Source organism: Chenopodium album, chromosome 24 (genome assembly GCF_948465745.1).
Source record: "Chenopodium album chromosome 24, dcCheAlbu1.1, whole genome shotgun sequence".
NCBI lineage: Eukaryota > Viridiplantae > Streptophyta > Magnoliopsida > Caryophyllales > Amaranthaceae > Chenopodium > Chenopodium album.
The window spans coordinates 36,291,409-36,435,587 of NC_137857.1; the positions used below are offsets into that span (position 1 = coordinate 36,291,409).

Genomic DNA, 144,179 nt, shown 5'->3' on the forward strand with positions numbered 1-144,179 from the left:
TTTAATAATAATAATATATAATTAATATTTAATAATAATAATATATAATTAATAATTAATAATAATAATATATAATATTTAATAATAATATTATTAAATATTAATATTTAATAATAATAATAATTAATATTTAATAATAATAATATAATTAATATTTAATAATAATAATATAATTAATATTTAATAATAATAATATTAATAATAACATAATTAATATTTGATAATAATAATATTAATAATAATAATATAATTAATATTTAATAATATAAATATTATTAATTATAATTAATATTTAATAATAAAATTTAATGATTATAATAGTAGTAGTAGTAGCAGTAGTAATAATAATAATTGTAGTAATAATAATAGTAATAATAGTAATAATAGTAATAATAATAATAATAATAATAATAGTAATAATAATAATAATAGTAAAAATAATAATAATAATAATAATAATAATAATAATAATAATAGTAATAATAGTAATAATAATATTAGTAATTATAATAATATTAGTAATAATAATAATATTAATATTAATGAAATCTGCTCTGCTCTGCTCGGCTCTACTTTGCTCTGCTTCAATCTGCTCTGCTCTGCTGAAATCTGCTCTGCTCTGCTGAAATCTGCTCTGCTCTGCTTTGCTCTGCCCAGAAGCTCAAAAGAACAGGGCCTAATTGAGTGCTTTTGTTTTTCACAAGAGCTAAGGGTGGAGGTTCAAACCTTGACCATGAACTTATTATTGTTCTTGTTAAAATTAGACAGGAAGAAATAATTTTTTTTTCCATGTACTTATTAACAAACACCTCTAATTTAATTTTTAATTAGTAAATGTTTATAAAATACACAATGAGATAAATTAAATAAAATTGTTAAATTATGGGGAAAATAATTCTGTATTTTTTCAGTATATTTTCCCATTCATAATATTCGGCCACATTACAATATATAAAGACAATACGAACATCTAACCCTAATATTTCCAAATATCTTAACTTCCTAAATCTATTCACAATATCTCAAGTATATCTTTTCACAACTCATATGATTTTGTTCTCATAATAATATCATATTACAATATATGTTTCTATCTCAATAAAATTCCAATAAATAAACTACCCCGTTAATTTTAAGTTGCAACTAAGGAATATATTATGTTTTACAAATAATATCCCAACCCTTTGTTGCAATTAAAGTTAACCAAAGTATTATCACAAGTACAAATTATTAGTATAAAATACAATTAAATTTAATCACACCAATACATCATATCGGATTATACCTTCATAAATCCAAATCATATCATCTTAATTTGTCTCCATTAGCTTAAACTATTTTGTAATTGCAAGGCACCTGTACCCGTTCCAATGAAAACTAAGATCATCGTGTATAATACTCTAATTGGACAAAATTAAAGTAGGGATACAACATTCAAGAAGTACAAGTAGCAAGTTTCTAGAAGAAATTGAAGTTACGTGGAATCCACAAAGCTAAAAGTGGTAGCTTAAAAACAAAAAATTATCCTATTTTATCCTATTTTTGTGGATTTGTGGATGCTCTACTTCCTGCATGTTCACATCATAGGTGACTGCACCACAATACGAGTACGTATTTAGTTAGTAGTTAACACTGTTTCATTAAGACCTTTAGCTTGGACTCTTGGAGCCATTATTTTTGTGCTTTTGCGTATAAGACTTGTGTGTTGTGTCCCAATTTCCATATTCATACGTAGTACGTACCTCTTTTGGTGCTAAACCGTTAGTGTATTACTCCGTAGTAGTTAGCCCACTTTTTGTTTACGTACATGCTTGTATGATGCTCATTATACGTACATATATAGATATACAAATACAATATTGCTATATGTATTTTATTTTCACATACTATCCAACATAGCATGTTCTTTTTTTTCTTTATAATTAAAAGTACTGAATATACTTAATTTATTCCAAAATTATTGCAATACTTTTCAAAATTATACTAAGGGCCGGGGCTACTCCTTTTTACTGTCATAATATGATTTTAGGATAGAACGTATATAGACTTGTGAAAGTGAAATCTCTCTATGCTGATGGTGCAACCTAGGCTCATAAACTTAAACACAATTGTGATGAATATATAAGGGGTTTAATACATTTCTCAACAGGGGGGGGGGGGGGTTAATTATACAATTGTGATGAATGCAGTAAATCTTAAATTATGTAAAATTAAGTAAGTACGAGTACAATTTTTTCCCCAATAACTGAATAACTCATACTATATGACTATATGTGTTATATTGTTTTGGTTGCACGTATGTTTTCTTTAAGTTTATTAAGATATTCTCCATTTGTTGTATTTTCAGTTTAATTAATTTGAAAGTTCTTTTGATTGTGGTAGCTAGTAACACCTAATACAAAAAGACCTTAATGATATCTATAACTAATTATCATCATGAGTTAAATAATAACTAGAGTACAAGAGACTTTATATTATATCTATAGTTGGTATTTGAATTTCACATGTAATTTGTGGAATTTCAGTCTCTAAGTTTGAAATGGAAGTGATCGAGGAGGGTGAAATCAAATGGATAGAAAATATCAATATTTGACATTCCAAAAGTGCTCGTCGTAAAATGCCTCCTCATATCATCCAATATGTCCTCAAATCAAATAAATAAAAGGGTAAAAAAATAACTTTAATATAAAAATTAAAAACTATATATTACTCCATATTTCTTGTGTACGTTCTTTTAAGTTCTAATTACAAATCATCAAATTTCTTTTAATAAACTTGTATATAATGTAAAACTAATGGATAAAAGAAATATAAATCGATGGATAGATTCTTTTATGTGAAGGTGATATAATTAATAACATGCACTACATTACAAGCATGTTAAAAACATACATACATGACCCATCTATCTCTTTGCGAGTATATGAATTAATTTGTTTTGGTTTTTTTTTCTTTTTTCTTTTTCTTTTGTTTTATTTTTAAAATATAAGGAAAAGCTAGAAATATAAATATTCTCAACACCAACTAACTAAAATCTAAAACTCATCATTCAATGAAACAATGAAGAAAATATATCTGTTTACAAAATGTACCGTAAAAACAAACAAATAACATGAAGCAAAACTGACATGATCTCCTAAACTAGCTACTACAAACACAAAACATTATTATTATTATAAAACATTATTATCAAAGATATCAAAAGAAACATCAAAATTCATCAAATTCTCACAATAACTATCAATCTCATCTTCACTGCTAGTAGTAGTAGTACTGCTGCTGTTGGGCTGATACGCCGAGTTAGAAGTACTCAAAGGCGGTGTTGTCTGCTGGCTCGAGCTAGGCGTAGATAACAACGAAGGCATCTTCAAACCCTCGTCATTGTTGCTCATGTTATTATTATTACCCGAGTTTAAGCCCAAGGTTTCTAGTAATGAGTCCATTAATGCTTGATAATTACCACTGTCTTGAATATTTACTGCAGCTTCTGAACTGAAGCCTGCAGAATTACTGTTTTGTTGCCACTGATTATTTACCAGAGGACTAGTTTGTGCTGCGGCTGCATAGAGCTGCTCATTCGAGTTCGAATAATTTGGTTGATATTGCTGCTGCTGCTGCTGATGATGATGATTGTTTAAGTTTGTCTTCATTGGGTTGGTTTCGTCGAAAACTGTAGTGTTTGATGGTATAGTGTTTTGAATTGGGGCAGTGTTGTTTATGAATTGGTTTGGGGGTAATATTTGATCAGAAGGGTTGGAAAATTGATGTGGTTGAAGATTTTGAAGGAGAATGTTTTGGTTTATGTTTTGTGGTTGGTTTTGGTTGTTTGAGAGAAGAGAAGCAAGGCTCAATAGATTGTTCGGGTTGACGAGGCTTTGCAAACCAAGTAGTTTCAACAAGTTAAGTTGATCAGAGGAGTTGTGAAGGATAGAGGGGTGGTTGCCAAAGAGGGCAGGAAGGTCTAAGTAGTCTAACCGACGTGTGTGGGTCACGGGATCAATGCCCATCCTAAGCATCCTCTTCCTGATGTGGGTGTTCCAATAATTCTTTATCTCATTATCTGTCCTTCCTGGCAATTTAGCGGCAATTGCTGACCACCTATACAAATAGAGAGAGACAAAGTAAGAAACAATAATACCACGTTTAAAATCTGTCTATTTGTTTCTTGGATGTTCTTAAAAAACAACACCTCACTTTAAAAAACTTACTTGTTGCCTAATACACTGTGGAGCTGAATAATGGCTTCCTCTTCTTCAAATGAAAATCTTCCTCTCTTGATATCTGGTCGAAGGTAGTTGGTCCATCGAAGTCGACAACTCTTTCCACATCTCTCAAGACCTGTATTACAAAGAAAATTCGAATTATTAAAAAAAACTCAATTCATTATTCAAACAATAACTACTATGTTCACCTATTCCACAAATGTCCATTTTTTTAAATTCTAATGTTTCTTAGAAAAAACTCGACATAAAAATGAACACGTATCAAATATTGAAACAATGGCAAAATCATACATTTTCACCATTAAAATGTAAAATAGGATACAATGAACACGAAACATACCAGCTTTCTTAGGAAGGATTCTCCAATTCCCCGGACCATTCTTCTGAATATAATCAATAAGCTTTTGATCTTCTTCAGGCAACCATGGACCTTTCTTAAGTCCATCTCTATCACAACACGGTGCTCTTCCCATATCTTTCGATTTTCGACCGCCTTCTTACTACTTACGTACTCCTGTAAAAACAGATAAACCCTAGATAATAATTTCAATTTTCTCAAGTGTAATAATATTGTTTAGTTCTTGTCTTTTGAATATTTATCTTAAAGCTTAAAGTTATGACTGCAGGTTATACATGCATAAGGTGGTATATATATACGTGTAAAATTAGTGGTGAGAATGCTTAAAATAAAAAAAAGTCAACAAGATTTGTTGCCGTCCTTGGTTAGTCATAATATACAAGCGACGTGTCCCATCTATTTGGGGAAATTGGGGCCTTATAATTATTTTTTCATAGCAAAAATATTATTTTAATTTTATATTATGATGTCACATAGTTTCCAAAATGAGTATTTACGTACATCATATATTTAACTTTTTTATAATTCTTTTTGTCCTATAATTATTTGGGGGCCACGTAACCCCATGATGTACCTAAATCTATGAAATTATACGGTTTTTGTTAAGTTCAAAGTGTAGCATTATACTGAAAACGAGTATATATCTACTATATGCAGCTTTCTAATAATAAGGTCAAAGTTGACTATGGAAAATATGTATATGAAGTAATTAGTCTTCCTCACTAATACATACCTAGTTCAAAATATGAAGAAAGTTAAAATTTCTTATAGGGTGGGAATGAATGTTTATTAAATATTGATCAAGATGCGAAACCCTTATTTGTTCATTATTTTGCATAAAAAAAACACATTTTTTTTTTGGTTAAATAAATCTAGTTTGAATATAGTTTCGTATAAGTTCTTCATAAAAAAGAGTGATAAAAAAATTGAACGAGCGCAATAAATCAATTCCAAAATTGTGGGTTAATGGACAAATTTTCGAGATTAATATTACAAGATCTCACATGCAATGATTATATGTTTTTTTTTTCTTATTAAAAAACCGATAAAAAGTTGTATTAATTAGCTAATCATAAAAATTTAGATCACAATAAGTGAAATACAAAGTAAATAGATAAATATCACCATATTTCAAATGAAAAGAGATAATACATGATTTTATTTTACTCTCAATACGAACATAAGCAATTGGGATGGAATCATGGTGGGACGTTAGACAACTTTAAATTAACTTCCTCGTCAACACATTTACATTGTACATCTTAGTTTCAAATGCTTAATGGTAAATTTACCTAATCATATTGTAGTATATAGAAATTTTTGTACAAAATTAAAGACACGTTAAAGTCCACATCTAACCCATTATCCTACTATATGATAACTCTACGTTAGCTTGTAATTAATGCTAATTCAATTAGTAACTACAGCGTATGTAGTAATGATTCTAATATATTTGTACCAAAACATTTTAAGTCGTACAAAATGAATTACGTATTCACTTTGTCACATAATTAATTGTATGTCGCTTATTTAATTATGACACGGTTTTACCCATTAAAGTCCATGGTCTAACCCATTATCCAACTAATAATTAAGATTTCCCTACGCTAGCTTGTAATAAATGCTAATTTATTTAGGTTCTACAGAGCCGTAAATTTCTAATGTAAATATTGTACCAAAATATCGTAAGTACAAATTAAATTACGTAATCATTCCGTCACATGATCATGTGTCACTTTTTTATGACGACATAGTTTTTAGTGATATTGTAATATTGGTAAAATAAGATAAGTATAATGAAAAATACTCTGTATTAAGGTGCAATATACTCAATTACTCAATTACTTTATATAGTTTCCTAAAAAAAAAAAAATAATTAAAAAATAAATTTTTTTTGTAGAAGGGAGCTATAAATTATGTAAATTGACATATATACACCCAAGAGAAATGCCATTATTAGTAAACAAAAAAGGCAAATTCTCAATTATCTTATCAATATAAACCAATTATGATCATAAAAGTAGTTTTTTGTCCAAGTCATATAGAACAGCCAATTGAAAGGCTAAAAAGTCTTAATGCGAACAACTATACAAAATCAAAAGAATGAGGAAAGGATTAAGCAAGAAAAAATACCATCTCAACCGACTTTTATCAATAATTTGGCATAAAAATTGCTTAAAACAGTACCAAAAATCAAAAGGCGCCTCATTGGATTTTGACTTTTCAAGTAATTCTCAAAGCAGACAAAAAAGTTTTGACTTTTTTCTTTTGTTAATCCTGAAAGTAACACCTTTTCTCTTATTTTCATCCCCACAAAATTCAAAGTGTACCAAAAAGCTCCAAAGTCTAAAAAGCTCATGTTTACACACACATGTCAGCTCACACAGCAAGGCATGAGCAATTGAGCATACAATTATTTTCACTTCAAATATTACTAGTATAATTTGTATTATTATATTAGTATAGTTCAAATTATACATGTATATATTCTTATTATTATGAACCTCAAACAAAAATACATTTTGTCCATTCTATTTTAATTTATTCACAATATATTCCTTCTTAGGATATTGTAAAATAACTGCAACATTATTCTAGTTGGTCAGTGTTTTCATCTAATTAATTATTTTCGCATTCTCCTCACTCCTTGTAAATTATACACACCCCTGTGACGAACAATTCCTTAAAAAAAATAAAAATAATAAATAAAAAATACTTGGTAAGGATTTTTATATCCTATATACTACTTTCAAATGTTTAGCATACAATTATTAGACTAAAAGAATTCATAAGGGTTGAGATAGGATCAGAGTTCTTAAATTTTTTGAAAGAAAAGATAGCAACTTTTTTATTTAACATGCATGAATTGAATCAATTTTATTGGTACAATAATTTTATACTTCAAAATGACAAGGATATGTAGCATTTATTAGCAAAATTTGTTTTTTTTTTTTATAATTTATATTTAGTAGAACTAAGTTTTTACGTAAAAATACAAAGTAATTATTATTTCCACGCATGTAATTAACAATTAATCTTTACTGATTACTCCTTCCATTACCATTTAATGTTTACATTTGAAATCTTTTTGTGAAAGAAAAATAATCTAATCATGATCATGCAAGTGTAAAATTAAAAAGTGACGGAGGGAGTGTAATTTACAATAAGTTTTTAATTTTATTTATTGAATTTGCATTGGTTTCGAATTTTAAGGGCCTGTTCACATTTACTGAACTGAGCTGAACTGAACTGATTGGAGCTGAACTGAACTGAACTGAACTGAATTGAGCTGAAATGAATATTTTATGTGAGAGGGAAATTAAGAGCTGAACTGAACTGAACCGAACTGAAATTAAGTAAATGTGAACATGCCCTAAGTTAACTGAAACTATTTTAACTTTGTTAGCTATATAATTATGAACAAATTCCTTAATTACAAACATATATACTTCATGAAAAAGTATTACATTTAAATTTTGTACAAATCTCTTCCTCAAGCATAAGTTATAAGGTCATCCATAATATAATCCAATGAGTCGACCAAACATTATTCCGAATTAATATTTTACACCCTACATAATCCTATAGTCGACCAAATATATATATTTTCCGAATTAATATTGTAATCCCTAAACATGCATCGATAATAGAAACTCGCAGGTACTCTCGATGTAAGAAAAAAACATATCATGGCTGTGAATAACTCTTCTACTATTCTACACCTTGTTAAAATTGACACACGTTTTTCTGGAAACCTATTTGGTGATCTAACAAAAGCTTTTGACTCATATATAAACATTACTTATCTTGAAATAGTGATGATTTGTCAATCCAATAAAAACATGATTACATCATTATAAGACAGGTGTGAAGAAAAAAAGCAAAGAAAGTTGCCAATTAGCAGCCATTAAATAGTAGTTTTCTTACACATAAAAATATTAATTAATTAGGCCAAAACTAATTAACCTTAATAAGATAGAAAAGTGAATCCAAGTGGCAAGTTTAGATAGTGAAGTAGAAGTGGATGTCTCTCCTAAATCTTTTCACGATCTTCTTAAGAAGAATAAATTCTTTGGTCAAATGATATAATATAAGGTATGATTGTATATTATATAGTATTAGTGAAATTAATTTGTGTTTGGTTTTTCTACTTTTGTAACAACCTCAACCTTCCCCCTATACGTTAGCTTGTCCTTGTTGATCTTCTCCAGCCACTATTTGCTTTTAAACTCAAGTTAATCCCTCGATTTTAGTACCACATCATATATTTCTATCCTTAAAGTCAATATTCCTTTTTTTTTTTACTGTTCTTGGATTTCCTATGTTTGACTTTGCTTTGTTATTACTTAGTTATTACTGGTACAACATTTACAAGTTGCTAGTGTTCCATAAATTCAAATTTTCTAGGGGTAGTTATTTTTTAAAAAATCGATGGTCAAACCTACTGGTAAAAATTTATTCAATTTATACTTGATCGACTTGAACTTGGCCGAAGAATATCTTATTGAAACTATTTTGACATTGACAAACAAAAGCTCTATCTCACATATATGTTGATAGTTGTATCTGATAGAGTATATAAATCAATCCTTTAGCAAAATATAAAGAGCCGGTGTAACACAAAGGTCACGAGTTCAAATCTCATACATCCCGTACTTTCAAGTGAAATATTTTACACTGAGTATTAAGGAGGCCATTTCAAACCCTAAGGGCTCTCATGTGAGAGGGCATGTGATAAAGTTTATAAATCGATCCTGAACTTCAACCATCTGCCGACTAAATTTGAGTGAAAAGTACAGAATCCATTAAATATGTGTTACCATTTGACAATACCTATCTAGTGCCACAAACACATATTCTTTCCTTTACTCAAATAGTTTATATCTATTTGTTTTTTTTTTTTTTCATTAGCAACTCCTATATATATAGACATGATTTTGATAGTAAAAATAAAAAACATCAATATATATTGCACACAAATTTTCCCTTTTCTATTATTTAAATCACAAAATATGGTAATTTTTTGTAAATTTGACCATTTGATTCATATGTGGGTAGGAAAAAATATAGAGGGAATATATATATGTGGAATTATATTGGAGTATGTACAGTACGTATATAGTTTTTTGGGGACAAAAGTAGTGCTGGAAGTCGGCCAATAAGAGACAATAACCATGATCATATGATATTTATCCCATATAACATAATACAAATTAAATTAAAGTACTTGATTACTAATCAAGTTTAATTATTTGTCCATTATCAGTTTAATTATTTGTCCATTATCTCTCCTATTTTACAATATTTTCACAAGGGGATAGCCAGGTGGTACAATTTCAGCCACCATCTAGTTAAAAAATAAGGTTTGAATCCAATTATAAAAGAAATGTGTTTATTAAGCTACTATAATTTAGTTACAAGCTTGATTTTAGAATTGTCTACAATAATTACCACAGAATTTGCTTTTCAAGTCGATAATCATACTTAATTAAGAAGTAATCCAAAATAATGCATGTCATCACGATCTATCTTGGGTATGTATCTCTTAATTAAAAATTCACCAAAAAAAATATGTGTTCCTAATCACAATTAAACATGTATTGTGTACAAAACAACTTAATTAGAAAATGATCCATATGATTTTTAAACAAACATCTATGCTAAAATCCAGGGGATTCTTGAGATAAATAATATAAAGTAAGAAAAAGTGTTCATGATTTCATATAGTTAGTTACTAATAAGATAACTAATTCACTTGTTTAATTAATTAAATAATTAGTTCTACTATACATGTTATGATTTTATGCTTGATTTGGTACTTAACCTGTCCAAAATCTAAGGCTTACTTGCGTGTGGTATCCCAAATAAGTTATTATGGCATCATGGCCTGCGTATGTGTAAAAATTAGGTATGAGCCAAGACGAAATTGTTGTTAGTTCTTGTTATAAGCTGTTTAGTGGCTACAACAAACTCTGAATGTGAGAACCTTTGTAACAGTGTTTCTACTACTACGTCTACAAGTAATTAAGTAAAGCTAACAAAAGCTGTAAACGGTAAATATGGTTAAGAATTACTTTAATATATTATTCCTAAGTCTACCAATTATTAGTTTTTTCTAAGGTTTCTCCTATAGTAGAAATTTTCATTTCCCTCTAAGGTTTGTCTTTTCATTTCCATCTAGGGTTTGTCTTTTGGGAGGTTTTTCAAGCCTTTGTCGCTATATATGTTTTTTCTGTTTTGTGAAGGTTTCCTTCATTCTTCTCCCTTTCTCTTCTTCTCTTTCATCTCTTTTCTTTGAGGTGGCTTTCCCGTGGTGTTCTTACTAGTGTTAAGCCCTAAATTAAAAAAATTTTAGCTGCTTTTAAAAATTAGATCCCATCCTTGAGCTTTTTTTTTTTTTTTTTTATTTTATTATTTTTTTACTATTGTGTTTAGTTTCTTTGTTGTTCGTCTAGCGAGGATTGAAGGCCAAAATAATACTTATTGATAATTTAATTAAAATAACAATGGTCAAAGGCTTGCGTTGAATTAAGTAATTAGATAAGTTAAGATTGATATCAATCAGCAAAAAAATTTCAAGTTAAATTAAGTAAAGTGATGAATAGAACACAACATAAATTTATATTATATAATATTTTATAAGTGTAAATCAGGTGAAGATAGCACATCCGTGGTACATTCAAAACTATACTTGTATATATTTGGTTCATAATTTCCTTACTCGTACCTTTTTCAAACACAAATTTGAGGAATAAATTTAATATATATGTTGTTCCCTTGAACGATGTCTGAAGTTGAAGAATATATCTAAGATACGAAATCAGAAACATAGTAAACATTCATGCATGTATGTGTGTGGATATTAGGGCAGCTGTTCTAATTAATTAAAACCCATGATCCATGCACATTATTAATTCCTACGTAGTCAGTTATCTACTCCAGTGATATGATAGAAAAAACTGTCATCATCAACGAATTATAACAAGCATTCACATAATTGTTAAATCATTAAAACTTTATAATATAAGAATATAAGATAGTGAAGGAAATAAAACAAGTTTAAACCTACCAAATATTTCATTAAAGTTGGACCATACAAATTAGCATTTGCATGACTATTATGTACGTAAGCATATATGGACACTTGTTGCATTAATTGAAGGTGATAATTATTTTTGAGAGATAATCGGACGGTCCATATTTAGTCAAGATGTCAAAAAATTTATTTTAAAAAGGTTTAATTCAATGTATAGTGAACTGTTTATCAAACAACACAGAAAAATAATCAAAGTGTTGAAATATATTGTCTGTGATTTGTGGCTTAGATTTTAATGCGCATGTTAGAAAATAGAAAATGAAGTACATATGTAAGCAGTTGACTCATGTAGTACAATTATTTTGCCAATTGTCAACCAACGTAGTTTCCAAAAGGTTCTTCTATTTTATAATTTATAATTATCTATAATATTAAATTTCAAGCAACAAATTAAACTTAATCCAGGCACTAAGTAATGTTATTTTATACTGTATATAGTAAGTCAAGTAGAAGGCTAGAAGAGTAGAAGTTAATCAAAATTTAATTAGTGCTAAAACACAAAGGGTTTTGCTAATTATAGTTATACTTACAAACTGGAATTGAAAATCAATGACAAAATCAAATGTCACATACTCCGTGTTTAGTACTTCTACTTTAATCATCTCAACCATAATCTCTACTTATACTCTCTCTATTGATTTTAGTGCTTCATTTTGACTTTGCACTATTTAAAAACACCTTTGGTTATTAACCTACTTCGTATTTCATAGGGGATAAGTAAAAAATTATAATGCACGGGTACGGTTAATTAGTGGCATTGTTATATTTCATATATATATATGTGTGCGTGTCATGAAAATATTAACTTCCTCCTAAACATGTATTTTATCCAAGAGACAATCCATTTTCACACAATCTAACTAACTCTAAGTCTCTAAAGGACTAATTGATACTAATAACAAAAAACATATGTTTTGAGTGGACAACGACATTATAAATTTATAAAGAAATGTGACTTCCTCACAAATATACGGAGTACATACTTTAGCTGCATTTTTTTTTTGTTATCATATCTCTAACAATTTTTCTTTACCATCCAAACTTTAAAAAGGAGGACCACTATTATTACTAACTCTCCCATTTACGAGATTTTGGTCAATAATTAGGAAGATTATTTTAGAAATAGAATGAAGGAACTGTACAAAGAATACCATTAGTCAATTACTATTATTCAATACATGAAGTACTTTTCAGATGAGAATGTACATTAACAAGCTTCCAATCCTTTGTTTAGCATATACAGTGTGCGAACAAATTTAGATAATTAGAGAGAAAATTGTTAAAACGATGAATTAATGTAAGAAAATGTGTATTAAGAGAACGGTTATAACAAACAAAGTGTTAGACTAGCAAGGCCGGACATACCCAAAAAAATAAAATAAGAGAAGGGTCGGATATTAAAAAGTGGGTGAGTATAAGAAAAAAGAGTGAATAAGATGAGTGAGCTGAAAAGCTTAAATATCGTGGTGGTAAGAGAAAATGGATCTGTAGGAAAAAGTGTATACCAAAATGTAAGATATTAAGAACTTTCACAAATATGATTAGTTCTATCTTTTCTCTAAACTCAAATCTAATATATCATAGTTAAGGTAGTAATAAGAGAATTTACTGTCTAAGGACCTATTCCCATACATTGAAATTCAGTTCAGTTCAGCTCAGCTCCTAATTTCCTTCTCTTATAAAATATTCAGTTTAATTCAGTTCAGCTGAGTTCAGTTAATGAGAACAGGCCCTAAGAAGGATCTATTTGTTGATGGCTATCTGTCTTGTGATCCATTTAGGTTAATCTGCAACTCTAATAGCTTCTTAACTACAGTACTTAATAAGAGAGTAATATTAATATAGGACTACTTTTTAAACTTGTCTCAAACATGTATACAAATATACAATAATACCTATAGCCTTTGGGCTTTATTTTGACGCGATTCAATGGTTGGTTGCTAATGAATTTCACTATTAATCAATTAGTAACACAGCAAAATCAAACTGTTGAAACTTTTGCATGTTAATGTGAGGCTTAGGTTACAGTCCACTTTCATGAGAAGTCAGAAGTACACAACCATATTGACTTGTAACTAAACATCGTGCAATTTTCAAGCAACAAGTAGATACAACAGGCTCAGCTAAACGCCTAAACTTAATATAATATACTTATTATACTTCGTAGTTGTTATTATTGAATCTATAGTACTGTATACAATAATATTAATAGTGATGTAACAATCTTAATATGAACTGGCCTGGGTTAATTTCAATTCCGATGCATTTTCTTATTTTTCCTTTATACATTTATAAAAGTATATTGTGTGGTAATTGGTAATATATACTTGTACAAGTATAAGAGTAGTAGTTGTGCAGTGCTTTATTGAAAGGGGCAATGTGTAGAACTGTAGATCATGGTTTCATGGCATATTTAATTTGCACGACTACTACAAAGTACGTACAATTTTTTAGGTACTATGTAATTTACTTCGACAATATATAAGGATAAGGTTGCGTAAATCTGAACCTTTTATGATCTCATCTCTAAAAATTGGATTCATAATAACACATTGCATGTTTAATTTGATTATTAGGTTATAAGTATAGACTGATGTCTAAGACATTCTTATAAACATATACGTAGTATATGTTAGAGATTATTAATTAATGTGATTATCGTTGTAATGGGTTTCCGGCTAAGCTAATTTGACTATCTCCCTAGTTATTAATTACTCCCTCCGTCCCTAAATTACATTCCTCTTTCTAGCATTTATTCCTCACATAATAAAGAGAAAGAGGAATGTAATTTAGGGACGGAGGGAGTATATGATATCAAGTTCAATAAGTGAAAATTAGGGGTTGTAGGCCTGTTCACATTTACTTAATTTCACTTCAGTTGAGTTCAACTCCAATCAATTCAGTTCAGCTCCTAATTTCCTTCTCTCATAATATATTCAGTTCAGCTCAATTCAGTTCAGTTCAGCTCCAACTAATTCAGTTAGTTCAGTTCAGCTCCCATCAATTAAGTTCAACTCCAATCAGTTCAGTTCAGTATATGTGAATAGACTCGTAATCATGTTTATTTTTATGAATTACAAACTGCCAAAATACCCGATATCGAAATAAAAAGGCTCGTATATAAATTTTTTTATTGAAACCATTATTTGCGTAAATATTTAAAACACAATTAATATTTTAATTTCATTATGTGATCTATATATATATCAATATATGGCACTCCCTCGATCTGTGGCTTAAAGATTACACCATTTGACTTTTCGCGGTCTTTAAGTCACATCTTTATTTGCATACATCATCAATTATGTATGACTATAAATCGTACAATAATTTATATAAAAAATAAACATTGAAACTAATCTAACAAGTTTTTACAGTACTTAAATGAGTAGATTAAAGTTTTAAAATATAATATAAAATCATTGTATTATACTACGGGTAAGCCTTGTTCACTTCACCATTACTCATTTGATAGAACTTATCTACAAGTAAATTCTGAAGCATTAAGAACCGACATTTAAATAAAAAAAATAAAAGTCAACCTTCCTCTTGGGAGGTAATTGAGACATTGAGTGAAACTATGTTTTTGTTTTAACTGGTTTGTTACTCGTTGAACAGTTGATCCACTACAGTATGCCAACTTCAAATCAATTAAACTCACATTAACAACGCATGAATTATACTTATATAATTTCATATGCAAATGTAACGTTTGTAAATTGTAATAGAACTTTTCTGCTATACATAGTTGTAAATAAAAAATAAAAAATAAAAAAAAAGACTTAAGAAACCTATAGCTGTCTAGTTTGATCAGGCTCTTGACCTCACCCGGTTTGACAAGATTAGGCAGATTTTTTCGGCCCGAAATATGACCCGGTCTGATATTCGGTTTTTTTTTTTTTTTTTTTTTTCCACTGACCGCGGCCAAGCAGTAAAAAAAAGTTACTACTTGTACAATATAACATTAATTAAAGGACCGGAGTTTCAAACAACTTCTCTACATTACTGATGTAGCTATCTATCTCATCCTCAGTACTCTTGCTGCTGTTAAGATAAGTGGGACTTGAATCAACCGGATGAAGAAGACTCGAACTCAACGGCGACAACACCGTGGAGAAGCTGCTACCGTTGCTAAAACTCTGGTAGCTATTGTTCGATACAAAACCCGAGTTATCCGTTGATGAAGAGCCTAACAATTCATTGAAAGATGGAATAATATTTTGCATGGGAGGATCAACTTGATTAACAGTCTATGTACTAGGAACTTGATTTTCTGGGCTATTATTTATCATATTACTAAGAATTGTGTTTTGGGAATTGTTGAAGTTTGGGAAACCATTTTGTGAAGTGGCTAATCTTAGAAGTTCAGGGTTTAGGAGGTTCTGCAGATTAAGTAAGACAGCAGGCAAGTTCATCAGGGGAGAGTTCTGCTGACTGCAGAGCATAGAAGGAAGGTCAAAGTAATCGAGGCGAGGGCCGTGAGTCACAGGGTCGATTCCCATACGAAGCAGCTTCTTTCGAATGTGAGTGTTCCAATAGTTCTTAATCTCGTTGTCTGTTCGTCCTGGTAGCCTGGCAGCAATTGCAGACCATCTGTAAGAAAATTTTACATCAGTCAATTATATTATATGTGTATAATGACTATTATTACTTTGTATAAAAATAAATAATGTAGTAACAGAGATATATAAGAAGATTAATTACTTGTTTCCAAGAATACTATGGAGTTGAATTATAGTCTCTTCTTCTTCAAATGAAAATCTTCCTCTTTTGATGTCTGGCCTGAGATAGTTAGCCCACCGTAGCCGGCAGCTCTTACCACACCTTTCAAGACCTGTATACAAATAATTCAATGAGTACTGCATCATATACTAGGAGATCAAATAACGTGCATGCATTCAACAAATCATCAAAAAAACCAGTATTGGTACTGATGATCTATGCTACTCGGACTTGAGTCTGACATAGATCACCAGTCTAAAACAGCGTGTCAAGCATCCAATACAGGTATTTGAGGTGAAATGAAGAGTCTGATTAACATAGCCGATGACAAATAAGCCAGATTAAATACCAACCTGCTTTCATTGGAAGAGATCTCCAATTACCAGGGCCATACTTCTGGATATAATCAATAAGCTTTTGATCTTCCTCAGATGTCCATGGACCTTTCTTCAATCCTTCTTTATCACAGCAAGGTTTTCTTCCCATTTTTTTTTATTTCTGGGTTTAAACTTTATGGAATGAAATAATTAATGAGTTTTTTATAATTAATTAGACGAAAAGGGTAGATTTCCTTAAGGTTGGAGTTTCTGCATGGGAAACATTGACTAAAGGGTGGTCATCTATAAATAGGCCACCAAAAGAAAGGATATAAGACAGTCAAATATTTCAGAATAAATATATAATTGCTTATCATCTACTATTACCAATAAGTAAGCAACGTGTCCCATCCATTTGGAGAAATTAGAATAATTAATTTTTTTATAGTGCAAATTAATATTTAATCACCAAATAAGATGACAATAAAAGTATCAACATTTCTAGAACTGCAAATGAGATTGGAGTCAAACTAAGCATTGTAGTATTCATAAATAATACAGTATTTTTTATGAGGCAATTATATCGTACATCCAAGTGCACATAGAGGGTACCAAGCTTAGCTTGGTCTAATGGGAAAGATTGCACTTTCCAATCATGAGGTTGGGGGTTCAATCCCCACTAGAGGCACTTTGAGGGTGGGGATTCCTTACCCTTCCCCCCTCACTCTCAAAGTGTCTGACCCGCAAATATCGGACCAAAAAAGCCGTGAGGGTTGAGGTTCGGTAAGGGTCCTTTTCCTTACCATTAAAAAAAAAAAAAAAAAAAAGTGCACATAGAGGGTGTTTATGGGTAGGTGTACCCCTAACAGCCCTAAGCCTCGAGCGTATCATGCATCAATTCGATAATGTGGTCATATTACTCATATATACGCCGTCCTGAATGTATGTACTGTAAATGTTCCTTTATGAGTAATATATTTAAGTTCAAAATATTTAGAAAGTAGTAATGGAATTGAAGATAATAATGTGAACAATTTCATGTTCAGTTGATCACTTAATGTCTTAATGAACAAATTTCTACCGATAATAGATAGAACCTTTTTGTGAGCTGCTCACAATCATATTGATTCCTTTTGTAGCTGTAACTGTAAGGCCTGTAACCTTTAATCAACAGTTGAGATCCTATAATTCATAAATACCAGCCTGTCTTAAACATAATCAGTTTAAATATGATTGAAAGAAAAGAACAAAAATTGACTAAAATTATCGGCTAAAAAAAATAAAAATTTCAAATCAGACAGACCTTAGAGTTTTTAAAACATATCACTTTATTTACCATCATTTGATAAACTGTAAGGCCTCATAGAAATTTTTTTTAAAAAAAATAATAATAATAAAATAAAATAAAATTATATTAAAAAAAAAACAGAGTAATGTTGGAAATAACAGACTGGCCAAAACAGATTCAGATTAAACCGGACTTTAGTAGATCACCTTATTTCGCACAAAAAATTAATAAATAAGTGGGAAAGTAAATGTAAATTTGAGAGTCAGTGCCCTGGTTAATTGGTTATACAATATGCTCAGTGTAGTTTACACCCATATTAAGTGGTATTGTCAGAAGCTAACCTGTCGTCTCATGGTGCAAGACTGCTTATAAAATAACCAAAGTAGCTGAAAAATATGGCCATAAGAAATTCCTGAAGCAAATCTAGGGAAGTAGCAAGTTCAATCCAAACAGAAAATCAGGAACAAATTTCATACAGCATTTGCATGTCGACTTTATATATTACAATCAGAAATAATAATAGTATCCTTCAGAAGAATGAGAGAGTGCTAAAATAATTTCTGTAACATCATCTTTGAATTACTTTAAAATGTAAATCTGTGATTCTCCAACAGCTTTGTATTTGAATTGCTAAAATAATACGTATTAACAGTAAAGATGATAGTCTTTACCGTACGCATTAAATTCAGGACGAAGATTTCAATGGAAAATGAGTAATACAATTGAGAGACGGTGAGCTTGGCTGGTGATCTTCACACGGCAATCTGCAGAAATGATTCATGATTATGTACAGAATGCTACATTCAGGGGGGTTGGGTGTTGCTATTATTTCTGTCCGTGATTCAACAATTGATTAATGCACTAAACTAAAATGACTAAAATACATAACAAAAACCACTTCTAACTTAGTGATTTGTTAATAACATACTTTCAGGTCCATAAACGGGATGCATTTAGATCGAGGGGTTTCAAAAATTTGTTTGATATAGCAACTACCTAGTGCTCAGACATATAACATGCAGTGGGAGACTCTTCTATACTTTTGCAATTATGCCAATACAATCCATCTTTTCTATGTTTAAAAACCTGGTTTACACAAAACTCATATTGAACAAAAAGACAAAGTTTAAGCAAAAGGTCCAGGTACCCAGAGTTTTGACGTTGTTTTAGAATTGTCCCAAATAAGAATATTAAAAATAATCATAATACTGTATGTTACAAAAGAATTTAAGCAGATTAATGACAAGCAGTGTTTACAAGATCATCCTTTTGACGAAAACTGATTTGCCTTATTATGATACATAGACATCTAGACAAGTATCCGAACATATATAACAAAACTTGAACTAAGTTGCTTTCGCCTAACTCAGTAACCACTTCTCGGTTGCTGAAGTAAACTATTCAAAGACGAAAATAATCTAACATTAAATTACAGTTATATGCTTGAAACTTCCACGTTTTACCAAAAAGATTTTATGATGAAATAGATAGATTATCAGCAGAGTGCATAATCCACATAAGTAGTCAAACCATGTAAGCCTATCTAAAGAAGGCACATAATATAAAATGACGTTTACTATCTACTTCCCTTCAACCAACATTGTAGTCATTTGTCAAACTAACATGTATTTAACCATATTTTTGAGGCCACAACAAGAAATTCAAAGCCATATTTGCACACATATTGAACTAATTTAATATTTTAGATGCTACCACATATTCGTTAACAATAGCTGAAATTTTTGACAGCACAAAAGCACTTGCACTTTTACTTGTGCTAAACGACTAAATGAAAACAGTAGCAAGCTACAAACTGGGAGTCTTGTAGGCAAAAGGAGGGACGATATAGAAGAGCTATGTTACTCTCAAGTATAGTTCATCATGTTTCATTACCAAAACCAATAAACCATCTCACAAGAAAAAAGAACAAAAAAAATATGAACATTACCATCATTAATGAATTTATTAAATCAGAAAAAACACAGCATAAGTAAGCTAGCACATTATTTACCTTCAACTGTTTTGCTCGCAACTTGTCTAGTACAAGGTTATCAATTACAGGAATGATAATGAGTTCAAAATCTTCCACGAATTGTTCCATTAGAATGTCCAGGGTAATATATCTTCACTATAAAGTATGTATTTTCTTCATTATTTTTTATTTACCACTTTTTACCAACAGCTAACATGTGTATGAGTGGAACGAAACGTTGAAAACCAATGACAAAACAAAATTAATAGCAGAGATGCATGACCACAGATTTCACACGGGACATTCGATTTAGCATCACAAACTCATTACCATTCCCTTACAACCTTGTACCAAACAAAGTATAATTGCCATTTGAATCCCAAGTCCCATCCAAGGCCTTAACTTCCTTTTATCCAGAATGAAGTATCCTGAACTGATCATATAACCAATAGAAAATCTTTCATCAGTCGAAATTATAAGCAACTGCTTTGAGTCAATACAGAAACAAAAACTTAAAGATCTCTAATGGCCATATGTAACAAAAGTCCAATACACCCTTTCCCATCTTCCGGTATGAAATCAAATGGTATGACGATACAACAAATGAGAAGCAAATTTTATTTAAGAAAAAAAAGTATGAAATCAAATATTTAAAATCGCACACGGCCATAATTAGATTACTATAGAGCTCAAATTAATAATCATAACCAAAGAAAAAAGCCATCCATCATAAAATTGCCTTGATGACAAGTTTATCATAAAATTGCCTTGATGACAAGATTATTAAGTCTTTCCTCTTTATCTTGTAGAGCTCCCGTGGGAAATTACTAACTTACTAATCTCAGACCCTCTGCGCCCCCCCCCCCCCCCCCCCCCCAAAGAGGCTCAGACCAAAATTTCACTCCAGTTTAAGCCACCGACCAAGCAACTTCAACAAAAATATATACTGAAGTCCGAACCACCTAGTAATTTGGCTGTGGTGAGAATTCTTTTTGCATATTGCCTGTAGGAACCTGCATTCCCAACAGCTGACAGACCTGATCCGATAACAAAATATTACTAAATTAGAAAGCTCAAATTATATTTTTATGCCTAAACTAATATGAGATCTATCTGATTCTGTAGGGTCATAGTCCCTCATTCTTAGACTATTATAATTATTCTTCTTTTCATTTGCTATTTTCCAAACTTTAATCTGGAAGCTTGTAGGTGTCCTCAGGGAGCATTATTATTTTCTACACAATACTTCATTGCATGGCTCTAATTTGAACATTAAAAATTCCAAACTCGGTGACAGGGAAGGACGGTATGATTATCTAAAGTACCAATAACTTATAAGGAAAAAGAGATAGCATGAATACAACTTTATTAACTTAGTGATTCGTATTTGGTCTAATCAAAGGCTCAAAAGTTAAAAGCTACTTTTGTTTTTCTTGATAAAATATAAACAGATTTAACAACTCTTCCCAATCTTAACCATTGTCTTATCTCAATTCATTCTCATTAGAACATTAATTTATTATTGGAAGAAGCACAAAGTTTCACGGAAGTATGCTCAGCCCACTAAAAGCAAAAAAAGGTAACCATAAATAAGACAAAAGGCAAAAGGATGAACACATGAGATATGCATAATATTTTATGGACGGAAGCTATGCTTACCATCCCCCTCCTGAATCCCCCCCCCCCCCCCCCCCCCCTCTCCTTCCCTTAAAGCAAAAACTGTAATCAGAAATAAGACAAAAGCAAAACGATAAATACATGAGATGAGTTTCATATTATATGGAGTCTACTAACTAATGTAAGCATATCCCATCGTATTTAAGATATACAAACATAAACTTAAACACGTGTCTCAGTGTTTGTGATCATGGAATCATGGACCACCAGTAAATTTCATTAACTTAAATATATTCATCCACGCGGCTGAAAATTATCTTATTTACACGCATTGTTTAATGAAAGCTTACACCTGATACCTGATTTGGTAATAGTGTCTGAATCTTAGGGTTTCTAGTCCATGGTTACTCCAATAGGCTTCCAGATTTCGTAAGTTGAGAAGGTGATCTGTATAAATTACGCAATTCATCAAAAAAATAGCCCAGACATTAGCAGTTTCTGTTCAGACCTGTTCAATTTCTGTAGCAAACTTGGACAATCAAGTGGAGAAAAGATTACAATTTGGGCGCAAGGTTATACCTTAAGATTTTTAACCACAAAAAGAAGAAAAGAAAAGGATAAGGGTATTCTTATAAATAAACAGCATACACAGCTACACATAGCAGAGCTACTTTGGGCACTAGATTATAGCTGTGTGATTGGTGTGCAATCTCTTAAGCACCTTCAGCAATTCATGTACATCGATTAGCACATAATCAGAGTTATCAGAATTCTTAGCATAACAAGTACTTCATAAATATTATAATAACCCAATAATCAGCACTAGCTGAATTTTGTACTATATTATCTTCAACCTAATCAAGCTCCGCAAAAATAAATTTTTCAATTTAGAACAATGAAATTAAAATATGATTATTTGAAACCAGTGTTGAATAGGAAAATTCAGTTCACTATATAAGAGGAACAATATAGTCACCATTAATAAACTATCATCAGCACAAATCAAGTTCAAACAGAAATTTCTTCGATGGAAATATTTTAAGATTAGGCCTTAATATATACACATGTGTAGTACAAGGGGCAATGAACATGTGAACAAAACATGGCCATTAAGGAAGACCTGGACTGCTAAGACAACATAAGCATGCTCAAGTGATGTGGGCAAGCAGGCAAGCAGCAACAGGAAAATTGTGCAATAAGTGCTTTCCAGAAGATCAATGTGGCATAAAATTTTGGCAACTGAAAACTCATGCTGACTTTTTACTTCCTCTTCTGGCAATATATATTATCCTCAAAAGCAAAAACAAATAGTGGAAATTCAATCAAACGGAATCGATAGAAAGAGATTAATATCATTTATATTTAGAGTCATAACCAAAGCTTTATGCAATAACTGTGTATTTGTGTTACATACCCTTGCATAGCTAGGCTTTAGTCATCTTTATACTGTGTATAAAAAAAAGTAAAAAACTATTAGATGCCAAGTTACAAAGTAATTTTTAAACTTATTAATTGCAAAAAAATAATACTTAAAGATGTTGTAAATCCACATGCACACACATAACAGCATAGCATAATAAAGGTTAATTTTGTGTCAATAAATTATTTTGAGAATAAATTTTTAGTTTTTCAAAAGTGACAAATAAGATCTATATGCTTCTTGTCTTCATTTTAAAATCCTTCTCCAAATCTTGATCCCACCTTAGCAAGTAAATGTTAATAGCCAAATTCTCTAAAACCTGTTTAGCAAGCAAATGTTGATAGCTCCCAATAGGGATGGTCAAAGCTTATTATCCCATTCCCAAGAAATCCAAAAGGTTTTCAATATTACTGAAGCTAGAGGCAGCTAAGGCCCCATATTTATTGGATAGGAGATTTGCTCCAGTAGCCATGTTAGAGTTGCTAGCAGGTTTGATACCTCTCTGTGAAATTACTGCCCTCGTAGTAATATATTAGAACAGCAGACAGAGTTGTGCTGCCAGCAGTTTTCTAAATCACTGCCCTTCATTTCTATAAATTCTCCGAGTTACAGCTTAGCCAAAAGCAAACAATTGATCACTAGTACAAGAAGAAGTTCAGATGACCTAGTAAGTCATTTTTTTTTAGTCTAATCTAAAGAACTGTAAATAATTAAGCTAATTACAAAAAGAAATAACTGGATATAAATAATTTAATTAGCTAATGTACAAGTATGATTTTGAACAAAGACCATGATAGTAAAAAAGAAAGCAACTTGGCACTTGTGATTACCTATTTACCTGAGTGCAGACATGTAATAGATCTCTAAGATACAGCTGATGACTTCAGAGATATTAAATCCAAAAGTTGACCATGCAAGGTTCCATTTGTCACCAGCACACCACCTGAAGGAGATATAATTCTACGTGACATTACATCAGCAGCTAGATCAATTTTGCTCCCCTTCCAATCACTGACCTGATGAAAATGAGATTATATTTCATAAAGATAATCTGATTACAATCCAGAAAAGTTGCAGATAAAAGTTTACAGTAAGATATGTTGGATCCTCTCGAAAAGAAAATAGAAGTACTAAATAAGTTGTATCTGTTTGAAGTACAAAGAGTGTGACACTACCTTTCCACCAGCTTCATGCACACAAATCATGCCAACAGCATGGTCCCAAGCCTACAATTTCATAGAATTAAACTATCAATCACTAGAAAGAAGTTGGATTCCAATAGATCCCAAGATCTTCTCTGGAATAATAGCCTAAGTGAAGAAAAAAATACTGGTAACCACCTTCATAATTCTTTGAGCCCTTGCTTGAACAATGAAAACAGATGCTCTACCTGAGGCAACCATCAAGTACTTGCATAAACTGCCCAAGAGGGAAAAAAAATCGTTTATATTATGGACCAACTGAGAAAATTCCATTCAATATACGTAGTATACAGCAGTGAACTGCCAGAACTCCAAATGAAGAAATGCCTCTTAGAAATAATAGCATGAGAAAAGTGTGCCCTAAAGACTTGAGAAGAAAACAAGGATGAAAAACAAATTTCTACCAAGTTTTGTAATGTTAAAAGGAAACTAAAAAAACACTGAAGTAGAAAAAGGCCATGTAGCTGACATGTACATTAGTACATTACACCCCTAACAATCCACAAAACAGCAAGCTTCTTAGAAGCATACAAACATGGTATTTGGATGATGACTTTACATCATTACATATCCTTTTGGTTTAAATGTTCAAAGGCATATGCAGAGTGAGTATCACTCCATGACTCATAACAAGCACTTCAAGGCTCAAGCTAGAATGTGGATAGATTACTTGGTTTCCTAGTCAAAAGACCAGAGATTATAAGTTCAAAATCATAAACCTTGTGGCGGGAAGATGCTAGTTTAATGCTGTACAATCTAACCCCCTCTCTCACCACATGACAAACATAATCCTCCCTGGCCGGTATTTGGATGGGGATAAAGGACCCTTTTGTTACCTTATCCAACTAAAAAATCCCAACCAACAACACAAAGGATAAAGCATTCAGACAAAATATTATGATGGCCAAATATCCAACTGTTACATTCAATTCAAGTACAGAAGAATATTGGTATACCTTCCACAACATGTTGGAAGAAGCAGGATTTGTTTATTTCCTTTATCAGTACGACTAGTTGTTGCACTAAGAGAATCTGAAAAGGGAATTGAATCCCACGTTTGGCTCTCAGGAATACAGAAACGTCCCTCATGAACTAAAGAAGATCCATCAACAAAACATCTTTCCCAAAAGCCATCCATATTCATTTGTCCACCAAGCAAGTCAGTCAATCTAACCGTCCATGTGCCACAGCCCACATGAGCTGCCATAATGATCCCTAATGCAGATTCATTCTTTTGGTATTCTTGGACATCCGTAGGAGATTTTTTTACCGAGTTCTCTTTCCAATTTGGGCAACCCATAACACCCAATACCATCTCCCCTTCAACTATAAGTGCCAGTCCAACCTGAAAACGACATAACAGCAATAAAATATAAATAAATAATAAATCAGAAACAACAAACAAATCACAGGAGGTTAAAATGTTACTAGTTATGCTAATTAATTATATTGCTACTTAGGGCAAAGGGTGAGCGCTATAATTTTTGGACCTCCCAGGGCCAAGCCAAAGGTGGAATCTGCATCATCATAGTTGATGCTGTAGTGACTGATCCAGATGTTCCTTGGGTCTTTTACAATCTCCTTGCACAAATGCAATATGAATACAACAGGGTTTAAATTGCACTCGTAATCATTGTAGTTGTCCTGCATTATAGAATTGGGTTTCACTATGGTGTCACATAAAGGGTTACAGACCTTACAGTTGATGTCGCATGATTTTAATGTCGGTTGTATAGTCTGTATTTTCACATAATCACTGTAGCTTCACTTGTTGCATTTTATAATAGTCTTTGACTAGTGGATGATATGACTGTACGGCTGCGTACATCCTTTTCAAACCCATTTTAACGAGACTAAGACTAGAAGGTCAAGGTGTTGGCTGTTTTTTTAATAATAAAAAATTCTATTGAAAGGACCCCAAGAAGATATCAACCCCATAAACTTAATCATGACCACGAAACACTTAAAACCAGCAGAAAATATCTCAAGCCTTCAACCTAATGATGCATTAGTTTATTTACAAAATTTAAGGAATGATAATGCTCAAAGCGAGCGGCTCCAATCAAACTACATGAGAACCTCAAATAACAAAACTTTAACAGTTTGACACCTGGCACAACAACTCAGCAGGGCTCATCTCTTAAAATCCACCAATTTCTCTCTGATTAGTAAATGTCTTACTATCATTTAGTTGCATAGTCAAAAGCACTACCAGGTAGATTCATGCATTTAAGGTTAGTATTGGCTTTTAGGATCATTGGTGATTAATGTTTAACAAACCTATTTGGTTGATATATCTTATTGATGAATTTCAGGAGTTTGGACAGTCTACAAAGTAAGAAAGGCCAATAATGTTTTGGATGTGGATCACTTAGTCCACAGAATCCAATTTGTGGACAAAAGACAATGATATAGCAGTATATAATAATCATAGCTGAAAGCTGATACAATACAAAGGAAAACAGGACAAAAGCTACTGGTTGTCATTCATTTGCTTCGTACGCCATGGTAAAGAGGTGCACAACCATGCATTATATTTATTATTCTTTACTTTCATCATCCATATATTCTTCTCTTGTTCTTTTTATGTTTAATATAGCTTCTTTTTTTTTTTTTTTTGAAAGATAATATAGCTTTTAGTTCATTGTCTTATTTTCAATCATGAGTAATAAGTAATTGGCTATACAAGGTTTGGCTCAAACCCTAGCCATGAATCTAACACGATTTCTCCTATTCTCTTATTAATTGGATCATATTCTATAGCTTGTCTGATTAGTGCTTACTGTCAATGCTAGAATAAAAAATTTTGGTACTCATATTGAACCCTAAAGTCTAGAACTCTAGATGCCATCAAAAGTTAAATTATGATGAGTTATGGAGATTTTTGATAAGAAGATGATATTCCCTATAATGGAATTAATTGTTAGGGAGTCAGAACTTAGAATGCTATATTTCTCGTCAAAAAAAATAAAAAAAAAAAATAAATAAATAAAAAAAAAGAATGCTATATTTGATGTGATGATATGATCCACAGAAAATAGTTTTTTTTTTTTTTTTTTTTTTTTTTTTTTTGAAATATCCCAAGAAAATAGGTATGATTACACATTCACATGTTAAGAAAGCTAGAAATATTCCATAGAGATACATTTGTGATTTAAAAGATGCATTTTGATGAATTAGAGCAAGCAATTATCATGACATTGAATCTTATTAGTAAGGTCATTGGTTCATCTTATTTCAAAACATTGTTACTTGTTGTTTCAAAAAAAAAAAAAAAAAAAAAAAAAAAAAAACCTTATTACTTTATTGTTTTATGTGCAGCTTTTAATTGCTAAATATCTTAAATTTCGTAATGAAAAGTACACATTAATAGAATACACAATATTATGAATCACATGACCCCACTTGAGATATTTTTTCTTTATAGATTAGGGTACATATAAGGTCTTAGTATGGTCAACTTAGACAATTAAATTAGATTAAATAAAACTAAATTAAGTTCAAATCAGAAAAAATAAGTACAGAAAAAAAAAAAGAAAAAGGTTCAAATCCAATCAGATAAGCAAAAATAATGTGAACTAGGGCCTAAAAGAGATAACTCTAGATGTTTCTGTACCTGACTTCCTTAAACATTCTTTGTTAATTGAAAATCTGCATTGATTGGATTTAGATTAATTCTGTTTTATTCTATACTTGTAAGTTGTAACTTATTCCTGCTTAGCCAGTAAGATTAGGGGTAAATTGATAGTTGTACTATTCCATGTGTCTTCACCCCTTACTTGCCTGTAGTATCCTACAATAGCACTTTGCACTAATTGCCAGCCTCCATTTCTACAACCCACTCACTTTCTTGGCAGGCAAGATATTAACAATAAATCATCCTAATATGTTCCCTAAACAGAACTACAACAGTGATGTCCACTAATCAGAATAAGAAAACTAGCAGGAATAAAGAAGGGGGCATACCACATACAATGCACCACCACCTTTGAGAAACCCTCGTGTCCCATCTATTGGATCCAGCACCTGCAGCGTAAATGCATATTCAATGTAAGAAGTGATTTTCAACTAAAGCAGATAAACATTGCATGTGTCATTCATGGAGGACATGATAGGATAGAGTCTGAAGACACATGGAGAGTGCAACAAAAGGACCTTAGAAAAGACTGCTGAAATTATGATTGGAACCACGAATAGGAGACAATATCAAAGAACGTTGGGTTCAGGCTAAATTACCAGGAGGCAGAAATGAAGGAACTCTAAGAAACTAAAATACTAATAAAAAACAGATTATACATGGATGTTGAAGTTATTTAGCTTCGACAATGAGGGTGATACATAGGCATGACAATTTGGTCACAAAAGTAATAGTGAACGGAATATAAAAAGCTCATACTGCCGAATTAAGTCTAAATTCATCAAATGAGTAAAGTTATCTCAAAAATTACCCAGTATGTAGCTGGCTTGGGCTCAAAAGCAACAGCATCACTCCCTCCTCTGTCAATTGCTTCCAACACTTCCTCATCTGTTAATTGTTCATATGCGATGCTTATGTTATCTTTGACAACATTAACCACAGCATCAGCAAGATTATTAGAACGCAAAAAAGCAGAATCCTCTTCAGCCACCAAGGGAATCGACGGAAACTGGCTTTTCAGCTCTGTCCAAAAAGAAGACAAAGGTTTATAACGTAACAATATATAATATAAAACAAATTAGTCTCCAAGATTATAACTGTGGCCAGTTAGATCTACATGAGTATAACTTCTTAGCCTCATTCAGGATTCTTTAACATTTTAGTTTTTATTTTTTACATAAAAGCGATACCAAGATACTCATTTCTACAATGTCAACAAGCATAATATCAGCCCACAGCACAAAACATGATTTCTAATACACCTCCGTCACATTTTGATGTTCTTGGTTCTGTATACATTCCTATAGTGAACTCCCAACATTGTTCGCAATATTATTCTCCAATTTAACCTCATAAAACAATTTTGTTTCCCAGTGTATATCCCATATATCTAACCTATAAAACCACTACTTCCGTTTTTTGGAGAAAGAACAACTATTTACATTGCTTTAACCTATTCAATTGCTCCTTCCTACCAAATAAAACTTATTTTTCCCAAATTCTAAAATTTACTAGTCATAAAAAATTCATAAAGATGATCAAGTAAATAGATAATAATTCAGAAAGATTATTATTATAATATAATAGTACCTAAACTAATTAAAGCTTGAACGCTGAAATCTGCAATGGTGACTGGAGTATTGTCATTCTTCTCCAAAACCTTCTTATCATCAGAGAATAACGATTTTTGCACCTGCAATTAAATTAACCATACAACTCCGATCAACAAATACGTATACGAATCATATTAATGGTCAAAGACGTGCATTGAAGATTGCGAAAAAGCAAATGGAACAGCTAATTAAAAATGGAGGTAATATCAATCAAGCAATTTAACAATTAAATTCTGAGAAAAAAGAGGAAAGAGAAAGAGGAAGTACGTCAACACAAATGCGACAAGCTCTATTAACCACATTAACAGCAGCTTCAAGTTCTTTGTAATACTTAGCTTTCTGAGGCGAAAATGGCAAGCTTGACCTAGTTTTGCAGCAAAATAATCATCAAAAATTAACACAAATGCTAGAACATTAAACTGCATAAGAAGAAATTAAGATCATAAACCTAAAATTAGTTTGAAGAAATTGAAATTACTGGAAGTTTTGGTAAAGAAGAAGTAACGAATACGGAATACCTGATAGAGAAGAGCTTAGAGGAATGATAATGGCGGAAATTGGAAGACGAAGTTGGGTTAATGGAGTTGAGTCTTGAAAATCGAAGTGAAGAGAGTTGGAGATTCATGGTGAGAGTTTAGGGAAGGTAGGATGAGTGAAGGAGAATTGATGAATGCAGTGATCACAGATGAGTGTTACCAATGTTAAACAAATAAACTGTTGTTGACTTGTTGCCAACGGTTAAGCAAGCTTCAACTTATATTTCGGATTGTTAAATACCGTCATCAAATATTATCAAACCACCGTCATTTCAAGTGAAAGGACTTTCTTGCCCTTAATAAAAATTTACCCAACTTCTTTTTTTTTTTTTTTTTTTTTAACTTTTCTAACTTTAATCCATCCACGAAAAAATCATCGGAAATGGATGATAAGCGCGGTGGCCCGTCGGAAAACCAACCGCAATCTCCACCGTCAGCTTTTGAACAAGTACGATTTCGACATTTAATATTATATTTTGATGTAACATTGACTTTTGACGACGGGCACCCCGTGCCCAAAACCAGTCAACCTTCTCGGTAACCGGTTTTGAGCGCCGATTGGCCGTAATGGTAATCAGTTTTCTGCGCCAGTTACCGTGCTCAGCTGGAGCTGGAAACCGATTATCCGTTACGATTAACCGGTTTTGAGCGCCGATTGGCCGTAATGGTAATCAGTTTTCTGCGCCAGTTACCGTGCTCAGCTGGAGCTGGAAACCGATTATCCGTTACGATTACCTGGTGGTCAAATCCGATCACCGTCATGGTCAACCGATTTCTAGCTCCAATGAAGACCAATTAACTAAAAACGGACGATATATTTATAAAAAGGAGTTTGTTAAAATGTTTAAAATCCAATGAAGACCAAAAAAATGGATCAAACCAAATGAAGAGAACCAGTCCATGTTAAAAAAGAGAGGAAACAATCTCTAAAGAGACAAAGTTTATACCTAACTCAAGGATGTCTACACTCAACAAGAGCGAGTCATTCCACCCAAATCCTCCCACATAATAGACTCATCTCAAAGATCACCATTGCTAAAAGAAAGTTAATCCCATAGTTAGCCAATCGACTACACGATTATAATTTTTAGTGGCTTGGTCTAATTCCAAACCTAACATAAGTAGCTTGGTCTCCAAGACTTGAATTTTTGGTTTTTGGTACAGTCCAATACAATTTTAAGCCAACTCAAATAACTTCAGATAGTTGACTAGTTTTCCGACTTCACCAAACTCATTCTTGGTTAGGGGGAGGGGGGATTTTAGGGAATCCCTCATGATAGGATGGGCCTTTCCTTACCATAGAAAATAAAAATTCCAACTACAAATAGACACACATAACAAAACAATGAAAATGAAGGGAATAACTTGAGATACCACACCAATTTCACTAGCTCCCTGAAATTTTGCTTAACTGCTTTAACCCGTTTCCATCACAATATTCACAAAATAACCCATGAATTGGCCAACCACAGTAAAAATAATCATAGACACAATGCACTTAGGTAACCACCTTGCTGAAATGGAGACCTAAAAATCACTAGGAAATGCACTGTCGAAGTATCCTGTAACAACAAGCATAACTAACTTCTCTAACAATCTACTTTTGATTGCCGCATATTTCAATCATAGACACCAAAAATCCTGATTCCAAATCAGCTTCAGAATGAATTAGACTTCTTCAGAATCAAAAATCGGCTCCAAGTAAAAAAGATGCCGGTAGAAATGACACTGCTGCGCTCATATAAAAGCACTTCGTCCTCCCCTTCTACCGTGCCTGTCATATGCAGTATTGATTTTGTCGACAAGCTCATTCATCGAACTGCAATGAAGAAACAAAAGTCAGCCTACAAAGATGAGCCTTACAAGCATACAAAATTGAGAATAGTAAGGACAATGTAGACAATGAAACAGAACAAGAATCTACAACTACAACCAGTTTGATCCTACTTACTGTCATTAAAATAAACATCATCAATTTGCATACAGAATCACAGACCCACATCAGAATCCATCTCAAAATAAAAAATAAAAAATAAAAAAAAAAAGAACCATGACTACAATAGGCCTTCCAACTTCAGTTATTAAAGAACAAGACATTGCTCCAGTTTCATGTCTAGAAGTTTCAAACAGTAGCACAGTTCAATTTCACACATCTCATTACAAATGGCAACAGGGATTTCTATGTTAAGGTGCAAAAAACAATGTACTACCCCCGTTTCAAATTATTCGCTATAATTTGACATAAAGTGTGAGTAGAAATTGTCTAATCGTTGCATATAATTTGAAACAGAGGTAGTAATAAAAATGTCCACAAAGAAAGACACAAATATGAAGGGACCTCAGTACCTCACTGCTGGCCAGATTGCAAGAAAGAGGGAGGGAGACTGGAGAGAGACAATTATAACCTAAATTTGTGTATCAGATCTAGGGAAGTCATGGTGTACAGTCGGTACACAACTACACATCACTATGGTTGGATTTCTCAGCAACGATCTTATCAAGTATGAATTCCTTAGTAGTAATTGCCAAAAATAAATGTAAAAACATTGCTAGACTTAATAGCGAAATTGACAACCATAGAGGGAAAGTAACCACATATTCAAAAAAGCAATATCAGGACTGACCCAAAAAGAAAGAAATAGGGAGGGGGTGTCAATCAGGAAATGGCTTAATATTTGAATTTACATACCTTGAACAGTTGGTCAACATGGCAAGATAAGTAACCAGCACAGTGTCATTGTATTCCTGTAAAAGTAAGATCTCTAACTCAGAAAATTCTTTTAGCATAAATGTAAATAACCAAAGATGTATACAAAAAACATATCTCTGAGCTGAAAAGTATATTCACAATCCTTAAGATGACAGCGATGAAAAGTATTCACCATCAGAAAATCATCTTGAAACTTCACAGATTCAATAGCAGGTAATCTCCGCAGAAGGCTTGAAACTTGTCTCAACAGTGAATTCTCACAAGGAATTTCACCTGCAATGAAGAATGAAAGTATTTAAAGACCAAGTTAATAATTCAGCCCACATTAGTCAAACCGATACTATGCCTCTCATCTCATTTTTATCATGCTAACATAACGTCACAATAAGCCTGTACCCAGAAGTGATGTGAGAAATTGTTATCATTAGACTAGCAGCTTAGCAGGAATGTATTGAACAACATATGAACTACATAAACACCCACTTCTTATTTTTTTTTTAAAAAAAAATAAAAATAAAAATAAAAATAAAAAATAAAAAATAAAAAACATGGACATGCTTCATCCTAGATCACTAAAAAAAACCAGCTGTAAGCCTGTAACCGCGTCCAGCAGCACAAACTTGATGAATGTTCTTTCAAAAAAAAAAAAAAAAAAAAAAAACTAATGAATGAAAAAATAACATACCTTTCTGCATAGAAGAAAGATACTGGAGCAACACTTTAACTCGGCTATTCAGCATCTTTATGGCACTGTGAATACCAGTCAAATGAGCCGCCACTGCATACAAAATCCGATTTGAGGGAAGCAGAAATTAGAGCTATCCAATTTTGTTTTTATGTCATCAAAAGAGAAACTAGGCAGATAAGCTCACATTGGGTAGCGGCAGATCCACCATCAGCTGGTTTTAAATGTGCAACATGGTCAACTGAGATCCTTTCTGCTTCTACTGTCTTCAAAGAAATCAAAGAGTGACTCAGTCAAGCAGCAAAAACTATGCACAGTACTTGCAGAGATGCCAGGATAAGGAAAAGTAAGCACTAAGTAGGGATGATATTGGGATATAGCATACCTCGATGGTGTAGCTTGAACGAACAAAAATCAACTGTGGAAGACCATCAATGACATGCAGCTCTGAAATTCAACAATCACAATAATTAGAATGGAATGTTAGGAAAAAAAAAAAAAAAGGCATCGCCTTGTTAGCTGCAACCAGGAAGAGACAAAATTCCAATTTCTTAATCCTACCATCAATTCAAGGGACAAGTAATAAATAAAGTCAGGTTACAATCAATTTGGAAGCCAAATAATTATTAACGACAACCACCTCCACTTTATAGCTCTTGCACTCTTGCAGATAGACCAGTCTAAGTGTCTAACTGGTCAAATTTAATAAGACAACATTTTACTAAGAAGTGGAACATCATGAGAGAGCTTATAAAAGAGTAATATCTCTTTAGTTGAGAACAAAATATACATCTCTATATAGACCCATTCCATGTCTTTGCAGAATGGGACAGAGAACCTTCACGTTAGTTTCACATATTGAGCCAACAAATACTAACCTTAACTTCACAATCTATGTGCAATACAAAAAATCCTCCACGCAAACATCAATCATTTCATCGGCAACAAAAATTTGCAACAGATATCAAGCACATAAGCAAAGCGTTGACAAACCATTTGGAAACAAAAGAATTAAAGGTAATTGCCACCAAAAAGTTTCTAAAATAAAGATGATACATTCATAAGCCAACTTTGCAGATAAAGAAAGTTAGGAACAAAATAGAAAAGGGGTACTAGGAACTCAAGTTCACATCAACATGCCACAAGTGGAGAAAGAGATGGCTGGGAGAAATCAAACATACCGCTTTCAAAGATGGTCACTGGAAGATCCTTCTGTGCATGGTTGATGGAAGGGTGGAGTAGGACATAAACAGGACTTTCGTTGATATCCATCAGCTGTACCAGGACCACAGTCAGAATTTGTTACCAGTGGAGAAATAAGTATCAATAATGCCTCACTGCCTCACACATGCATGCTTCTTGAAAAAAATATATTATGAACCCAAAAAACAAAAGTAACCCCAAAATGGTGTACTACGGAAGTAAGGAATATGGTGCAGAGAGAAAGAAAGAAAACATGAAGTATGTCACAAACTGCCCTTAACGTCTTAGTAGCTCTAAAATTGATGGCCATTGAATTATTGAAATATTGGATTGACTTTTGAATCAAGGGTCTAAGTCTAACAGAGTCTCTATTCAACTGAGACACTAGTGAATACATTTGACCCATCTAGTGCACTCCAGATAGAAGTCCTGTAAAAGGTATAGGACATTGTTGTGATGACATAGAACACATTGATTATTTTTCTTTATGTTCATACATTTAAGGAAAGAGAGAGTGGCTAATAGACACCACGGTGTGCTATGGAAGAAGGAATATGGCGCAGAGAGAAAGAAAGAAAACATGAAGTATGTCACAAACTGCCCTTAACGTCTTAGTAGCTCTAAAATTGATGGCCATTGAATAAACTTCGGAATCAAGGGTCTAACAGAGTCTCTATTCAACTGAGACACTAGTGCATACATTTGAATCATCTAGTGCACTCCAGATAGAGGTCCTGTAAAAGGTATAGGACATTGGTGTAATGACATAGAACACAATGATCATTATTTTTTATTGTTCATGCATTTTAGGACAGAGAGAGTGGCTGATAGAACACCATCAGACCACATTAGTTTACAAAAAGGCAGCTTCAATGATGGCTATACGGAAAGTACTCAAAACTATGTTTGCTAGGAGTTAATAAACAGGTCAAGCACACCAACAAACTCAAACTATGGCATGATGAGTGCTAATATTCAGGCTCAAAATGACCACCTTATCCCTCTTCGAAACTCCAATATCATCAGCAAATTCTCAGCTATAAAAAATTTACGCCAAATAATAGAACATGAAGTTTGAAAGCTGATTTCATTTGATATAAGATTTTCATAGACAATAATTGTAATTCAATTGTATTCCTACAAACCGTATACAGCCTAGATTAAACTCATACCTAGCAACCAAACACTATGATATGTACAGTATATGGATTAACCAAGAGAACCCTTGTTAATTTAATTAATCTACTCAAAACCCATATTTATGCACATTATTATTCAATCAAAGAGCTCTATATTTAAGGAGACAAGTAAAAACTCACAGCTTTATGTATATGCATATCAGATTCTTGAGCATCAATCCCAGTTGAATACCACCCCAATATATAAAAATTTGGGAAAACCTTCTTGTCTGTCCAAAAAACACAAACAAACACCCAAAAATCAATTCAATCATTCACAATACCAACTCAAAAAAACAATTCAGCAACAAAAGGGGCTCACAAAGCTCCTGCTTCTTTTCGAGGAAACCGCGGTCAAGCGAATGAGTTTCAGAATCATATAAAAGCTCAAAACTATTGAAGATCTCAACAGTTCTTCCCTTCTGAACACCAATCACACAACCATAAACCCTTGGCGAAGACGACGGTTCGCCGCCATTGGAGTGAGTTGGATGCTGCAATTGAGATTTGACTCGAGTGAAATGATCGGAGATGTTGAGAATTACAAGAGGATGAAGCTTGAAGGTTAGTCCACTACTTGATGATGCCGCCATATCTACAAAACTTCAAAGGAGAGAGAAAATCGCAAATTAGGGTTTATGCGCACGAATAATGTTGAGTAAAATCACAAAAGAGAAGAATCAAAAAGGAGAGAGAAGTGAATTACGAAGATTCTAGGTTTTGAATTCCAAGTTTTTCAATTGATTATGCACAGAAATTTGAAAAAATTAGGATAAATAATCGATTTTTTTGACAAACAATAAAATTAAAAATTGGAGATGAAAATCGATGAAAGAGAAGAAATTGAAGATCATCACCTGAAAGCAGAAATTCTCCAGGAGACGGTAGGGCAAGGAAGGGGTGGAAACTGGTAAGTCTGTACTGTGATTCGAACTGTAGGTGTTGGAGAATTTGAAGTTTTTATTTTTTGAGGGGTAATGGTAATTGTATTTGTATTTTGTACCAGCCTTGCACTTGGAAGGCCGAATAGAGATGTCAATAAGCCGATACCAATTGTTGGTTTCGTTCAAGGCTTAACCAAGTGGACAAAACTCGAACCAAAAATAAACAAGCAAGTTTGGACAAAACCATTAGATGATAAATTTGTTTAAGGGTCTGTTTTGATTTACTGAACTGAATTGAATACTTTATGAGATGAAGAAATTAGGAATTGAACTAAACTAAACTGAAAATAAGCTCAAGACAACAGGCTGAAAATAAACTAAGCTGAAAGGGCTGGCCATATCGCGAGCAACGCGCGCTTTGGCTGCCCTAGTACACTAAAAAATTTGTAAGGCTCTTATAAGTTATAACTCGTCAATAATACGAGATTATAATCAACCATTGTTATAGGAAAGCCAATCGAGCTGCGGGTTGATTAGCTAATCGTGGGTTAAGTTAGATCATAAGATTGTGTTATACAAGTTAATCCTTAAATATCTTTATATTGTTTTATTGAAGGACTTTAATGGAATTATGTGAGCGTATGACCAAGACTCGAATAGATTAAGGTCAATCACCACTAGTTTAATTTTGTTTTTTGTTTTTATTTTTCTTTGCTTGGTTTTTTTTTAAAAAAAAAAAAAAATTGTTTTGTTTTGGGCTAGCCAAAAAAAAAAATTTGTTCTTTTTCATTTTCCTTTAATAAAAAAAAAAAAAAAAAAAAAAAAAAAAAAAAAACTCTTTTCAATAGAAACAAGCCCTACCACCACAAAACTCCCCATCACCACCATCACAAATCACGACACCGCCAGCTCCGTAGCTCGCCACCCCACTTCCCGTGAACATTCAATTGGGTCTGCTCAGAAATTCGCGCAATTGGGTAAATTATTAACAAACAATTTTCCATGGAAGAAAGCTCTAATCAAACTGGGAATTTCCATCATTTTGAGGTATCTAGTCCTTCTTTTTTTATTCTAATTTTCTATACAATACTCAGTACTTGTTTTTATGTACTGAATCAATTTATGATAGTCAATACTTTTTTTTTGAAGTGAATTGTCTAAATTAAGTTATTAAATTGGAAATTTTTGTAATGGGGTGAATTCAATTTATATGTAGAATTTGTTTTATGAGGAAGGTGACAATGAGGAGGATGCCGTAGCGGGGGCGGAGGCCGAGGGGTGTGAGGGTCAGAATACTGTCATAGATATTGAAACTGATTGTAGGAATAATGGGTTTAGTAATGTAGTTCCTCCGCCATCAGTTGGCATGGTATTTCCCACTTGGAAAGATGTTGATGTGTACTATAAACGATACGGGAGGCAGGAAGGGTTTCGTGTTGTTCGTTCCTCCGGTGCTTACAAGCAACAAGGAGGACAGACAACTAGAGAGAGGAGGAATTATAGTTGGAAGTGTGAGTGTAATGGCAAGGTTGATCGTAGGCGGAGGGTTAATGGTAAAAGGGTTGTTGTAGGGGAGGATGTTATTCACTTTGGCTCTAGGAAGTCGAAGAAATGTGACTGCCCGGCTATGATGTATGCTACTGTGAATAAGGAGGGGGAGTGGGAAATTAAGAAGGCTGTGGTTGAGCATAATCACACTCTAAAACCCTGCCAAGATGATGAATTGCCTAAACATGTGGAAAATAAGCCTTTGATTGACCATGCTTTGGGGGTGAACATACCCCAAATGCATGGTAGCGGAGTGGAGAATATGACAAGTACACATATGGATTTTTGTAATGTCATCGATCAAGAGAGGAGATTGAAGTTAAGGGACGGTGATGCAAATGCCATGTTGAAATTCTTCAGTATAATGGCTGCAGATAATCAGAATTTTTTTCATATGTATAGGCTTGATCAATTTGGTGTGTTGAAGGATATTATGTGGGTTGATGCACGGAGTAGGGTAGCTTATGAGGAGTTTGGCGATGTTGTCTGGTTTGATTCAACATATCTCACCAATGAGTACGAGTTGCCATTTGTGACTTTCATTGGCGTTAATCATCATGGACAATCTATATTGCTTGGTTGTGCATTGATATCTAATGGAAATGTGGAGACGTTTCAGTGGTTATTTAGTACATGGTTATTATGTATGGGTGGGAAAGCCCCTAATGGTATCTTGACTGACCAAGATGTTGCAATGAGGACGGCCCTCTCAGTGGTAATGCCACAATCTCGACATCGTTGGTGTTTGTGGCACATACTCAAGAGGTTTACTGAGAATCTAGGAACTTATGTAAGGTATAAAGATTTTAAGGAGGTTTTACATAATGCTATATATGATAGTTTGACGCCTGAAGAATTTGAGGATAGTTGGAGTACTGCAGTGAAGGATTTTGGACTCGAAGGCAATGACTGGCTTGATGGTATGTAATAACACATTATCATGTTTTCAGCAACTTGTATGCATATTCCCATTTTGGCATTTAGTCTCCTGAATTTTCATAGTATAAAATAATCTGAAACTCAACAGTATGTTGGATAAAAAACAAAGTTTCTCTGTCATTTTCCAAAATCAACCTATGAGCTGATATGGTTTTGGAGATGCAGCTGTTTCTATGCTGGATGATTCATGTATGATGCAGATTTAGAAGTGTCTGTGAACTCAGTTGGCTCATATACTAATGAGTGAAGAAAATTTTAGTTTACTTATGTTTTGATGAATAATGATGCCTTAAGGTATTATAAATTTAAGCAGGAGAAACATAACTAGAACTCTAATCATGTGGATGCTGCTATGCCTTAATTATAAATGTTAAAAGTTTCAAAGTTACTACTTACTTTTCATCGTCATCCAAAACTATAAATGCTGCTGTCTTAGTACTACATGACTTATGTTCATTTACTAATTGGGCTCAGATGCCTGAAATAATGACTCGAGCTCTCAAGTTACTCCCTTGCTTTCAGCTTCCCAAATGATATTGATTCAGGTCTAGCATTAATCTTTCCAAAAGATGATGATTCAAATTGCTTCGTAAACACTATTAAACACCAATTGTAGATCGATGCTGCCAATAAATGTAGCCAATAATTACATGCCACTAGGATGTGAAACTATAGATTACCACCAAGACAAAAAGAAATAAGTATTGTAATGCAATCCATAGAAATGTAGGAAATTTTATATTGATCCAGAGAAAAATTCCAATCAGTAACCCTTCTTTTGCTGCAACTTTATACGCAGTATCTCTTTTTGACTTAGCTGGCCTTCAACATCCATTACAAGTTTTCAACAATGGTTATAATTAGGCCTACCCGCAATTCTTTGGGATAGTTATGAATCAATACTTGGGACAGCATTTGAGTGCACTGAAGATACTCTTTTTTCCATCTCTTCAAATCTGAAGCTTTGACAGGTGATCTGTTTTCATGTCCATATCTTAGAGGAACTGGGGCAGGAAGAAGACTTTATAAATCCCTGGTTTACTTTGGGAAAAGGATCTGTATGCATAGTAAATTAGTAATGAATGTGAGGTTGCTTTTGAATGAATTTTCAAGTTGTTATGGGTTAATTTGATTTAGTATACATACTTGTACCAGGTTACTTGATACGTTGCTTTCTTCAAATCGATTGAATTTCAGAGGAAGAAAAGGCTGAATTTTATCTCTAATTCTATCTAATGTCCTCATCTTGCAGCTCTCCCTAAACCTACTTAAAATCCCAAATTAGTGCTCTGCAAATTGTACACTTAGAAACAATACAGTATCTACATATATGTATAGTCTCCGACAGATTTTTATCCTTGGTACATAACAGTCTTGTAATCCACCAATAAGTTCCATCACTCTTTGCACCTCCTTCGATTACCACTTGGCATATTGGTTTGTTCTCCGCATTGCACTTGTTAATTCAATACTTTTTTCTAAGTTGCAGATTAAATTAATCTTCTTCCTTTAACTTCATATGAAACTAGATCACGTTCATATCTTGTATGCAGGATTGTTTCAAGAGAGGGAAATGTGGGTACCAGCCTATATGAAACACTTTTTTTGGGCTGGCATGAAAATAACTCAACGCGTGGGAAGCATTAACAGTTACTTTGATGGGTACTTGCAAAAGCACACCCGATTGTTTGAGTTTGCAGCACAATATTGTGAAGTTATGGAATCAAAGGTGAATGATGAAAGTGAAGATGATACAAACACCAGTCGATATGTTAGGCAAATTATAACTGAGTTTCCTGTTGAAGATGTGTTCCAAAAGTTGTACACAGATGCAAAGTTCAAGGAAGTCCAATTAGAGTGCACAAGGGTGTTATATATAAATGGTGTAGAAAAGAAGGTTGTATCAGACCATGTTGTGGAGTACACACTAGAAGATAGAGTTTGGGTGCTATGCACATCCACGAAGAAGGAATTTCCTACCAAGAAGCGGTGTACTTACAAGGTTGTGTTCAATCTTGAATGTAATAAAGCTTGGTGTGACTGCAAACTCTTTGAATCCCATGGAATAATGTGTAGGCATCTCATTAAGGTTTTTGACATCTATGATATAGCTGAGGTCCCTGAGATGTACATTTTGAGGCGATGGAGAAAGGACATACAAAGGAGGCATACTCAAGTAAAAGTTGCTTATCACAATCCTTGTAAAACCAAAGAGGTGCAAAGGTATGATAGAATGATGGCCGCCTTTGAATCCATTTGTCTAAAAGCATCTGCGTCTGAGAACAACCTAAATATTGCTATGGAGTTGATCCAATTGATGGACATCCGTTTAGATGAGATCAATGTCATGGCAGGAAGGACCCAAAATGGTGATTCACTGACCCGAACTCCATCATGTGTGGGAAATAATAGGTTTTCAAACATAAAAAATGCAGCTTCTGGAAGTAAAGGTTTTGAAAATTGCACCAAACGGAAGGAGGTGTCACCCCCTACTGAACAAGAGAGCTATACACAGGATCTTTCTTCAAGTAGTACACAACATGTCAAAAATCCAGTAGCTCGGAAGAAAGCAAATAACACTTGTGAGGTTTGTTTCATTTCTTCCATAGAGAGGCCAAATAGAGTACATACTAAAACAGCAGTGCAGCCAATTTAGGCTGAAAAGAGTTTATATCTGCTTACAAGTTGACTCCAATTATTGTCTAATGCAGGTTTCCGCAATCTTGCAGCCATCAACTGATATGGCTATGGTAGACCAGCCACTCATTGGCAAGCTTATCCCCAATCTGTTCATGGATAATAGACAGGTAAACCTTCTCAATGCCTTCTTTAGTATCTCTGTCAGTGTATGTCTATATAGCAGCTGTTAATTATGGATAATATTTTTATTGTGAATTTGAATCACAACCTTTTGGCTTTCACTAAGCCTTCTTTCCTGACCTAGAGCAACTGTCAAATTCCATAGCACAATCATAGTTCAGATGCGGAAGAGTTGTCATTGAATTTGAACCTGTCATTGCATATTTTAGTACGCTTAATTAATGATTCCATTGTCACAGGTGGGTTCTACCTATCACAATACCGTTGAAGGTGAAGCCAACCTTATCTTCAGGAATGCTATGTAGATTAAAGGAACTGAGTTGCCTCACAAAGAGTAAAGAACTTTTTGGGATCAGTCAGGGTTCGATTTCCCATTGTAACCATTGCTGACTTGCTGTGTTAGTGTATAATGTGTGTGATGGTTCTGATAAGGCTAATGAGGCTTTGGTAATGTATATTACGGCTGTATGTATGTTTATGTCAGTAGTTGCTGTAGTGCGCCTTGGGCGTATGGTAGTGTTGGTAATACTTTTGGTTCAGAGTAATAGTGAGTTAAGTGGAGCACAGTAGTATAGTACACCTTTGTGTCAAAAGAATGGACCAAATACCAGCATAATTTAAGTGAATCAAATGGCAAAATTTCTCATATAATATCAAAGTGGCCCTTGGAATGTACAGGAATTTGGGTGTAACCGCTGTTGCTTTTACTACACCAACTGGTGTTTATCTCAACAGAAACCAGTGTGGGACGCATAATATCAATCTGTACAGAGCATTGCGACCCGAGAGCTATTTGGGACATGTAATTGAATAATAGATACTTTCAACTTGACACTATAATTGAAGCTTGATGTCTTGGATATTGTCGTAGTCAGACAATCGTTCAGGTTCATTCAACTTCTCACAGGCATACTCTACATTCTCTTGGATAAAAAAATTTACCATAGAGAGGGCTTTTTATTACGATTGCTAATTCAAGTTTGAACTATGTTCAGCGCGTTCCCTTACACATACATTACAGCATCATGACTATGATTCCATGAAAAACTTCCTGAATGATTAAAAAAATTGATAAAGATAGGCATGTGTGATACAAACCAATAGCGTACTCCATAGATTGACAGTGGTCGTGCTACTCTTTCTTGGCAACGTCAACTGATTTAGGCTCCCAGTTTTGAATTTAACCTTCATACCGTCATTTTTTTTATGTATGAGATCCATTGCATCAGTCTAAAATGAGGGAGTATCAAACTCCATAAGACTTAGAGAACCACTGAATAAACATGACACTAAAAAAGAGTGACGAAGATTCCTAGCCAAAACAGCTGTCTATGGCAAAGATTACTTGAGAGAGATACCGCCAAAGTTGGACTTAACATAATACATTCATTTCTATCAGCTTACAACTTCGTGTGCGTAACCGATGCCTTCCAAAAGGATGGACTTTCAACACAAGCAGCAGGAAACATAATACGTTCATTTCTATCTGCTTACAACTTTGTGCGCGTAACCAATACAATGCCATCTGAAGTTGAATGCCTGTGCCTCGTAGTGTGATCACTCACCAGACATGAACCCTGGCTTTCCAACCTTAACAATCTTTTTCATTTGCCATAATATAACCCTTTCTGTCATTATACTCTTGATCTGAGTTACTTCTGTATCGCAAAGGCATCAAACAGTTCGTGATCATTCGCAGTGGGCTTGTTAGTAGTGCTGAGATCCAAGGTGAATTCATTGCCCACATATGAATGAAGTGACTGATAACTGATACCAAACCTTAATATATTTCTTTTCCAGTACTGCCCTTCTTGTTCCATCAGGAGTACAAGATTTCTTCCATGCAACGACCTATTATATCATCAGATTCAGCAACTAAAACCTGCCAGAAAAGTTAACAGACGTATTATGAAGAACTCGGCTAAGTGGATACTTTCGTTTTTGTCAAATATCAGGCTTCTAAGTTCTAACCCTAACCAGAGCATTGACTAACCATTTATAGAGGAGAAATAACAGGAAAACTACTGTAATAAATTCTGATTCAAGGAAAAATGACAAACTGGTAACACTCTGAAAAGCCAATTTTGCCGATCCAGAGGTCAAAGGGCTACACAAGATAAATAGAGCAGATAAACTTTCAGTTAGCAGGAGCATCAAAAATGAGAGATTCATAACCAAGATCATCAGACAGCCTCGACATTTTTTTATGCATAAACATCGAGGTCCCTTCTATTACATGTAAAGACAGGACTGCAACACAAGCTAAACAGCAAACCAATTTCCCATGACGAAATGGAGGATACTGAAGGCAAAAATCAGCATAGCATAATCATTTATAATTACTACTAATTGATCTTTTTTAGAGGAACATAAACAGGACTCGCATTCATTAGCTGGACTAGAATATTCAATATCAGCTGAGAAATTGAGTTATGATTGCTCTCGTTAAAGGATGCAACCCACACATGCTTTTGAAGAAGGCTCCCAATCTGTTATGACGACAGTTGATGCCACAAATGAGTATTTCATGCAATAAAAGTCCACACTTGATATGATACAAAAACACATTCATTGTCAATATCCTAGTAGACAATTCTAAAAACATGAAATGATCCACTGTCCCACTGTGTAGGACCTGAAATATTTATAATCAGATACAAAAGTGATGAAATTGAAACAGAGGGGGCAATGGAGTAGATTTAATGTCTCACTAATTGTCCTAGAGAAGAAAAAATCGCTTAGAGCTAGCAATATTAGCACTGAAAGGAAAAGCCAACAGGAAAAATGGATCCTAGTAAATGACGACCACAAGTATCAGGGGAATGATGGCTCATTCACCCAGTTTTCTAAGATCTAACCTAAAGCTTCAAAAATGGATCCTAGTGAATGACGACCACAAGTCCACAAGTATCAGGGGAATGATGGTTCATTCACCCAGTTTTCTAAAATCTAACCTAAAGCTTCCAAGAAATCTAATATTTTCAAGTATTTGAATCTTCTGACTTTCTGAGCTCATCTTAGCTCATTACCAATGAATGTCTATGAGCTGACAGACAGCATCTTCTTTCAATTATGATATGTTAATGCCCACAACTAACAACCAGAAGAAGTTACACATCCACATACAACACAGCTTGACAGTTGGACCTTTTGCAAGTCCCAGTGCACCACATCATTGAATCAGCACCAGCAAAGATAATATTTATGAAATCAATTAAAATAAAACCAAAGATTTCAGGCTATACAAGATAGTATATGTAGATGTCAGTAAATAATAGCAAAACACTGATAACACATACCACAAACCATGAAAGCTAGATAATGGTGATATTGACGATAGAGTCCAAAGTTTACAAGGAACAAGAAAGAAGGCTAAGTATTTCAATATAGAAGATAAATATAGCAACCATGCTTGGCCTAAAAGAAAATGCAGTTTCCCTTGGTGGGTCAATCGCTTGCAATTCTACGGTCTATCCTACACCAGTGAATCTTGAATATCATTACTCATTAGACACATTTGCACCGCATCAGCTACGGCTATTGGAATGAAAGGAAAAAAAAAAAAAAAAGAGGGAAGTCATGTTCTCACCTTTGTTTCCAAAACAGATAACAAAATAGTTAGAAAAGATTCATGTACACGACTTCTATTCCATCCATGCTTGCTCAAGCTCCAAGATAGTTTGTCCCCATTGATCTACCAGCTTGCTATAATAGGGACTAGCCAACAAGATTTTGAATGCATTGGAAGGCCAATGGCTATGTTCAAAACTTATGAATGATGAATTGGCTCATAGAAAAGCAAAGAATTATCTTGTTAGTTCTAATCATAGTTTCATCACCTCCTGTTCCATTTTTTTTTTCCCATTCCTTCCCATGACAATTGCTTCATAATAAATAAATCCTAAACTAATATGTAATAGAAAAATAGACTGATGAAAGTAAAGAGGGGGGAAGCAACTCATACTTAATAAGTTAATTTAGAACAGGACTAAACCTTAATGGCCATAATGGGAACATCTACAGACTACAATAATATCATAAAAGTAGATTTTAGCAGATAGCAACATGACTAACAGCTACCTCATTAATTTATCACACACTTCATAATGTTTTACAGGAAACTAGTAGAGAGTTTGGCAAGATAATTGTATGGCCTATTATAACTCATCCATTCATCACAGGGGAAAATGTTGCCTCTAATCAGTTCAGGTTCCATCCAGGCATCCATCAAGCAAATTGTTACTAATTCACTTGTTTACTCAAAATTAAGAAAGCAAACTGCTACGGTTAAACAAATACTCCATACTTAAGGTTTTTTTTTTTTTTTTTTTTTTTTCCCCCTTGATGCATCATTCATTCAGTTTATGGGGGGCATGACTATAGAAATTTAATCTTATTCAGATGCAAAGCAAAAATTTCATACTTGTAGAATACATTTGTTAATTGGCGCATTCGTGTAAATCTATTCAAAAAATAAAAGAAATAAAAAAAAAAAAAAATGAAGAAGAAGTGGAAGCTTCCAGCACAGAAAGGCTCATCACCAACTTTCTTGAAAGATTATGGTATGTGTTTGATGGATAATGTATATTAAAGACTAAATAAGTATTTGTAACTACACATATTGTCAACTCATAAATTTCATCTTTGTATAGATTTAAACAACAGACCTTTCTCGAAGGAGTGATTACAACTCTACAATCTCAACAGTTACATATCATTACAAATAATTTAACAAGAGTGACAACGGAAAAAACAAGCTATGCAAACAGAACCTGGGAGCTTGAGGGAGTCAAATCAGAGAATGCCATAGGAGCATCCTCAACATGCCACTGAACAGCAAAGCTCAATTTCTTTTCAGAATGGCCTTCTTCTAGGTTAACTTTCAAAATCTGACCCACCGCTACATGAAGATCCCGACCAACAACATAGATTTTGGAATCATAGGAATTCACAGAGAAAGGCTTGCATATTTGTTCTGGTAAAGGTGGGCCTTCCACAGTATCCCATGAATCAGAATTCCCATCATAAACCTTAAGCTTCATCCTCTCATGCTCTGAGACAATAAACAGACACCCAAAAACAACAACACTTGAGCCAGTCCATCCTTCCCTTAGTCCAACTGCCATATTCTCCCAGTTATCATTTATAGGGTCATAAACCTGACCCCGAGGCGAAACAAAGAAAGGCCACAGCCAGCCTTCAGTCACAAGAAGCTTCCCATCAAGAACAGCTGCATCATATGAGGCCATATTTGTTCCCATGTTAGCAATGGGGTGCCAACACCCTCTGACAGGATCCAAAACCTCAGCTGCATCAAGCTCATAGAGATCTGCACTATTCCCTCCTGCCACATAAACCATTCCATCAATCACCCCACTCGCAAAAAATGATCGAGCAGTTATCATCTGACTCATCACAGTCCATCGATTCTTATGAATTTCGTATTTCAAGACAACATCAAGGGGGCAATCCAAATCAGACACCATACCGCCACAGACAAAGAGTGCCCCTTCATTTGGTACAGAGACACACCTAAACCCATGGGGACAAACCTTATCCCTACAAGGCATTTCAGGAATGGTATGCCATGTGAAGTGAGTAAGGTCAAGAACAAGCCATTGTATCTTCCCAGTACATTTGTGGAAGGTTAACACAAACAACCAAGGATCATATAACCCTAACTCCTTCCTCCGACTGAAAAACCGTTCCTTACTACCGAACAACAGATGCCATCGTTTACAAACCGCTCTACACGAACCATGACTTTGAACAGGAAGCCTTAACAGACAATTGAGAGCAACATCATCTGGAAGTCCTGGTATTAAGGGCTGCCCTTTTATAGCTAACTCCAAATCTGAGGAGGGATCCACTAAGTGTGATTTTATTGCTGCTACTCTAAATTTTGGTGATAATGACAATTGAGAATCACCAAGCTTAAATACTGGTGAATGCTTTGAAGATACCCTCACTCTTTGCATTTTTCAAAACCCCAACTCCTTCCAATTTATTTTTAGCTATGCAACTAATATAAACCCCTCTTTTTGCCCCCTTAATCTTCAATAAAGCACACCTAACACACTTTCTCTGTTTCTCTTAACCATATATAGAAAAAGAAACTAAACTACCAAGAAACAAAATTTCCAAATTCTAAAAAAGCACATACATACGAATATTTATACATATAAATAGAATTTAGAACAAACTATAGAGTGTCAAGTCACCTATTCTCAATTCCTACAATTTGCAAATAAAATCACAATAAACACAAGATTGATTACCAAATGAACAGTAACCCAAGAACATAAACAAAAACCCCACCAACTTTAGATACCTCAAAACCTTATTCTTCAGCCAAATTGAAGCAACCCCAGATAAAATTAAAGCAAACCCAGATCAAAAACCAAACAAAGATCGAATTTTTTTTTCAACAGAAATGATCAAATTTCTGGGCAATTTTCAACCCCCCCAAAAAAACCCAATAAACTAAGTACAAAACATTACCATGGAAGAAGAAGCAAAGTACATGCACTTTACAGAAGAGACAGAGCTGGAAAATTTGTGTAAAACTCTGTGATTTTTAAGGCAACTTGACGAGATTATTGCAGAGAAGGAGACTAGGAAGGAAGGACCCTTTCATATCATTTTTTTTTTTTTTTTTTTTGTGAGATTATATTTGATGATGATAATAATATTAAAATAAAAATAAATATGTGGGCAAAATTTCTTTTTGGAATTATAGGATATACAAGAAAACACGCGCCTAAAAGACGCGAGTAGATTCGACAGAAGAATTGCTGGAGTAGGTCTGGTTTTGTCTCTCGGAATAAATAATAGGGAGTTGTAGGAATAGTAGTAGCTTGCGTGTGGGTCTATGATGGTGTATGTAAAAGGTGCGGCCGTGCAGCTTATTGTAACTTGCAGCAGGTTTTTTTACGTTTTACGCCAGGAATTTTAACTCGTTCTTCGATTAGGACGGCTGAATTGGAGTTATGGTTCGAGATCTACTTGAGCTGACTCGATTTTTTGGTAGGTAAGGCAAAGGTTTTGCTAACCGAATTTACTTATGTGACTAAGTCTTTGATTGATTGATTGAATGCGAAGGTCTTAAAACCTTGCTGGACAATTGATAAATAACGAGCAAAGGTGATCACAGGTTCACAAGTCGGGCCAGACTTTGGGCCAAGGATTCGGGTTGGACTTAATTTCGGGACAAAAAACTGTGTCCAAACTTGTTATTGCGGTTAAAAATTGGCCTAGTCAAAATTTAAACTAAAAAATGACATTCTTCTAGGCTACCCCAAACCTTTTAAATAAAAAAAAAGACACCTAATATCAGGTTTGTCGAGCATGTTTTGATAAGTCTAATAAAGAACAATTGGCATGAATTGAACCATTCATTTGTCATCCAGGGTATGGGGGACAAGCTTGAGGCAAGAAACCAATGCACATAATTGATCATTACTGGCGTTGAATTCACAATTTCAAGTATATGCTATAACAACTTATTCATCATCTAAAATGTTATTGTTTTTATTAAATGACAATAATTATAATAAGAAGATTTTTTTCCCCTAGTAGATGAAGGAATTCACGATCAATCTTATAATTCAATTTGCAAATTCCTTAAGGCATTCTTGTCATCTAGAATAATGCAAAGCATTGCTTGAACTCAATAGAAAATGCTACAGTATCTACTAAACAAATGATAAACAAATAAATTACAAAGAAACTATAAAGAACAAACTTATTGTTTCTATACAATGTGCAACAAATTACAAAAGACAAGCAAGATATTCCGTATACACCTTAATAATTTGGTGGCACATTATAATCATGTAAGACACTTCGTACAATACTCTATTTTCAATTTGCAAATAATTTTGCACGTAAGCTACCCGTTCTTTTATTTCATACGTTCTCATGATTCGATTCCATGAACGAGAAAAATGTGAAGTTTATTAGAGGTTATAATACTTGTAAAATCTTTAGCTTCGTATATGCTTACGTACTAATCATAGCATATGAAGTAGTGGACTAACGTAGAAGATTTGGTCTTGGCTTACTCCATGCTAGCAAGCACGTGATCTAAGAAGAACAGTCAAAGCTTAGAAGATGTCAGCAACAAAGTATCTTCGAAAATCGAGACCAATATCATTATACGAATCCAACTATCTTAACAAGCTTTAATTTGGATGGATATCATCTCAATAAAATTTGTTCAAAGGATCTATAATATCTGATTTCCTCAATCTTTACCCTTAATCGTTACTGTTACTCTAATTGGGCAAAATCCTCATATCTTTCTCTCTTTTGCGCCCTTATTCCACAAGGACCACAACTTATGAGATCTTTGACTTGGTCTACAAATAGGGATGGCAATCTAGTCCGGACCCGACCCTACTCCGCCCCGATCCGAGGTAAAAAAATCCGCTCCGAGTCCGAGAAAAAAGTAATCCGAGTTCGACTCCGTTAAAATAATCCGATTCCGAGTCGTAGGAGGGTCGGAGTCGAATCCTACAAAAAATCCGAGTCAACGGTGACTTTCCGACCAATGGTAGTCTCTTACAACATTTACACTTTTATAAGGTAGTTTCTTACAACATTTTTTTTATTAGATAGTTTCTCGCAAAAAAAAAAGTGTTTTATAAGGTAGTTTTTCACAAAATGTCCTAATATAAATAATATTGGACTCTAGCTAATTCAAATTCAAGTAAGGTCATTCCCCATTTGAAAGAAAGACTTTCCTAATAGTGTAAATTGTGACAATTATTTATGTTAAACTACAGTTCTTTACTAAATTAGTTAATCCAATCACTTAATAGTTAACACTCAACACTAGAAATCACTACTTATAAATCATTGTGAGGGTTCAGGTTAATTTGTTACTTAGAGCATGTTCACATTTACTGAATTGAGCTAAATTGAACTAAACTGAACTGATTGGAACTGAAGTAAACTGAGCTTAAATAAATATTTTATGAGAGAAGGAAATTAGGATCTGAACTAAACTGAAATTAAGTTCTGAAATGAACTAAACTCTGTTGATCAAATAATCTCGTGTTGTTGAACATCATCACTCGTGCGTTTACCTTGTGCAATCACGTGTACTAGGATATAAGTCAAAAGCATACGTAGCATATTCCAAATAATTAATGTGGAATCATCAAGAACTACAATACAAACACCAAAGAATCTAAGAATTAAAACCTTCTTTATTCTTTATGATGACAAGGAAATGAAAAAATCTTCTCATCCTTACCCAAAAAATAACTGCAACTTCAACATTATTGGACCCCTTCCTAACATTTTGTCACACCATTTCCAAAACTTTGAGATTTTTTGAGATAAGAGTAACATGTAATTCATTACCAATATATCACACTATCACTCTTTTCATATTTAGTCTTACACTTGTTTACATAATCTTTCAAAATTTCTTTGATCTTCCTAAAATCCTACATATGATGACCCTAAAGTACGTTGATAGAATTTTGCATGATCAATTGTGTACAACTTCGTGCCGGCATCAGTCTTGGCAGGAAGCTACCATATCATCACCGTCGTCGGGTATTGCCACGGATGTCACCCTTCCAAGCTCCTCCGCCACCTCGAGTATCGTCGACACCGCCAACAACAATGAGGTGACGAAGGCTAGGGGTGGTGCTACTACTATGAGAGATCAAGACTCTTTTAGAACTGCTATGTTCTTTAGTTGTTGGACATGTTCCTAGTTGATCTCTTTTGTGCTGAAACTGATGAATAATGATCATATACATATATATCATATATTTTATATGGAGTATGTAATATATTGATATGGTCAATTCAACGCTTTCAGTAATTTTTTTTTTTTGTTTTTGCACGTTGAAAAGTCACGAGACAGTGATGTAGACGAGATTTGATCTTAAGTTTTGGATATGTATCATCATCAAAATTTTAAGTCTTCAATCGACTTAGCAAGTTAGCATCCACTTCAATAAAAACCATTTTTTTTGTTGAAGATTTGAGATGCCATAGTATCTACTTCAATTATGTGCATTTGCAGCTGTATGTTCAAAGTCCCATGTATAATATATACTTCCTCCGTTTTCTTTTACTTGCAACACACCTTTTAGACACGCAGTTTTAGGAGATGATTAGTGAGGGTAGACGAGCGATTTTATCAATATAATTTTTACACGAAGATTAGAATAGGGTTAAGTATCATTTGTAAAAATTATAATTAATAATTTATCCGTTTACATTACATAAACTCGACCTCAAAACACGTGTCACAAGGTTGTGTTGCAAGTAAATAGAAACAGAGGAAGTATATATATATATATATATATATAACGAGTGTACGTTTCTATATACAAGTATATTGATTTAATTTATCTAAATTTCTTGATTATTGGTCAATTAGTATTTAGTAGTAGTGTAATTATCATTTGTCAAGCCTTTTATTTTACTTCTATCGTTATATATTATGAAAGTTATTGGAAGGTAATCCTATATAATACTTTCTCTAATTTGTTTCTTAATACTGTTAACAATTTGACTTATTACAAATTTACAATAGTCACTGACTCGCTTTAAAGTACAAATTAGCTTTATTTATTTATTTATTCATTTTGGTTGCTTGTAATGTTATTGTCAAATGTCCTAGTGTATAATTTCGAAATACTCAATTTTATAAATTTAATTTTGGCCAAAATTGTGCATTAATAAGAGTGATGTTACACATACAATGGTTGCATGTGGTAGCTCATATACAATACCATTGTATATTTGTATGTATGCCACGTCGAAAGAGAGTAAAAATATAAGAAGGAAAAAATAGGAGAAAAAAGTGGGCCCAAAAATGCAAACCAATTAAATGATGCCAACAATAATTGTATGTAGGTGGCCTACATACACTCATTGTATGTGTAGCCTTTTCCACATTGATAATGTAAAAATAAAATACGTATGTATTGAGAAACAGAAAAAGTAGTAATTGTGCAAGAAAGAATTGGATCAAACTTAGCTTCTTCATACATAATAATTGATAAACTTCATACCAAAGACCATCTCCTTTAGAAGAAGCGACAATGCAGCATCATATATATGATATTTACCCGTATCAATTATAATTATTGTACTACCTCCGTTACAGGTTATGTGCAACGATTTGACATAAAGCAGAGAGAAAAAATGTCTAATCGTTGCACATAGCCTATAACGGAGATAGTATTAAAAAATTGCAGCTTGAGTACTAGGGCGTGACACACTTCGTAGTTCGTATATTATTGGATATTTGGATCATCCTATATGCAAGTAATCAAATATATTTGGTAGGAAATAAACCGAAATTGCTACTACACGATAATACAAGTAATAAGCTAAGATAAACACGAGATAACGATGTGGAAACAAGTTCCAACTTCCAAGTAACGGCTGCCGTTATTTGCACAAACATTGTGTTAACATGACTTGCTTGAATAAATTAAACCATGCATGGGGTGATGGGGTGAGCGACTGAGCGTGGCCTTGTGGTTGTACCCGCAGGTTCGCCCCACACCCTTTCTCAAACATAACCATTCATTTCAAATACGGAGTGCACATAATTTTGTTTCAAATGTAGGATAAGTCAATGTACTATGATTGGAGCATAGGGGAAATTAAATATGATTTTTACAAGATTTGAATCCACGACTTTAAGTTTAAACTCCAACGTGTGAGGAATTAACCTATTACCATATTACATGTCATTCAATTAAAATTAAATATTAATAAAGATTTTTATCATGGAAATAATGCAGTAACTCGGGGCATCATCCGGACCTAACACTAGTTTTTTTATTGATAACGTGCTCATAAATCTCTTAAATTTTTTCTCTGATGAATTTGATACGTACACAGCCACACAGGGCCATGTATATATGTCGTTTTTTAGTTGTTTCTATTGACTTTTGCCTAGTATTAACACTTGACAAACATTAATTATTATTAGATTAAGAAAACATACTCTCTCCGTGCCTAAATTATATTCCTACTTCTAGCATTTATTCCTAACATTATAGAGAGAAGTATGAATGCAATTTAGGGATCGGAGTAGTTATGTTATTTGTTACGTTCCTCAAAACATACAACATACAATAATAAAATATGAAATACTTCATATATATTTATAATGTTTATTATTCATTGCAATTAACGATATTGTAAGTCAAAACTTAACATTGACTAACGTATTTACTCTGAAATAAAACGGTAAATAAAAAGATGGATAAAAAGATACGTACAATTATACAAAGTATTCTATTATCAATCAATCAATAATATATATATTAGAACTCGATGGCAAGGATTGTAATCTTGCCACGTGTCGCCAATCTCGCTACATGTCGCCATTTCACCTATTATTACTAATCATCTATCAATGTTTTAATAATTTATTAGCATTAATATTTGAACTCATAACCTCATATTCATAAAAATTAAACTTTAACTAATCACCGCTACAATGACATCTTATGATGTTAAATTGCATTAAAAAGAGTTATTCATGTTCATAAATTCTAAAATTTCAATTGTGAACTTATATGTGTATATATTAACAACAATATGATTGCAAAATTAATTTCAATTCTTTCAATTACTCAACCATAATTCATATAGGTTATAGTTAATTAAAATATATATATATATATATAACCCAAAAATGCAAAGCAATTTAATTTATTTTTTCTTTTTGACCGCAAAAATGTTTACTCGAAGGATTTTTATTATGATAGCAAAATAAAAAAAAAAAAATCCCTTTAACAAATAAAACAAAGTGATACAATATAACATTTAGGTTGCTGCATATTAAATACGAAGTAATAAAATTTGATGTTCAATTATATTAAAATACAAATGATATAATTTTATAAAACCACCAATATATTTCACTTTATTTTAATATAATTTTTTTATATAAAAACAATGTTCCGAGACATCGCCCGGGACAAAAACTAGTTATATGTTGAATAACTAATTTTTGGATGAGCATTCTCATTATGATTTTCTAAATGAACATTGTCTTTCGAACTAAGCAAAGACTTTTCTAGAATTGAACAAAGTTGTTCATAACATCACAAGCATATTGCAAGTCAACAACGCGTTTATCATTAAGTGATGTGGCGGGATTAAAGTTAATCCCCACGTCATTGCCTACCCTTTGTTCTCTTCTAAATTCCGCCCATAGAATTAATATTGTTCATCTCCATATAAATTCACAAAATCTACAATATTTTCATACAATTACTCCACAAAATACCAAGATTTAACCAAACACAAAACTAAAGGCAATATTTTGCTATTCCAAAAACTTTCTTATAAAAATTAAATTAAACTTGAATTTGTTAGCCAAAATACTTTTTTTTTTTTTTGCAAATATGAGCTTGAGGTACTTAGGGAGGGTGTTATACCAAGCAGCAGGAAATACGAGGGTGATGTTGCAAGGCACCAAACTAGACCAAGCTTCTTCTAAATGTGACTCTACCTTCATCATGTCTTTCACCAATTCCTCCGGCTTAAACCGCCAGGCGAGGCGGTTAGCCACCGATGCTAACGTTGCTACCACCACCTCCACGGATAATAAGCTTCGGCTTGTCGATGAGTCTCTCCGGACTGTCTTGTATTTGAGTTGTTGGGGTCCATTTTAATCATTCAATAATTATTCTTGTCAATATATTTGTAAGGTAATTTATTTTTGTACATACTAGTTACATATATTTCTACGGAATTGTGTATAGATATTACTATATACTTCAATTCGAATCATAATATAATTATCAAAATTTTCTTGGCGTTGGAAATATTGATATGCCAAGTTTGCAATAAAAATTATTAGCGTGCTATATAGATTAACGTTTAGCAAGGTTGGTTGATCTTCGAGGAAGTATTAGATAGAAGTAGTTATTAATTAACTTGGTTGTAAAAATTGCAAATCAATATACCACAAAATATAAATTGATAAAGCCTAAAATGCTTCCGTTATTAACACCTCTCCAAAATTCACACGAATACACGACACAATTGAGATATAACACTATTCACAAATCTTACAGGTTACAGCTAATCAACTCCGTATAATTTATATATGAGGATCTCCATGGATGAGCTATCGCGTCTAACAGATTTGTAGCCTTAGAGCACAAGGCCTAAATTTCTTGTTCATCCCTTCATCTAGACTACAAGGATGGGCGAGGATGCGCGTCCATTCTTTTTGGGCAAAAATGGTTAAAGGTTGAGTCAATAACTTAATATATATATCTAAATGTACTCCGTAATTTCAAACTTGTTATATATTAAGTTTATTATTCTAAATTTACAGAGTATTAAACAAGAGTTGTTGTATCACAAAAATTGGCATATTATTTTTGACAGAACGAGTACATCACAATTAACAATTAGCTAGTCCATCAATTATACTTCGTAGTATTTTATTTTGGAGCATGCAAAATGTTACTACGTTAGGTTGTTTCCATATGTGGACAAATGCCGAATTTCCAAGTAACATTATCTACATATTCTATCTATCTTTATTCTTCATTCCTACCACACAAAACTTTGCACCTTACTTTCTCTATTTCACCAATTACTAACACAAAACTTCATTCCTATACAATCAACACAATCGTACATAATGAACATACTCAAACTTTGCAAATACTCTTATTACAATAATAATCATCATTCGTCATTTCACTCCATCAACTCTAATTTTGCATTAAAAACGACAAACACGGTTAGATTTTATAGGCCAAATGTTAATAAACTTTGTACTACTGTTAGAGCTGGCTATGCCGGTGGCGAAGCTCGAAACAATGAAGATGGAACGGAACGGAAAAGCTTTCTTTCTCTAGAAGAGGCCGGTTTGGTGGAGATTTCTGGTTTAAGTGTTCATGAACGTTTCCTTTGCAGATTAACTGTATGTTTTTTTTTTCCTTCTTTTTCCTTTTGTTTTTGACGTTCATAGTAAGGGTATGCTTAATTTGCTAAGGTACATTAATTATAATATGGTCACCGTAACTAGTACACATATTGTACGTACTCTTGGATTAATTGGTAAAAATTAAAGGTCATTGTTCGATGGTATGAAAATTCTCGAGTTTTTAGGGTCTAACATGTCACAAATTTATATTAATTCGACCTCAACTAAAGAGTATGACAAATTTCGTGATTAATTTCTAGCTAGATGTATTCAATCTTTTACAAGTAGATATAGGTATGAAATCATTATTCTATACATGTGGACTATATATAATGCATTAATGCACATTAAAATCACTTTCAGTTATCTCAAAAATAGGGTAATTTAATGATCTAATATAATGATAATGTTTAAATTGAAATGATGTGGCAGATATCATCTTTGAATCTATTGAGAGTGATAGCAGAGCAAGAAGGATGTTCAATAGAAGAACTAAATGCAGGAAGAGTTTGTGATTGGTTCTTGAAAGATAAGCTCAAAAGGGAGCAGAATATTGGGTCCGCTGTACTCCAATGGGATGATGATGACCCTTTCGCTGGCCAATTTTAATTTTTTTTTTTTTTTTTTTTTTTTTTTTGGCGAAGCCAATTTTAATTACTTTGGTGTATTATTATCATATATTAAGGCATTCAATTTCATCAAACTATTAATTAATATGGTCTTTATTCCATACGGAGTACGGAGTACTAATTTGACATGTTAGAACTTTGGCAAAGTCATCACTCGTCAGTGAAAAAGTTATATGACATCCTAAAATAGTTACTCCTTTGAAAAAAAAAACTTATTTGTGTATGATAGATACTTTATGTAAATGCATAATAGTTATTATATTTTACTAAATACATGACGTGATAATCATGGCTAAAGTCTATAAAGATGGCATTGGTTGGCCGAGTTATGGCACGACGAGACCCAACACGTAACACGATATGCATACTATTTTGTCATTCCTTATTATTAGGTCATTTCTCTTCGCTTTACAAAATTAAAGTAAAATAAGTTCAATCTAAAAATAGATTAAATTTAGTAAAAATAAGTTAAGAAGTTTAAAAGAAAAAAAAATAAGTTATTCAATAAAAATCAACTTTAAAGAACAAATATTATAGTAAGTCAGTATAAATAAGTTTTGATTTATTATAACAAATTTATAGTAAGTCAATATAAATCAGTTTATATATTATAGTAAGTCAGTATAAATCAGTTTAACAAATTTAATTTCAACAAAGTTTATCCAAATTTAACAAATGTAATTTAAATTAGTAATTATCAAGTGAAAAAAACTTGGTCGTCTTGCCTAATACATTCTCTTCCATCTAAGCCCAATTCTTCTTAGAGAGGAATGAGCTTAATTGTTACCATATACAATTTCTAATATATGACATAAAGTGATTATCAAAGAGATTAAGGTACAACATGATTACCTAAAAACTAATGAGCTTAGCTAATTGTTGGCAAATCAAAATTTTAATGTAGTTACTCACTTTATAGGATTTGAGACCCCTAGAAGACACGATGAATGCACCCTTTTTAAAATTTTGGTGTCTTTTAACTAGTTCAAATTTTTTATTTCTTTTTAATAATTAACGTTTATTTAAATACCAAAAGTTGATTTTATTAGAAATTTATCAAGATATAGAACCATCTTCGAGCAATGTAATGCAATTTTAATGGCAATAATATTGATACTATGCAACTAGTTTACTTTTTTTTTTTTTGTTTTTGACAAAGCTAAGAGGACATACAAAGAAACAACAAAACTGTACAAGGACAACTACTACATTAAGTGACCATAACCCATGATGGACCAATACGAGCAAGCTTCAAGAGGGCCGACTTGCTAAACCCTAGATCAAGAGGCATAGCTAGACGTCGTTTAGAACCCACACGATTCATCTTGCAACCTTAATAAAACCTATCTTGACTTACCTTACCTAGATCCTGAATATAGAACGAGAAAAAGTCCATCGTTGACTTGTTGGTGAATTAATCGAGCGGAAACCTGGCCTTAAGCCTTGAAGTCAAAGTTGAAAAACGGAAATTTGGTTTTTGTAGACTTCCTACATATACAAACCCATTAGTACACCGGTGAGTTTTTGTACTTCATTATATATAATTTAAACTACTATCAGTAAAACTAAGCGCACATGTTTTGCAATGATGCCTTGCATGCCTGCTAGCTTGGCAAATTTTAAGTGTTCCAAACAAAATCCAACAATTACATGTAGTCGTGTACTATATGGACAAGCCAACTGAGCTAAAAGAGTTGTGGCTTAGCATTGGAAGAGTAATAATTAATTTAAAATGACCGTATCTTGAAAATTCGACATGACACAAAAACCTACACAATTTGTAACCATTATTTTATGCCGTTAGTTAAAACATAATTATTAAAATCAAGATAACATACCAATTCAAGTATATATAAACTACGTTAATTACATTACAAGATAAAAGTAACAAACGTTTAGGCCACCTAATTATTCCTTTAAAGTTAGTAATCAAGCACTTCAATCAATATTATGAAAACTACCTGCCTTCCAAATTAAAAGACTTTGCAAGCTTTCAACTTCATTTTTATTATATCACGGTGGTTTAAATTTAAACTAACTCATAACTTGTCAATTTTAGCTCATAATAAATATACCTCTCAATCTCTACCAATTTTCAACTACCTTTCCATTTGTCCTTTTCGATTTCAACAACATTTATTCGACATTCAACTTCATAAATACTACCTTTTCAAATTTGTTATAAAAAGATTCGTTCAAGTATCACCTGTACATATTTAATCATTTACTTTGTAACTTGTTTACCAATTGTGATTACTTGGCACTAGTTGTCATAAATTGAAATATCGTGACAATACACAAATTAAATCCAAACACCGAATTATAAAGCTTTACTCCTCATAACTAACCTAACTAGCCTCTCAACTTCCGGTCTTCCACCAGACTAAGGGCCTGTTCTCATTGACTGAACTCAGCTGAACTGAATATTTTATAAGAGAAGGAAATTAAAAGATGAACTGAACTGAGCTGAGCTGAACTGAATGAATTTCAATGTAAGAGCTAGAACAGACCCTAAATTAAGATTTTTTTTTTTTTTCCTTTTTTTTTTGGATACAACGGATTATATTAGTTAAAATCTCAAGTTTCAACTAATAGTTTTTCAACAACCAATACCACCCACCTCATCATTTTTAATAACACCACCTATAATGGTCTATTCTTAAAAATTTCAAACAATTTAGAATAATTAAAAAATCAAAAGTTTTGATTTTTGAAACCAAAAATTGGAATTTGGAATTGGATTAGTAGAAAGTTAAAGTCTAAAACCGCAATCCCCTCCCTCACACAGTCATCATCATCATCTTCCCCACTCCCCGGCCCACCATTTCCCCTTTCTCTCTCCAAAGTTGAAGAAAAAGCAGAAACCAAAAAGTCTTCTTCAACTCCATTTTCTCTCTCCTCTCCAAAAATTTAAACAACCCATTTCAATTCAAAACCAGCAAAAAAAACCCAAAAAAATTGAAGGCAAAATAATCAAAATTGAAGCTTTTTTAATGGTGTAAAAATGGCGATAACTGAGCAAGGATCTGAAGGAGGAGGAAAAGTTTGGGGTCTTTTTAAGATCCCATTTCGTCAAAATAATCCCTCAATTTCATCTTCTTCTGTAACTTCTGCTAATTCTGTAATGATGCAAAGTGGTCATAATCACAGCAATATCAATGGTGAAGGCTCAAATTCTCAACCTGCTGCTCCTTCTGTTACTTCTGTTGCTAGATCTTTGCTTCCTACTCGACGCCGTCTTCGCCTTGATCCTTCCAACAAGCTCTATTTCCCTTGTATACTCTCTTTCTCTCTCATTTGACTCACTTTTCTCAAGTTGACTTTTAATTTTTTTAATAGATTTTTTATTTTGTGTTTTTGAGCATTTTTGTGAATTGGGGTTTTGTTTTAGTGTTGATCATGAATTTTAATTTTAACAAATTTTGGTGATTATGTTGTTGTGAAATTTGACAAAATACAGTTGTTTTTCATGTAAATAGGGTTGTACATTTGTTTTACAAAAATAAAAATAGGGTTGTACATTGTATGAATATTGTTCTCAAATATTGACATTGCTAGGGCTTTGATTGGTTGTTGTATTGTTTGATTGACTAAGTGTTGGTACTTGGTTGACGTTGGATGACTATTTGTTCTGAATTTTATAAATTCACTACAAGTTGATGTCATTCAAAGCTTTGATTTTTTCACCCTGAAATTGTGCTTATCTGGAAGTTGTTCACTCTATGAGTTAATAAAAGCATGACCTAATTTTAGAGCGTTGAGTGCGCGTTGCATGTTCCAAATTATGTCGTATCGGATTAAGGAAGGTTCCATACTTTGATTGAGGGTGAAGGGTGCGTGCCGCTTGGAGTAATGATAGACTGTGTTGATGTTTCTGCCAAAGATAAACTGATTAAGGGTCTCCTGTCGTTAATCTCTCCTGTTTGATTAGACATAGTCAAGACATTTGATACTAACTTGACTTGTTTGATTAGAGTATTAAGTATTTACTAATGTAGCTTCTTGAATGAAAATATTTTAAATCTTGTTCAACTTCATTTAGGTTACATTTCACTATATGCCATGAGTCATTATAACCCTTTATGATGCACCTACCACGAGTCTTTGTATGCACTATAAGCTCTAGTGCACGTGTCACACAATAATTGATAATGAAGTTTTCAAATTATGGCGGGAATTGTTTTGTAGAAAGAATCGGGCTTTGCCTGAAGCAATACTAGCTTGTTAGGAAGCTATTTAATGTGAGATATTAACTTTGTCCTCTTGGAAACTTTTAGTTTGTAGCAAGCTACATGCATTTGCATCTCATTGTGTCACATACATACATTGATGGTTCGGTTGATAAGCAATCATAATTTTTGGGAACAAATCTTATTTTTGTGTTTGGTTTGTAAGACAAGGCTATGTTTTATTACCTTGGTACTGAAAGTATAACCTCAAACTTATATTTCTCTTCCTAGTTTTTATTAATTACTGAATACCACCTATTGATTGGTAATGGATGGTTGTGAAGATTTATTAAGGAAATGATTTGGGGATGGATAATCATAACCATGAATCCATGATGGCATGAGAATTTCCTGATAACATTAATTACATTTACCACCATTTATCACCACTTACCAAACAAGTTGCGAAATTATGGCTAACTAACCATATTGTAAGAAGATTTAACAGAGTAATGATAGACAAATATGCTAGTTTCAGATTTGTGCATATAATTTGCATACATAATGAAAATGCAGTTGATTGTCTTTTGATATCTCAGGGCACACTAATTAGATAGAGTGGTGAAAGATGGGGTAAAATATCACTTGTACAAAGTTTATTTTGGTGAAAATTAATGTTAAATTCATTACTATCTTGTGTTCATTTAAAAATTATTCTTGATGGAAAATGTGGGTGTTCTAGATTCATTTCATCTAGTAAGGTTGTGACTGAGGGTCTATAGCTCTATATGGTATCATTGCTATTTTCAGATTGAAGGTTTTTTAATTTAAGAGGTTGTTCATAAAAAAGCCTGTTGATGAGCTTCAAATTAGTTTACTGCACTAGTTTTATCTCATCTATTGTATAGTGGCAAGTATAAAATCAGTGTGACTTATGCTGATATCTAAAAACTTGATCGTAGTTTTTGAGAAAACTAAAATTTAAATTAGGCAATGCTTTTAGCTAGTAATTATTCATAGATGCGTGTGAGGATCGTGGGAGCGACTGAGCAAGTGTTAAAACAAAGGATAAAGAGCAGTGTGAGGATCGTGAAGAACCAATTTGGCTTTATGCTAGGAAGATCAATTGTAGCCTTGTAGGGCCGTGGAGGCATTTCAACTCATAAGATAACTAGTGGAGAACTATTAGGATAAGAAAAGTGTTCACACAAGTCTTCATTGATTTGGTGAAGGTCTACGAGAAAGTTAAAATTTAAATTAGGCAGTGGTTGTAGTTAGCAATTGTTGATAGATGAGTGTGAAGATTGTGGGAACGAGTGTTCAAACAAAGGATAAAAAGGAGTGTGTGGATTGCGGAGACCAATATGCGGTTGTGGAGTTGAGGCATTTTAATTCATAAGATTATTAGTGGGGAGCTATTAGGATTAGAAAAAGGATTTGCACAAGGTTCTCATTGATTTGGTGCAGGCTTACGATATGGTAACAAGAGAAGTACTTTGTTAACCGTTAATAAGGAAAGACATTTTATTGAAATATGTTAACATCATTAAGAATATGTACAAGGAAGTTACCTTGTGCGTGCAAATAATTGTTCCTTAGATAAAAGAGTTCCCTGTAACGTTCAGAGTACATTATGGTCCAGCCAGTCTACACTTAGCCCCTTTTTTGGCAATAGTTATGGACGAATTAAAAAATCAATTCAAGAAGTTATACTATGGTGCATGATGTTTTTGGATGTGTCAATTAATGAGAGGAAACAAGGTGTGGAAAACAAGTTGGAATTGTGGAGACATAATTGGCAAGGTTTTGTGTAAAACAAAATATTTGTAGTGTAAGTTTAGCACGATAAGAAGTTTGGGAGGCAAGGGAGATATTCTAGGACGGTAGTATTTGAATGTGAGTAATGTGTAAAGGTTCTGAATTCTTTGTTATCTAAGATGAATTATTTAAACAAATTAGGTATTGGATGGAGATGTTGATCCTAAAATCAAAGTAGTGGGTACTTGGTTCCCATGTGGTTAATCCTATGGCCTATGTGATTATGGCTTGCCCCATTGAAGGTAAAATACTACTGCGCGCAATTAAACCTTCTTATGTATGGTATAGAGCGTTTAGTTATGGAACATTGTTGCGGAGTATTTTCAAGATGGATGTGGCAGAGATGCGTATGCTTTGATGGACGCATGGCATATTAGAAAGGATCGGCTATGGAATCTTTGTTGTTGTTGCTGTTGTTGTTATTGTTGTTAACCATTTTTTTTCGGGCAAATAACCTGCTTTGTTTTAACAAAAGTAAAAAATACAAAATATTACAAATAGGTTTACAATTATTCAAAATCCCTAAATATGTCTTAGGAAGGATTAAAATAGCTTAGTTGTGATATTTGTATTCTACATACTATGTTTCCCTAATATTGAAACATAGGGTTTGGACACAGATTTTAAGAGGAGGAGAGAGATACGAAGGAATAAAGATAGGGAGTTAAGGACCCATGTGATGAGGAGGGAGAAATAGAGAAAACATGTGCAGATAGAAAAATGTTGCAATATCTATAAAACTTTCTAAAATGGTATTTGTTACAATATTAGGGGAACAGAGGAAGTGTTATATTAAATTCAAGTAGTTTAAAAATAATAGTAGACTTCTGGAATAATTTTGTTTGTTCGGTATATTTGTATCTAAACCCCTTCAATTCGTTAAAATCCGATTTTTCAAAAATTTTCTATCCGATCTGATTTGATTTACAAAAATATATTTGATTTGAATTGCTGATTTGGTTTGGATTAGATTTGATTTGTTTTTTATTTGAATGATGGACACGACATAACGTTTCATACACTTTCAGTTACTTTAATCCTTGTGTTCCACTAACTTTTTTATGTCACTTGTATTTAATTTATGGTTATTTTTTTCTCTTTCTTTTCCCTGACCTTTTCATTTAATTTTCACCATCTCTACGGTGTACTTGGTATGTGTTTTTTTTCCACTCATAATAATTAACCTACTTCATCTGTTTCTTTATAGTTGCAGCACTTCCCTAAAATGGAAATGTCACAATATTTACAACACACTGTAAAAAGAAGAGTTTTATGGTGAAATTTGTACTATTACCTTTATTTAAAGCTCATGACCCACTTGATTATACTCATAACAACCTCTTAACCCCATTTTAAGTGTATTATATCATGTGAGGTCTACTTCTCTTAAATACTGTCATAAGTATTATTTATAACATTGCTTTTATTTGTCACCCTCATTATCTATCCCCTTGTGTTTTCTCTAGTCTAGCTTTCTATGATCTAGCTTTCAGACGCTGCTTAGTTTACTTGAAAATTTCACGGACGGTTTCAAATGAAGCTTCATGTTAGCTGACCCCAAAATTCTTTTGGGATTAATGCTGGTTTTTGCTGTTTAATATACACAATCTAGTATTATTAGTTCTGCCACTTCACTAAATTACATAAAGTCACAAACTCAGCTTTCTTACTTCACAAGTGTAAATAAGCTCTAACACACTACATTGCTCATGGTAGAAAATCAAATTTTCTTGATAGAAGAATACCTGGAAAGATCTCTGAGATGGTGAGTGAATGTGGATGTACGGGCTTTTCTGTGTTTGGGAGGATCTCAAATGGTGATTTTATTCTCATTATAGTTATTGACTATGGAGTAAAAAACCAGGGGTCCCAACATCCATCATCTGCTGGAGCCAGGCCATTGCTATTATCAGCACATCAGTGACCTGATTCTTGCCATCCTTCTGAAAAGGGTAGATGCAACCTTTCTTTCCCGCTCACTCTGTCTTGTTCTCTCTCTGTTTTGTTTTAATCAATCTCTTCGCTCTTCTTGATTGCTTCATGGGTACTTCGCCTACTAAGTACCCTAACCACACCACAGTAAAATTGTAGCAGGGTATAGGGCCTGCTCTGATGGCCTGTTCTTCGTTCTAATTAGGATCTACACCGATGAGTTATGGCAACATATATCTTATTCTTGATGCAAAGATTTGTTTCTATAGCTGGGAACTTCTCATTAATCATTATGCTGTCTGAAAAGTTATCTTCTTCGTTCATCTTGAGTTGTGCTCATCATTTAGTATTCAGATTTATCACCAGATATATATTTTTAGAATCTTTTTTATCTGGGTATTTGAGTATTTCTATGCTCTCTTTCACTTTGTGTAACTGCGTGCATGTGTGATGTGTTTATTAGGGTTATTGGTGATTGCCATGCATATCTGCAATTTTACATGTATGCCGGTGTATGTGCAAGGCTTGCTTTAGATTCTGGAAATTCTTTATTGGTAAATGCCATGCATATGTGCAATTTTCCATGTATGCTTGGTGTATGTGCAAGGCTTGCATTAGATTTTGATTTTTTTTACGAGTTCTGTTGATAGGTAGAATTGTATACGTTCATATTTGAGAATATCAATGATGTCCTTGAAAATCATTACTCGTTACTTTTTTAAACCAAACCTCTCTCTACTTCCTATGCTGAAATATCTCAAACCCGACAGTACTTCAACCAAACCCCTCTGGAGTTTCTATGACTAAATGTGCAAAGTGCAAACTGCCCATCACTTCATTAAATCGTTGAGAGCTCCTTGCATCCTAATCTGATAACTAAATAGTTCTCTTTTTATCTTCAGTGCTCACAATTAGTTGGACTACCCACATTTTACTGTTACATATAAGTTACCGTGGTCTGTTTGTTAGGGTCTTAGGATTGAGGGGAAAGTGCAGGAAGGCTGATCATGTAGATTCAATAAGGCCTGAGTGAGCCTCGCTGTATTTAGTGCTGCTGAAGCTCACTGATGCTCTTCATAGGAGATCCAGGGTTGCATGCAAATGCTGATTGCTAGCTCAATAGTGACTCAGGTAACTGGGGTTTTGTGAAAGGGAGAGCTTGATAGGGAAGATGGAAATGAGGAAAAGAATGGGAGGAACATTTAAATGGGGAAGGGATGAGAGGTTACTTCTTTTTCTATATAGACCAATTTTATGTAATTGTTAGTATAATATTTATGTTTTTGTGGAAAGCTGTGTAGCTCTAACGCCCACTTTGTCTGGCTTACAGATGAACCTGGCAAGCAGGTTAGGAGTGCCATAAAGATTAAAAATACAAGCAAGTCTCACGTAGCTTTCAAGGTATGGATGCTGACTTTAAAAAGATTATCATTTGACATTTTTACAGGCAGCAGATTTGTACCCCCTTTGCTGCAATTATTTTGGATCTGGTAATTGTGCGACTGTTTAGTGGTTTATGTGTGGTTCGTCGTCAAGTCCTTATAAGCCAAAATATGAATCTCAATATCTCATGATTGAATTCTTTGTTTCAGTTTCAAACAACTGCTCCAAAAAGTTGTTTTATGCGTCCACCAGGAGCTATTCTTGCTCCTGGCGAGAGCCTCATCGCGACTGGTATAAATCCCTTATGCCTGACTATTTTATTTCATATCTTTGCAGCTGGTGTTTTTATTTTTATTTTTTTTATTGGAATCTAATCAGTATTCTTTTTGTTGTACATGGCTTCGGCTAGTTTTTAAGTTTGTTGAGCATCCAGAGAACAATGAAAAACCCTTGTTAGAGCAGAAGAGCAGGGTGAAGTTCAAAATCATGAGCTTAAAGGTGAAAGGACCAATGGAATATGTTCCTGAAATGGTGCGTCTATACTGTTTTACATTTGAATATGTTTTTTTATTTCTTTTATTACAATATATAGCTACTTTAAATTTAAAGGGTCTAAAGACTGAAATTGCTGTATCTTGACGGGATCTGTTATGTTGAATAGTTTGTGTGATTGTTCTCTCAGATCAGCAGGTTTAGGACGGACTAAAATGTCTGACCATTGACCTCTTTCCCAAAATTGTGCAGAATCCAGTGCATAGACAGAGTTTGTGAAATAATTTTTTCTTTTTTCTTTTGTTGGGTAAAGTAGTAATTATTAAATCTTTTTTTTTTAATAAACATGCTGAGTCTAATTCACTCTAAAAAGGTCAACTGCAACTTTCAGTAAGTTGATTTTCCCCCTTTTTTGTTGAACATAAATGACACTCTAGCTGTCCCTTCTATTTTTCTTGTTCTCTTCTTCCCTTGTATCCATTTTCTATTTTTTTTTTTACTCCCGTAATTTCTCTTCCCTTATCTCTGTGTACCTTATTTTTTCCTCCTGTAAGCTAGTAGTAATTTATAAGCCTGGGTTCCTATTTGTACTAGCCTATTACTTCACTCTCGCTGCTGCTTCTTCTACTTGGAGAATCTTTTATTTTCTTCATCTACCGCCAAGTTCTGTAAGCTTAGTTTGCCATAGCAATACATTTGAAATTATTGGGAAATAAAGCTTAGTTTGCTGTAATTGGGTTCTGTAAGCTTAGTTTGCCAGAGCAATGCTTCTCATGTACTTTGTTCATATGTTGTATGGGATTGTTTGCTATGCTGGTTCAGATTTTTAAAATCAAGGAAGCCTTATGATTAGATCTTCTTGAACGTTTTTTTCCTTGTGCGTCCGTTTCGTGTAATATTAAAGTAAAACTGCGTATCTTATCAAATTGTTTTATCACCTTTTGTCTCTTGTATGCAGTTTGATGAGCAAAAGGATCAAGTAGCCATAGAACAGATATTGCGTGTTATATTTCTAGACACAGAGCGTCCCAGTGCTGTAAGTGCTCTGTTTTCTTTTTGTTAAACTACAAAAGTGCTCTGTTAGAGCTGATCATGGTTAAGTAGAACCACGTTTGGGCCATAAATGATGCCCAAACCTGGTGAACTCAAGCCTAATCCTAAAGTAGTCTAAAGAGCAATTCTTGGGCCGTACCTCACCCCAAAAAAATCCTGCCATCTTATGCCAACCTTAGCTGCAATTTGGGTTGAAAAAAAAGAAGCCTCAACCCAGCGTGAGCTTTGATTGGCTAGTTATGATCTGCTCTACCTCACACAGAAAACACATAAATGTGCACATTTTGACTCAAGCACAATTGATGCCACAGACATGGTCTGTCTCTAAAGCAGTTTTTGCATTCTTTTGTTCTGTTTCTCAAGGCTTTTGAAAAATTGAAGCGCCAATTAGCGGAGGCAGAGGCGGAGCTTGAAGAACGGAAGAAGCCACCAGAGGACACTGGGCCGAAGATCATTGGTGAAGGCCTTGTTATTGATGAATGGGTGAGTTATAATAGAACACAATTCTAGTTTTGTGAAATTTGGTCATAGCTGGTATTGCACCCATATGCTCAACTTCTGTCTTGTCATGCATTTTTACAGAAAGAGAGAAGAGAGAGATACCTTGCTAGACAGCAGGGTGAAGGAGTGGACTCTACATAAAGAAGACAGTCCAATTTTTCAGTAATCGCAGCCCTGAGGGTTAAGTCGTAGCGTTTGATCTCACAAGGCATTGTGTATTTGTGGCATCACCTAGGATTGTACTATAAAATGAGATGGTTATTTAGGAAAACATTGTCATTGAGTGCTTGAAAGTTGAAAGGCTGGAAAGGGTTTGAGGAAGTTGCCCTTTCCTAGTCAACTTGTTATTTACTTGTAGATAAAATTGTAGCTTTGTACTAAGGAGAAATGATGATTGGGTGTAAGAATGTAATCAAACTATATTTCTCGATGGTGTTGTGAAATGTTTTAAAATAAGCTAGCCTCATTTATTTTGTGATTTCACTTTACTCTGAAATGCAAAAAGTGTTGTAAATCTTGTGGTTAGCCTTCATGTTTCAAGCGCGAGTAATCTCGATATCTGATCTGCTTACATTTAAGGTCTTCACAACAACTGATGACAAGCGCCATGTTTTCGGCTGCAATCTGAAATAGTCTTATGGAGTTCTTATAATAAGGCTTAACTTTCTATTCCATTTTAGAACTGAAAAATAGACCAGCAGGGTGCTTTTTAAGTCTAAAGCAGGGTTTGCCTCGGTTGTTGGATGAACCGTGCCAAGCATAGGAGCTGTTACATCACAATATAAGAAATGTACATCAAGATTAGTCAGTTATTAGTAAAACTTATTAAGCTAGCTAGCGTACACACTGAAAATTCGAACTCAATGCTAAAGATCGAAGGGAAAACAAATATCGGATGGTTTAGGCTTGAAGAACCATTCAAAGGAAATGGAGGGGAAAAAAGAGAAGGGAAAATGAGTATGTTACACAATGAGATGAGATGCAAATGGATCAAGCTTGCTACCACGGGAAAAGGACTGTCAAAAGCTGACACGACATGATAACCCGACACAAAATAAACGGGTTTAGGTCAAATATTCTCGACCCGTTTACATAATAGGGTCGACACGAACCCGACACAAAATTAAACGGGTTAGGTTTGGGTTGAAATTTTCAACCCAAAACCTACACGCATAACCCAATTATATAAATGGGTTGAACGACAACCCGCTAGCCCGAACCCGACACGCCTAATTTATTAATTAAGTAGTAATAAAAAACCGAAAATTTTATTCTAAACTTGTAATTTTGTATATTGCCCTGGCACCAAGTATACATATAGGTAACTTTTGGCAGTTAATTTCGCGAATAAAATAAATTTTAAGTTTTGTTAATTAAAATTTGGCTATTAATTTAGGACAATTCTTATGTATAGTTGTGCTGCTAAAGCAACCAACTTTAAATTCCTGTAGTACTTTTGCTAAAATTACTAACTTTAAACTCTTGTGGTATCATTAATGAATTAATGATGTATGTCTTTTTAATTTTTAAATTGAATATTTTAGTTTATTACATACTATATGGGTAAAAGGTTACATGGGTAACCCGTTTAATAAGCAGGTTAGGTTTGGGTCAAGGGTTTTCAACTCGTTTAATAAATGGGTTAGGTTTGGGTGAAGGGTTTTCAACCCGTTTAACATCGACACGAACACGAACACGAACCCGACATGACACGACCCGTTTGACAGCCCTACACGGGAATTACCCATTTACACTATTAAAGTTCTAATTACCCATTTAATTGAAGCAATACAACCCGTTGTTTTACCTCCCTCTTAAAAAGAAGTTAAAGAACGCATTACCTATTTACACTATTAAAGTTCCGTGTGGGCCAAATTCATAGTCCTAAGTTCAGTGACCTAAAAATACCCATTCATGATCCAATCCATCATTAATCATTATATAGTACGAATTTATCTCTAATCTGTCCAACTAAGTATAACTTTGCCACCTGAAAGTACAACTATAAATAGCTCTCTAATCATTCATGGTGGGAACTTTTTTGTAATTCTCTCTTCTTCTCTCTAAGTATATCTCTCTCCACTTTCTCTCTCTAAAAAGTACATTTGTTGACTTAAGCATCGAAGGTTTTTCGAGTCACACCTCTGGGGCAGCTTACCTTCTCTGTTTTGCAGACCTAGCTCTTAGGCATCAAGGCAGAGCCACCCAAATTAAATGCAATTAGTTACTACTTCGTATAAGATTCCCTCTATCGTATGTGAAAAGTATAAGTTTGTTTATCAAATACTCAAATATCGCATCAAGGAGTAGCAAACTTACAAATAAACCAACAACTTTTTATTAAATGTCGGCCCACAGTTGTTGATACAATTATAAAAATGTCATGCTTTATTGATTTGTTTACAGTTTTGCCACTAGTGATAAACTAGGGATTCCTTAAATGTTTAAGGTATTTTGTACTGCAAAAGTCTATTCTTTTTACCTTATTAAAATAATACTCGTATAGTCGTATTCAATAAAATGAGCATGTCCAGATGTCATTTGGCTTTGTTTCACTTAATACGATAATCGTTTAAGCGATGATTAATCATATTATAGCTATGATTTGTTAGTTTTATAGAACTTGGCAAGCATTAATGGAGGTCAAAGGTATTACCATACAAGACGCAGTCATCCGGAATTAGGTACTGTAGTACTTATCTGGAATTTGTCAAGCATTAATAGTGTCACGTTTTAATATCTCGGTGGCAGGGTGGATACTTAAATTTAACAAGGAAATATCACGATGATTAAGGTGTTGTTTGGCTGACCGAAAATTCTTTTGTGTTGTTTGGTTGTCAAATTCATGAAAAGTAATTTTTTTTAGTAAATTTCACAAATTGGCGGAATTTAATTACTCGTACTTAGAATAAGTGGAACTTTTCATGAGAATTCTAACTTTCCTTTCCATGGTTAGCCAAACACAATTTGACATTTTCTAGGAATTTGAATTACGCGATAATTTTCCTTCATTCCTTAAAAGTTCCACATCCGATCCTATTAAATGAAAAAAAAAATCACTTATATGTAAGCTCATAATCACATAATTGAAATTATTATAAATTTTACTAATATCCAAACAATATTTTCCTACTTTGTTTTAATAAAATGGATCTACAAAAACAAACTTCTTGTACTCAATTATTATGATTTTCAAGTTTAATCAATGACAAAGCATTATTTAGAAATTGAGGTATTACTTACAGTACAGTACTATATATGTTTAGCTAATTGTTGGAACTTTTAGGCAATTACCCCAATTCCCAACCTTCTAAAACACTAATTAATTCCAATTTGTTTCAGTTAGCATTAATGATTTCACGTGTTAATGCGGCAGATAGAAATATTTCTAATTGTATTCAGTAAAAATCATGGTGGGGTGTTTTGATTAGCCATACTAGAGGTTGATATATTACTTAACATTACTTAATATGGAAAATTTTGAGTATAAATAGATGATATATGGAGTTATAATTCTTCACTTCAATATAATCAAAGTAATATTTTAAAAATAAAAATAAAAATGGAAAAGCAATCGATTTCATCCGCTTCTAAGTTGGCTCTCTTGGCTTTTCTCTTGCTCACTATCTCTGGTATTTTCTTTCACACCTAATTGGTTTTAACTTATTTATTAAATTCTGATTAAGCTAATTATTACTCTACTAGTGATCACTTGTGAGTAACTTTTGTATACATCCAAGGTACAACATTTTACTGTACATCGGAAGTCACTTTTATCAATTTTAGGGTCACTTTTACAATTTTTTGAGTAACTTTCAATAAAGCATAAACTACGTAACTTTTATTCATATTAGGGTAACTTTTGCTCATTTTAGGGTAACTTTATACGGATATACAATGTTTAATGTACATTCGATTTATTCAAAAGTTTATCTTGTTCCTATGTAGTTGAGACATTTGACTTTTTTTCATTATTTATGTACAGAATACTAACTTTGACCACTGTTTATTTAATAACGAATATAAAACAAAATTTATCATGAAATATAAATATTGCTAATATAAAGTTTCATAATATCAAATTATTATTATTATTTTTTTTTATATTTTTAACAAATAGTTAACCATACTTTGTATATATCTAAGGTCAAAATAATGTATTAGTATATGTACCAATTTTGACTATGTTAATTATTCAAGAATGGATGGAGGGAGTATAAGAATAGGTTTAAAGGTTTCAAAAAATTATAAAACATACCGACTAATGTATACAATCAAATCAGTGAATCACGACCCACTATTTAACTACGCACCTAACAATCTCAGTTCAGTTCAGTTTAGCTCATTTCAATTAATGAGAACAGGCCCTAAGTGTGCTAAATCATATGCGACCGTGAAAAAGTGAATGTTGCAAGTGTTAAAAGTGAAGCAAATAAAATATAATAGAATAATGTATATCATCTAGGGTCGGTACGCGGTATTCTTGTATATTTGTGTAATATGTTATCCTTGATATACACTATTTAGCATGGAGTCAATTATAATCATTACTCAAGCTTCTTTAAGCTATTTACATGACGATGAAAATTGTAATGGTTGTATCTAGATAAGTGCATCACTTCTTTATATAGAAGTACCTCTATTACATATTTATTTTTGACTTCTCTCCCGCTAATCTCACTTTTTATTCTTAATCATTTCACTCTCTTGTCATGATCTCCAGACATACTCAAACTATCGTTTTTTTTAGAATAAAATATACACTCTCACTCATCTTTGTGTAAACCCTAATTATTCTATTACCTTGATAGTTTGATACACTATTAACATGTGGATCGGAATCAATCATTACTCACGACTCTATTGAGCTCAAAATGTCTAAATTTAATTGTCACATTATTAGTTTAGTTCATCAAATGACACTGTTAATCATCATCACAATATTATATATGCATGCCGTCCACCAAATTTAAGCAACAATGTTCGTTTATATTTAACTAGCTTGCAAGCTAATAAATTTATCAATGAATATAGCTTCAACAACAATGGGAAAATTTCAAGCAGAAGGCGGTGTGAGTGATGAGGCAAGGCCTGAAGTCGAAAAGGTTATGATCATACAAGAGATGATAGAAGAAGGAAATAAGGTGGATGAGCTACGTCGCGCACATCAACAACCAAACAACAATGTAAATGCAAATGCTTATCACCAGCAACTCATGACTAGTAGAAATCCTAATGGACTGAAAGAAGCCATGATCGCTTACTCAATCGCGCAACAAATGGGGACACTCCAGTGTATGGCTGCAGGTACTAGAGGCCAGTGTTTCATGAACCTCCAGTGTTGTAATTGGTACTGTGAACTCTTCTTTAATCAACCTTCACTTTGCCATTAATCTATCCTTCGAACTTGCACTAAGGAATGAAGTGATTACAAAGGACCTAATGTTAAGCTAGTGATCTGATGATGTTTTAATTGTACTTCAATTAAGCTCCTGGCCAGGCTGGCCTTGTTCTTTTACTTCTGTTTAGTTCGTGTTTTGTTTAAATTATGCATATGAATAAAGGTCCTTGTTGTATAATCGGCGAGATCCATCCATTAGTACTAATTCCGCTCTTTTAGAGAAATTTGTGAAAAAAGGACTTTTAAGTTGTATTATGTTTTAAGGGGTAGTTTGAGAAAGTTGGTAAATTTGGGGGGATCGAAAAGAAACATTTTATTTTTATTATTTTTTTATTTTTAAACTTTAACTCACGTGACTAACATGTGAAAGTCAACACCGGAGCTTCGGCGTTGACCACCAAGAAAACTCACCCAAGTACCCCTGAAACATAATATAACTTAAACGGTCATTTTCCACAACTTTTCACTAAAATGGTCCTTTTACAAAAAGTCGACCACTTAAAAGGTTCTTTTTTCACAAATTTCTCGCTGTTTTAATTATGTTTTATCCGGCTAATAATGTAGATACATCCACATTTTAAGAAATTTTTTAAAAATGTGGGTAGACGTAAGATAAAACATAAGTTTCAAATAAAGTGATGTTTGAGCATCAACCACATTCAACGTATATAAAACATACTACTTACATTCAAAATAAACTATATCTATTGTTAAAGGAGCATCTACTTGAAGTGTGGATGCAGTGTTGGTCATCCGCATATATCCTGTGTGAAATATTCCACTTGAAAGTGGGGGGTGGATAAGATTTGAACCTGTGACTTGGCTCCGATATCATGTTAATGGACCAACCCAACCAAAAGCTTAAGCTGATAATTAAGACCCAGGAACATGTTTTATACTCTATGATCTATCGATTGACACAAGTGCCAAATTTCCCAATAGGAAAAACATAGGCACATAAAAGACCAGGACAACACTCTGCCCAAGTACAAGGGCCTCCTTTTCCCTCGCATTTAAGTGGCTTTTGTTCGACAACCATGGCCAGTTTTGCTTCTTCCAATTCCATTTTCTTCAAGTAATAAGCAGCAAGTTGTTCATTTGCTAACTCTTGTATTAGTATTGCTTTCATAACTTCAGGGTTTGTCTCGGTTGTTAGTTGCGTCGCGCTCAATGTAGGATCTGTATATATACACCATTAGTCCATTACAATACATCTTAATAAGCAACTAATTAAAACAAATAGTCATCAATAATATTATCAAAGCCAAGAAGCAAAACTCTAGCTTGATCCGATATGAGTTATTATATTTTTTTTAGAAACCTAGATTATTACTTAATTTTGACTTATACTAATTTAATTAAGATAGTTTACACAATGAAATCAAAAAGAGTTAAAATTTAACAAAAATATACCAGCTATAGTGAGCATCAGAAATGCTAAGAGAGCAAACTTGGAAGTTGTTGAAATTGATTGCTTAGCCATGCTAATATATACTTCGTATATAATTATTCGTATTTATTTCTTTGACACTTAAATTGTGATTTAAGTTGATGCCTTGAAACATTGGAACCCAAAATGTCATCTATATATATACTACTTCTTCAGATCTATAGCAAATTTAGATGTTTAAATAATGACACTATTATTTTATTTCCTTCACGTTAACCACTACAATATTTTAAAAACCTTGCAAAACTCAAAATTAATATTCTATTTAAAAATATCTACCTAAAATGATTCGATTCAGATGTGATCGGTATCATATCTTCTAGCACCTTATCTTTTCGTGCATGTGCAATTTTACAAATACAACCTTCGTTAATTTTTAGTTGCAGGCCTTGCAGCAAATTAAAGGTACTTTATGTCTTACAATTAATATTTCTTTGTTGCTACCAAAGAGAAACAGCGGTAGTATTTGCGAGTTTCAGCATTACTAAGCCATTAATATTGTATATGGTCAAATTGTGTCAATTATTTTGAAATTAAAGGATTAACTGCCGAGAAGATTTAAAAATTGTGTTTGTAGCGTTGTAGGTCAATATCTTTAATTACATTTTAAAAAAATAAAGATTCTCCTTATTATATTATTCATAGTATTTTGAAACAAATGTTTAATATAAATATTTTAGCTTAAATATCTCTAAGCTGATTGTTTTTTGAAGTAATTATACTTGTCTAAGGTATAATTTATAGTTGTCAAAAAAAAAAAAAAGGTTCTAACTTATCATAGATACGAAGTAAACGAAGGTACCTTGTGAGGTTTCTTCCTATATTTTGATGGATAAATTATCAATATAATTAAGGCGCCCTAAGCGATTATTCAAAAAAAAAAAAAAAACATAGATACGAAGTAAACGAAAGTACTCATACATACCTTTATTCAAGCAACAGTGCTAAACTTCTATTACATTAAACACAGAGTTACATACTTACATTGATACTCATCGATCACCCTCATAAGTCCTAACATAACTTCACTCACACTACAAATACATACGAAATAAGCTACCGATTTGAGGACATCATCAACTACAGATCGACAAACACATACCAAGCATCGACGTAATCCTGCTTACATTTATTTACTACGTATTTAACTCGATTTCGCCTAATTAGTCACTACCCTTGCTAACGAACCATTGCATTACATGCATAGGCACCGTACCATTAGAGGCAAGCGCTATCTGGATATTTGTAAAAATTATACAATGTCATTCTTTAAAAATGACACCACAATATAATGACGTGGCGAAATCTAATTGGCCCGTATTTAGTATTCTTATTTTAATTTTGAATTATTTTAAAACATCTATAATGTATTAAAATTGTATTCACATTACATATTCTTTTTAATACATGTATTTTTTAAAAATACATAATCATAAACATGAAAGTCCCTTTTAATACAAAAATTTGTGTCAATGATATTGACCTTTAATTTCCTATACTGACACACAATTAGCAATAGAATAATAAGGAAATAAATAATATTTTTTAAGAGGATGTAATTTTGGAAGAATATTTTGTATGAATATAATCTAAATTAAATATCAATAAACATTTTACAAATTTTCCATGTATACATTTTTATTTTTATTTTTTAGAAATCACTCTACTATATGAATGGAGATATTTATCAAAAATATAATCCAGTTATTTAAATGGACTACACTCTTATTGTTCAAATTGTTTCTTTTTTAAAAGTTTGAGATAGTACTATTTTTTCTCTCTTCATTTTAGTAACCGAATAGTAATGTATGTAATGAATCAATCCATCTACATCAACTAATTTCGTATGGACTATTTATATAAAGTAGAAATTAATTAAGATTATATATATTTTTTTCTCTTTTTCATAAAACATAATTTAGAGGGATAATTAACCTTATATCGATCTTATTATTTGTACAAGATCATTATTTGCCTCTTTAATTGAGCGTTTCTAATAGCAAATATAAGCAAATTTTTATTTTTATTATATAAATTATTAATTTATTTAAAGAATATACGGAGTAATTAAAATAACCGTGCATGGCACGGGACCTAACCTAGTTTTTTAAAAAATAACACCATAGAATCATCCGGATATTTGATCCGCTGACAAGTAAGTCCTTCGCAACAATTTGGGTTATTTATATCACAATATCCTCGGCTTCGTGTGCATTTCAGTTGATTTTGTTCAACGAACATTGCGAGCTTTGGTTCTTCAAAGTCAAGTTGTTGATTTGCTGCCATTATTGTTTCCTGCATGTAAAAAGCAGCAAGTCGTTGTTCATTTCCTAGTTCTTGTATTATGGTTTTCATAACTTCTGGGTTTGTCTCAGTTGTTGGTTGCATCCTCATCCTGCCGAGCGTAGGAGCTGCGCATACATCATAACAATTAATAATTCATTAATTAACACGGATACTAAAGAAGCGAAAACCTAAGATTGATCTCAACTCGCTAGATCTTGATACCATGTTAAAATTACTGCTCGAATTTGGTACCATGCTATATTTTTGGAAATTAGAATTACCTTCAATTTGTCATTAATTAATTAAGCTAGCTAGCCTATACAATGTAATCAAAGCTAAAGATAGAGGGGAAAAAACGTATACCAACGATAGTGAGCATCAGAAATGCCAAGAGAGTCAACTTAAACTTGGAAGTGGATGAAGTTGAGTGCTTTGCCAGGCTCATTTTTTTTTCTTCTCTAGACTACTCTAGTTTGATTGATTGATGTGGATGAAGAGTTAATTAGTTGAAACCTAAATGTCATTTATATATACTACTCAGTCTCTCGTTATTTGTGCTACCCTAGTACTTCCTCCATTTTTATTTACTTGCAGCACAATCTTGTGGTACACACTTTGAGGTTAAGAATTTAAATGTAAACGAATAAATTACTCAAAATAATTTTTACACATGATCCCTAACTCTTTCTAAACCTCGTGTTAGAATTATTATGATAAATTTGCTCATTTACCTTAACTAATCATCTCATAAAATTCCGTGTTTAAAAGATGTGTTGTAAGTAAAAACAAACAGAGGAAGTATACATTTTTTCTTTTAATTATAATATTTCTCATTTCACACTTGCTAATTAAAGTGCAATTAATCGATCACTTATATCTTTAATTTTTAATATCTAAAAATTTGATATAATAAAAGTTAAAATGAAGAGCAAGCTAAATAGACTTCACACGACTATATTTTTCTATAAGTGTTTCTCAGTAATAAAAAATAATAAAAAAAAAGTCTGAGTATATCAAATTGTGTCGTGTCCATAGTAAGTACGTATGAAAGTAAAATCATTTGCAACTAATAAACGAATGAAATAAATGTGAGATGACTCAGGGCCTGTTCTCTTACGTTGAAATTCAGTTCAGTTCAGCTGAGTTCAGTTCAGTTTAGTTCAGTTTAGTTCAATTCAGTTCAGCTCCTAATTTCCTTCTCTTATAAAATATTCATTTCAGTTCAGTTCAGTTCAGTTCAGCTGAGTTCAGCTGAGTTCAGTTCAGCTGAGTTCAGTTCAGTTCAGTTCAGCTGAGTTCAGTCAATGAGAACAGGCCCTCAGATGAGTAATGTAATGACATTTTTTTTTTTGATGAAGTATTTTATTTTCCTTCACATTATATACTCCCTCCGTTTTTAAATACTTGCTCCATTTCTATTTTTTGCACTATTTATATGTCCTACTTTGATTAACGTTTGTGATTTATACATAAGAAAAAATATAGTCTTGTGGGTACTTGTTGGAATCATCTCAATGAATAGATTATTAATTTTCAACTGTTAGAATTTATACTTATTGATAATTAAATATATTAGTGATCAAAGATTAGCATCGGCATACATGTCCAAGAGAAATGGAGCAAGTATTTAAAAATGGAGGGAGTACTTCATAGTCAATTAGACTAATAATGAACATTATATATCTTTTTAATCGAACAAACCCTTGCTATACTCGCCTATAATAATCTACTAGCATAATTAAAGTAAATAAGATGACTCAAATCCAAATCGATAGCATATTGGCATCAAATCTGTGATACTGTACTATTTAATTAACACACCGTTGTCATGAATTTTTTTAAAAGTAATTAAATACAATATATTCTATTTTATTATATTGAGATGAATATAATAAGATCTCACTTCCTAATTAATTTTTTTGGTTACAAAAATTGACGCAAGGACTTCAAGATTGCAAAAGTCCACTTTCTAAAACATGAACATTTATACTGTAACATTTGGAGAACTATGATATTCCAATTCTTTGACTCTACACCCCTAAAACCAATATCGTCTAATCGGAAAAGTAGCTACTTTGAAAGAGTTTCTCCACCTACGTACTTATATTTTTTTTAAAAACAGATTACATCTTTTTGTTAATTAACAATGAATGTATATCTCTGCACCAAATTATAAGTACTCCGTATTTTCTGAATTTTGTCATTATGTGTAGACTGACTACTACATTAAAAAAATTCGGGGAACCAAATTAAGACTTAAACAAATGTTATGGATTTATGGGATTTGTTATGGGGACAAATTCATGCATAAAATAAATTGTATGGGGCATGAATTCAATCATGGCAACTAACCTTTAACGGTTCTGTACACGTGTACACGTTTACATACTACTAGTAGTTGGTACTTGGTAGCTGTTGGAAAAAAGTTTGTACTCCTTTTGTTTTTAAATACTTGCTCCACTTTTTATTTGCGGCCGTTTTGAAATACTAGCTCCATTTTCTTATTTAGAAAGTTTTTATAATATTTAATTAATTTCTCTCACCTAGTGGACCTAACATATATTCTCTCTCTTTCACTTTTCTCCACTACTTTTGCCTTTTACGAAGTGCATTTTGTTATTCTTCCACCAACCCATTACCTCCATATTTTAATACTTTCTCCTAAACTCCGCATAGAAAAATGGAGCAAGTATTTAAAAATGGAGGGAGTACAAGTATATAACTATTGAATTATCTCGTAGAGTTCAACTTAATACTACCTTCATTTCATATGATTTGCAATGATTAGAAAATTTTCATCTTTACTTTATGTCAAATTATTGCAAATAATATGAAACAAAGGTGATATAATAATCCAACGGATCAATTGTAAGTGGAGTTGATGGGATCATGGGAAGCTCGCCATATAACTTTGATGTCACGAGTTGGAGTCCAACTAGGCTGAACTACACAATACAATAGTACTTCCTCCGTCCTTTATTTACATGTCTATTTTTTAATATTTATTACCCGCATAATTAAGAGAAACAAACATGTAAATAAGTGACGGAGGGAGTAGTACATGAGTAAAGAAAAGAAAACAAAAATATTTATTGCCTTTCAACTGTATTATCAAAAGGAATCTAATAGTGTATACTCCGTGTAAAACAACTTTGACTAATAGAGAAACCTTTTGCGAAGTTTCCTTATTCCTTATACGAAAGATTAGATTAAAGGAGCAATATTTTGATTTCTTCGAGAACTCAAAACATTTCAAGATTTTCATCACATTTTTTCCATTCAAAAACATAAGACCTTAAAAATCATCTTACGTTAAGTCTTTTCCATGGATTTATCAAATGTTTCCACCAAAAGAGAAGTAGCCCATGATGTTTTCCCATACCTCGTTGAATACAAAGATGGAACTATAGAAAGATTAGCCGGAACTAACCATGTTCCTCCAGGGTTTGATCCAACAACTAGGGTCACCTCCAAAGACGTCGTACTTGTACCCAACACGTGTCTCTCTGCTAGGCTCTACCGTCCTACGGATGCAACCACTTGTGAGAAGTTGCCAATTGTCTTGTACTTTCACGGGGGAGCCTTTCTTATAGCCTCCCCCGCGGAACCTGTCTACCACAATTTTTGCAATCTTTTTTCAAGGTCTGCCAATGCTGTGGTAGTCTCTTTAGACTACAGGCTGGCCCCTGAAAACCCTCTTCCCACCGCGTTTGATGATGCATGGGCAGCCATCAAGTGGGTGGCTGTCCATGCTGATAAAAGCGGACCTGAAGATTGGCTCAATCAAGGAGTGGATTTTAATAAGGTCTTTTTAGTAGGTGATAGTGCGGGGGCCACTATGGCCCACCATTTAGCAGCTCGGATGGTTGAAATCATTGATCAAGTTAAAATTTACGGTTTTATCCTTATTCACCCATATTTTTGGAGTTCTAAGCGTATTGGATTAGAGAAAGCCGATCCAGTGAGAAAAGAGTTGGTGGATAAATGGTGGGAGTATGTTTGCCCGTCGGATAAAGGATGTGATGACCCGCTAATCAACCCGTTTGTCGAAGGAGCTCCAAGGTTTGATCAAATTACGTGTGAGAAAATGCTTGTGCTAGTTGCGGAGAAGGATATATTAAGGGATAGAGGGAGACTATACTATGAAGTAATGTCGAAGCATAAGAAAGTTGAGTATTTTGAGACACTAGGGGAAGATCATGTGTTTTATATCTTCAATCCTCAAGTTGGCAAGGCTAAGGCGTTGATGTCAAAATTAGCATCTTTTATTAACAATCAAGGGGAGTGATGATTTAGGAATATAGTACGAGTAAAATTTAATTTATGGGAGATTTTCTTCTTGTTATTGTAAAGTGTTCATATAGTTCTTTTTTTTCTTTTTTTTTTTTTTTTTTTTTTTTTTTTTTTTTTTTTTTTTTTTTGCTAATGAAGTAATGAATGACGTTAAGAAGTTGTGGGCTCATTTTAAGGTTGTTTTTTTTCCTCCCATATATAATAGAAGTCAATCGTGCAGCAGATTAATATAGATGTTAATTTTTCTTATTTTATTTCTATAGATTAGTTAGGACTAACACAAACAATATACAACTTGCAACACTAAAATAAGTTGATATATTCAATTTGAGTTGTAAAGTTTGCAAAGTAGTTACTATGTCGCCGCCCCCACTTAAAATTTGACGGAAGACTCACATCTTGACTTGATTTTTGTCACATTTTATGAATGACCTTTTAGCATGATTGAAATCATCGAATCATAATACTGTACTAATATGCATCTATATGCACAAATGCACATATATAAATCTAGAATGATGTGTTTATAAAGTTTTATTTTTCTCATTTTAAAAATAAACAACTACTAATTAAATGAGTATAAATTACACATAATGCACGGATAAGAGGTGTCAATTCGATTAATTGGATCGGATTTGATGAGATCTGGTCAAATCGGGTCAATTTTTAAAGTTGAGTCATACTAAATTGTTGTGTTCACGCACGTCGAAATCTGAATCGGATATTTTTCGAGTTGGATTAGTTTTGACACCTTTAGCACGGATGCATCTCTTTACATCATTGGACGGAAGCAAAGTACAAGGGAGAGAATGTTTTGACACCTTTAGCACGGATGCACCTCTTTGCATCTTCGTCGAAACCTAGGGTTGTTGTTTTCGCAAAGCACAAGGGAGAGAATGTTTTTTCATAAGAAAAATAACATATGGGCCCCACTCGCTGGAATTAGTTGCCAAAAAATGAAAAAGGGTAGTGCTACCTATATTTTTTTTAATTTAAGGGGTAGGTTTTTTTTTATTTTTTTTATTTTTTTAATAGAACTTTTTAGCGAGTAACAGTTCACAAATAAACCTATTAAGTAAGTAGTTCCTGACAATTTTTCCATTATTCAATTAAAAAAAATAGGGAAATTCTCAATGGTACCCTTAACGGTTTATTTTTTCTCAATGGTAAACACTAAAACAATAAATTATCAATGGTAATCTATAATTTGTAAAACTAATTCAGTGGTAACCTTAGTTAAGCATTTTTAAAAAAAATATTAACTATGGTTAATGTTTTAAAAAGAGGGAAAAGAGAAATGTCTAAAATACCCCGAATTAAAAAAAAATCCACCCACCCACTTCTCTCCCCTCCCCTCCCCCAGCCCCTGCCTACCTATGACCTCGGCGTCGGAGCCCGCCAGCACCATCCTTTCCCTCTCTCTTTTGCGACTCCCACCACCACCACCACCATCCTCATCATCATCATTTTCACCATTAACAGAACCCCACAATCATCATCATCATTTTTACCATTAACAACAACCCTAGTTTTCAACGAAGATTTAACCAGGCTATGGATTATCGATTCAACGAATTGGGTCAATTCGGTAGGTATATCTCGACTGAGACGACCAGAATTCGGTGTAACATCATCGGAAACCGCCATTAAAGGTAATTTTGAGGGGTTTTTTCTCTCTTCGATATTTGTATTGGTGGTGTAGTTTGGTTTGGGTAAGATTTCAAAGTTTCATCCTCCAGAAAATGTGATGGAAATTCAAAGAGAGAGAGTGGTCTGCAAATTAGAGAGAGAAAATTTTGTGAAAGGGGTGGTGGCTGGCTGGGAATTGGGGATTGTCGCCGGTGCTAGAGGAAGGGAGGAAGAGGGCGACCGTCGCCAGGAGAAGAAAGGGTCGCCGGTCACCACTAGCAGTGGAGGGGAGCTGGCAGTGGGACAGTGGATTAGGGTTGGGTGGTTGAGGGTTTTTTTTAATTTTTTTTATTTAATTAATAGGGTTATATTGGTCAATATGACATTAGTTAACTAGGGTTAGGCTAATAATTATGGATTAATGTCATTATTGTTACCATTGAATTCGTTTTACAAATTATTGTTACCATTGAATTCGTTTTACAAATTATAGTTTACCATTGATAATATGTTTTTTTAGTGTTTACCATCGAGAAAAAATACCATTGAGAATTTCCCAAAATAATAATAATAATAATAATAATTAAAAAATTAAAAAAAAAAAAAAACCTTTACTTAAATAAAGATGGTATAATAACTTAATAACAAGAAGCAACAAACAGCCACAATTTCTTAATAACAATAAAATGATACAAGCAAAGATAAATTATAAAGAAGGGTATAATACCTTCTTATTAGCTTACAATAAATAAAGAAGGGTATAGTACCTTCTTGTTAGCTTACACGAACATTTACCTTTTATTTCATAGCTCCTCAAATACCTATAGTATGTAGGAGCCCAAGCACATGACACACGTGTAGAAATAACAACAGCAGCAGCAGCAAGTCCAGCAACAACATACATTACATTAGCCGATTAGCGGCAGCGGCCGCCTATAACAGGTCGGTCGCAATAATAGGGATTACAACACAGGATGAAAACCCCGTCACAATGTTTATTGTAATCCTTACATTTTTGAAGATTATTAATGATATTAGGAGATATGACTGAATCAAGTAGCCTGAGAATGTTGTTTGATGGGAGAGTAATAAGCTCAACATCGTTATTGTTATCGTTATCGTTACCATTATCGTTAATAATGGTATTGGCAGAGGTGACAACAATGATGACCATAAGCATCATAGCTACCATCACCACATTCTTTCCCTTCAATTTCATTATTATCTCTCTAGTAATAATTTTTTTTTTAATTTTTTTTTTTTTTTTTTGAAATCTTATTTTGAGAGCTAGTTATGAATTTTGTTGTGCAAGTATGTAAATAATGATGCCAACCTTTATATACTTGTAGAAAAGGTGAGACTTACTGAGACCATACATCATGCATAAAATGATTAAGTTCACATCTATTCGTATCCGTATCCCTATCCCTGCCACTCAATCGCTGTTTCTCGATCTCTCCTCTCACCTCAATCTTCTGATTTTCTTTTGTAGTATTTGTTTTTATTTGCTTTGACTGTTTGCCACTCAATCTTCTGACCATTTGTTTTCATTTCTTGAATTTTCATCCAGAAAACTGTATAATACATGAAGACAAAACCATCAATCTTCTGACCTTCTGTTTTCATTTGCTTTCTGTTAGTTGCTTAAGTGGTGAGGAAGCCCCGGTTAATCAATTTGATAAACAAAATTTGTTTAACAAATGGCAAAATGGTAAGTAAAACAACATAAATACCTAGTTATCATGGCATTTTCGTAAATATATTAACAGTGGGACCCATATTTAATAAAAAGTTATTGATTTATTACAATTTTGCCATTTGATAAACAAATTTTGTTAACTTGAATTTTTTCTTAAGTGGTCGCATCTAGCAGTGCTATTGTAATGGGTGATTATTTCTCTTTTTGGCTTCTACTTCTACCCCTAAAATTTGTATATATAATCATTATTCATTAGGCTTGCAATGGTAAGGTTCCCTTAACCCAATGGGTCTAATTTGAGGTCAAAATTGACAAAAATAATATGATCGAAAATGCCTCGTTTTACGTGTTTCACGCAATTCGTGATTTTAAAAAATTTCGTTAGATTTTTGACAGCATGTGGTAAACATTTATAATACTACCTCCGTTACATATTATTTGCAACGATTTGACACATAGTAGAGAGGGAAAATGTCTAATCGTTGCAAATAATATGAAACGGAGGTAGTATAATGGTAGTTATTTTAAGGATGATTACCGTAGAATTTTCTTGTCAGTTTCTAGAGGTGGGCTTTTTGAGTTGGTGAGCTGCCCAAATTATATGGGTGAAAATATTGTGTGTTTGGGCTGGGCTATTCTATTATGACTTGGCCTTGGGCTGGATTTGGGTTTTTCTTGTATACTTTTTGTAATTTGGACGTTGGCAATGGGCATCACAACTAAAAGTGGTATTTATAAAAGTTTGAGGAATATGAATATCCAAACAATAGTAAAGCTATAATTCCATATTTGTACTAAAATAAAAGTAGTAATAATAGTAATAATAATAGTAATAATAATAATAATAAGCTGTAAATTTATTTGTACTACACTACCTATAATTTGCAACCATCTCTTGAATTAGTGTAAAATGTAAGCAAATTTAAGGACAAATTGTACGTCTAAAATATACTTCGTATATCAGATTTTGGTATTTTTTTTTTAAACATGTGTTGAGATCAAGGAGTACAGGTACGTACTCCTAACAATCAAATATGTTTACGCGACAAACTTGACCTAAACGGATCATCAAACATATGGAATTCTCAAACTCAAATAAATACTTACTCAAGACCACTATTATATTCATACACAATTACTCAAAAAATATATAGGCATGTCTACAACCCAACAAACATTTTTTAAAATCATAGTTTTCAGTATAAATTATATTTTCTTCTTTTCATGTCAAAAGTAGCTTTCATTTACACGAGGGCACATATCTTTTCCAAAAGAAGTTGGAGTGGACAGTGGAGCAATGAAATTTCAAACAGAAAGAAAATCTTAATGTTCACTCTTCTAGTCTCTTTAGCTAAGGAATAACCTCAAAGCTCAAACTACACTTTTTCCCCTAAAATTATCTACAAACATTTCCAACAATTGCAAAAAGTGAAAAGGATACATAATGTTTTATGTTATGTTGCAATTGTTATACGAAATATTTAACTTTCCCACTAAATTCCTTACTGTATAAATGCAACAAAGAATTCGTGCCTCAAAAAAGTAAAATCCTATAAAAGCAATGGAATCATAAGAGCTCATGACTTATATATGTTCCTTTATGCTTTTAATTCTTTCGCATACATCACCTCCTTTATTAAGTATACACATACAATGGCATCCTATGTATAATAATGTAGCAAATTACAAAGTTTGAAATATTAACAACTTTAGAATCATTTTACTTGATGACATTTGTTTTCACAACAATAATTCAATAAAGGTTGTTTGATAATTGTTATTTGAACTAAAATTTGTATGAATGCTTTGTTGTTATTGTTTATATATAAAGAGCCACTCAAAGTTCATTAGTGTCAGCAAAATCAAATTTTGGAAAGTTCACAAGTTGATATTTGAATTAGAAAAAGTACTTTTTTTTTTTGAATTAGAAAAAGTCATCCAGCATATATAAATGAAATCTAAATCAACTAATACATAAAATTGAATCAAATTAGGATTTCCTTCATCAAAGCTATGATTGTTGAAAAGATTGCAATATGGTACATCTCTCGCACACATCGTCGGAATATATAGCCTTTTCGGAAGAAAAAAAAAAGTACTTGTTGAATAATACATAAAGCATTTCTTTTTTTCTCTTTTTTTTTTTGGACATAGCTATAAACCAATAATAAAAGAGAGCTAAAAAGGAATGGCAAAGAAGTGGATCCAAGTTAAAAGGAGTATTTGTTATAGTTGAAGCTTGTCATTATTTTAAGTTGTCACAAAATCAATGATGACCCTTGGGTAGGGTTGAACTTGTAAACAAAGACTCCTCAAAGAAAATTTTTGAATATAATGTGGTCTTAATAGTCACAGATGTAGCAAACGAAAATTTTATCATGGGCCCTAATTAAACAAAACCAAAGGTTTTGGAGATATACATAAATTTCCATTACAATATGCTATAGCAGATTATAAAATGGACCACCAATGTTGCCAGTCCATTCCTCTTTTGTGGGTTTTTTTTTTTATTTTTTTTCATTTTGTATTTTGCAATAATGTAACTATGTAAAGTAAACTTCTTTACCATGCCTCAAAAAAAAAAAAAAAAAAAAAGTAAATTTCTTTACCAAATAAGTTAGCAACCAAATTTTGTTTGACTAAATTTCAACAAGAGAAGAAAAATCACATTGCAATATAGCAAATTGCCTTGATAAAGATAATAGTGGAGATTCAAGAAACTAATTGCTTGTTTATATTAATTATATATAGACGAATGCAATCTTTAAAGTTAATTTTGATCATGCAAATCAACACTAAATTAAAACATCCCATCATCCTTTAAATCCCTCCTTAATAAAACAATCAATAAGTAATAAAAAGAGCTACCTAATGAGATAATTAAATACAATTTTGTGTGTTGTCCTATGAAACTTTAATTTGTTTAATTCAATTCTTCAAATATTGCTTAAACAAGTTTAGGACCCTGCTGTCCATTACCCTTGCCCATTTCAAGAGCACTAGCACCATGAGGGAGATCTTCATCAGGAATGTATTTGCCCCAATACCAATGGTTCTTCCACACGATGCTCATCTCCTCGATAGGGATACCTCTAGTCTCGGGGAGGAAGAAGTAGATGAACAACGACATCACCACGACAAAGAAGGCAAAGAAGAGGAAGAGCCCAAACTTGAAGTGGCAGAGCATAGTGAGGAAAATCTGAGCTATTACGAAAGTGAAAAACATGTTGACAGACACGTTGATACTTTGTGCTGCAGACCTGATCTCCAAGGGGAAAATTTCTGACGGTACCAGCCATCCCAATGGACCCCATGACCACGCGAAGGCAGAGACATAGATGCATATGAAGAGCACCACCACAATCGCGTACCATTCTGGCAGGTTAGTGGCGTTTCCACTTACTCCAAACTTCACTCCAATAAAAATGGCCACAATTACCTGTTACATAATAAGCAAGTTTGTATCAGCAATCCAGCAATCCAGCAAATTTTCATAATTATATACTTCTAAATGAACTAAGGAAACTACATTATGCATAACAATTAACAAGCATAGTTAAATGATGATACGACGCAACAATATTAGCTTAAACAAATTAAAATCAAGGAAAAGAGATTATTAGTACCTGACAGATGAACATCTGAACACCACCCTCAAGGAAGAGGAACCTACGACCCCATTTATCAACACCATAAATCGAAACCAAAGTAGCAACCACATTGACTCCACCAGTGATAACAGCAGACATAAGCGAAGCATTGTCCTTAAACCCAATGGTCTTAAACAGGACAGGAGCATAGAACATGATAACATTGATACCGGTAAGCTGTTGGAAGAAAGGGATCGCGATAGCCATAGTAAGATGAGGCCTATACTTCTTCTGCAGGAGATTTCTCCAAGGGTGTTCAACCTTCTTAGATGCCTCACTAGCAGCCACCAAGTCATTAAACTCGTCTTCAACATCATCGACTCCACGTACTCTTTTGAGTTTTTGGATGGCCTCATCACGCTTACCACGTTCAATCAAAGAGTTAGGGGTGTCAGGGAGGAGTAACGCGCCAATGCTGATGATAATAGCAGGGACCATGGCACCTCCTAGACTCAATCTCCAGCCCCAATCATGGATTTTGGCGAAGAAATAGTTGAGTACATTGGCTACTAGGATGCCAATTGTAATGGAGAGTTGGAACACAATGTTGAGTGATCCTCTGTATCTGTAAGGTGCTGTTTCTGATAGGTATAGTGGTACTGACTGCAATTACACATAACAATTAAGCATAAGTTAGTGTGCACAAATTAATTAGGTAAAAAACGTTAAAGTATGTTATTGTAATTCGATTCCTTAAAACGACCCAGAATCAATATGCATGTCTAATTGTCTTCTATTCCTATTGTCTCTTAAAGTTTGTCCCATAATTTTTTTTCACACTTTTTACGACTTGGTCATATAAAACAACTAATTGGAAGGTTTTAGTGTTTAGCTAGAGACATTTGGGGAACATATATCAAAGTTGCCATGAGGCAAACATGGAGAACGAGTTGAAAAGGAAAATTGGGCAATTTTTAAAGGACGGAAGGGGTATTAAAAGTCGAATGAATTATCACGCTTATTGAATGAGATGGAGCAATTATATTGGTTAAATTTGCTATCTTTTGGGACAAGAAAAAGTAGACTAGTAGATGGACCACAAGAGACTCAAATTTGTTACAGTGGTTTTGACTGTTAATATGAAATTGCACATAACCAAGAAAGTTTTAACTTAAAGATATGATTAAATACTACTCTTACATTGGTTGAATTGAAAGCTGTGGAAAAAAATCACAATTTAGAAGAAAAATAAACCAAGTTGATGAAAAAAATAATAACTTTTTTTGTCCCCACCTAATTAGTCATTATCCTAACTGATTTCAAATTTTTGTTATCATCATTTAAAAGACTACACAATTTCAGTGATTTTTCACATTAAATTATTGATTAAATTTTCTGCAATTTGTCCAACTATTCTTACAATTCAACGTCTAAACATAAATGCATATAAATTTATACTCATTAGGAAGAAGTTAAAGGTTGAAATATGAACAATTAATACTATTTATTTGTTCACACACACGTCCATAATTGATGCATGATGGCATAGATATGGCAACATATAGTACTATTCTTTAGCAAGAAATTAAATCAAATAATATATATCACAATAATGATTTTAAATAATATTAACATTTTTTTTTATCTATCCTATTGTGTTGATTTATAATTCTACAAGCCTAAATTATAAAATCAAATTTGAGATCATTATGATATATGTTACCAAATAATTAAGATTCAGAGAAATCAGTCAATTAAGGTAAGTTTATCAAATTCTTAAAACATAATATTTCACTAATGACTCATTTAGACAAGGTCAACCACATTCATTTAACTTGGCGTTTCACTCTACTAATCTGCTAACATTATTGTAAAAGAACAGCAAAACATTACGAAGCATTAATATATAGTCATGGGAAATAAAATATATCCAAAAACCATAATTAATGAGTGAAGAAAAAAGGTAGATGTACCAACATTATTTTTTTGAGAAGTTAACAGGACAAATTAAACAGAATCTTGAAACAAATAGACAAAAATCATGTAAAATTATTTTTTTTTTTTTTTTTTTTTTTTAAAGAAAAAACTGAAATTTGGAGTTTTCTGTTAAAAAAAAAAAAAAAAATCAATGAAATTTACATTAAAAATCCACAAATTCATAATTGAGACAGAGAAAAACCTTTTTCAGAACCCAAAAAATTCACAGAAACAAAAAAGAACAATCAATCAAACAAAGAATAATTCTTTCTTTAATTTAATTTAAAGAAATAAAAACAAGAAAATTACCTGATTGGCAAATCCAACACCAAAACCCAGCAAAATTCGACCAATAATAAGCATAGCAACATTCTGTGCCAAAGCATTGATGATTGCACCAGCGCAGAAAAGAACACCTCCAAATAACATAGACAATTTTCTGCCCAATTTTCTTGTTATATATGATGCAACAAGTGAGGCTAACAAAGCAGCCAAATACAAAGATGATGTGAACAATGTTAATGTCACACTATCAAATTTGCAATACTGATTTGTCGACTTATCTTGTGTTTCTTTATGGTAAACCGACGGGAAAAACTTTCTCAAGAAGTCCGGCATGGATGTCACACCACCTACACAAAACGCGTGTTTAAAAATAAATTTAATTAATAATACTGTTGTAACAAACGTGAAACATCTAACGTGTTATATTTATTATGACTAATAGAATTGAACGGAAAATATGTAAATTTAATTTTTTTGATTACCTGAAATTCCAATGTCGTAACCGAAGATGAGACCACCCATGGCAGCAACAATGCATGTTGCAAGGACGTAAGGGGTGAGTTTTCCGGGGTACTCTTTGCCCCCTTGTGTTACGAACCCGCCCGCCGGCATCTTTTTGATGTTTTTTGAACGGAAAAAAACAGAGGATTGGAAAACAGAGGAATTTAGAGAAGAGAAAAAAAATAGAGAGAGTAAGATAATAGAGAAGTGGGAGTAGAAAAGAGGGGTATAAATAGGGAGATATGTTGGACTGTTGGTATCTTTAGTCGTAGAATAAGGAAAGTGGTAGCTGTCAATTATAATTTGCTTAGGATTATAATTTCTTAAATTAAATTATTTGGATATTTATTTGTAATAATCAATCAATCAATCAATCAAAGCCTTAATCCCAAAAGTGGGGTCGGCTAACATGAACCAAATTTGATTATTCCGTGTAGTCATCAACATAAATCTTTCTCCTCCATCCCTTACGATCCAAAACTTCATCCTCACGTAAATCCATGCACTTCATATCCTTCCTCACTCCTTCCAACCAAGTCATCTTTGGTCTCCCTCTTCCTCGTTTAATCCCTCCATGGTCCCACTCTTCCACTCTTCGCACCGGTGCACCCTCGGGTCTCCGTCTTACATGTCCAAACCAACGCAGACGATTTTCCCTTAATTTATCTACAATGCCCGCCACACCTACTTTCTTGCGAATAACCTCATTTCTGATTCTATCTCTTAAAGTGTTTCCACACATCCACCTTAACATGCGCATTTACTCCGCCAGTGGGTTTCCCGCTGCCAGTCCCAAGCCTGGATAAAGGAGGAGGGTTACGGTAGGCCAGTGACAGCCAGTATAAAACTTCGTCACATCCCATGACATGAGCCAAACAGATATTTATTTGTAATAATAATTAATGATATTTTTTTAAGGATAAGATTAAAGAAATTAGCATTGACTTGGAAATTTCTCAAAATTATATGCAATTATATCGCCAACGGAACCCTTTATGTGTGAAATTGGAACGTTGGATGAATGTGCTATATTATGGCTGACTTCTTGTTACATGTTTTAGGAAATTTTATTTATTTAATCTAATAATTCTTAACAATATTTGCGACATTAGAGTTTGTATACTTTTGAACTACTCGTACTAATAAAATAAGATTATAAGAAGTATTCCGTATAAAGATGGATAAATAGATAATACGGGTTTTACATTAAAATTGTGTACCTATAATTTAGAATTTGAGCAACAATAAACCTTTATTGATCAAAATTAGTAACAAATTATCGCTATGACATTAGACTTTGTGTATTACTCAAACCTTTTAACAAATTAGTGTTTTAGGTTCCAACCAACCGAAATTATTTGACATAAATATAAATTATTACGATACATAATTATTCATATATTCACATTAAAATATGCCTATAGTCTCTATTTCCTTGTTCCAAGCAATGGTTCTACTTATTATCAATTATATTTCTCCGCTTATTATTAATTCTCAGATTAGTACTAACACCAAATAAACACACAAATAGTGTGGACGTTTACATGCTTAAGTACTGTTAATTAGGGACGAAATCAAGCCACAATTTTTTAAAATTTTAGAGCAATTTGAATACTTCGTCATATTTGACTATTCGAGTACCACTTGTATAAGACTTTCAACCAAACCGGATGACAATTGGGTTGCTGATTCGGAGCCGAACTATTGAAGCAACGGCCCACGCGGCCCACCTATTTTGCTAACTTCACAAGTTATCGTCCACCAAATTTTTTTTAAATAAAATTAATTTAATTATTACTTGTATTTTTTTAATAGAATTATTACTAGTATTTGCTTAAGCACATCATAGTAGTCTACGTCATCTCATATTCACATGTGCAAGTATATCCTAATCCTATTGTGGATATTGATACGGTATTTTTTTAAGAAACAAATTTACCTTTTTTTTTTTTTTTTTGAGAGAAGAAAACAAATTTACTTCGTATTTATTACGGAGTACTATATACAAGTAAAACATTATTGGGGCTTTTTTTTAATTTTTTGTGGTTAAGAATTATTCCGTATGATCATATGAATTATGGAGGCAATATGTATGTAATGATGTACTACCTCCGGTCCAATTTACTCGCAACAAAGAAGTATTATTTGTGAGACATAAAATATTTTTTTATTGCGAGTAAATTGGACCGGAGGTAGTAATAATGTCTTGGCAGTTGTATCTTACGTAATATCCTACTAGTAAACAATTGTCTAGCATTGGCATAGAAAATTTTAACTATTGTCAATATTTGTTTTGAATTTGAAAATTATTATTATACGGAATATGAAGTAAAACTTAACTTAGAAATACACCATTCAATTGGACGTGTCTAACCAGGCCATATGTGCAAAGTATTAGTTACAATAAAATCTTAAAATTACAACAATTTACATACGTCATAGCTAATTACTACACAAATTTATTTTATGTATTTTGTTTTAGTAATTTAGTGTATGTAATTTATTTTTTTTTGAAAAGAATTTAGTGTATGTAATTAAGGTTGTTGTATTTAATTTTTATAACTTATTAACAAATATTTTATATAAACTTAATTTGTTTGAGATAAGACAAAATAAGTACTACGTATTTAAAATATATATGTTGAACCAAACATATCCTAATTGATGATCTAGCGTTCAGACTATCTCATACATGAGATTTCTTAATTAACATACAAGTATAGGTATACACAAACTTTTAAATAAATTGGATGTACAATATATATTGTACATCCGTTATAAAGTTACCCCTAAAATAAGCAAAAGTTACCCTAATATGAATAAATGTTACCCTAATATAAATGAATGTTACAAAGTATTTATACTTTATTGATAAAAGTTACCCAAAAAATTGTAAAAGTAACCCTAAATTTGATAAAAAATGACCCCCGATGTACAGTAAATTACTGTACACCGGATATATACAAAAGTTATTCTATGGTATAATATTTGACAAAATAAATTCCTATAAAGTGCTCTTTAATTTGAAGCATAAGGATAGAATATAGTTTCTTACTTCATACCTACGTGTAAGTTTGCTGACTCGGATATTACAAATCAGATCACCAAATTATTGTGTTACCTTATCAATGTTTGGATAGTGTTAGCTAACGCCTTTTCATAGTTGGTAATATAAATTCGAATCAATATCTTAGGTTATATGGAAACTATAGGATTCACATTATATGTCACTTAAAATTAAATTGTAAAATGCACTTTTGGTATAAAGGTTTCTCTTCATTGGATAAAAACGTGACTCAAAAACATGCATCTTCATAAAACACCGTTGTATAGTTTTATTATTCATGTGAATCCTTTTCAAAGACAGCTATTGCTTGCCCCTTAATTTCCAATACAGCTTTCATGACTTGTCCATTTTCTTACAAGTATATCGTTTTCATTTATCCATATTTGGTGCTTGATTATTTTGCAATTAAGGTTTTCTTTCTTTATTTATCTAATTATACCATTGATATGAAATAATAATAATTGATCAAGTCAAGAATAATTTTTATGTAATAATGTTGTTTGGTCAATTTCGTCACGTAAGAATATGACATGCCGTCAAAAATCAAGATTACCAATTTGGAGTAAGAGTATAAAGTACAATAATCATTTGTGTGATTTAGTTCGAATTTGATCTTAGTCCAAAAAATTTCATAAGATAAAGTTGAATCAAAAAATTTGAATTTGATACTCGTATTAAATTACAAGTGCATTAACCGGTCACTAATCACAATCTTAATTACACTAAATTATCATACAAAGGACTTATTGCTAATCATAGATAAGTTCAAAATCAATCAAAATATATTAAAATGATACTGTAATGACGCATTGTGTGCTTCTTACTTTCTTAGTAGTAACTATAAATAAATAAATTATACTTTGTATACAGTATACTTTGTATAAAATTACTTGGTTAAAGTTGTATAAATGCTAAGCAAAAACAACATCTCGGTTAAAAAGCCAGGTTTTGAGCGGTTTACAGATATAGTTTGAGGCCTTTGACTCGAATTATAACTAGTTTTACTTCGTAATCTGAAATTACTTTATTTCAACAAAAACAAAGGGACAAGTTGTAATAGCCATTCATGCCATTGCCCACAAATCCAAAAGTCTCAACTCATTGAATTGAATCTTTGATCTTGAGTGATGGGTCTTAATTTAAAAGGCCCCAAAATACAGGTCCGAGTCAATGTACAAGTATGTTTATGGAGTACTATTGAGCTAACTTGTGAACTAGGGGACATGGCCTATACTAGTAGGACTAACATAATATTTGACAAGTACTCAAAAAAACAATGAAGTTATGAGAGTTTGATTTTATAGGTTTTTGAAAAACATGCAAAGAGCATGTAAGTTGACTAAGCCTCACCTAATTTCGGACATATTTTTTGTATACAGCATACTTACGGAGTATAATTTTTTATAAAGAAGATTTTAATCCGTAAAAGAAAAGTCCAAAAAAAAAAAACAATTTACTCGTGAAAGGTCCATACCATGATGGATAATTTGATATTTTACCAAGATCATGCATACACTAATTTCTGTTATTACATATACACTGTACATAAAACATAATAATAGTGAAATTAGTTAAATTATACAGTAGCAGATTTTTCCATGAAGACTTGAGACTTTTACTAGTCAAATAAAATATTTTTCAGATAGTAGGAGTAATATCGTCAGAGAATCAGATATTTCAAAGGGGTTTTAAAAAATAAAGGTCCCCTCAAAATAGTATTCACACTATCTTTAATTTATTCCAACTTAGCTTGTTGAGTCGCAATCTTCATATATCATTCAATGAGGTGTTGATGAGGTCCATAACTTAGCTTATGGCCTTATATTATGATGTCAATGGACTAACATTTTCTTATTCACATTTTGGGTGTCTTCTTTGGTGTACCACTCACTAAGCACTAACATATGCTCCTTAATCACTCCTTAATCAATTCAAGTGCTAGAATGGCCTTTTGATTCAGATAAAAGAGGTGGGAATCCCAACACAATATTTTGCACATTTGAGTCTTTGCGTAGTATTAGTATGTTGGATGACTTGAGTTTGGTGTGTGCTTGAGTTTCCATAGTATTTTGAATGACTTGCACAGTTGCGGATCTTGGGCCAAAAAGTTTGGGGGCTAAGGTTTGATCCTCCAACCTTTTGCTAAAAAAAAAACAATACTTAACCACTATGCCAAAACTTTTTAATTGTAATTATTAAACATTATATTATTTTAACCAATAACTTAGAAAAAATAAGGAGGGTCGGGCCCCGACCCGCCTCAATGAAGGTCCGCCCCTGGACTTGCATTTGGTATGTGCTTGAGTTTCCATAGCTGATGGATGTCTTACGATTTTGTAGTTGAGTTAGGACCTATTATGATTTACTAAAAGAAGCTGAAATGAACTGAACTAATTGGAGATGAACTAAACTGAATTGAATAGAGCTAAAAGTGAGTTATATATGAGAGAAGGAAATTAGGAACTGAACTGAAATTAAGCTGAAAAGATCAGCTTAGACTAGTCTAGGCTCCAATCATTTTATATTAAATTATTATATTGGACAATTAAAAATTAATAAATAGATCGATTGAATTTTAAGTTGATCTGTTTATTCACATATTACTCTATTGAGTTTTACTAATGCTAATTTATGTTCTCTAGTACATCATTTGATACATAAGAATTTATCATGTCAATTAAAAATTGATCATTTGCTAACTTACTACGAAATAGTTTATTACGATTTGGGATGGCATATATTTAAACCATGTCATAATATTGGCTCTAATAACAGTCTTTTCCATCAATATTAAAGTCACACAAGCAAGCCAATCCTTATCTAGAGGGTTAATAAAAGGATGGCCTCATGGATGCCTTTTAATTTAAATCTTAAATGGAGAATCTCTTCCGCAAGTTAATGAGCATTTTATGGTTGATGATGAGCCCTTCATCTCTAAAATACCATTGCATTTGTCACGGGACTTAACGTTATTTTATCCATAGCCTCTCTTGACTTCTTGGGGTAATTACATTTTTTAGAATATATAGGCAACTTATGCCATAGCCTCTCGGTATCTAGCTGCATTATTGAAGGTTAACAAGCGCGTTTAAGAAAAACTCAAGTTAGCTTTTATAAATTAGTGATTAAATTTTATGCATCAACAACTGTAAAAAGAAAATTTTTAAATTTTTAAATTAAATTAGCATTAGAGGCAAATCTTAGTTGGGGTGGTAAACTTGATCAAGCTTTTTTTTGAGGAAGCCTCGTTTAATCAATTTGATAAACAAAATTTGTTTAATAAATGGCAAAATGGTAAATAAAATAACATAAATACCCAGTAATCATGGCATTTTTGTAAATATATCAACAACAGTGGGACCCATATTTAATAAAAGTTGTTGATTTATTTACAATTTTACCATTTGATAAACATGTATTTTCTCACTTTTTTTAAACCTGATATTCATAAATTATAATGTCAATTAATCCATAGAGAAAAATTGTGGCAAATTAGCTTAGTGTTGTTGTTTTTGAACAAAAACCTTGAGATCAAAACTCCCCCCACCCACACACACACATTTTAGCCCAAGATCAACCACCGACCGCTAACAAGCTAATTGTTGAACATGACTAATAAAGCCGCACATAACGCCCATAAATGTAAGTATGATGTATCCTCTACATGCGCATGACATGGCACATTGAATTAATGCATACATTTTGATAAATTTTAAGGTAGCTCCAAGGAACTAGGAATTTGGCTATGTTCTATGTCTTATTCATCGTAGGATTTAGGGCACTGAGATTGGACATCATACATCAACTATGCGTTTTCAAATTTTCGGGTTTCAAACTTTCAATTACAAGAGCCGATAATTACATGAGGTTGATATATCATTTATCGTACATTCGTACTCCATACATCTATCATTTTAACGCATAGTCTAAGCTATCGAGAGTTAATTTAGTTTCAAAATTTAATAGTTTTGAGTTAGGGTCTGCTCTAATTGACTGAACTGAGCTGACCTGACCTGAACTGGATATTTTATGAGAGAAGGAAATTAAAAACTGATTGAACTGAAAATAATTTGAAGAGAACATGCCATTACTATTTATGAGATTTTAACTTCAAAGTTACCAATTCATCAATTTCAAAATTAGATATAAGACTTATTAAAGTTATCACAGTATCATGATCATTCATCAAACTACGTACTACATATATACCGAGTATTTTACTCTATATGATTTTTTTTTCTTTTTTAGAAGAATATCTAATTACTCGCACTTTATACTTTTTAATTGTATTGGCAGACTGCTTTCTTACAAGACTTGTAACATACAATAAATCAAAAGCTAGTAGCGTAGTATGCTTCGGACCAAGTCAAGTTAAGTACGATTTAATCTCTTAATATCATATTAACACTTAAAGGATATCAAATTTTACCTCATTGATTTTTGACCTTAGCTTATTCTTTAAAACTCACCAAGTAGTTTATTTCTTGCAAATTATTAATTTTCTAGGGGAGAAGCAAATGTGATTATGTGAATTCGTTGGCCATGATCAAAACTTCATTTTCCAGTCCACTTGAAGAAAACCAACTGGCATCACATGATTTAATGAGTATGTAGCATTTGCCATCAAATAAATAGCACCTTAATTGCTAATCATAATTTCCTCATTTGAAAACGGTGGGTACCAATTTTGCAGCGTACAAGTTGACCATGCATTTTAATATTTTGCATTTTAATGAAATAACATAGTTAAATAAATTAGGTATATTTAACGTATAAATTACTACTGTAAGATTTAGGTTTCTCAAGTTGCGCAAAATTGAACATCTAGGCACAAATATACTGTTGTAGTAGTTCTGTTTAACCGGCAAACTGCACATGTCTGTTGTTAGGTGGTGGGTCTATTTTAATGTACTCAATTTATTTTTGTATATTTATATGTAATTACTTTTTAGATATTATGATTAATTACTGTAGTCTGTAGGCAAAGATATTTTCTTACCACTAATTTAAAATAAACATGCATTTTCTTGAGTGAGACTATTAGACCTACATAATTATGAGAGAAAATTGATGATATTTTTATGTGTTACATCTTTCTTTTTCCCATGATATAGGAAATAGGGTTCTTGGTGTCATTCTTGTTCTCAAAAGTGTAATCTCTTATGTTAAAACGTTTTGAACAAATAACTGTAGTCACTACTATAAAATGGGGTAGTATATACTACGTATAATGAACAATTTACGCATGTGTAACTACTAGGAATTTAATAACTTGGGTAGAATAAAAATTAAAAAAAATTTATTTTAAATTTCAAATTGTCGCTCATGTAGGGATAATTTGAAGTTCTTTGTTTTTTTACAAGACCCGTAGGTATATAATGACCATAATTGCATATATTAGTGTATTGTAATAATGTAGCATATGGCATGGTTATGAGATTTTTATATACAAGTATTTCTTTTCAAAATAATTGCAACAATTATTTATTTATTTTTAATAAAGAGATATCTCTAGATCTCATCCTAATGCACATGCTATAACTTATTGTCCATCGGTTGACATTGTTAATACTTAACCCAAAAGGTCTAAGGGCCCAAATGTAAAAGTTGGACGGATTAAGCTTTTCAGAGTTTAGTATTAAGGCCCAATCAGATGAATAGTTTAATTCAACCTGATTGCTACTTATATAGTATCCTGCGTACCCAAAAATCTTTATCACACTTTTATGGGCAATGGCCCTAAAGTTTTGAAACATCAAAGTATCAAAAATTTTGGCCCAAGTGTCCAACCCACTTCTATGGGCAATTTCTGGTTCTTATATTGTCAATCATTTTATTCACTTGAAAGATTTATATGATCCATAATTGCTATAATGCCTATAAATCCCTTAATAGTTCGATACTTACTAGAGGTTTAATTGATATGTAAGGATGTATTCCAAAGGTATACAGAGTGCTCCGTATTTTGAAAGCAAATGTGGCAAGTGCATCAATGAAAAAGAGTACGAAGTCATTCCTTAAGGTAGAAGTCACCATGTTGGCATGTTCATACAATGCATACTTCGTATTATTGTAAGTCTGACTCATACGAGTACAAAGTTTTGCTATTGAATGGCGCCATAATAATAAAACCGGAGAGTGGGAGCGCAGATTCATATGATATGTACTAAAAAACAGTAATGCAGAAAACGAGAAATAGCCCATTCCCAAAGCTATCATGAGATATGCAATGCTTAGTTTAATTTTTACATAACACATTTATCACTTATTGCCCATTGGACGGTGGTGACAACCCAACAATTAACAGTAGATTGTGTCGCATGCTCACTTGGATTTATGGCAGTGGTCAGTGGAGATAAGCCTCCACAATTAGCAAGAATATTGTTCGGCGGAGTATTAGGGTGTTAGATCTATTCTTCATGAAACTCACATTACTTTTAAGCACAATCGGAAAAAGGTGTGTTCACCTCAATTTAAATTGAGTTCAGATACAATGAGGTTCATGATTCATATAGGTTCAATCAAAATAAATTTAAATAAGTGAATATAAGGTGAAGCACAATTTTATATGTGACTAGCCACACCGTTTTGTCGAGGTTAGTTGTAGGGGTTACTCGTTTGGTCAGGGATTACTAGTATGGGTTATTTATTCAAGGGTTACTCATTTAATCAGGGGTAAATTTCAGGGGTTATTAATTCAAGGGTTACTCGGTCAGTCATGGGTTACTCTCACACAGAAAACACGCTAACCAACTGAGTAAGTAACCTCTACCATACGATGTGGCCAGCCACAGGAAAAGTTGCTAAAAATGAAGAATTTAAAAACACTTGTTTATGAAGTAATAGTGTAATACCAATGAAATTAGGTCTCTCTCTTCATCTTAAATCATGAAACGTAAAAAAATTAAGAGGGTGGGGACTTTGTAGTTTCAATCTATAAAATCTGTTTTTTTAGTTTCAATCTATAAAATCTGTTTTAAAATAAAATCAATAACATAGTTTTAATTTAAAAAATTACTAAGTGAAACAAATACAGCATTGAACTAAAAAGTTAGTTTTAGGCCTGTTCACTTCAGCTTAATTTAATTCAATTTAGTTCAGTTCAATTCAATTCAATTCAACTCCAATTAGTTCAGTTCACTTCAGTTATGTACAGTCCTGCTCTTAATTTCCTTCGCTTATAAAATATTCATTTCAGCTCTATTCTGTTCAGTTCAGTCCAGCTCTAATCAGGGTTCAATTAGTAAATGTGAACAGACCCTTAGTCATTAAAGACTACTCTACTCGTAAGTTTTAATTAATAGAAATCATTTTTTATATGTAAGAATTGTTATATTCTTAGGGAATTTTCTAATTTACTAAACTGAGCTGAACTGATTGGAGCTGAACTGAACTGAAGTGAAGCTAAAAGAGCTGAAATAAATTGTTTACGAGAGAAGGATATTAAGAACTTAAATGAATTGATTGGAGCTAAGCTGAAATTAAGTTGAAGAGAACAGACTCTTAGTTCTTAAAAAAAAATTGATAAAAGCTAGCTAGCTAATTTATAAATAATATTCAGTTTAGTTAATGAGAACAGACTCAAGTAAGGAGTTATTTCATATTAAATAAGTTTCATTTGAATAAACAACAATTTAAACTGTGCAAGTACAAGTCAAATGAAGAAAACAAAGCCTTAATAAACTTAACTACGTAATTTTCCATACAACTAAGAAGATGATATTTAGTACATTTCACATGTGATCAATTTCTTTGATTCTTTCTACGAGTATCGTTACGTACTCACTCTTGATAGACTATAAAAATAATATACCAAGTTTCCAATAATGGAATAGACCTACACTAATGAATCAAAACGGAAGTGGCGTATGTTCAAAATTACGCTAACTACACTTTCAATCATAGCATTCAACTATTTTTAATAACTCTGAAAGTGCTAACTCTATTGAAAACTCTGTCTATTGATTTAATGGGCCTAATAGCATTCAACGTTCAACATTATGCAATTATGCAGTAAATTGAAATGATCAATGCAAAGATTTATCGAAAATCATATCAATGCAAGATGATTGGTTTTTTCTTCTCCTTCTCCATTCAACATTTGTTACAATATTTAGAAATTGTTGTCTGAAAAATTAAAGATATGTTCGCTCCAGCTTAATTTCAATTCAGTTGAGTTCAGCTCCAATCACTTCAGTTTAGCTCCTAATTTCTTTCTGTCATAAACAATTCATTTCAGCTCACTTTAGTAAATCAGAAGAGTTCTTAAGTTCATATAATTTCTAATAAAGGAATAGCTAATCATTCTTCTATTTCCAATACTTGAATTTGAATCTGCGAGTTTATTTTATTTTCCGTACAATATTACATTCTCGGGGCGTTTGGCGAGTGGGAATGGGAATTTGGGGATTATAGGATGGGAATGGGAGTTAAAAGGTGGGAATTCATATAATATGTCCAAAGTCTTGTTTGGAAAGAGATGGGAAATAAAATTTTACAATTACGAAAACACCCTTGTAAAAATTATTCCATTCTATTTCATTAATGGCATTTTAGTCAATTCATTACTTGTTTCCAATTCCCATCTCTATTACCTACTCCCCCTAGGTAATAGAATGATGGGAATAGAAACATTTTATTCCCATTCCCCTTCCCCTTTATTTTCCCATTTCCATGAACCAAACATGGGAATTACCGTAGGTTGGGATTAATATTCCCAATCCCACCCTCAATTCCCACTTGCCAAACGCCCTCTCTTAGTAAGTTAGTAGGCTCATATGCAAAGTAAAGAAATGGTTTTTTTTTTTTTTTTTTTAAAAAGCAAAATAGCAAAACACAAAAGCCAAATCACAAAACCTTTTCCGGTTAAAATACAAAAAGATCTGTTTTTATATCACCATATCCGGTTAAGATATGGTGTACAAAATACTGTGCTTATCCATAAAATCGAATCACCCAAATATTTGAGGGTCGTACAAATAAAAATACGAGTAGTACTTCTAGAATACTGGAATAGCAATAGCTCCAAAACAAAGGTAAAATATTTACCATATCCGCCAAAATGATAGAACAAAAATTAAATTATTAAACATCAAATACAGTACAGTATATCTGTATATAGAACCAAAAATTACTATCTCTAGACAATTGTTATTATTTTCCTTCAAAAAAAATAAAAATGGTTATTGTTAAACTGTTGTAAATTTCACATAACTCTGATTATTATTTTTATTCTTAAAAGCAAATGTTAAAAAATACTACCTCCGTTTCGCATTATCTGCAACAAACGAGTATTATTTGTGAGATATAAAATATTCCTTTGTTGCAGATAATGCAAAACGGAGGTAGTACTAACTTTGATGATTATTTTTATTACCCACTATATAATTGAAAGCAAATGATATCATGTATACTATGGACTATGGAGTATGATGTTGCCAGGGTCTGTTCTCTTACGTTGAAATTCAATTCAGTTCAGTTCAGTTCAGCTGAGTTAACTCAATGAGAACAGACCCTTAGGCTAGCTTTATTACTATCTAGTACGGAGTATAACGCAATACAATTATAAATATTATTGGTTAAAATTATGCATTAGTAAACATGGTAATCAAAATTAGATACGGAAGAAACACAATACGGAGTAGTGCTTTACATGATTACAATGATGCATACTCCGTACTACTTTAAGTATAAAGAGCAGGAAACTGCCATAACGGAAGATTGAAGAAAAAATAAGATTAAAAACAAAATGACAAGCAAATGCATAGTAGTCCATAGTATAGTATCAATATCAATGATCATATTATATCATCTATCACTTTCCTTTATCTGTCTGCATTTAGGAGAAGAAAGGAAGAAGGATTAGACAAAACATTGATTGCCACTTCTCACATGCCCTTAAACCTTTCATAACTTTCCCATGTGCTTCCACCCAAAAGAGTACAAAAAGTTCACTTCCTTCTTATTTTTTGGTCCCATTTCTAAGCTGTCTACTTAAACCCCCTATTTCTCTTATCTCTAAAGATCGATGACCGTTTAGTTTAAGCAGAAGGGGGACAACCGTACAATGCATAGATGCAAACGAGTTTCGATTCCAGATCTTAACCGATCAAAAAAGATTTTATTGGTATAGGTATATTGCCATCTGTTATTAGTGTTATATGCCTCCTACAATGGCGTTGGTTTGATCTCATAATAGCATCTAGTTAGGTTTAATTTGGTTAGATATGGTTTCTTTTATAGTTTTGGTCCACTTAATGCACAACAAAGGAAGCAATTTTCTATCCTTTAGTTGACTTTATCTCTCTTGGACCATAGCATAGGGTGCAAATTAAGAATACAAACCCACTATCATCGTATGCTAGGTCGCTAGCTAGGTTTAGTCCCGTGACAATACAATGGTCCATTACATACTACAAGAACTTCCCAATTTACACAAGTTAGAATTCATGTATGGAATTTTGATATTCAAATACCAAACCACAATTTCACTAGTCCAAATCTTTCATCATCCCTAATTGCCTCATCCCAAAATTCTATAATTCAGACCTCAATCGTAACAATACCAAATTACTAAATTTAATCTCAACCCGACTCGACCAAATCCAAACTAATATGATGTCCCAAATTCTACCCGAAAAACCCATTTACGGATTTACCAGCTCTATTCAACAAACAGCTTGAGAGTAGACTACTTATGATAAATTGTAACAGAATCTAGTTAAAAATCCATCATAGTTGTGCAACCAACGCATTTATTGTAAAAGAGAAGTTAGAGGTGGGGGAGGCAGCAAGAAAGAATTAAATTATGTACAACAATGTCAGAACTATCAGCAGCACACAACATATACACATACAGTACCATAGTCACAAAACTGTGATTCAATCAGTTATAACATTACATCATATTATAAAATCTATCAACTTTCTATTGTACTTTTTTTTTTCATCCTTATAATTTCATTAGTGATAGTTACAAGCTAACCAAAATGCTGCATTAAAAGCAGTATTTATGGAATTGATTAAACAGCATGGGTGAAGGATGATGGTGGGTATACAAACTAAAACATCCCACATATATGCAGATGTACAGTAAAAAAAATAAAAAAATTAAACCAAAAAAAAAGTGGGAGAAAAAAAAAACAAAAAAGAAAAAAAAAAAACTTGCAAACTCTTTCTTTTTTCCTCAAGAATGCCAGATCCCATTCAACATGTTTCTGAATCTATTTGCTGATAATTTTCTGACAATTTTTTTAGCATCAGAAACACCTGCATCAGCAAGTTTTTCAATGTTCTTGACATACCCAGAATGTGCAATTTTTCTTCTAGCATGATTGCAGCTGCTAAGTGACAGTATTATAGACAATAAGAACTTAAAATTCCCAGAATTTCCCTCTTTTGGATCAACCAACTGAAGGATTAACCCGATATTACGATCATCATTAGCGAATTTCTTTCGATTTTTAGGAACTAAAACCATGATTGATAATGCTTCAGCAGCCATTTCTCGAATTTCATAAGATTTCGCCTCCAAAAACTTGACAAATTCAGCCATGAAACCAATATCCCCCATTGATTTTCTTGCATCCTCTGATGTCCCGCATAGTCTGCAAGCCGATTTAAACGCCAATTCTTGCATAGAAGTATCGCCCTTTCGAAGAAAATACAGAATTTGGTCCATAAAACCATAACCTATTAACATATTGACAGACTCTACTGACAAATAACACAAATTCTCAATTGCCTTCAACGCTGATTCCCTCGATTTGAAAGAGAGATTCGATTTAGGATCCACGATTCGAGCCAAAGCTCGTGCCCCGCCTTCTTTAATCACCAATTGGCGCACATTCTCATCCCCTGAAGCCATGGACTGCAAGAACTCAGCTGCACCAATCTGACCCAATTCATCTCTCCCTTTAATTATTCCAATACAAACCGAAATCGCATCACCTTCGATCATAAAACGCTTGATTTCCTCAACCCCAACAAGATTACGCAACACCCAACAAGCTGGTCCGATCAATTCAACCTCAACCTGATCATAATTCGAGCATAAATTAAGCAAAACAGTCACACCACCATGAGCCGAAAGCGCCCAAGCATTATCCCCATTTTCAGTCAACTTCTCAAGACATCGAATAGCACTCTCTTTCGCCTTCAAACTCCCCTTCTCAATAACCCGAATCAACGGCCCGATCACACCGGAAACAATCAACACTCCCTTGTAAGAGCTAAAACCCGAAACCACCGCGATTGCAAACGCACACTGCTCCTGAACAAAACAATCATTCGAGTCCAGACAATTCGTCAATAATATAACCAAATCACCCATCTCAACAACAATCTTCACATACTTCTCATCCTCAGTAATAACCTCATTCAGCGAAACCAACGCTTGCCTCTTCATCTGAGTGTCTCCTATCTTAAGCCGGGTCCATAAATCCTTCACATAAAACCGCATATCCTCCCGGCCCGACCCGAGGCCCGGCTTCAAAACAACCAATGCAAGATCACCGGTAACAACGCCTGAGCTATTGTAAATGTTTGTTACACCCTTAACCGCGAAGTCGAGCTTCGATATAACTCTATCCAATTCACTCTGCATCAGGAGCTTCCCGCTGTATGAGACGTTTATACAGCGGTTGGCGAGATCGCGGCAATCCCGCACCGTAGCGGAGATTGCCGCGACCGCCTCCGATAAACATTCATGCTGTTGGTGAAGATTTTGGGTATTAATATCACTATGATTATTATATCTTGGTAATGGGGTTTCGGCTGCGACTAGAAACACGCTCAATTCCTCGAGCTTCTTCCGAATTAGCTGCCATTTAATGGTGAACACACGAATAGTGTGTGAAAGTGTGGTCACTGATTCGATATCATCGATTAATCGCCGGATTTCCTCTTCTCCGGTGGTCGACGGTGAAGGGTAGTTTCGGGAATTTTCTGGGTCATTGGATTTTTGCTCTTCCCCCATTTTTATTAAGTTTTTTTTTTATTTTGGGATGAATTTTTTTTGAGTTGGGGTTAACTTAAGAAGAAAAAGAAACCCATTGATTCTGATAAGAGAGAGAAAGGAAAGTGTGAGTTTTAGAGAGAGAAAGTTGTAGAGTGAAGTGAGAGGAATGAATCTAGGGTTGAGATTGTAGGAGCAGTAAAATGGCGGGGAGTTGAGATGGGAGGAGAGAGAAAGTGAGGAGAGGATCTAAGTGCCCTTAAATCAACGGTTAAAATTGAGGGATGATTTTAATCTAACGGGTGATAGTGAAAGTAGAGAGCAAAAAAGTGATAAAGATTGAAAGATTCTGAAAGGGTGTATAAATGTTTCTATTCTTCATTTTTGTGCAGTTTGTTAACTCAACTTTTGGATGTGTTTTTGTGAATTGACTTATTTACCCTTTCTTTTATTGGGGTTTAGTTAAGCTTAATTACCCTTTCTTTTTTTTGGGGTTTAGTTAAGCTTAATTTGGGGGTTTGATTCTCAATTAGAGTACTTGTAATTTGTATAGTTGTATAACTTGTATGAGTTCTTTATGGTTTTTTTTTTTTTTTTTTTTGCTTTGAAACCATGTCAATAAAGAATTTTTAAAAAAAAGCTTAGCTCATGGAATCATGGTTAAAAATAGCTTTTGTATGTAGTCGATTTTGTGCAATAGTGATTCAACCATTTAAGTTAAACTAAGTTTGACGTTATAAATCTAACAATATGACTAAAAACATAAAATTAAATTAGTTCTCATAAGCATGTTACAAAAAAATGGTTCTCATAAAAGCTATATATTTGGTTTATCCAAGTTTGATTTACAATTAAAATAAACTATATGTTCTGTAATATATATATATATATATATATATATATATATATATATAACATCTTTAGAGTTGTTCAAGTAAGGGTCTGTTCACATTTACTGAACTGAGCTGAATTGAACTGAACTGAATTGATTGGAGCTGAACTGAGCAGAAATGAATATTTTATGAGAATAGGAAATTAGGAACTGAATTGAACTGATTGGAGTTTAACTGAACTGAAATTAAGCTGAAGTGAACAGTCTCTAAGGGCCTGTTCTCTTACGTTGAAATTCAGTTCAGTTCAGTTCAGTTCAGCTGAGTTCAGTTCAGTTCAGCTCAGCTCAATTCAGTTCAGTTCAGTTCGGTTCCTAATTTCCTTCTCTTATAAAATATTCATTTCAGTTCAGTTCAATTCAGCTCCTAATTTCCTTCTCTTATAAAATATTCAGTTCAATTCAGTTCAGTTCAGTTCAGCTGAGTTCAGTTCTGTTAAGTTCAGCTGAGTTCAGTCAATGAGAATATGCCCTAAGTAGAAATCAAGTGAATAAAAAATGCACCCTAATAACACTCCATATACTTTTATTTTAGCATGTTTGTTTAGGTTTTTTTTTTCTTTTTCTTTTGACTTAAAAAGGCTATTTTCACCTTTGCTTGCTTTTTTAGTTTATGAGTGAATAATTACACTACTTTACTTACCTAGCTAGCATATGCTTTAATACAAGTACTTACTAGTGATTAATCACACCACTTTACTTTACTTACCTACTTCATATTTACGCATTTAAGTTCATCAATCAATCCTGATGCAATCCCATTGGTTTGTAAAGTTTTTCCATACAAATTACAAAAAGGAAAATAAATAAATAAATAAATAAATAAATCCCTTATTCTTTAATTATTCTCTTAGTTAAAAGAATACTCGTGGAACGGTGGAAGATATTAAATATAGGGGATGGTAGTTAAGTAAGATTCACATAGCAAAAAACAAGGCTAATAGATAGGCAAGCAAGCTGCATGTTGGTGATTAACATATTGAAGATAAGGTAGAAAGAAAAAGCAAGTTGCAATTGACTATATTTGGAAGGTAAAGCAACTACATTTCCATATTGTGACTTCACTTAAATTGACTTAACGAATCTTTTTGGAACCTCATTTATATGATAGAAACTCGCAAGCTGTCGATACTACCTCTTCAATTTGAAGTACACATGTTGTTGAGCTATCCTTATGTTACCGATCAATGATGATTATCAGATTATGATATATTCGGCTTTAAGAGTCTGTTCACTTCAGCTTAATTTCAGTTCAATTCAGCTACAACAAGTTCAGTTCAGTTCAGCAGCTAATTTCCTTCTCTCATACGGAGTAAAATATTCATTTTAGCTCTATTTAGTCTAGTTCAACTCAGTTCAGTAAATGTAAACAGGCCCTAAGATTAGGAGTGAGCAGAACTAAATATTTAATATTGTTTTCAAGAATTAATTCTAAAAGTTTGATCAGTTGCTATTTTTTAAATATTAAAATTTAATTCAACTTAGGGCCTGTTCACATTTACTTAATTTCAATTCAGTTCGGCTACAATCAGTTCATTTCAATTCAGTTCAGCTCCAATCAGTTCAGCTCAATTCAGTAAATATGAACATGTCCTTAAGTGGAATGTTAACCAAATCCATTTTAGGCTAAATGCATGCTTTGGTTTTTCGCTTAATTAACATTTGTCTCTTATTCTCTTAACATTATATACTACTTTGCACATGTATATATTAATATTCCACGTATGAATCTATATTTAACCTTTTGGTTTCCCACTTTTGTCCTCATTGCTAAGTTAATTGATTATTTAAATTCATAAACTAGAAATTAAAATGAAAAGATTATTAAAACAGAAACTTCTATAAGTATATATTTTTGTTGATTCTATGTTTGTCTCTTTCACACTAATTTTAAATTTTTAATTGTAAACATTTCAACGTTCTCCAATCCACAATAATATACAATCACGTACTCTGTAGTAAGGTCGGCATGTGCATTAATATTTGTGAAGGATTTATGTACTCCCTTGGTTAAATTCTTAAATAGTTACGGAGTGCAATATTTATTGAATTATTAAAATTTCTAAAATTTCAGACATATATTTAGAAATTTTAATTAATAAAAGATGTTTAAGTTTTAAAAATTATATATTAAGAAATTAGACCTTGCTTGCAATATATTAGTGTACAAATACATTTAAGTTCAATGAATCAAACTAGAATCGAAGAGAGTGAGGGATAGCCCAAGTGATTAGAGTTCGCCTCCTGGTTCTAGATGATCCTGGAATCGATTCTCATTGTTGCCCTTGTGGCTCTATAAACACCAAAAAATAAATCAAACTATAATGTTAACTAAATAACTTTTTTAACAAAACTAAATACATTATATCAATTGATGAAGAAATTTTAAAAATAAATAAGTAAAACTTAGGAGTTTAGATGATGAATAAAACACAACCTTATTAATTAGTCTCTCTTTATGAAATAGTTTTCGACATCCCTACCTTATAAAAAGTAGAAACATACTCTTATGAATAGTGTAATACCAATTATACCCTTCAAAATGTGTATTTACATACATACCCTCATTAATATGTAGATGCTATTCTAATGAATAGTGTTTAGACAACTACTATACCCTCTAAAATATTTATGTACTTTTATGCTTTCATAAATGTTAGTTGTCTTGAACATTTATACCACCTAAATATAATTGATTACATATTTTCTCTTATTGTTTTTTTTTTTTTTAGGAAAAATTACTCTTATTGTTAATTTAACTAATTTTGTGATTTAAAAGCCAAACAAAAAAAAAAAACCTTCAAGATATGGCTAGTTATGACGCGCGCATCGCGCGCGTTAGCTGCCCTAGTATTGAGAAAAAGCGATTGTTATGAATAAAACAATACTAGTACAAATGTACAATATTTCTTTAATCACAATCACTAAGCAATAAATAATTTGATGTAACGCCATCAACACCAATTAGTAGCTTATTACTCTAAGAGCCTTACAAATCGTACTATATTAATCAATTTCTCTAACATAACCCCTACGTCCTACCAACTTATTTATTTATTGGTCGATTGGCTAAATACTTCTACAGTTCTACTACTTTAATTTTGTCTTTTCTAATTAGATGTTGTCATATAAATTAAATACGAATAAATACCAAGATCTAAAGATAATTTTTGTTATTTATGCTACCACTTCAAAAATTTGCAAATAAAAAAAAACCTAAACTAATTTACCTTGCATGTTACTTATGCAAGCATGTGGGTGTTGATGATCGGTTGCAATCATCGTTTCCTATAACAGAATAGCTTAGCTTAGTCATGGTGCCACCACCGGCCTTATTCTATTCTATGCTGCTTTCACAATACTTGTTGTACTGTATGTATAGCTAACTACATCCTTAGCTTATTAGGTAGTATAATGTATGATAGATAGATCCTTGAAAGCTATATATTCACCAACACTCTATACATGTCATAGCAATCATATATGAAAGATTATTGTTAGTAGGCATGCATATGATTAACTTAGCTTGATCAAGTCTTAATTTAGCTTAGGATGCATGATTAGCGAACACTTCATGTGGGTGACGTATCAGCTATATATATATATACACACAACATGTATTGAATAGCGGTGTCTAATGTTATTGGAGTAATTAAGGATATTAATATTATGTGCAAAATTTTATCGGAGCTACCATGCTTGGCTCAATGTTGAGCTGAGCTTGGTTAATAAGAAATAATAATAATAATATAAAAAGGAACATATAAAAGTATTAATTAGCTAGGAGCCTAGGAGTATCTAGCTTTTAGAGTATGAAACTTCTACTATACACTCTAGCTAGCTAAACTCCATCCATTTGAGAATTTTAGAGGCTAAAAGTCTCATGAGTCGGGGTTAATTAGTCTAAGAGACTAATTATCACACAAGTACCTTTCACTAATGGGGTTGAGAATTTAATGAAGGACCCACCATTGAGTGAATTGATTAGAAAGTTTAAGCTCAAGGTGTAAAGTAAGAAATGTAAAGTGAAAAAAGAGGTGACAAGGTTGTGATATTGATACCTAGAGAAACATTTATAGCAAAATATTCCCATGGACCATTTTTCATTAATTAAAACAATATACTTCCTTTGTCTTTTATAGATTGCTCCATTTCTAATTTTTGTTAATTACTAAATCATCATAGTTTCTCTCTATTTTATTTATTGTCGTACTTATAAAATAACGAAATTACTTACTCATCTAATTAATTACCTAATAAAGTGAAAATTAGAACTCTAGGAGACCGAGAAATAACATGAATTTTTATTAGAAATAGAGAGAACACGTAAATTGTAGCTGCCAATATACTTGGCACAAAATTGATCCAAAATTTTCCACCCCCCATGTGATGCCCTCTAATTGTAAGTATGGTTGCTTAATTACCCAAAACACTATTTTTTGTTAAATAGTTTTTATTTTTGTTTTTTGGGAGAGGAATTTTCCTTTTATATAGTTAGTGGAGTAGAATCCCAAATCCACTTAGGAAAAAGGTGACTCTTTTTCTAAAGCTTTTGTTACCATTGAAGATATGGTTATATCAAAATAATAAAGGCTAAAAGGTTGGGCCATGTTACTCCAAGAAAGAAAAATCAAAAGTAAGAAGAAGACAGAAGAAGAAAGTAAGATTAAAGAGCTAGTAATATAACATTTTAAGGGTAGTTGACTATCTTTAGCCAAATTAAAGAAATTTTAAGTCATAAGCTAAGGAGGAAATTATGGGGTGATGTCTAAAATTGTTAAATATTTTATGCAATTAAGAAATTTAGTCGACAAAAACATTACTTTAGTATATAAAAATACATCTTAAGCCGTCACAAAATGACAAACCTAAAATTAAGGATATGATAATGACTCAAGCTATGATTAGTTGTCTTTGTTAGTACTATAATACTCTTTTACTACTCGACAAAATATGAAGGTCACAGTTGTGCTAATGTCATTGGAGAATTATCTTCACAATCCTATTTTAGTTATGATCTGAATTCCCCTTCTTTAAAATCAAATACTTGTCATATACTTATACCAATTAATGTTGATACAAATTATTGTGTTAAGAGACTTAAGACACTATTTAGTTAGCCTTACTTACATTAATTTTAGGGGGGCGGGGGAATCAAGAAAGATAGAAGGTCAAGTTATATTATGTTCAATTAACATAGTAAAAATAAAATTAATTTAGACACATTCAAATACGTGAAAATCAAATGAAAGACGTTGACCTTCAGACTTTATTCTATTCAAGCATCAAGAATATATAGTGTACAAAAATTGCCACTCTTCCTTCACAAGTTCACATGTTGACTGCATGGCAAAACTAGCGATATTTATTTTGTTATTTTGAGTTTTGAGTATTCCATAGTTGGTATATATTTTGAGGCTTAATTTGTAGCATTTCCCAAAGGTAGTAAACGAACCCAACCTTTTACCTTTATCTATCTCCAACTAACCTTCTTTTTTTTACACTAATACCATGCCAATAAACGCTCAATTTTATTCCCAACTAGTTATTTAAAATGTGGAACGATTGTTTTAATTATGGGGAAGTACGTGCTTTATAATGTGTACCTAATTAATACAAATAACTTTTAGACTATATTTGCATGCTCATATATAAAATATATCGAACTACATACAAAAGGAGAATGTTTTAACATAAAGATTCTCCTATAGAGTTTTCTTCAATTTGGACTAAAAGTCAATATATTTATCGGTTATTTTAACTTTGTTATTGCATAATATGTATTGCCTTTTTTTTTTTGAGAAGGTAAGAAGAAATAAACATTAGGAAGCCCTCCTCACGAGGGGAATTCCTAATATATATCAGTATATGTATTGCCGTATTGGTAAGGTGGAAGATATGTAAGATAATGCAAATACAATTATACAAAAGATTGCTAATCGATTTTAACTCTCAAATCTCAATAACCCCTTTGAGTAAGAAAGAAGATAAGTTTAATTTGAGGATGAACAGTTTTAGAGCCAAATACCTTAGCTTGCAAGAGAAAGACAGGAGCATTATATTATATTGGATTGCCCTTTTTTTTTTTTTTTTAATTAGTATTCTTAACGAACTACTCATGCATTCGAATTATATATCACACCCTTAGCTTTTGTGACAAGATTTGTAAACGGCGAACTACTTGATTACATCTTCAACGACTTATAGACTGACACTACAAACTACGTAGTACTTAGTTTTTATTATTGCTCATTCTATATTTCTTTGCTTTGCAACCATGCCTTGTTATTAAGCACTACATATATAATTATCATTTATCAATATGTATTATTATTCCGTACAAAGAACATGATTTTATACATCACAATATCCCATGATTGTTATATATCGTGCTTTATCATATAATACCCCATGATTTTATCATTTTATATGACTATTAATTCCAAATAATGTGAAAATGCAATTGAAACTTAATTTTACTTCATATTCTTTCTTAGCTTTTTGAGTATGTGCATATGCTAATTGCACTCATTTTTCTTTTTGCAAATACACCATGTTCATGCATGAGATTAAGTCTCATTTTTCTTTTTGCAAATACACCATGTTCATGCATGAGATTAAGTCTGAGTATTGAGAGAAAACAGACCTAAGCTAATTATATTAGTGTATCGTTCCTTAAACAATAAATAAATAAATCTAATAAATGATTCATGACTAGATATGGAGTATAAAACCTCGCTCTATTCCATTAATGTATCCCAATGTGCCATAACATATGCCACCATTTTTATTGGTCCAAATGATTTAATCAATCACTTAATCTATTTTATCAACTTTTTAGATTGCAAATCAAACCATCTGTTGGCATTTTTTTCTTAACATATTTTTATTCAATTTGGAATCATAAACTACCCTTTTTATTCATTATTAATTAGATTACTGCCTCTTATTTTAACTCAATTTGACCTGAATGATTATATGTAGAGCTATTCGCAATAATTCTTATTGTGCTAAAAATAGAAAATAAGTTAAACAATTGTAATAACCTTATTGTCCACTAATTTAATTTCATTGGTGACATATGCCGTTGATATTACGGAGTATGAAGTTATGAACTAATTAATGGAAAATGTATTTTATTTATTTTTGGTAAAATCTTTATATATCCATGCAAAAGATGTCTGTGAAGTAGGATATGCATGGACCTACTTACCCTACGAATTGCTGAAAGGATCAAATCATTATCAATAATTAGAACAAAATTTTGAATGTGATAGCTTACCAAAGGTGTACCTAGCAAGCATTACCTGTATTTTACTTGCAACTTGGTCCATGATTCGTTGGAAATAAATCAATTTTTCCAATTAATAATTCACCATGCATATTACTTCATACTTGTCCAAGAAAATAAAAACAATTGTCCATCTTCATTAAACTTCAAAGGAAAGGTCTATGTTTTAGTGCACACAATTTAATTGATGAGGGGCCGAGGTTATTACATGATGGTATTTGGTTTTAAGAAGTGTACGTCTTTAATGGTGGTTGTTGGGTGTAACTCTTAAGATTTATGATCTGTCCATTACGAGTTTTGGGAGGTTTTTCTTATTCTTTTGAATAATTCTATATCCTAACTTGCAAATTTAGGCAAAATTAACCTGAGATGTTCAAGTCTAGTAGAGAACTATGTTTACCAATCATATAACATAATTGGAAGAAGTGATGTGAGTGCACAGTACAAAATGGAATTTCGATTCAACTATTACAAAAGTAGATAGACATGAAAAAACTTACGAAAAGCAAAATGTTTGAAGTATGCATTTTCAATAAGCCTAAGTAGGGGTGCTTATTAAGCAGTCGAGCTCGCGAGCAGCTCGTGACCGGCTCGGTCAAAGCTCGGTCAAAGCTCGGCTCGCGGGAGATCGGCTCGAGCTCGAGCTCGACTCGGTACGTTAACGAGTCAAGTCGAGCAAGTCCCTACTCGACTCGTTAAGCTCGTGAGCAGCTCGTTAATATTTTTTTTAATTAATATTTTATAATAAATAATATTTCACTTTACATTAAAAATAAAAACAAAAATACACACAAAAAAATAACTTTACCCATGCAACATTATTTGGGCCAGCCCATTTTCAATCATAAATCATTAATCCGCCGTTCGTGTTCTGCTGCTGCCGACGTTCGCGTTCTGCTGCCGCTGTTTCAGGTATGTTTCTTATTTTTTTTTTTATTTTTTTTTTTGCTTTTTTAATTTCAGATTTAATTTCAGATTGATGTGAATATGTGATATTCTGTATTTCTCTAATCTCTTAATTGCAAATGATGTGAATATATGATCTGCTGTGAGCCCTGTGAATGTATGTCTCTTATTTTTTTTATTTTATTTTTTTGCTTTTTTAATTTCAGATTTTAAATTTCAGATTTTTTGATGTGAATATATGATCTGCTAATGTATTGTTAATTTCAGATTTTTTGCAATTATGTATTGCTAATGTATTGATCTGCCCTTGTATTGCTAATGTATTGATCTGCCCTTGTATCTGCTAATGTATTGTTAATTTCAGATTTTTTTAATTTCAGATTTTAAACACCTTAAGTATTGTGAATTATTGTTGATAATGTATTGTTTATTGAAGTATTGTGAATTATTGTTGATAATGTATTGTTTATTGAAGTATTGAAGTACTTAGATATAATGTATTATTTAATCTTGTAATATTTGTGATACACTATAATATTTATGAGAAAATCTATAATATTTGCAGTAATGACTTCTAATATGGAGAAAGACTCTACAAATGAACCTTCTTCCAATGTACCACCTATTGTTGAGGAATTCTATGTGAATTATGATGATGAAATGCAACATGTGGAGGATGTGGAGGAAGGTGTGGAGCAAGAAGAAGGAGATAAAGATGCAAATAACAATGAAGAAGAGGGTGATGATGTTCAAGCAAATCAACCAAAGGGTCCTTTTAAGAGGAAAAGACAATCTGAGGTTTGGAAAGACTTAACGGAACCTTTCAAAGTTAAAAACAAATGGAAAGTCAAATGTAAGCATTGCAATGTTTTATTATCTTGCTTGGAATCCGGTAGTACTACTCATTACAAGCGTCACCTTGACAAGTGTCCTCAAAAAAAAGCAAACCTAAAACAACAAACCATGATTAATTTTCTACCATCTAAATCCACAACTCCCACTCCTTGTTCATCTTTTGTTAGTGCTTTACATGATGGTCACTTGGATATGAGTAGTATGAGGGAAGGTATTGCACATTGGCTTGTCATGCACGAAAAACCTTTCACGATTGTTGAAGAAGAGGGTTTCAACTTGATGTTGAAGAGAGGAATTCCACAATGGAAAGGAGTGTCTCGTCACACTATAAGACAAGATGCTTTCAAAACTTATGAGAGTGAAAAGAAAAAGTTAAAGGATGCCTTAAAGAATGTTGAAAAGATATCCTTGACCACTGATTTGTGGCGTTCAAAGCCACAAAAAATTGATACATGGTTGTCACTGCTCACTTTGTCGATCAACAATGGAAACTCCAAAAGCGAATTTTGAGCTTTGTCCACCTACCACCTCCTCGAAAGGGAAGGGACATAGCTAATTGTTTATTTAAGTGCTTAAAGGAGTGGGAAATTGAGAATAAAGTAAGTAGCCTTAATGACTCTTGCTTATTTGTCTTAATTCTTAAATTAATTTATGTTTAATTGTTTATTTGTCTTAATTCTTAATTTATATAATTTGTTTCTTTCTCATTTTGCTAGGTTTTCACAATTTCGGTTGACAATGCAACGGCAAATGACTCTTGCTTAACTATCTTGAAGGATACTTTCTCATTAACCAAGAGGTTGATTTGTGGAGGAAAGTTGTTTCATGTTCGGTGTTGTGCTCATATATTGAACATTATGGTTCAACATGGGCTAAAGCAAGTGAAGTCGATCATAAAGAATGTGCATGAGTCCGTTGACTATCTCAATGATAGTGAAGCTCGAATGCTCAAGTTTGTGGACATTGTCAACCAATTCAACCTAAAAGAAAGAAGATTGGTTCTTGAGTGCAAGACTAGGTGGAATACAACGTATGACATGTTGTCTTGCGCGATTAAATTCAAAGAGGTATTTGCTAGACTTGCTTTAGAGGATAAAGATTATGTAAATTGTCCTAGTGGTGATGATTGGTTGAAAATTGAGAAATTGAATGAACTTTTGAAAGTGTTTAGTGATGTCACTAATATCATATCGGGATCGGAATATCCAACTTCAAATAGATTTCTAAGTGTGGTTTTTAAAATTAAAGTGATGTTGGATGCAAATTCTAATTCGGAGGATGCTTTTGTTAAAAATATGGTGAAAAACATGAAAGAAAGATTTGACAAGTATTGGGGGGAATGTAATTTACTTATGGCTATGGGAACTTTGTTAGACCCTCGCATGAAATTAAAAGCCATAGAATATGCATTTGAGCGCATGTTTCCTCCCGAAGAGGTAAGAGAGAATGTGCGAAAAGTTAAAGAGACTTTGTATGAACTTTATGATGAGTATGTTTCATTGTATTATCCTCCTAGTAAGGAACAAAGTGGTGAAAGTGGAAGTACTTCGAATGCTCCCTCACTTGGAAAAGGTAATCCTGAATTATTTGATCTCATAAGGGCGGCTAGAATTTCGGAAAGTATTAGTGTTCGAAAATCAGAAGTTGATGATTATTTTGATGAGGGGTGCTATTATGTGGAAGAAGGGGATACATTTGATCCTATTGAATGGTGGAAATAAAAGTCAATGAAGTATAGAGTGTTATCTAGAGTGGCGGTGGACATCTTAGCGGTTCCGGTAACTACAGTAGCTTCGGAGGCTACATTTAGTGCGGGGAGTCGTATAATTGACCCATATAGAGCTAGGCTTACTCCGGAAACCGTTCAAATGTTAATTTGTGGTGAAGATTGGTGTAGAGCTCTTTATGGAGTAAAGAGAAAGAACAAGGTTAGGCAAAATTATTTATGTTTTTTTTTTATTATTATTTTCATTAATTATATTATTCTAATGTTGTTAACTTGTTATTATATTATGTCTTTGTAGAATAATATTGAAGATGAGCCAAAAGAAATCATCCTTCCAAATCTCTAGACTTGGCACGATTGAAGTGGTAAATGTAGATTTGAAGATTTGAAGTGAAGACTTGATATTTGTTGTTGAGACTTGAAAACTTGTATTTTCTTTGTTTTTGTTTGTATTGTATGCTTTGTTGGATATTATTGTGTATTTGTTGTTGAATACTTGCATTTGAGGTGTTTGATGGATTGTATGACTTGTATTTGAGGTGTTTGATGGATTGTTTAGGTGTAAAAGACTTGTATTTTTAATTGTTGATTTGAAGCTTTTAGTTATCGAGCTTAAATTAACGAGCTCGAGTCAAGTTCACGAGTCGAGTTCACGAGTCGAGTTGACGAGTCGAGTTTTTTTTACTTGAAATCATTATTTTTAAACGAGTTTCGAGTCGAGTCGAGTTCGAGTCGAGCAGGTTAAAAAATTAACGATCACGAGTCGAGCAAAACCTTAACGAGCTTGGCGAGTAACGAGTCGAGTCGAGCAGACGAGAAATTTTAACGAGTCGAGTCGAGTAGTACCCTGCTCGCGATCGGCTCGCTCGATAAGCACCCCTAACACTACAAGAAAACAGTTCAAGGAGGGCGATTTTATTTTGGCAAAGAGGGCAATTTGAAGTTTGCCTTCTTATAAAGCATCAAGCAGGGCATACGTAACTCGCCCTATTTTATTGTTATCAAAGAGGGCGAAAAACAAGTCGTTGTCTTATACTTGATCAATAAGGGCGATAGAACTAAATTCGCCCTCTTTGATCAGACAACAAGGACGAATTAAACAATCGCCCTTTTTTAAATAGGGCGACCTTAAAAATCGCCATCCTTGATAAACAAAGAGGACGGATTGTAAACATTTGTCTTCTTTGGCTCCTTTCTCGCACAAATAACAAAGACGAGTACGGAGTACTTAGTAAAACACTGTGGAGTAAGGCAAACCCAGAAATATAAAATTGTAAAATCTTTCTCTCTCCTCACAATATGAGCATTCATACTTCGTATTCTCCATTTAAGCGGATTTTGAGCTTTCTTCTCCATTGAAGCGATTTTCGAGCTTTCTTCACCATTGAAGCAGCTTCTGAGCTTTCTCCTCCAATTGAAATAGCTCCTCCATCAAACCAATTTATCAGGTAGTATTTGTTAATTTATCGAAAATATCAATTTCAAAATCTAGGGTTTAACACTAGTTAATTTGTTCGAATTTTTAGAAATTGTTGCTAGGATTCAAAATTTGTTGCAGATCATGCGAAATTTATGGAGTTAAGCTTCTGATTGTCGTTATTGCAGCGAGTTCTGAGCTTTCTCCTCCATTGAAGCAGCCTCTGAGCTTTTTCCTCTGCTGAAGCAATTTCCTCTATTAAAGCACCTTCTTAGGTAATGTGTTAAATTATCAAATTGCAATTTCACAATCTAGAATTACTGCTAATTAATTGTCTCATTATATTTAATTTAGGGTTTGAAGCACAATTAGTTTGGTTCGCTGCTCAAATTCCTTAGTCAAGTCACTAAATTCTGGTATTATTTGAATAATTTGTTGTTTTTTTTAATTAATTGTTTAATTTTTTCATTATACATGTCTATTATCTGATATTTGTTCAGCTGCATTATTTTTTATTTTTTTTTTTATAATTGTGATCTGCTTTTATACAACAAATTGGTTATGAATGACCAATTTTCTATCAGTTTGGTTGAGTTTAACAATTCAAATTTTAAGCAGCATATTTCTTGTTAATATTGGTCTTGAGATTTGAAAATTGATGTGTATAAATTGCAAATTCTGAACTGGCTAAAGTGTTATATCTTCAACTGCTCTAGAGTCATTTAGTAGCATACTGATGAGATAGCTGCCCTTGAGACTTGGGACAATGGCAAGCCTTATGAGTAAGCTGCTAAAGCCGAATTACCAATGTGTGTTCGTCTAATGAGATATTATGCAGGTGAGTATTGAAACAGGCTAAGGTGTTAGCATTGCCTCTTTTTTTTCTTTTCCTGAATGTCTAATTCTCCAATGTGTGTCTATCTAATGAGATGAAGTGTCTTTAGTTTGTGTGGAATTTCTCATTGAATTTCCCTATATTCATGTTTGTGTGGAAGGTTGCGACTACCTTAGCATGCAGGTATACAATTGTTTTGAAGAGTGCAGAACAAATACCATCAACTGCAATCTATGCCCCAAAGCTACTCCAAGAGGTACTTACACAGTGAAAAGTCCCAATATGCACCTCTATTCATCTATTCCAACTTGTTTTGCTTCAAAGATTACACAGTGAACAAGCTAAGTAACTACTGATTGAGGAATAATTCCACAGATTAGCATTAAAATTAATGATTATAATGCAGAAACATTTCATATCTTTAATAGGGTTAATTAGGTTCCTGATAGAATGATCTGATCATCATACTAATACATCTTTCCTTGGCAAGCTTGATTATGTGTTGCACACTTTTCCGGGAGTCAATAATTTTTTCATTGTTGAAAACCTCCTATGAGCTGAGCTTGAGTTTTGTTGGACAGATTACTTTGTGGGATAACTTTGAATAGATAACTTTGTAGACATCTATTCTGCAATACTTGTTGGGCAAGGTCAGTTCTGAATTTCTGATGCTTTTGTATGTATTAATAACCTATAACATCTTTATTTTTTTTTCTCTCACTATTTACCCTCTTCTGTTAAACTTTCAATTCTTTGATTCCTTCAGAAAATGGAGTAACAACATTACAGGAATAATTGAATTGAAGAGTAAAACTGAATTCTGATGATTAATTGCAACTCTATTGTGGAAGACAAGTGAAGACAAGTCCAAGGACACTCGAACCATAAATTTCAGCTTCACTAGCAATGGAGTGAAAATTATATTGCAGTTGTGCATTATGTTAGCTTAATTATGTTTGTTGTACAAGTAGCATGTTTATGAAAATAGTTTTTTTTTTTTTTTTTTTTTTTTTTTTTGGTTTTTGTTTTTTATTGTAAAGACATTCTCTTGTAATATACTTTTTGCTAATAAATAATGTTGATTACATAATTATATAAATTATTGTATTACTTTATATATGCCCTGTATTAGAGAACTAATTTTTTTTTTAAAAAAATTAAAAAAAAAACAACAAACAGGGCGATTTTTTGATTTGCCCTTCTTGATAATGGACAAAGAGGACGACTAAGGTGCCCTGTTTGAGTTGATTTCATAGGGCGAAAAAACTAGTTGCCCTGCTTGAATCAGTCAAAGAGGGCAAAAAATTTCGCCCTCTCTGATCTCATTCAAAGAGGGCGAAATTTTTTGCCCTCTTTGATCTCATACAAAGAGGGCGAAACATCTAAATTGTCCTCCGAAGCTAATACAACGATGCTAAGAGGGCAACTTTAGGGCGATTTAAAAGTCGCCCTCTTTGCCTAAGAAGGCGAAATTTGGCTCTAAGAGGGCGATTAAAGTTGCCCTCTTTGATCTTATTTCTTGTAGTGTAAGCCTAAGGAATTACAATATAAAGTTTAATTACATACTATATGATCAATCTTAATTAGTTTGACTCCTTATCAATTCAATGACTGTGCCTCCTTAAGTAAAATCCCCAAAAAAGATAAGAATGGTCTTCTTTTTCTTTTTCCTTGCACATGGCTTAAATTGAAACTATAATTGAGGATCTGATTATAATAGAGAAATCTGAAGTGCAAAGCACATTGGAATCATTTACATACCTTAAAATGCGCCAAACATTTTAAAATGCTACAAGTGCTATGTTTATTATTTTATTTTTTTTTTAAAAAAAACACAAAATCAACAAAAAAAAAGAAAAAAAATATAATGCAATTACTCAAATTTGTCGTGGCAATACGCAACTTATAAAGTTAAATACAAGTGCTATCAAAAAATATGTGACCCCAAGTTGTTAGGATATAGTATGATTGTAGTCTCACCACCATTGGTCAATTATGACAAATTTCTTGGAACTAATTATTATGCTTGATTTTAATGAAACATGCATGGTGTTGTCTTCAAGTAATCTTATTTATACGGAGTAATATACTTCCCTAGCTTTACAATATTTGCTAAAAAAAGAAGTATATACCACAAAGGTGAATGATTCTTACATGTAGCAGGGTGTACCTAGAGACAGATTCGCGTAAGTGTAGCTTCGGCTCAATTAATATTTTTTATACGGAGTAATATACTTCCCTAGCTTTACAATATTTGCTAAAAAAAGAAGTATATACCACAAAGGTGACTGATTCTTACATGTAGCAGGGTGTACCTAGAGACAGATTCGCGTAAGTGTAGCTTCGGCTCAATTAATATTTTTTTTGCTCATTTTAAAGAAAATTTTAAATGAGCAAAAAAAAAATACAGTAGATTAATAATGAGTAAAAATTTACCCTTGAATGTACCTTACTTCATGTATACTCGGGTGCATAAAAACCACTTTCACTTTTTAAATTTAGGACATTTTTGTATATCTAGGAGAAAATTTTAATTTATCCAAAAGTATTCATTTTCCCCTTAGCTAGGCCATACTTCCAAGTTCCAACCATATATCCTAGTCATTTCTGTTTGATATCATCATGCTCCTATGTTGTTTGGGACGGCATGCTTAGATTAAGGATATAAATGAAGATGATGTTATAGAGGATGGTGTTAAAACTAGATTATTTGTTATGTATTATACTCTTTTGCCTTCATATAGGATTTGTCTTAGCATGGTCATTGTAGTATGTCAATTATACATAAATTTAATAATACATAAATGATTCCATAATTATTATGTTGTACTTGTATTTGTTTTGTTGTGCTTATTTTTTAGACATAATCCTTAACAATAGTATTAGAGCTTGTTGTTAATAATAAGTCACAAAATGGCTCATCCATATTTGTTCCATTTTTTTTTTTTTTTTGAAAGAATATATTTGTTCCCTTATTGATGCATCTACTTTCTATTAATAACTTTTTTAATTTGATTTATTGTATTCAAGTATACTTTTCTCTATTTTTGGCACAAATTTTATCAATTTAATTCTATAACGAATATCTAGAACTTTTCACTTACTCTTTTATACTTTATCAATAATTCTGTTTTTCTTACGTTCATTCACCTCTCATATAAACTAATTAAAATTAATAATTAAATAAAACGAAAGGGTAGTAAGCATTAAATTAAATATCCGCCCAAAAAACCAAAAATAAAAAATCATTATCTATATATTGTCAAGGATGACAAAGAATTTGAGTCACATCTATGTCATTTAACCTTTTACAAAAGAAGATAAACTATGCACTAAATTTCAACATCAAAAACACTTGAATTTATCTTAATTGCTTCTCATGTCACAAGCTAAAGTGGGACCATAAATGGAGAACGCCAAGTCAAGTGGGGGCTACAACATAGGTTTGTAAATTGTGAAGTTCATGAGCTTTGTCCTCCTTCTTTTACCTTTGATGATCACGTGTTTCCTGTAGTGGGAAAAGTATGTTTGTTTACACAAGAAGAAGCAACCAATTATGAGAAGAGTGAATTAAAGGGTAGTTTTCCAATTAAATGATGATGAATTGCCTTGAATTGAATTGAATGAGTTAAATATGACTTAAAATTTGTGTTTGTTGAAACCGTGAAAGTAACTCAAACTCTTATGTTTAAAGAAAGTTAATATAATGGGTGGATATATTAGTGGATACCCCCCACACTTCACTTGTGAATTCACAGTTGATAAGAAGGTGCCTTTAATTTCATTTGTTACTTTATTTTGGATACTTAGGAGGTGCCATATGTTGTTATATCTTGTATTGCCAAATTGTGGATCATTCATTCGTTCATCTCATTATTGACATGTAACTATAAGTGTGTAACGAAATGGAACCTATGGTTTTAGTACATTGTCGTAGACTTGGCAAAACTGATACTTAAACTAATGTTATTCCTTAAAATTGTACTTGAAAATGTGTGTCTTTTATTATGTTAATTTCAGTTAAATAGATCATGCATATATGTATAGTCGTTTATTAAAAAGTAAGATACATTCGGCACATTATATGCAAACATACATTGTTTCTAGAGGAAGGGTGGTATACTGGTATGTGTAAACACTAATGAAATGGTGGAGTAAATTAATTAATAGTTTAAATTAGTTGGAAAAAAATTTACTCCACCTATATTTTAAGTTTTTTTAAATTCTTTTAATTTTAAATGAAAACTGGACTATCTAAAAATCTTGGATCCACCATGTTAACTAAGGAAACTTTGAAAGACATTCTAATTGTAAATTTGTAAATGTTGGAGAATATAGACAAATAATGTTTTCAAGTGTAACATTTCTTACCTTTTGTAGGTCTAGAACTAGTAGAATTACAAAGATAAGGGAGAGGCAGTAGCCAGATATTTATACAATAGTTGCATTTATAGTCGTGGATGTGTGTTGGTGCAATGTAGTCACAGTCAGAGTTCATAATATAATCCTCATGGTATGTTGGAATTCTTCAAAACGACAAAATTGTGGCTCCTCATGTTCATGTTCAACAATAGTATCAATATACCCCGTATTATATTATTATATGTACTGTATTACATTATTATCTACGTAATTTTTATAGAAATGATTTTTAAAAATTAAGTATCACGACTTCACGAGTATAGTACTACGTATTAGATATTGAAATTAGATTGAGTCTTGTGTGTGCTCATATCCATAATTTTCTTTTGTAATGGTCACATGTGTATTCTCAAATGAAGGGGAAATAAATTTTTGTGTAGAACATTTTGAAAACAAGTATTGCATGAACTTGGCTTAGCTTTCATATGGCTAGAAGTTTTCTTATAATGTGTATGAGTGAGGTTAATTTAATTAAATTGCGTTGAAAGAACTTTTGTTAACTACTAGCCTTAAATGCATAGCTCATGACAATCACACCCACCCTAATTAAGGATTGAGGTGATATACATGATTACTTAATTAGTTGGAAAAACTATGATGGGAATGCAATCGAATATGTAAATAGTTTTTAAGATGTGCATCTCGTTACAATCGGCTCCACCCTAATTAAGAATTGGGATGGTACACTGTGTGGTATAAATATTTTATCAGGCTATTAAAACACATGTTGTAAGAAAGTCTTAATCACACACCTAGACTTCTTAAATTTCATGTTAAACCAATTGATAGTAGGTATAGTCCTTTACTACTGATATGTGTTAATCATTGTTTGATGTGAAGTAATAGAACCAATCGTTAGATCAGCCTCAGTGATCATCACATACTTCTTAAATTACTAGTGTGAAGGTCTTGTTCTTTTGAATTTATTTTGATCAATTCAATTAAGTTCAATTCAACTTAGTTCATTTTTTCGTTTACAGTAAATTCAGTTTAACTCAATACAACTCAAAAGAACAAGGCTTAAGTAAGTCAACTAGGCAAGTGGATCAATTGTCACTAATTTTTCTGTTGTATTCCAACTACCAACTGTCAAGGTCTCAAGGAGTACTTGAATGCAAGATTAAAAATAAATTTTAAAAATGCAGGCTAATTCTTCCGATTGTATTATTCATCTTGCATGTTCAAGGATAGATTAATTTTTTTATTATTTTATTTTAAGTAGATTTAATACATTTAGACTTCGCAGAGTTGCAGGGGATTCAACCTCATTGTAAATGTTATTCTTCCTTCATTCCTTACAGGTTGTTTCATTTGACTTTATACAGTTTTAAGACATGACTTTAAATGTAAGTATTTAGTTATCTACTATTTTGTTTTAAAACACGTCTTTACAGAGCCATTAATTTATAATTATTAAATAGTGATGTAAACAAGATTCAACTCATTCATTGGGCCGTGGTGTAAATCACATTCGAGCATTCGACCTTTGCCTTGATTACTCACCAATCTTGTAACTGTGGTGTTTTTCTTTCTTATATTTGTGGGGCTTGGGTTAAATAACATACTAGCTTTGGTGTCAAAGCGAAAACTTTAGTACTTGGACATGTTTAGAACCATAGTTGCCCATTTCATTCGTTGTTGTGTGTTTGTTCAAAATAAAGCCCAAGGCCCGAAAATGTTGAACTACTTCTTTGCTTCCTTTATTAATTCCAAATTTCCAACCGTGTTGAGTTTAAGTGGGGATGTGTAAATTTGTTTATATCTAATCTTGAAGTTTTCAGATATAACTTAGATAAATGAAATTACTACTATCATTTCTAGCGTAGGATCTTAACTAAAATCATAACCTATTACAGTTTAACAACAGATATAGTTCAGCCTCGGAAGCTTAAGTCCAAAGCAGCGCTACAACAGCTTTGTTATACATGCATGCTTTTGATGCTCTCACGGCAGTGTGCAGGAGGGCTAGATGGAGGTATATGTTGCAGTGTTGCACAAAGGTTAAAAATGTGGTATATGTCATAGCCAACCAGCGGCCTGTGTATCGCTATTGAGATACGGGAACATAATAGTTACCTTTTGTAGTGTGGGTGTCTGCATTGAATTGTTTCATTTACGTTGATAGTTGATACATAAGGCATTAAGTGTTCATCATGTTTTAGCATGGATTTGCATTACTAAGCAAGCACATGAGCACATCTAATAAAAATTCTGCATGTTAATCAAGTGAACTCAGGGACATTTCAAATAAAATTTTTCCCAAATTCCAAGTACAGGAATACAACAATTACAACATCTGACAGATCCTGTTGCTAGCAAGCTCTTAGAAGCTATGAATGTACACCGTGCCATGCACGAGCGGAATACAATGATTGAAACAGGCAGAAGTCACTCTACAGGATTAGATTCATACAAAGTATATGCAGAATATGATCCATCATAACCTCCTGTTTTCCTGGTGTTGATGAACTAACGCCATCATCTCTTACAGGGTTGTAGTGAGCTCCTTCCATATACAAGCTTTGTCGCTTCACAAAGATGTGTTTCTAGAGTTATTCCAATTATTTCCAGCAATTGACAGCTGATGTTACTGGGGAAGTTTTTTTTGTTACAATTACAGGTACTTACATGACTACATGGACACCTGCACCTCATGCCAAGCTTGATAAATACTCCAGATCAGACCAGAAACAGATTTAGACCCTCCATAATGTCTGGTCCAACCCTTAGATGTGACCATCTGTGATCCTTGTCAACGAGGCGAAGCAACATAGGTTGCAGCTGTCATCATGTTTTAGTTATCTATCTTTCTCTCCGCCGCCATTCTAAAACTTCACCCTGCAACATATGTTCAAGAAAACTAATTAATTATATGCAAGTGCAATCTTGACACAACATAAAGGCTCATTAGCCACAAGCGAAAGAAGAATTTCAAATCTTAAAACCCTAGTGATTCATGGACCAGAGAACACAGTGTAAAATGAGCCGACAGAGTTTAGCAAGAGCAAACACAAATTTTAGCATTAGCCAGAATCATAGAGTGAGATCCAAACAGTTCGGAGTATTAGTATTTCATATGAACAAAAAGACAGCTTTCACTGGACTCCAGTGAGCAAATTATACCATCGTATCAGCAAAATATCTATCTATAGGACCAATAAAGTTCAGAATAGGCACATGGAAAAAATAAATAAATAAAATCATTGATCAACTTTATAAGAAGTTTTAGGGGGTTTCGGTACTGATCGAACTTTTGGTAGATTGAAGTTGAACATTTAAATAAATAAAAAAATTTAAAAAAAAAAACATTTTCGTAGGGATATATCAAAACTTTTCATGTCACTTTACATATCTACCTAGTTGTCAAAACTACGAGAGTAAATTCTTGCCATAAAATAACATACAAGTAATAAATAATAAAGAGATGAATACTTACCAAAGCATCAAATCAAAAAGTGAGAACAAAAGGAGGGGCATCTTTTCTGGGTCCTGCAACAGTACGATAAACATAAACTTTACTAGCTTGAAAGTCATTGTTGACTTCGTCATCCATTATGACCTCAACATTCAACCTAGGCATTTCTTTTGCCAACAGCCTACAGGCATTCATTGTGACATTGCAAGCCGACATCCAAAGAGATCTCATAGATTCATACTTCTCCAACCCTGAAAGAAGAGCATTATTACCAAAGGGACAATCCCTTATTTCAAGCCGTCTCAGCTTAGGACAGCCAGCTAGAACACATTGCATTGCCAAGTCACTACTTCCAGCAAAAGCCACAGAAAGTGTCTCCAAGTTCTTGGCATATTTGCCAATATATTCAAATGTTAAATCAGTCAATAATCCGGAGAGTGCAAGTCTTCTGAGCTTCTTACATGACTTTACCACTGAACCAAAAGCTTCATCCATAGATTCATCAGTCAAGTGGTCTGGTTCACCTGGATTCATTATGCAGAGGCGAAAATGAGTAAAATCAGGGCAGTTTTTCACAATCGTTGCTACAGCGGCATTTGTCATCTGCCGACAGAAGTAGAGAACGTAGTGGAGCTTAGGGCATCCATAAGACACCGCAACAAAACCAGATTCTGTTACCCCATGGACTACTTCAGCATCGAATGGGTTTGCAGGGAATACCCTGAGTTCCTCAAGCAAAGGGCAGCTGGACCCAACAGCTTCCAGACCTTTATCACCAACAGTGTCCAGCACCTAAAACAAAAGGATGCAATTTTAGAAGTTAGAACCCAAATACATGCAGCAAGATCAATACCAGTTCAATGCCTATTTAATTTAATCAGAAAAGGCATTGAGAAACTCAATGTAAAAGACAGACAGTAAATATTGTTTGGATATGTAAAAGCTATCACAAAATGTTGTGAGAAAACAAATATATCTCAGAAGAGACAAAATCATTCATTACTACAGACTAGCAAGTAAGATATAGTATTATATGGCCGAATCTACAAGTTTAAACTTAACAAAGGTGCAAACTTAAATTCAATCTTTACAGGATTGCAAACCTAGTCATCGCTCATTTACCACTAATTAATACTTGGTTCAGACTCAGATGTAAACTATTATCAATAAGCCATTAAATAGAAAAAAAATATGCCACAAATGATTAAAGCTTCTTTCTAATGCATTTTGAACTCTGGCAATAACCTCAACTCTGCCTCGCAAACTATTAACATCTTGTATTTTTAATGTTTTCTATACTAGACTAGAAGCTAAAATTTGGCAAAAAAATCTTCCTGTTTAATGCTAGCAACTATAGAAACCAGTAAATGGCTTACACATAGCAAGTATATTCAACATTCAGTCACTTTTATGTGATCATTAGTTTCATTACACTGGTATTCGATCATTTATCAAACCAATCAAACCGCAAATGTGATCATCAATGATGAAAGGCAACATAAGTGCATCAAAGACAAGACTTTTCATTGCTTTAGAAGAATCAAGTTCATGTTAATGTATGAATAAATCAAGCACTGCATCCAATAAACAAAACAATGTGGAGATCATTCGAGCAAATATATTTTGAAAGAGCAGCTAATTTGATCGTTAATCTGTGCAAGTAATAAACATCTTGTCTCACGTTAGAAAAAGGATTTAGATGCCTACCCAAAGCCGTCGGAGATTCGGACAGTTACCAAGAAGCTGAGCAAGATCATCACATTGTAAAGGTGCATCGCTCAAATTCAAAAATGTTACTCCTGAGCAAGCAGGATAGAGAATAGGCAGATAGAGTGGATTAGCTTCATATAAACCAGAGATAGTTTGAAGACTGTGATAGTTGTTAAACACGCTCTCAAGACTAGAATACTGAGCTGGCTGGAGCTCCTGTGAGAAGGCACCTGTGCCTAGCTGTGTCAACCGAGGAGCATGAGTAAGCAACCTCAGTAGCTGCTCCAGGTTCACAGATCGGTTCACCTTCAAGACCTTTAAAGATTTACACCTAGCTACTAGTCTCTCAAGGGACGGAAAGCAGATTTCTGAATGAAGATTGGAGAAATTTAGAATTTCCAATGAAGTAAAATTTTCAGGAAAGCAACTCAACCAACAGCCACTGCGGTCATCAATTCCATTTTCCTGAATGTCGAGCTCAACTAAGTTCCTGGCAAAAAAAAAAAAAAAAAAAAAAAAAGGAAAAAAAAAAGAAAGAAAAAGGTTATAATTTGATTAATGAAGCTAACTCCACTATGCAATGCTGAATTTCAGAAAGACAGCAGAAGAGTAGACACTTGAGCAGACAAGGTGAAAATCTATAATACAAATCAAAACTGAGGAAAAATATAAATAATGAATAAAAATGAAACTTTGAAAGCCAAACACCCTAGGCAACTAATTTTTGCAGCAATTCATCCACAGGAGTATAGGACTATGGAGTAGTCTTGTGCCTCTAGGCGATGCCGTAAACACAATAAAAGATGGAATATAAGAGAACAATGGCACTCAAATAAGGGACAACAGGCCACATATTTGGTAATGTTATCAGGACTATCACTACAAAGCCCTCTAATGAAAAGCTAAAATGGCTAAAAGTAAGACATTTTTCAATCAAGAATCAACAATCAAATGCTAACAAGAATAAATAGGAACATTAGGTTTCGCATGTTTCGTTTCTGCTTTCTTGTAGAGTTTACACATAAGCTAGCTAGGTGAAGTGCCAAAGAGCACATAATGGAATTAGAGCTTCAAAAGAAACAAAAACCATAAAGTTCCCAGAGTTATGGTCCAAAGGAGAAGACATCATAATCATCAATGTAACTAATAACATGCAAGCAAGAGTACCACAATGTTTGCTACAGAATAAGATGGAAATTGTTCCTACTTTAATTGTAAATTTTCTCGTCATTTATACAACCATTAGGCTTTGATTGGCGCTTCCGTTTCAGAAGCATGTGAAGACCAACCATTGCATTACAACATAAATCAGTTATACACTTATACATTATTACTTAATTAATTGGTTGCCATCAACTTGTTTAAAACGTGTATTTAGATGTAGCCCCAACTACAGGCTTTAAAAGGCAACTATATAAGAGGTAAAATTATGAGCTACTGGCAATACAATGAAAGATTATTTGGCAAATCCCAACGTATGCCGAAATTATATAACCCCACAACATTCTTTTAACCCTAATTTGATATCAACTATGTTAGGTATGTTGAATTCTTGCTATTAGAGATAATTTCAAAGATAAGATTAGCCCACAAAAAGGGCACTCAATTCCCCAATCTAAATAGTGTACACATTGCGAGAAATAAATCTAAATTTCTTTTAATACTCATTACGTAAAGTTCACAATCTTTAGTTGATCATTAGGTAGGCATGAAACAAGCAAACATAAGCCACAAACAGTCACTAAGCTACAGAAGAAAAGGAGGATTTTTTCTGAAAATTGTACTTTTTTTTAATCTTTTTTGGGGGTGGAGGAGATTAGGAGAATGAGTAAGGAAGAAAGCTAAGCCCTTAATTTTTTTTTTTGGAGAAAAGCTAAGCCCTTAATTTGATGGACTGATAACATGTGGTTTTAATGGCTCTTGCTAACAATATTAATGAGGACAATGACATTAAAAGCGACAACTGATTATCACTAATTAAGGCAAATGTCATATCAACCAATGTAGGGAATAGAATTGAAAAGGATCCAAAACATCTTTAACTCACCAATAATGTCAGTCCATATACATCACAATACCATTGAAAGCAAAAGATAAACACTCAATCCCTTTCCATTTGAGTACCTAATACGACCTCGTGAGACCATCTAACACAAGATTTGGCGTCCATTACAAACCCAACTTCGTAATAACACTCCGGATATACAATTTTCTTCCAACATTTTTATACATAAAAAAGATTCAGGACTAAATGTACCAAAAACATGATATTTTTCACAAATATATACACCAATTCAAGACCCCAAATCTCTAATTTATTAATCATTTGAACCACACAATCAATCAAGCAAAAATTAAACAAACACCCACAACATATCAAACCAAATTTGCCACATATAACAAAATGCATAACAAAAGGGCAGTAAAAATCATCAAAATGGGTAATACTTAAATTAAAATATACATACTTGCAGTGAGTGGCAAGAGCAGCAAGACCATCAGTACTGAACCCATCACAGCTAAGAAGAGAAATCCTCTTAAAATTAGGGAAAGACAAAGCCAAAAACTCCAAACTTTCATCAGTAAGACACATCCTCTTCAACCTTAATTCCTCCAAAAAAGGGTAAGCTTTAGCAAAGCAAAGAAGCCATGGATGAATATCAGCCCCCCAATTTTCAGGCACCAAATTAAAATCTGAAAATCTGGGTTTTCCTTTCAAGATTACACTCTTAATTTTTGGGAATCTTCTGGCAACAATTTCAGGTGTTACAGAATAACAATTCCCAATAAAAACATGGGTTCTGCTCCACCTCTCAGCATTATACCAATCTTTGCAAACTAATGAAACTGAACTTCTGTCTTTGTGAGATTCTAACATACCCAGAACTTTTTCCAGCACTTCATCCGGGAAAGATGAGATTTTTGGGGCCAAATTTGATGGGTCTTTGCTCTTCTTTACACCCATCTATGAAATTATTGAAAATCCCACAAAAAAATTTGAAATTTATCACAAAATTGATTTTTTTTTTTTAGTTTTTAATTTTATGCAAATCTGATGGGGTTTTGCATATTTTTCAATCCATTTCAAAAATTATTGAAAACCCACCAAAAATAAATGCTTTTAAAATTGAGGGAAAAGGGAAATTAAAAAACGAAAAAACAACCCAATTGGATAAATTTCAATGAAAGAAAACCAATTAGGAGAAAGAGAGAGAAAAAGGGCTAATAATGAAAAAAGGGGAAAATGGCCAAAACCATATCAATAATCAATACTCCGTAGAAAATAGCAGGAAATTAGAAAAGGTGATGGACCTACAATGAGGAGAGGAGAGGAGAAGCAGTAGTTGTACCTAGCGCACTAAGTGCTTTGTACTTGGGCGTTGAAAAAATAAAATCACAACAAAAATGATTTATATAGAGTGAATTTACCTCAATAAGGGTATGTGAAAACTCGAATTAAGTTTGAATTAGTTGGAATCTAATAGACTCTAGATTATCGAGTGGGATACACCCTCGATAACAAACAAAATCAGAATGGAGGTAGAAGGAGAGACATGTAGAATTGTGAGGAGACAAGCAATTTTAAATGGGGAGAGAAAAAAGGAGAGGATGAAAGTTGATTTATATAGTAGCAATAGGAACCCAATATGAAGGTGGTGATTAGTGACGTAAGAGAGAGAAAAAAAAGGTTAATGGAAGCTGAGATCTGCATATCAGAATCAATCTACCTGTGAATTTGGAGAAATTAAAATAAGAAAATGAAATTGGGTTAACTTTTAATTGAATCTTTGAAGCATTCCAAGAGCCCAAAAGAAACCAAAAGGAATGGGAGTGAAGAGTGATTGTGGATTCCTCATTTTCAATCACTGATTGGTGTATAATAGCAAAAAAAGTAAAAATATGGATTAAAAATTTATTAATTAACATTTTAATGTGGGAATTGTAGTTGTGTTTTAATGTGCAAGTTTTACTATTATGGGTGATTTAGTTTATTGTAACTTTAACAAATTATTCATCAAGGCTTATTTGGGTAACACTTTAGAAGAAAGTTTATGAAACTACTAATTGTTATGGCCTATTATTTTCAGCTTAATATCAGTTTAGTTCACTTCAGTTTAATTCAGTTCAACTCAATAAATCAGAACATACCCTTACTTGATTTGTTGCATGGTATGAAGCCAACTAGATAAGCAATATTTTATATATTGCGTAGACTGAGAACTATTATAACTTTTGAAATTTTTTAAATATGCGTAAATTCTAAACTATATATTATAACTTTTGAAAACTTGTGATATTTTATTTCTTAAAAAATCCTTCTCGTGTTATTTATCACCATAATAAAACTGAGAGTTTTTCTAGGCATGAGTAGTGATGGCCGCTTGTAGAATAGGAGACCCTTAAGTCCTTAACCCTAAATCAAAAGGGGGAAAAATACATCGGTGGTGAGCTAATAAGGAAATGACGTGGTGGAGGATGGAAGTTCGAAAAAAATGTATATTACCCTTTCGAACAAGAAAAATAGAATTAATGATATGAAATTGTTGATTCTTATGCATATAGCAAAACCCTTTAAAAAAATGTACGGGGTAATAAATTGTAATCTATAATTGTAAGACATCGTTTTATGTTCATTTTTCTTTATACCAACATGATGTACTAAATTGAATTGTGTTTATATGGTATCATTTTACTAGCTCCGTTAAATATTAGTTGTAATTTTGAAATACTTTATATGTCACAAATAATACCCTCAAGTTGCAACTAATATCTAATAGTGGCAGTATATCAACATACTTCTTCATTAGTACCAACAAGCTAAGTATCATTTTATGCATGCATGATGTACAAGTGTAATAAACGGTATGTCACTGGGGATTATAAGCAATAAATCATGTAGAGATTGTAGCTTAAATCATATAGCTTCGAGATTTGTGATGTGGCAACCAAAGTTACATGTACATGTAGCTAGCCATTGTGAATACTCTATAACTTAATATATGATCACAATAATGTACTCGTATTAATGTTGACGAAATAATAATGTGATGGGAAGTCCAAGACTAATACTACCGACATTGTATACATAAAGATTAATAGAGTTGTGATATGAAATGAAAATAATAGGTTGCATGATTGTGTTAAAGGATAAGATAGGGGTAATACTGTGTATTAGTATTATCAACATTGCTAATACTACTGTTTTACTAGCTAGCTACTTGATCATCATTTCAATTTTTATTCTCCAACAACTAATTTTGGGTCAATCGGACCTCCTTTGTTTTCGATCGAGTACGCACTTGTCACCTCAAAAGTCTTGAATAATTCCTTCAATTTTCTTATTTGTTTATTGTGTCATCCCAAATTTACCCCTCAATTATATTAAAAAGTACAATTAGAAAAAGTAAATTAACTAACAATCATAACTCATATCTTTATTTGTAATAATTTCTTACTCTATTGCATACAGGAGTGGAAGTTCAAATTTGTTTAAATACATTTTATCTGAAATAGTTAAGTTTAAACGTCTGGTCTGTTTCTTTTGATTTATAATTAAAGATTTTTTTTTATATATATCTAATATCCTTTAGCTTTGCTGCACATACTACGAAACTGAGATAATATATAATTTCAATCTACAAATCCATACTAGAATTTGATGTAAAATTTAATTTACTCGTAGGATTCATGTAATGGTCCGAAAGTAGATTGATTTAACAAGAAAGAGCTAATGGACAACACATTACGCGATGGAGACAAACTTTGAGCACAAACACCTTACAACAAATTCAATTATTCAAATGTACATTTGCTAAGCATCACCATAAGCTTGATTATTAGCTCGACATTAGCCCTAAACAAGTCCACTTGATGATCATATCATTGAATGCGAACTTCACTAATTTGATTACAACCCAAAATGAAATGTAATCAACTCATCATATACCATCAATATGCACAAGACAATAAATATATACACCCATCTTATTGTTTTATTCATATTATTGATTAAAGTGTTACTTCTATGAACATGGGATAATGTAAGCATTAATAATCTTATAACTCCGTACACCTAAAAGTTCATACCATATAATTATTTTGATGTATCCAATACATAGATGACCAAGATTGTTAGCAAATATTAATCATACAACTTAATTTATGATATTTATGCACATACAAACATAACATATATTATCGTAAAATAATTATGTATATTAATTCCGCCGTCCCTCGCGTATTATAACATGGTTAAGAGCAAATTAAGCCCACTAAGATGGTGGCTAAATCTAGCTGGTCTTCTGACACAAACGTGCGCACTCATGTGATTTATCACGTGCTTCTCTTACCCGCACGAGTAGAGGGTTTTAATTATAGACACTAATTCCTAAAAGCCATTGTTTTAATTTATTTAATTAGAATTTGGATCCAATCATTTAATTACTACTACATGTTAATCCAAAAAACAACGCAAAGTCAGAGAGGAACTAGTAAGTAGCAAGCTAGCATTGAGAGATAACGAACAGCTGGTAACAGATTGTACGATAATTTTGGGTTTTGATGCATGAAAATCATATTGTACGAGTATTAATTAAACTAAACTTAGTACTTGCACGTAGGTTGTTTTAATTACTTCTGTACATAAGATTATTTGATTGGTTAATGTTTGATCAACGCGTATAGAAGGGTTAATTAGTGTTAAAATATGCTTTGAATATGATTTTTGTATAGTCTCTGATCCTTCGAGTGACCTTACACGGAGTTCTTATAAGTTATTAGGCTAAGCTACTACTCGTATTTTGTTTTACATTTAGGACTATGTTAGTTCAGGGTCTAATCCTTAAATTAACAGTTGTCATAAAGCTAGAAAATAATCGTCATATACTCATATGATATATATACCATAATAAGATTGATGCATGCACTCCTCGTCATTACACTCCAAGACCCTTTTCTCCTTAGTTCAAGCTCGGCGTTGCAGAAATGTAATTCATTGTCTTCAGAATAGTGAAGGCGGCTGGATTTCAGATCCAGTGGGTGTTAGATCTTTAGTGCTTTCATTCTACAAAGATCTTTACACTCCTCGTCATTCCTGTGATGTTCCAGAGGATTCCTGGTGGGATCAGTTACATATGCCCTCCCTTTCCCCAACTCAACAGCAATTTCTTCTTGTCCCTTTTTCTGCTGACGAGATCCGGACTGCTATGTTTGCCATTGAAGACAACAAAACTCCGGGCCCGGATGGGTTTTCTTCGGCATTCTTTAAAATGCATTGGCAAGATGTGGGCTCATTTGTCATAAAAGCGGTCCAGTACTTCTTTGCTCATGGGTTTATGCTCAAGGACTGGAACCGTACTTTTCTTGTTCTCCTCCCCAAGGTGGACAATCCGGAGTCAGTCTCTCAGTTTCGCCCTATCGGGTTGTGTAATGTTCTTTATAAATGGATCGCCAAATGCCTTACCGCTAGGTTACGTCAGGTTCTTCCCTCCTTGGTTTCTGATTTTCAGAATGCCTTTGTCCCCGGAAGGCTTATGTCGGATAACGCCTTATTAGCTCATGAGGTTATGTCTTTTATGAATGCTTCCAAGGCACGCAAGCGTTTTTATGGTGCTCTGAAGCTGGATATGAATAAGGCATATGATAGGGTTAGTTGGACTTTTTTGCTGAGGGCTTTGCAGGCCTTCGGCTTTCCGGCATCGTGGATACATATTATTCATCAGTGTATCTCTTTGGTATCGTATCAAGTATTGGTGAATGGTAGTCCTTCAGTTGGGTTTCGGCCTCAGTGTGGTTTAAGGCAGGGCGATCCTCTTTCTTCATATCTGTTTGTCCTCTGCATGGAAGTCTTTTCTGCCATGTTAAGACAAGCTGAGGCCTCTTCTCAGTTTCATGGTATCCACATTTCCCGAGGAGCTCCCTCTATTTCTCATTTGTTCTTTGCGGATGATTCTCTGTTGTTTTTTCAAGTTTCTCCGGAGGCTTGTGACAATTTGTTAAAGGTGGTGCATCAGTTCTGTGACATTTCGGGACAAATGATCAATCTCCAAAAATCATTTGTCAAATTCAGTCATAATACTCCTCCAGATTACAAGGATTATTTGGCGCATTGTTTGCATCTAAAGCATCAGTCTTCTCTGGGCTCTTACTTGGGTTTGCCTGTGGACTTAGGCAGAAGTAAGGTCTCGAGTTTCGGCTTTCTGGTGGATAAAATAACTGATCGCCTTTCCCAGTTCGCTTCCCTCCATCTTTCCGCTGCTGCGAAGTTGGTTGTTATTAACTCAGTGTTGGTCGCTTCGTTCAATCATATCTTGTCTGTTTTCAAGATATCGGCTTCGATTTGTCACTACATTGATAATTTGCTGGCTCGGTTTTGGTGGAGATCCTCTTCTTCTTCTAAGGGTATTGCATTTCGTTCTGGTTCGCATCTTCATCTTCCAAAAGGCCTGGGGGGCCTGGGCCTTCGTAGTATTGCGTTGGTTAATCAGGCCTTGCTTGCTCGTCAGCGTTGGCGCATTCATCAGCATCCTCACTTACTCCTGTCTCGGGCCTTGCGAGCCAAGTATCCTTCCCTCCGCTCTTTGGGGTCTGTTTCCACTCCTAGAGCCTCTTGGGGTTGTCGAGGGTTGTTGGAAGGTCAGTCGGTCCTGCATAAGGGCCTTGCATGGAAAATCGGCTCTGGTTCTCAAGTTCGTCTTCGGGAGGATGACTGGGTTCCGGGAGGCCTCACTATTAAGGACTCTGTGCCTGAGTCGGAAATTCTGTCTCATGTTTCCTCTATTATTATTTCGCGTTCTGGCGCGTGGGACACTTTTAAGATTCATCAGCTCTTTGACAGTCAGACGGTTCAGCGTATTTTGGCGCTTGATAGACCGCACAGGGCTATGGATGACTTCGTCTACTGGAAATTCTCTAGAGACGGCCAGTTTACTACAAAATCAGCTTACTCCTTATTGGTTCAACAGTCTGTAGTTCAGTTGCCTAGTGTTCCTGCCCCCGAATGGTGGTGGAAGAAATTTTGGGGCCTTCCTCTTCTTCCTCGGTTTAAAATCTTTTGTTGGAAATTCCTCCACGATGCTTTGCCTCTCCGAGCAACCTTATCTTCGAAAGGTCTCCCAGTTGATCCACATTGTCTTTTCTGTCGCTCGAGCTTAGAGACAACTTCCCACCTGTTTCGGGATTGTCCTTGCATCTTTCATCTCTGGGATCCAGACATTTTGTCCCTTCATGGTTCTTTATCTGTTCCCATTTCCTTTTCGGACTGGGTTGTGGAGGTGGTTTCTTTTTATAGGAAATCTAAGAACTGGGAGGGTTTGGTTTCGTTTGTGTCTCTACTTTGGGCAATTTGGATTGTCCGGAACAGCTGTCTTTTTAGGCAAGATGTGTGGTCTCCTTCGTTGATTCTCTATTTTTTGCAGACCTGGAAGGTGCGGGCGATCCAGGCCCAGGAGTTTCAATATCATTTGTTATCTTTAGCTATTCGGCCTTCTCCTCCGAGGACCGACCCGGTGTGTTTGTGTCTGCGCGGGAATCTCTCAGACCCACTTGATCATTGTTTACTTTTTGATGGGGCTTGGCTCAATCATGATAATAGTGCAGGGGCTGGTTGGATCTTACGTTCGGCTTCCTCCGCTACAATCCTTGGTGGTGGTGCTCGGGCTTGTCGTGCTGCTTCCGCTTTTCAGGCTGAACTTCAAGCGTGTGTTTGGGCTCTTAAGATGGCTCTTAGGCTGGGTTGTTCCCATCTTTTGCTCTATACGGATTGTGCTTATTTGGTGTCTCTGCTTCGGCATCCTACCTCTGTCGATATCTCCTGTCTCTGGCTGTTTCAGAAACTTCAAGAGCTCCTTCCTCAACTTTCTGCCTGTCGTCTTTGCAAGGTGCCTAGGGCGTGGCTTGCTCCTGCTCATTGGTTGGCAGTTCGTGCTAGATCTCGTCAATTTTCTTTGTTGGTCTTTTACTTAGTGTGGTGTTTGTTTGTTTTTTTTAGTGATCTTTGTCAATAAAAAAAAAAAAAAAAAAAGATTGATGCATGCATTGAGGAGATTTTATCTCTTTTATGAGGTCTGCATTGCTAATCCAAAAGGTTAGACGAATCACATTGTTCTTCATATGTTTCTTGTCCTCAAAATCCTGTTAGGGGGCATGTTTGGTTTATAAATAGTGGTTCTCTTGTTGTTTGAATGGGCATAATAGTACTATGAAAAGAATTTCATATCTTATCATGACCTTATCTAAGTACAATTACTAGTGGACATGATTTGTTATGGGCTTTTTGATTGATGTGGATTATATTACACTGGGGTGAACAAAGGACAGAAGCAAATTACTAACAATCATGTGGCCAGATAGAGCATCTAACATTTTTTACAAGTGTAGTCATATTTTTTTGAACTTAATAAGGTTATTACAACTCTTACCAGGAAGGCAAAAGTTTGCATTAATTAGATTGAGTAAAGACTAAAGACATTATCAACATGAGAAATATTTGGAGTATTTATAAGGCCATCCTATATTTAACTTGAAATACTCATGTACTACTCCCTCCGTGTTTTTTTAAGTGATACACTTTCCATTTCCGCCCGTGTTTTTTTTAAGTGATACACTTTCTTTTTTTTGGCAAAAAAATACATTAAAATATTATATCTCTCTCCTCTCATGGTCCCCACCCAAATCCACTACTACTTTTTTATTATATTTTTCCTCTCACATTCATTACTTTTCAATAAAATATTAACCCCATTATTTTTCTGTAACAATTTTTTAATACTTCACCACCCCACTTACCTCTTATTTTATTTAAGTCAATTAAATTGCCTAAAACTATGTGCCGGTCAAAGTGTATCACTTAAAAAAACACGGTGGGAGTATGAAATGATAAACGAACGTACGTAATAAGTATGAAGTGATTGTCAAGTAAAAATTTAAAATTGTCTCACTTGGTAAAAGTATTATATCTATTCTCGAGGATTACATTATTAGGGTTAAAGATTCTCTTATTTTTACTCCTATTTTTAAGTCTGTAATTATTGAACCAGGTTTTTATTGGAGGGATGTAATTAAATTTTTAAAGGAAAATAATAACAAACTGAATGAATTTGCTCATTTAGTGCAAGTAAGAAAAATTAAATGATTAAACTGAAACCAGTTCCATATTATATATAGTTATTTATTCCCATGATTTTTACGACATGAATGAAGGGGCAATGAGTTTACTAGTCAATTCTAATAATGGTTAATGCCCTTAAACGGCTTAAAGCTACCGTCCACGTAATTACAAGCGCTTAAAGTGGAGATCTCATTTTTTGCATATGTATATTACTCTACTATATATATTATTCATGTCTCATGTGCGATGCACGGTTTTAGCAGTAAAATTGTTGCTCTTACATGCGTGCGTACATAATATAAATAATTTAAGAAAAACATACGAAGTAATAAATAATGATCTCTCTTGTTAGATAAATTGAGCTAAAAAAATAATGTTTAAAATTTTAATTAACTTCATAATTATTAGAAAATTAAAATATATGAAATGTTAGCTTTATATAAGCTTAGTTGTTTTTTTTTCATTATAAAAAAATTTAAAGAATTAAAAAAGGGTAGAAAATTTAAACTCAAACCATTGCTGGTAAATTAAATGTAGGAAAAAAATATACATAATAAGAAAGAAGGAAAACGAAAAAGACCAACCATTTTTTTTTGTACCTCCATAGGAAAATTTGCAATTAGTAAATTTAGTTATAAAAGCTTTTAGGAAAATGTTTAACTAATCTACATTTTCCAAACATAAGCTTTATCTTGAAATGGAAAAGAAAAAAAAGATAATGTTATTTAAAATTTTGGAGGGAAATTCATTAATAGAAGCTGACACATGACAGTGGTGATGTCAGCGGTAATTACTTTACTATTAGTTATTGATTGTTTTGAGTTATGGAGGAGGTCAAATATTTTAGTAGATAAAATCGAACTTTCAATCTCTCAGGTAAACAAATAGATCAGAGTAATTTAAATACATTATTTGCCAACCTTTGCCTATGAGGCATTTGAAAAAATAAAATAAAATTGGGAGAGACGATCCTCCTACACTTTGAAACATTTCTTTGTTCTTACTTGTCTAGCTCTATTATTAATATTAGGAAACTTGTGTTTGTACTTGTAATGGAGTATAATATTATTGGTGTTAGTGCTATATACGTGTTTTGAGTATCGTTTGGTATGTGCTAGTTAATTTAGCACGCATGCAAATAAAGATTGCAATAAAGTTAGTTAAAATTGATTATACATGAAAACTCCATTATAGAGCTCATCCTTAAATAAACAAGTGCTATTTCCTATGTTCATGGAGCTCATCTTTAAACTCCATAAGTAGATAGTCTCGTTTGGTATAGTAATTCATCAACACCACCATTATTTATTTAATTCTATCACCATAGACATTAACACAAACTTTTTTATGTGGCCTGGATTTCACATACGAGTATGGATAATTTAATATTATAATCACTATTATAACTATTGATCAAATAATCCCATTAGGCCCTCACCAACACAGGTAATTCCATTGGTTTTTCCAAATTACAGCCTTACAGGTTAGGACATACAACAACAACAACAACAACAACAACAACAAAAAAAAAGGGTTCAACATAACAATAGGAGTCGGATAGGAGTCTGTAGCAAAAAGAAAATTATT

General features: G+C 33.0%; 9 protein-coding genes, 1 long non-coding RNA gene and 3 pseudogenes across 23 annotated transcripts; 5 read left to right on the top strand and 8 right to left on the bottom strand.

Annotated features, from left to right (window-relative positions):
- Positions 1-3,173: 3,173 nt before the first annotated feature.
- Positions 3,174-4,696, bottom strand: LOC145611009 (transcription factor MYB53 pseudogene; annotated as a pseudogene).
- A 10,987-nt stretch (positions 4,697-15,683) lies between these two features.
- On the bottom strand, positions 15,684-17,290 carry LOC145611576 (transcription factor MYB41-like). Its single transcript, XM_081666916.1, has 3 exons — positions 16,753-17,290; positions 16,382-16,511; positions 15,684-16,270 (listed from the first exon to the last, which is right to left on the bottom strand). The coding sequence occupies exons 1-3, from the start codon at positions 16,883-16,885 to the stop codon at positions 15,928-15,930; spliced, it is 606 nt and encodes a 201-aa protein (XP_081523042.1). The 5' UTR covers positions 16,886-17,290; the 3' UTR covers positions 15,684-15,927.
- Positions 17,291-18,484: 1,194 nt separating this feature from the next.
- On the bottom strand, positions 18,485-30,190 carry LOC145611090 (putative 3'(2'),5'-bisphosphate nucleotidase, mitochondrial). 11 transcript variants are annotated; one of them, XR_014106322.1, is made up of 13 exons: positions 29,984-30,190; positions 29,733-29,829; positions 29,443-29,545; positions 28,664-28,875; positions 28,182-28,241; positions 25,172-25,560; positions 24,354-24,432; positions 24,189-24,239; positions 23,852-24,029; positions 23,008-23,039; positions 21,953-22,040; positions 20,016-20,409; positions 18,485-18,768 (listed from the first exon to the last, which is right to left on the bottom strand). XR_014106322.1 is itself a non-coding variant. In XM_081666333.1 (10 exons), the coding sequence occupies exons 1-9, from the start codon at positions 30,088-30,090 to the stop codon at positions 23,877-23,879; spliced, it is 1,251 nt and encodes a 416-aa protein (XP_081522459.1). In that variant the 5' UTR covers positions 30,091-30,190; the 3' UTR covers positions 18,485-18,768; positions 23,852-23,876. The 11 variants fall into 11 exon arrangements, 2 of the variants coding, with proteins under 2 accessions (XP_081522459.1, XP_081522458.1); XR_014106323.1 differs by having other exon boundaries at positions 20,307-20,409; positions 23,844-24,029; XR_014106320.1 differs by having other exon boundaries at positions 23,844-24,029.
- A 1,172-nt stretch (positions 30,191-31,362) lies between these two features.
- On the bottom strand, positions 31,363-36,791 carry LOC145611554 (COP9 signalosome complex subunit 6a-like). Of its 2 annotated transcripts, none has more exons than XM_081666897.1 (10): positions 36,635-36,791; positions 36,100-36,380; positions 35,919-36,007; positions 34,578-34,671; positions 33,782-33,843; positions 33,584-33,662; positions 33,397-33,489; positions 32,884-32,984; positions 32,691-32,746; positions 31,363-31,820 (listed from the first exon to the last, which is right to left on the bottom strand). In XM_081666897.1, the coding sequence occupies exons 2-10, from the start codon at positions 36,368-36,370 to the stop codon at positions 31,739-31,741; spliced, it is 927 nt and encodes a 308-aa protein (XP_081523023.1). In that variant the 5' UTR covers positions 36,371-36,380; positions 36,635-36,791; the 3' UTR covers positions 31,363-31,738. The 2 variants fall into 2 exon arrangements, with proteins under 2 accessions (XP_081523023.1, XP_081523024.1); XM_081666898.1 differs by having other exon boundaries at positions 36,100-36,372; positions 36,635-36,790.
- Positions 36,792-37,485: 694 nt separating this feature from the next.
- LOC145611555 (protein FAR1-RELATED SEQUENCE 6-like) lies at positions 37,486-42,648 on the top strand. The gene is made up of 5 exons (XM_081666900.1): positions 37,486-37,708; positions 37,878-39,129; positions 40,702-41,735; positions 41,860-41,955; positions 42,208-42,648. Exons 1-5 carry the CDS (start codon positions 37,664-37,666, stop codon positions 42,271-42,273), a joined length of 2,493 nt encoding a protein of 830 aa, XP_081523026.1. The 5' UTR covers positions 37,486-37,663; the 3' UTR covers positions 42,274-42,648.
- A 3,822-nt stretch (positions 42,649-46,470) lies between these two features.
- Positions 46,471-48,670, bottom strand: LOC145612280 (F-box/kelch-repeat protein At1g30090 pseudogene; annotated as a pseudogene).
- A 7,856-nt stretch (positions 48,671-56,526) lies between these two features.
- LOC145611388 (receptor-interacting protein) lies at positions 56,527-57,605 on the top strand. The gene is made up of 2 exons (XM_081666713.1): positions 56,527-56,906; positions 57,342-57,605. The coding sequence occupies exons 1-2, from the start codon at positions 56,622-56,624 to the stop codon at positions 57,516-57,518; spliced, it is 462 nt and encodes a 153-aa protein (XP_081522839.1). The 5' UTR covers positions 56,527-56,621; the 3' UTR covers positions 57,519-57,605.
- Positions 57,606-60,343: 2,738 nt separating this feature from the next.
- Positions 60,344-69,369, top strand: LOC145610158 (vesicle-associated protein 4-1-like). Its single transcript, XM_081665430.1, has 7 exons — positions 60,344-60,813; positions 66,788-66,858; positions 67,050-67,131; positions 67,250-67,371; positions 68,291-68,368; positions 68,749-68,868; positions 68,968-69,369. Exons 1-7 carry the CDS (start codon positions 60,543-60,545, stop codon positions 69,025-69,027), a joined length of 804 nt encoding a protein of 267 aa, XP_081521556.1. The 5' UTR covers positions 60,344-60,542; the 3' UTR covers positions 69,028-69,369.
- An 11,903-nt stretch (positions 69,370-81,272) lies between these two features.
- On the top strand, positions 81,273-82,447 carry LOC145612438 (putative carboxylesterase 2 pseudogene; annotated as a pseudogene).
- Positions 82,448-88,355: 5,908 nt separating this feature from the next.
- LOC145610029 (sugar carrier protein C-like) lies at positions 88,356-92,218 on the bottom strand. The gene is made up of 4 exons (XM_081665273.1): positions 91,979-92,218; positions 91,521-91,843; positions 89,271-89,897; positions 88,356-89,083 (listed from the first exon to the last, which is right to left on the bottom strand). Exons 1-4 carry the CDS (start codon positions 92,106-92,108, stop codon positions 88,592-88,594), a joined length of 1,572 nt encoding a protein of 523 aa, XP_081521399.1. The 5' UTR covers positions 92,109-92,218; the 3' UTR covers positions 88,356-88,591.
- A 13,697-nt stretch (positions 92,219-105,915) lies between these two features.
- LOC145611302 (uncharacterized) lies at positions 105,916-108,344 on the bottom strand. The gene has a single exon (XM_081666617.1). The coding sequence runs from the start codon at positions 108,038-108,040 to the stop codon at positions 106,250-106,252; it is 1,791 nt and encodes a 596-aa protein (XP_081522743.1). The 5' UTR covers positions 108,041-108,344; the 3' UTR covers positions 105,916-106,249.
- Positions 108,345-120,678: 12,334 nt separating this feature from the next.
- Positions 120,679-122,939, top strand: LOC145612073 (uncharacterized). 2 transcript variants are annotated; one of them, XR_014106525.1, is made up of 7 exons: positions 120,679-121,134; positions 121,292-121,378; positions 121,458-121,519; positions 121,820-121,941; positions 122,099-122,194; positions 122,520-122,588; positions 122,705-122,939. It is a non-coding gene; the product is annotated as an uncharacterized LOC145612073 (long non-coding RNA). The 2 variants fall into 2 exon arrangements; XR_014106526.1 differs by lacking the exon at positions 121,820-121,941.
- Positions 122,940-128,561: 5,622 nt separating this feature from the next.
- On the bottom strand, positions 128,562-135,317 carry LOC145611587 (protein TRANSPORT INHIBITOR RESPONSE 1-like). Of its 2 annotated transcripts, XR_014106411.1 has the most exons (5): positions 133,954-135,317; positions 131,483-131,975; positions 129,797-130,567; positions 128,989-129,198; positions 128,562-128,888 (listed from the first exon to the last, which is right to left on the bottom strand). XR_014106411.1 is itself a non-coding variant. In XM_081666926.1 (4 exons), exons 1-3 carry the CDS (start codon positions 134,448-134,450, stop codon positions 129,809-129,811), a joined length of 1,749 nt encoding a protein of 582 aa, XP_081523052.1. In that variant the 5' UTR covers positions 134,451-135,317; the 3' UTR covers positions 128,563-129,198; positions 129,797-129,808. The 2 variants fall into 2 exon arrangements, 1 of the variants encoding a protein (XP_081523052.1); XM_081666926.1 differs by having other exon boundaries at positions 128,563-129,198.
- Positions 135,318-144,179: the final 8,862 nt, after the last annotated feature.

Excerpts from the sequence above, each read along its gene's own strand:
- LOC145611576 (XM_081666916.1), bottom strand. The coding sequence starts at position 16,885 with ATGGGAAGAAAACCTTGCTGTGATAAAGAAGGATTGAAGAAAGGTCCA. Across the intron at positions 16,512-16,752 it reads ATCTCTTCCAATGAAAGCAG|GTCTTGAAAGGTGTGGTAAG; the intron begins GTTGGTATTTAA and ends ATTTGTATACAG. Across the intron at positions 16,271-16,381 it reads CATAGTATTCTTGGAAACAA|ATGGTCTGCAATTGCTGCCA; the intron begins GTAATTAATCTT and ends ATTTTCTTACAG.
- LOC145611090 (XM_081666333.1), bottom strand. The coding sequence starts at position 30,090 with ATGAATCTCCAACTCTCTTCACTTCGATTTTCAAGACTCAACTCCATT. Across the intron at positions 29,830-29,983 it reads TCTAAGCTCTTCTCTATCAG|GTCAAGCTTGCCATTTTCGC; the intron begins GTATTCCGTATT and ends CTGCAAAACTAG. Across the intron at positions 24,433-25,171 it reads CTTCCAACATGTTGTGGAAG|TTTATGCAAGTACTTGATGG; the intron begins GTATACCAATAT and ends CCTCTTGGGCAG.
- LOC145611554 (XM_081666897.1), bottom strand. The coding sequence starts at position 36,370 with ATGGCGGCATCATCAAGTAGTGGACTAACCTTCAAGCTTCATCCTCTT. Across the intron at positions 33,663-33,781 it reads GTTCAAGCTACACCATCGAG|ACAGTAGAAGCAGAAAGGAT; the intron begins GTATGCTATATC and ends ATTTCTTTGAAG. Across the intron at positions 33,490-33,583 it reads TGGATCTGCCGCTACCCAAT|TGGCGGCTCATTTGACTGGT; the intron begins GTGAGCTTATCT and ends TTTTGTATGCAG.
- LOC145611555 (XM_081666900.1), top strand. The coding sequence starts at position 37,664 with ATGGAAGAAAGCTCTAATCAAACTGGGAATTTCCATCATTTTGAG. Across the intron at positions 39,130-40,701 it reads AGGCAATGACTGGCTTGATG|GATTGTTTCAAGAGAGGGAA; the intron begins GTATGTAATAAC and ends TCTTGTATGCAG. Across the intron at positions 41,736-41,859 it reads AAGCAAATAACACTTGTGAG|GTTTCCGCAATCTTGCAGCC; the intron begins GTTTGTTTCATT and ends TGTCTAATGCAG.
- LOC145611388 (XM_081666713.1), top strand. The coding sequence starts at position 56,622 with ATGAACATACTCAAACTTTGCAAATACTCTTATTACAATAATAATCAT. Across the intron at positions 56,907-57,341 it reads GTTTCCTTTGCAGATTAACT|ATATCATCTTTGAATCTATT; the intron begins GTATGTTTTTTT and ends ATGATGTGGCAG.
- LOC145610158 (XM_081665430.1), top strand. The coding sequence starts at position 60,543 with ATGGCGATAACTGAGCAAGGATCTGAAGGAGGAGGAAAAGTTTGGGGT. Across the intron at positions 60,814-66,787 it reads CAACAAGCTCTATTTCCCTT|ATGAACCTGGCAAGCAGGTT; the intron begins GTATACTCTCTT and ends TCTGGCTTACAG. Across the intron at positions 67,132-67,249 it reads CGAGAGCCTCATCGCGACTG|TTTTTAAGTTTGTTGAGCAT; the intron begins GTATAAATCCCT and ends GGCTTCGGCTAG.
- LOC145610029 (XM_081665273.1), bottom strand. The coding sequence starts at position 92,108 with ATGCCGGCGGGCGGGTTCGTAACACAAGGGGGCAAAGAGTACCCCGGA. Across the intron at positions 89,898-91,520 it reads GTGTTGGATTTGCCAATCAG|TCAGTACCACTATACCTATC; the intron begins GTAATTTTCTTG and ends GTGTAATTGCAG. Across the intron at positions 89,084-89,270 it reads TTCAGATGTTCATCTGTCAG|GTAATTGTGGCCATTTTTAT; the intron begins GTACTAATAATC and ends ATTATGTAACAG.
- LOC145611302 (XM_081666617.1), bottom strand. The coding sequence starts at position 108,040 with ATGGGGGAAGAGCAAAAATCCAATGACCCAGAAAATTCCCGAAACTAC.
- LOC145611587 (XM_081666926.1), bottom strand. The coding sequence starts at position 134,450 with ATGGGTGTAAAGAAGAGCAAAGACCCATCAAATTTGGCCCCAAAAATC. Across the intron at positions 131,976-133,953 it reads GCTCTTGCCACTCACTGCAA|GAACTTAGTTGAGCTCGACA; the intron begins GTATGTATATTT and ends TTTTTTTGCCAG. Across the intron at positions 130,568-131,482 it reads CGAATCTCCGACGGCTTTGG|GTGCTGGACACTGTTGGTGA; the intron begins GTAGGCATCTAA and ends CTTTTGTTTTAG.